Source organism: Brachyistius frenatus, unplaced genomic scaffold (assembly GCF_029030835.1).
Source record: "Brachyistius frenatus isolate BFR_SWC_R1_liver_20210118 unplaced genomic scaffold, ASM2903083v1 Contig_116, whole genome shotgun sequence".
NCBI classification, from domain to species: domain Eukaryota; kingdom Metazoa; phylum Chordata; class Actinopteri; family Embiotocidae; genus Brachyistius; species Brachyistius frenatus.
Window position 1 is genome coordinate 851,164 of NW_027210715.1, and position 144,179 is coordinate 995,342.

A 144,179-nucleotide genomic window follows, 5' to 3' on the forward strand; every position below is an offset into this window, starting at 1 on the left:
TTACAGTTGATGTTAACTGTATCTTAACCTGGAACCGTACTTGATAAGTTGCCAGCGAGATGACAGCGGGGTAAGAGAGAGGAAGACAAGAGCAGCTCAGTCTCTCTCAGACTCTCCCCTCAGGACAAGGAGATATACAGTAATGAAATTGTCTTTGCGAGAAAAACTTGAACTCTACAAAAGTGCTGAGTGACTACTAATGTTGCCTTTGACTCAGATAAACATATTGTCTATCTAAGTGCTCCTAAATGGAAACTTGTGCTGTTGTTCCACTTTAATGAGCACAAAAAAAGACATAAAGAAAAATGCAGCATCCCTGTGACAAGTTATATGTAGTTATTGAAGATACTAAAGCAATATGCAGTCAAGACACTGTATGAGAGTACATTTTGAGCAACATAAGCCTAAACCAAAACACAGTAGAGCAAAGTAGCTGAAGATAATTACTCAGTTATTGAAAACTGTTTGACTTATTTCCAATTGATTTTTTTTTATATATTACAGTACAGTATTGCTGCTTTTACTTGAAGAATTTGAATCATAGCAAAATGTTAGACATTTTCATTCTGTCAATTTCTACAACACCCGTTTACCTTCAGTCTGAAATCGTCCACTTTTGCTTCTGTCTCTTTAAACCCCACCTCAAAGTTGATTTGTCAGCTTCCACAGACATTAGTGTACCTGCCCACCAACTCCAAATACAAACGGTTGGGTTTCCAGTCTTCTGTGTCTGTGCCACTGGCCTCTGGACTGAGCACAAAAAGGTTAAGCTGCAGTTCAGTTTTAAATCTGATATTGCTTAAATCGCATCTTCGCATCCTGTCTTCATTCCTGCGTCTGCTGGCTCATCCATGTATATGTTGTACCACCACCTGTGGATCAATAAGGGGCACATGTGCATGTGCATGTGCGTTGTCACACACAAAAAGGCTACCTTTACAGCTCCCTAGCACTAATAGAGGTCAGAACCTTTAAACCTAAAGTTCACTTATTAACATGCTATATAGCTCTACTGGTTATCTGGTGACTCCACAAATACCATAAGAATGCAGGCAATTTCTGCACCCAGTCAATAAATAATCTAGCACAAATTATTACCACGTAAATCAAATAAACAAGCAATAATGTTTTAATAAGTGTGCTTTAAAGGTGCTAGCAGGAGGATTTTGTTACCTTTTGGACAGAGCCAGGCTAGTTAGCTGTTTCCCTTCGATTGTATGCTAAACTAAGATGACCAGCTGCTGCCTGCAGCTGCTGCCTATAGCTTCATATTTAACAGATAGGAGGGTGGAATCAATCCTTTCCTCTCTTGGCAAGACCACATATGAGGATATTTGCCAGTATTCCTTCAAAAAGTGAGGACCAGGATTTCCACCGAAACACTTGGTGACAGAAAAGCATGTGACAATGTGCCAGATTGCTTTTGGACCAAAACAAATAATTATTTTCACCAACAATTGAGTTGTTGTTTATTTTTTGATTAATCATTTGGTCTACAAAAAATTCTTCCATTCAATTGATTCATAGGAAAATCGTAAAAAAGTATATTGGTAGGCTAAATAATAAGAGTAAGATGAAATTGGAAATGCAGTGCTTTACTCACAGCAGATTTGTAGATAAAATGGATGTGTATTGCAGCTTTCCTACTTTAGTGTTGTAATGTTTTTTTTAAGTCTTTTTTTTTTTTTAACCTTTTATTTCCAGGAATAATTAAAAACAGAGCAGTTGAGGTATCATATCACTGATTCTCTGTTATTCACAAATGCAGCCCAATCAGAGCACAAAACCAGTATCTGCAGGATGCAACAACCACGTGACTTCCTGTAGACTAACCAACAGACAGGAAGTGGTTTAGAGATACTTCATTGCTCCTCACAGGGCTCTTCCAGCAGTCGACTTCCCCTCAGCTCAGCTGAAGCGTAACGCATGCTGTTGCAGCCATTAGTTTAATTCTCCTGAGCTTGAGACAGATGCTTCAGGGTCACAGATGTTTTAATTTCATACTGTCACTGCACTGACAAACACTCAGTAATTCCCTGGATTATATTTTGTGGTGAAACACACACAGACCTCCCAGTCTTGTGTATCTGTCAGCTGTAATTGGAGCTCCTCTACTTCTGCATACAACAAAGGCAATGTAACAAAATAGTGTGTGTACAGTAAACTGCTGCTAATCCTCACTTATAACTAATGTGTTTTTACCCATAACACTGAGGATTAACACAGATGGAAAAATATGAAAGGTATTTGCTATGTCTGCGGGGCCATGAAATGATAATTGTGTATCATGCGGCACGTTCAGTTGAAGGAAACAGATTTATAAAGCAGCATTGAAGCAGCAGAGGATGAGATGAAAATTTAGAAGGCCTACATTTCCCAAAATCCACCTTGAGAATGAGGTGAATACCCTTCCAGCAACTGAGCAAATTAACTAGTAATCAAAATTTAGTTTAAAAAGAAAAAGGCCACCCTTTTTCTTTTTCTTTTTTCACAGAGTAAAAAAGTTTTATTTTTACAAGTAAAGTCATAAAGTCAATGACCTGAAGCAATTAGGTCAGTTAAGCAACTTAAGTTCTGTGGCATCAGCTAATATTAGCTGCTACATACCAAATAAGATTCAGCAACAGCTTTTTTTGTTATGCTTTTAGTTTTTTATTTGAAAAATTAGGACTATGTCACTTACAAGTTACAGAGCTCATCTTCATTTCGACTCTAACAAGTAAACAAAACCCAACATCTGTAGATACCATTTAATTTAAATGTACCTCTGACCGGTGAGCAGAAATATGTGACATCACTTTTTTTTCAACTAACAACTGAGACGAGTGCAGTTTTATTATGTAAGATCCTTTAATACATGGCCAGATTAAAGTTCTAATGGGCCCAGGAACAAGTAGTTTTGTTGATCCCACAGACTGTAAGGGGATGTAGCCCCAGGATCTGAAAAATGAGGCCAGTGCGGAAGTGAATTAAACTGCAATACCACAGAAGGCTGCAGGTTGTCTCCAAAAAGGCTCAGACTCCAGTTCAACTTCTCTTATGAAATACCAGGATAATAAATATTTTTTTCACGAGTCATTATGATGTTGTTAGCTAAAGTCGCCCTTTTTATTCGTTTTCTGGCGGAACATAAATGTCATAGTGTCCTCGGGTTTCCGGTCAGACGGGGTCAGATCCTTGCTCGCTCCCCCCACCTCATCCCAATGTGTCAATTGTGGCTTTAAAATTGCAGGATGGTGACAGCCAAAACCCATTCACGAAGCTTCACAACGACAGTTCACAAACCGCTAGGTGACACCACTGTTGGTTGCCACTCGGTCAAGCCCCTGGTAATCCTGGTCATACATGTGATCCAGAACCCAACCAGGACTACAGAGCTGACACGGCAACAGTGATGAGAACTGTTTACTCGTTTGAGTCATTTTAAAGCAAAGATTGCCAAAATCTTTTGACATCACTCTTTCAGATGCCAATATTTTTGCGTTTGCCCTGGTTGATTATAAATGCAAAATTTAGCGGCACCCTGGTGCAGTAGTTAGCCCAGTCTCCTCAAAGGGTTTGAACCTGCTGGTTAGCCGGGGGCCTGTTTGTGTGGAGTTTGCGTGTTCTCCCTGTGTTTATATAGGTTTTCTCCGGATGCTCTGGCCAGGTTGATTTTTTAATTAAAAATTTGCTGTAGGTGTAAATGTGAGGGTGAATGGTACTGTCTTTCACTGGGATAGGGACTCTGCACAGGATAAAGCAGGTACAGACAATGGATGGACTTGTATCAGACATTACAAAGCCATTCGAAAATGTTAAAATGGGCTTTGATTGATTGACCCCATTAATCTAATTATGTAGACAGATATGGTGAAGAGCAAAACGAGGACTTTAGGGCCCCTGAGCACAGTTGGTAATTCACCCTTACCGTAATAACTTCATTAGGTGTTGTCTGAGAAATACTTATAATTTCCAGATCACCAACAGTTACAATTACCTAAAGTTGCTGCTGCAGTTGTTACATTTGGAATAAAAGTGGAAACATTTTTTTTTACCAGACTGTGTATACAAAATGTAACTGGGTGAACAAAGAAGGCTTTGGAGACTTTTATACTCTCTATGATAGGCACAGAGTGCCACACAGGAAAGATGAGATCACCCTTACTCTGTAACCTGAACATTATTTTGGTACATGTGCATGCAACATGAGGTTCACATGATCATTGTTAACATGCCCATGGTTACGAATGCACCCATTTACCCCCTTAATATTTCATTTAAATGGTAAATGGTCTGTACTTGTATAGCACCTGTGGCTTTGAGACCTTTCTGTCTCAAAGCGCTTTAACATGGTTTTCCATTCACCCATTCACACACTAATGAGACAGATCACCATGCAGGGTGCTGCCATCAGGAGCACATTCACACACTGATGGTTCACCATCGGGAGCAACTTAGGGTTCAGTGTCTTGCTCAAGGACACTTATGGATGTGGACAGGAGGAGCTGGGGATTGAAGCGCCAACCTTCTGATTAGTGTGCAACCCACTCTACCGACTGAGCCACAGCCTCCCTACTGAGACACAGCCTCCCTCCCTTAATAGGGTAATCATCTATATCTTTGTTCGTGCAGTCAGGTGGTGTTATAGGATCGTGCTAATCTTGACATGTCTCTTAAGCAAAGCACTGGATCCCACTTAATGGCCAATACTGTAGGAATTCCTGAAAATGACAGCCAGGTGATTAATGAACATATCATTGCAAAACCACAGCACTTATTATGCTGCCATAACACCACATTTTGAAACCTGGCTACAGGGATTTGCTGTTATTCAGCTACAAGAGCAATATTAAGCTCCAACACTATTGTTGTGCGATAAGGCCTGGGTCAGATTCGCTGTTCCAGTTTATCCCAGAGGTTTTGGATGGGGTTGAGGCCATCAACACAAAAGTGTACAACACAAAAGTGGTAAAATGATTCTGTTTTGGGACTGACTTTGTGCAAAGAGAGCCCCCCCACACCTCCTCCAGACATTAAATCTCACTCATTGTCATTATTGCCACTTCTCTCCTTCTCCATCATCTTTCCCACAATGAAATTCAATCCCTCATTTGTTCACAATGATGTCCTGTTAGCTCCCTCCTCCCACACACTGCACTGGTGAGCAGCCATGCCAAACAAACTCGACTCAGACAACAAGCCGCTCAAACAAAAGATGTAAATATAGTTTACCGAAGCAGCGAAGAGGATGCTATAGTGAATATGTCTCAAAACTCAAAAGGGTTTAATGGGGGCTTCTGCCACAGTTATTTTAGAATCCAACACGATGCCTTAATATTGTTTTTTTTAGGCGGGATGAGGGAGGGCTGGTCAGGCTAGATTGTTACGGGAAGCACCACGACAGATACAGATGGATGAGATACTGCACAGTGTTGTGCTGTTGTAACATGAGGTTCACTAGGGGGCAGCAATCATTAGACTACTATACTGTGGCTCCTGATTGGATTAACCTCTCTGCTCCACTCTGACATGAAAATGAGAAATTCTGAAATAGCCACAAGATAAAGCACAAAACACATATATCACAGAGACGTCACAGAATATGTAGTTTTATGTCAGTTATCTCCGGCGGTGTTACTTATTTGTGCAAGGAGGAAGGAGAAAGTAGAGGGGCATGTTCCCAAGGTGTGGTCTGTTTTGCAACAGTCACGATTAAATAATCCAAAAAAGACTAATATCTTGCTTAAATATAATAACCATGGAGTAAGGAACAGTGCAGGACAGAATGATCTACCAACCTGGGAGGTTAACACTGACCACACGGAGACCTGATTAAACATGCTGCTCTCAATCAGTTCAGGTGCTGCGAGGAAGCAAAAAACATGCACGCAGACTGTTGTTGAGCTGTTTCGATAAATGATTCGCCACTTTCCTCACAAACAGGAGAGGCCATACGTTCTCTCACAAGAGGCACAAGCTGCGGTTGTATGTGTTTGTATGTGAAGTCCTTGAGCTCAGCCGCTTCACATCACCTCTGCTGGGGTAATTCATTTGTTTTGTATCACAGGCCATCTCCTTTCAGAGCTACGACACCTCAGTATCAATGTTCTGTTTCTGGGACTCTGCACTTAAACTCACACAAACACGTTACAATATAAACATGCTGAATCTGTCTACAACACGAAAAGGTTGGCTCACTGTCTTGTGAATACGTAGTGTACAGTACATCGTTTTATCTGTTCATGTTTTGAGATCTCTGCCTCCAGTTAACAACAGCTGATGAGAATAGAGCTTAGTTTGTGGTGATCACAGCAGTGAAAAATGAAATATATTCAACATCAACATCTCTTTCCTACAGTGTCCTTGTTACTTCACATCATCTGCAGAACATGGAGTCAACCAAAAGATCTCAGCTCCACACCCGCTTTCAAGCTTAGTTGTACTAATGTTCCTGTAGATGCTAAATTTCAACAGGAACAATCTTTTATTACAAGTATTATAAAGTTTCCATTTACCGCTGTTGTATAGCAACCTGAAGGAAAGATGCCAAAAAACCTAGCAAATAAAGCCACTTTAACAAAAGATAAATCAGGTGAAAACATTGTATTCCTTCATTTTGATGAAAACATACACACTATAGTTTACCTTGAAGCCCAAAATACTCAGTAGAGCACCAAATATGAATAAATCTGCTTAACTTAACAAAGTCACTATTTCCTCCTTTTTCAGCAAAGTAAAAAAAAACAAAAAAACACAGTACCTGAGAGTTTTTGGAAATTGCTGAGTACTTATCACAAAGTAAACTCCATATTTATTAACTATTTGTAAATATTTACACTTTCAGTAGGAACCAACAGGTCTGAGAAAAAGATGAGTTATGGAATCAGATTGACAGACTAATGCATTGTTTTGATTTTCCATGGCATTTGTACACAAAAAAACCAACATAAAATAGCTTTAGATTCGCAACGTAACTTTTAAACATGACCCGTGCTTGTGATTGTGGTCCAGCAACCTGTGCCATAAAGGCATGATGCACTCACAGTTTGCAAATGTCGCCAGCATCCTGTTCAACACTTGATTGCCACTTGCAAAATGCAGAAAGATGTGTATGTTCTACACACCTTCCCCATGTTCACACCTGGATCTCAAGCATGAAGTGTCTGTTAATGGGTTAAAAGTGTCAAAATGAACATCAAAGCGAATGTCCTGCTGTGAGTCACAGGGATTTAAAACAGCAAGATCAAGGCATAAATTGCTTCCACCTGTCAGGAACTGAGTTTGACAGAATCTTAAAACATCTTAAAATGTTTATGGTGTGTATTTGTGGGCGTTGCAAGCACATAAACAAAAACATGACCTTCTGCATTTATTGCAGGTCACTTCTTCACCAGTTATGTGAGGTGAGATGCTGACTTGAGGCCGACGGTTCATCATTTTACCAACTCGACTGCCAGAAAACAAACGGGTCCAGTTACATGAAGAAGAACAAGCAACATACTGCTTTAGAGCTTTATTGTGTGTGTGAGTTTACTTCCCTGTGATCTTTGTTTATCTTTATAGTAATGAGGCAACACTGCTTATTTGCACTGTTTACACAACTTTTAAGGCAGACTGTGTTCCAGTCTCAGCCATTCAACGATTCTTATTATCAAACACAACACAGGGAACGCCACACAATCAGGCCAACGTCCCCCCCGCTCTTTGATCAGTTCACTACATCCCCCCCGACTTCTCCTCGTCGGACGAGTTTCAAAGCCGCAGATGGAGCCGTCCGATGCCATGTTGGCCAGCACCACAGAGTACGTATTCATGATCGCTAGATGCCATCGAAAACAAAAATAAAAGGCAGTGCACGACTGAGAGATCAAACCAGGCGGGAAGCCATTGTTCCGAGCTCAGTGGGTACCGATTCAGTGGCTGCTGTCACATGCCAGAGAACTCTTACATAAACGAGTCAGATCCAGAGAAGAAGAGAATTGACCCGCTTTTTCAGCCAAGTCGGGCTGATAAACCAGCTCCTATCAGCTGTTTGTGGGTGAAGGTTAGTGGTAGAATAAACATGCAATATTCAATACGAATAAATCAAGCTGAACCCTGACAGTAGTAAGAAGGTCAAAGGTACTGAATACTGGAGTTTGCACGTTGAAGAGTACAAATATGAAGGTGACAATTTGGAAACATAAACCAGATTGGCTTGTGAAAATACAGCCAAAGCAAAGACTAGAAAGATTTTCTCCAGCGTGGATTAGTGTGTCGGAGGAAGAATAACTCCGACCGTATTAGAACCACTGATGAACTCCATGAGACGATCAAAGCCGAGCCGAGCTGTAAGACGATATTGGTGAAGGTGACAAGTTAGCAACTATCACTGACAAATCTGTCTGAGTGAATTTCACTCTCTAAATGCTTCCCATTGCACGAATGTCAGGGATCACGTAGCACATCAGGGTTCCAGCCCGAAACACAGAACCGTGAGCAATTTGTGTTGTTACAAATGACTTGGCATGCTCTCGTTGTTTCTTTGGGAATGTTGTATCGAGGCTTTAGGACCAAACCATTTGAAACTCCTTCTTTAAAGGTTTTTCTGTTACAGGATACAATTAAGATTTGGAGAGAAAAACATCAAAACAATTTTGCGCCCCTAAATTATGATTGAAGTGGAATCACAGGATCATTTGACAAAAGTTACTGTTGTTCTGAAGGTATTTCTGGAATGTTTTAAGATTCTTATAATCATCTTGATGGACAATTTTTAAAATATTAGATATTTTATTATACATTATGAAAACATGAAAATCATACATACATTAATATATTTGAAATCTAAAAAAGAACTAAACTTTGGCTCACTTTGTTTCAATGATGTGACTATATTTCCTAATCCAAACAAAATGGTCACTTTGCTCCATTTGCTCAACATGAAACAAAATTAAGTTTCATTGTTCTATATAATATTTAAAGGTTACTTTCCAGTGTTTTTCTGAGTTTCATAAAAAAAAATTATGCAATCATATGTTGCCGATGCAGCCGAGGCAACAGGTTGAATGTTTTTTTATTTTATCCAGACTCTAGAAACACCTTAACAGTAAACTGTCCTGAACTGAAAATCTTTGTTTTGGCAACATTCTTGGTTTTCTGTTCACATGGCTCCTCATATTTATTTAGATGAAGTTATGAGCCTGAGATGATTTTTGTATCAGCAAAATGACAAATAACAAAAAGTTGCATCATTCAATTTCTCATGAAGCCTCAGTGCAGTTTGTTCTATACATTGATGCGCAGCTTCTCTCCAGTGCCCGGATGGGCGTCCACTCAGCTGTTGGCAACCTGCTCAACATGCTTTCCTGGAAACTGCCTTTGAGGCTGCATCATGTGTGTGTATTTTAACAGTGTGCTGCTACATTAGTTAATTGAGAGGGAAACATAGGAGGGAAGTTGGACACACTGCAACAAATCCTCCCTAATTAGCTGAAATAAGCTGCACAGGATTCCTCTGAGTCACTAAAGAAAGTTGTAAGATGCATGTTTAGACATGTGACATATCTGCCCCATATCTGAACACGACTGAAAGTGATAGAGTCACACAAAGTATGCAAACGGTTTTCTGCGTGTTTTACAGCAGCTGGTGAATCACACAAATGATCATGTGCTTCCTACAAGGAACTGCTGTAAATAAAAGGTGCAACAGCAATAAACAGAAATATTAACGTCAGGAAATTCATCAGTGATGCTTCCTAACTGGACTGTACGCATGACTTCACAGCAAAGGGAGAGTCGGGGAAGTCTGTATAGATTTCTGGTTATTTTCCTATCAGTCTTACACACTTGGCTGAGGGTGATGATAAGATAGAGGAGGAGGGTTGGACTGTTTGAGAAATTCATGAAAATGATAGCTATTTTCCAAAGTATGCACATGGTGGATTATGATAAAGTACTGCTGCTGAATATTGGCACGCAGCCTTAGTGTTGTGAGCTATTGTGTTTAACTGTTGATCTATAAAGATTTTTTTTATGTATTCAATACAATTTATGGTCTCACTGAAAACATCCATACTATTCCTGTGGGAACTTGTCTGTATTTTGTAATATAAAGTTTACAGGGGCTGTTTTTAAATTATTGTGGTATTCATAAAAGATGCATGGTGTCACTATAATAGCCCCGAAACTTTACAGTGTGTTTGTGGTACTGAATGTTTAGTAAACTTCATTTTTCAGCCTCACAAGCAGCATTAATTCCCCATTTAGATTATTTTCTATTGCATATCACCTAATCATAGTCATGTTCCATAAACGTATGTCTAACCTTGGTTGTTTCAATTATTTCTAGTTATTGTCTAGCATAATGCAGGATATTCCGAATTTGAGTGTTTTGCACCTTTGACTGAATTTACTCACCGGCTCACTTCAGAGAGTGAACTCCGCCCACTCAGTATTTAAATCCTCAATGTCACCCGGCGCTCAGCTTTATTCTGGAGAGCTTGATCTTGACCAACACGTTTGGATTCATGGGAGAAAAAAAAACTCAACTAAACTCAGAATTTGTCCTCTGATTACCTAGAAGGTAAGACTTGACTTTACTGACATTATGGAAGATTTTATTCCTAAAATGCAGCAGTTCAGATAATGATTTGCACAATGCATTTAGGTTGTATTTTTTGTGTGTGACATTTTCAGAGTGTCATTAGTTGAATGGGTGTTATGAAGTAGGTTCCTAAGCAGACCTTTTCCACTGGGGATATATTTAGTGAGGTGCGTTTTAACAGCTGCTCATTAAGTGAAGGCTTTTAATGAATGAAAGGAAAATCACCGGCTCTCTCCTCTGTTATAAGCAACAGGTTAATCCATCATTTAGGGTATTACCTCTACTTTTTCCCCCCCACCCCAAAGGTTTCATCTGCTGTCTCCAATCTGCCAAACTTGGATATCTGAACCCAGCATCAAACTTTTTTTTTTTTTTTTTTTCGTTTTTATTTTTTTCCTCCCACTCTTGGGATCTAAACCTCGTCCAGTCCGTGAGGTCGCCCCCTCCTTCCCAGGGAGAGGGTGTACAGTTCAAGTTGGCCCGGAGATGTGGTCCCTTCTCCCGCTTACTGTGTATTGCATCAGCCTGGTTTGCCTCCAGCAGCTGCTGGCTCTGCCTGCTGAGGAGCGTCCCGACACGAACCGGTAGGACAACCGACTTATTATTACTACTAACTACTTTTACTACTGCCACTACTATTTCTTCTGTTGCTAATATTACTACTGCGGCACTTTCAATAATGATTTAGCAGAAGAGCTGCTCCTGATTGGCTGATTGTAGGCTACTTAAACATAATCACACCTGGAGCTGATTTTAACGTTGTCTCGTTTCAAAAGTATTGCGTCACCAAATAGGCGACTTGGAGCCAGTTAATGACCACACTGGCCTTCATGGATGGAAAAAAACACACTATAATATGGTTTATTACATGTGAATTATTGATAATGTCGTTAGATGGTGGATTGAACGTCTTTGTTCCATTAAAAACTTATGTGGTTTTTCTTGCAACGCTTTTAAAACGTTTTAATTTTTTTATTTTACCATTAGAATATTGTTCACTGCCGGTAATTTCCCCAAATGTTTAAGTGTTAATTGACGTTTGCCGTCGTTTTAACAAGCAAACATAACAGGCTGAACACAAATGCTGTGTTTAAAACCTTCACTTTTCCTTTTGTTTGCAACTTGGTTCACTTCTTAGTTGATCTACTCAAAAATACTGAAATACTGAAACACTTTCCCTTTAGTCTGTGTAACAAGTCATATCAGGGTTAGTGTGTGTAAACGTGACAGCTATTGTTGTGTGGGGCAAATAGGCTCATTGCTCAGTGTCTGCAAGGTCAAAGGCTGGCCAATGATACAGTAAAACACTTTCTTTCTCCTTGAGATAAGTGGCATTACTATTATTATTATTATTATTTATATTCACATAAACTGTTAACCTATTCGTTTTGAAAACTTCACAAAGATCCAACCAAATGTAAATGTCCATTTTATTTCTGTCATATTGAACAATGTAGTGGCTCATGTGCTGCCTGTAATCAGGGTGATCACAATCACAGTATTCTTATTATGTTTTATGGTTTTATTTTCTAAAGGCTATTACTAGTACCGGTATAATAAATACCTAGTTTCCCTTTTAGGTGAGTGATCATGTCATTATGAAAGTTATGAAATGGGATAAGATTTAAAGCGTGTGAAATTTCCTGTAAATTTGGCATTCGGTAGCAGATTTCCAGTAAATGTGGCCTTTTAGCTTTGCCAGTAAAAATGCCACGTTAATATTGCAGTTAATCTACATTCTACAATATAATGAATTGTCTTTATTATCTCTGATTTCTTTTTTCACAAGTATGACTGTTTTTGTTTTCCTGCTACATCTTTTTTCATCCACCTTTTGGTGTCACATGAGTAACTGTTTATAGATGTTTGTTGTATTTATCTCCCTGTAATTACGAATGGAATATGTCATTTCCAAGGTGGGAAAACCAGTTCTTTCTTCAGTTTCCTCTATCAATAGCCCGACCAGACATCCCATCATAGGCTATTGTACAGGATTGTGTGAGGCAGTGAATGGCACCTGTACTTTTCCACCCTTTAAGTGGCAGAGCTTATAATCGTAAATCTCTGCATAAGACCTTAGGCAACAGCACAACTACTAGTGTTGATTGCTAAAAGTCCAGTGCAGTGTACCCACTCTGATGTGAGAAGGAGGTCTGCCAGCGATGCAATATGTGTCTGGAGTTTCATTGATGAGGAAGTGTGGAGTGGGGGATGAGTTGGTGTAAAGGTGCCCTCTTCTGGTGGATTCTGGATACACAACTTCTGGCTCAGTGCCAGTCCTGATGTAAATCAGAGGTAGACTCAGACTGATGAGTTGGGCCCCGGAGACCTTCCTCTCCATACATTTCCTTCGAATTATGTCTGAGCAAACCGAATGTGGACCAACAAAGACATCGCAGCTGATTCTACCTGATTAAGAAGTCACAAAGCTGTTCAAAGCTGTGATATTGTGAGCAGTAGCTGTTTTTAATCATATTTGGGTTTTTCTTTTTAAATAATTTTGATTAGAGAAGAAGACAAGATGCTAAAAAGATCCCGAACTGGATTTTAACCAGAGGCCCATTTCACCAAATATGCAACAGGCAACCTCTCTTTTGGCTTTCACCTCGACACATTTAACTGACCAAAAACCCTTTGTGACACATTCATGTAACTGAACCGTAGGACGCAGAGCTCCCCTTGTGAAACAGGCACCTTAACATCTAATACCTAAAATAGTATAAGAAGATCAAAGAGTGGAATTTTTATCCAGGTTGGCAAGCACACAAGTGTGGATCTCTTGTGCTTCACGGTGTGTTAAACCGTCAAACACCTTCTACTGAAGCATAGCTGAAAGAAGGGAAAGTTCTTCTGTTTGTATTACATCTTCTTAGTAACACCCCATCAGTCCCATCTCCATTTGAAAATGTGAAAGGCTCGAGTCGTCACTGTGGTTTTGCAGAGAAAATTGATGCAGCAGCTGAGTGGGATTTATACATTGTATAATTAGAACATTCAATTATGTCACCACGGCGGGTAAGGAATAAAATATACATTGGTGTTACTTGAAACAAAACAAAAGATAATTTTTTTTTTTTTTTTAAATCGACTTTTATATGGCCGGTAAAGAATGTCTACTGTTGAGCCCAGCTGCCTGGAAGTTGAAAAGTAGGAAGGTAAAAAAAATAAGTGTTCTTGGTATACTAGACAACAATAAAAAAATGCAATATTTAAAAAAAACAGCGGAATGTAGTCAGTAGTTGTGTTAAATACTTATAACATTTGTCAGCTTCTCGGTTGTTTGGTTGTTTGGTCGGGTGTTTGTTGTCTACTTTGCGGCAAAAACAAGCTAATGTTAGCCTGTGTGCACTTTGTGTGGAGCATCGCTTTAAGAGATGCAGCTGTCGCACTTCACATACAATAGCGATCACATTTCAGGATATGAACATGGTGATGAATGACCGAAACTCCCTCAGGTTGAATTGTGTTTACAGATCTAGATTTTTGTTTCTGAGCTTTTTTTTTGGCCCCAGAAGTCACAACAGGCCTGTTGTTGGACTTGTACTTATCCCTCCAATTCCACATGTTGTCATCGTCCAGTTCCCCCAGTAGGCACCACATGTTTTGGTACCAGAGAAAACAAGTCCCATCACGTTTTCCAAAATTTGGAAACTTGGTAACACTATCAGTTCTCGTGACATCCATACTATCCGTACAACAACCCATCTGCAGCAACGTGAACATGATCCCCCCCGCAGCATCCCACCAACAGCACAACTGTGCTCTACGGATGGGTGCCCCGCCCCTCCATCAAATCATGTGCCTGAAGCTGCTTCTTTATGGGGATCAGAGTATTGTTGAGCAAGTAAAATACATCTGCTGAAGCCATGCAGTTGGATAGTTTGATTTTCATGAGGACTTTTTTACTGTAGCCGATAACTGTCTCTACAAATATATTTGAGATCTCCCTCTGCCGCCACCCATCCTGCTTCACAAGCCTCCACGTTTCTAAATTTGCACATCATCTCTCTTAAATGTTCTGCCTGGCTTTTATTAGGACAGTAAATTCTCCCTCCTCTCTTGAGCACATCCTGGTCTGTTACCATCACACGCTGACAACATGATAATAACAGACATGACCAGTCCACATTTTTCTTCTCCTGTTAGGCGCTGAGTATGTTGGAGCTCAGATGTCTGTCATTCCTTCTCTGTTCTGTGTTAGCGTCCATGTTGTCTCTATGTGTCCTGATAAGGACATGACAAAATTCCACAAAGACGCTGTAACAAAGCGTAACGCCAGCTTTCCTAACAAGGAGAAATTGCATGTCCTTCGGATAACATGCAACGCATACCCTTCATTGTCGTTTTACATAACATCTTGAGTTGTTTTTTTTCGTGAGGGAAAATAGCCAAGTTCAGCAGCCATACAAGTTAAATATGGCTTTAGAAGCAAAGCGGCTTTACAATACAGATTCCAGAAGTGGGAAGTGGCTCGTTGCTTTGAGGCGGAGGACATGTAAAGCTGATTTGCGGTCACGCTTTTGTGACACGGATCCACTCAGCGCTGGCTGCGTCTGGACCCGGGTACGATGACATGACAGATCAGTCTGTGTGTAGATGCTGTGGCCGCAACCTTTCAGGGCCAAATAGTGTCATGTTTTTCTCCAAACGATTTGCTAAATAATTAACCTGCTCTGGGATTTGAACAGAGTAAGGTTCAGACATCCCACATAGATACTCTTAACATAATATTTACCCAAGAAACAGACTGAATTCATCTCCCACAGGGTGGCTTTCTGCCCTGCTTGTGTTTGGTGAAGGTCTCATCGTACGCAGTTGGTTTTGGGTCCATTCTGACCATTTTAACATGTTTACACATCATCAAGGAACAACAGGAGCATTACTCTCAGAAAACCACATTTATGCATGTAGAATGATTGAAAAAAGGATTAAGTCTGCCGTAAATCATTTGAAGAGAGGCCTCTTTGTGATATGTCCTCTTTAATTTGTAGCTTGTTGTAAAGAGAGATTTAGGATAGGCTTGCTCAGAGGTATATGTACGGTACAAACAGTCATAAGGCTCCATGGGCGTGAAACTGACCAAACGCAGGCTGAAGCTGAGGTGAAAGCTGCGACCAGGCAGGCAGAGAATTCCACTATGGATTAATGTCTAAGACCTAAATTCCACCTTCACGTCACCATTCTAGAGGCCTGAATGCGCTTGCACGCTGTATTTGCATACTGTAAGAGAAGCGGCTTATACTGTTTATCAAACGGCTTACCAGAAACAATGGCGACTTCTCAGGGAAAAAAAAAACCTACTGTTGTTTGATGCTATGATTGTGAGTGTTGTATCCACTCAAACCAGAAATATGTATTTTCAGAGCCGACGTATAGTTTTTAACTTAGCATCCTTTTGATTAATGTATAAGTAATCCACTCAATATAATAAGCGATCTCAAAGGCCAGAATTTCTTGTATATGGTAAGTTACATCCCACTGAGGAGGTTATGAGAGCAAAACTGCTCATTAACAAGTAGGACCTGTGTTTGGTGCTAAATAAATCACCTTTGCTGTATTTTTGTGCTGCTTTTTTTCTCAGAACAATTTCCCCACTGTTACTCAGTAGAAGATTAAACATGATTGTGCCATATTTGCTGCTGATTAAGGCTGCCCTTGGTAAGCTTGAGCCTCTCTGGTAATCATGTAGTGTATCAGCTGCATGGTACTATGAGATAGACAGACAGACAGACAGACAGACAGACAGACAGACAGACAGACAGATAGTTAGTTAGTTAGTTAGTTTATTAATCCCACAAGGGGATTTTTTTCCGCTACAGCAGTATCTCCCCACCCAGCTTTCCTAGGTAGGAATTGGCACTCTTTTCAGTTGTTACACAGCTGTTTCTTTCACTTTCACTTCAACCAAAATGCAATGACCATCTGATTGTCAGGTCTCACTTGCTTTTCTACAACAGACAACTTTTCACTCCTTTTAAGTGTGGGTATTCAGAAGAGCTGTAAACAAGTGCAAAACTTAATCTCTGCAGGGTTAAGGTTGAGGAGGACTAATTCTCTGAAGGTTTGGGTTGGGTTAAGAATTGGCTTACCCTTTGAAGGGTTAGTGTTGGTTTTAGAATTGGCTTACCCTTTGAAGGGTTAGTATTGGTTTTAGAGTGGGCTTATCCCATAGACTGTATATAAAAGGTATAAAAGCTGCAATATCAACGAGTGCCGCTAGAGGTTGGCTCCAAAATGGCTCCGGCTCCATAGAGTCATTCAACTTCTTGGTTTTTTAGTCAGTTCAAGTCAGATTCACCGCTCGATCCTCCCCAGCTCATCCAAATATGGTCACTTCTGGCTTCAAACCGCTTGGGACTAGCAAGATGGCGACAGGTAATACTCAAACTCGAGGCTTCATAATGTCCGTGGTTTATCCTCTGAAGTGTTAGGATTGGTTTCAGAGTGGGCTTATCCTCTGAAGGGTTACTTTTTGTTTTAGAGTGGGCTTATCCTCTGAAGGGTTAGTGTTGGTTTCAGAGTGGGCTTATCCTCTGAAGGGTTAGTGTTGGTTTTAGAGGGTTTATGGGTTTATCCTCTGAAGGGTTAGTGTTGGTTTCAGAGTGGGCTTATCCTCTGAAGGGTTAGTGTTGGTTTCAGAGTGGGTTTATCCTCTGAAGGGTTAGTGTTGGTTTTAGAGGGTTTATGGGTTTATCCTCTGAAGGGTTAGTGTTGGTTTCAGAGTGGGTTTATCCTCTGAAGGGTAAGTGTTGGTTTTAGAGGGTTTATCCTCTGAAGGGTTAGGATTGGCTTCAGAGTGGGCTTATCCTCTGAAGGGTTAGTGTTGCCTTCAGGATAAGGTATGGTTCAGGCTCTGCAGGGAGGGCCTTATAGCTTAAACTTGCCATCAAAATTAGGGAGATTTTAATTTTGATTCCACGACCTAAAACAAGCATCCACCGTCTTTGTGGTTGATATACAAGAAAACCAAACAAGGTCTTTCATTGAATTGTACAATCAGTCAGTCAAATGGAAATTTTGCTCTAAGCTCTAAAGCTGATATCCTGCATTAGAAAAACCTCAGTGTATTGAACAATTAAAGATCAAGTAGCTCAGAGATCTTTGATCGTCTGCCAATCACAAATATCTCCATTAGTCCTGAGTTTTAGGATTAGGCCCCTAATAATAACAGTCGGCCTGTGAGATCAAATGTGACAGAGTGAAAGAGTTCTCTACTCCAACATTCTTTTAACTTCTGGAACAAAAAGCATGGTAGTCATGTCCATTTATAGAGGGTGTCACTGGAGTTGCTTCTGGGCAAGCTTTCTCAGGACTTGGGCCTCGGCTTTGCTTTCTGTTACACATACTTCACAGCCAGTAATATCAAGTTTGACATGGAAATTTGCCTGTCTACTTCTAGGGTACTATACAGTATTTCAGACTTAAAGTGAGGTAGGATGTCAGATCTGAGCCAACTGAATTTTGACAAATGGGAGCTGTTTAAGATGGAGACATTTTAAATCCAATCCTAAGTAAGGGACTTTTATTTAATAGTTTGTGTTTGATCATTGGGAGACCAAAGCTGTTTTGAGCTGTGACTGAAAAGAAGCTGATAAAGAAACAAAATGTAGCCCTTGTTCATGGTCACGTATTTATTAGCCTCTGTTGCTCCCACAAGACTACTTAAGTAGGTGCAATATATTTACCAGGTACTCAGTTAGTCTTGCCAAGAAAAAGGTCAAAGAACTGGTGTCAAGGGACCGCTTTTCTTACACTACCGTATGTCACACCATTGGAGTTCCAGACATTTTGACCAGGTTGTATGGCATTAGTTTGTCATGTATATCTTATTTGATTGTTAATAATGGCTGTGACAATGTGAAATGATGGCAGCCATTCCCTTTTCAGTTATTATGTATCAAGGTTTAAGAGGTCAACAGGGGTGGGTTCATTTGGCCTGGGCAGAACTTCGTACCTCCTGTGTTCAAAATACAAAAAGGTGGAGTCAGCAACACCACAGATTATCGTTCTGTGTGGTATGAAAGAATGGAGTCTCATATGATTATCACCAGCTTTAAAGCCAGCCTTAAAACAGTTAAAATGCCATGCAGCTACAGTGAATAAATACATCTTTCTTTTCTTTTTTTGGCGAGTGGTACATATGTAACAATAATAGGGCGATTTGGTGCAGGTCCACCACTGCAGCCATGTCAATATCTTTGTTGTTCACTCAAATGTAACTTTCACCGTGTGGGCCAGGTGAAGTTTAAGATGGTGATGTGGCACCATGGCGCACTGAGCCTGTCCTGAAAATAGTGCTCGCCTTTGTCTGCTGCCTATTTATTGAACCACCAGTGGAGAAGCTGCCAAACCTTCCAGCAGCGAGTCGACAGCTGAACCAGCTCAGTAGGTCAAAATCACCACATTTCTGAGAGGAATTCCAAACGTACCGCTGTCTGCTGTGATGTCTCACATCTCAGCCTCTCAGCATGATTCAAGGCTGAGTGTTCATGGTGAAAGAACACAAGTCAGCATTTCACAAGTGTACCACACTTTTTATAATTAGATCAACTGGGGCCTCTAAGAACATGGAGAAATAGTGCTAAACCTGCTACTGTGGAATCATTTTTCCTTTGACTCAGAAAAGTAAACATGGCAGATGTATTTTCCTTTTCTCTTTACAAAATTAGAAGCTACAGCAAACTATTCATATTTTCATCCTCGTCATCCTCTCACTGCCAGGTGCAACATCATTTTTCTATTTCCCCCTGCCAGCCTTCAGTAGTGTTGAAGGGTTAACCCTTCGGGAGTTGAGTCACACTGTGCTGCACAAACACAGTGTTGAAGATTAAGTGAGGAGCACTGACAACGGTCAAGTTGTGAGAAATGACTGTCTTTGTCAAACAATGAACAGATGGTGAGTCGGTAGGTTCTGTTTGCTGAGCTTCCCATGCCTGCTGGTTCACTGCACTGCAGACCATGTCCATCTCAACAAATGATTTAGTCGGATGTGCAATTTTAGAGGCCTTTTTTTTTTTTTTTTTTTCTATAAAGGGCCTGATCACATTAGACTATCCGCATGACTAGATCCCATCAGTAGTTACAGAGAAAACATTTTGTAATTTTGTTGAACTGACGCTTTACAGTGTTCATGTCCATACAGTTTCACTTTTGTTTTTAATATCTTAAAACTAATCTTTTAAAATCTGATTCCACTGGTTTGTATGATTTCTCAACTGAGATGTTAGTGTTCCCCTGGGACTGGGACCGCCAGATGAAAACTCTCAAAGCCGTCGTTTGCTCAAATCCAACTGGCCTTTAAAAGCAGGTTTATATTGTTTGACTCACAGCACATTATTTTAAGGCAAAATGGGAAAAGCCATTCATTTTTATGTTGCAAATTAAAAGGAGAGTGTGGTGTCCATATGGATCGGGGACAAAGCAGAGAATTACGCTGTGTCCAGACGTTCAGTGGAAGTCAGTGTTGAACTGATTAGATGTTGGTGGCCGAAGTCCACTGTGACTTCACAAAACACGTTTGGGGTCATAACTGCAGATTTCATACCATAATCCTAGTTAGAGATGTACTTTGGATTCCAATGAATGAATAATACTCACAAACCTCCAGGACAATTTTTCACCTGATTTCTCTCTTCTTCTTCTTCTTCTTCTTCTTCTTCTTCTTCTTCTTCTTCTTCTTCTTCTTCTTCTTCTTCTTCTTCTTCTTCTTCTTCTTCTTCTTCTTCTTCTTCTTCTTCTTCTTCTTCTTCTTCTCAGGTTGGATCTCCTCAACAAACTCCTCGGCCAGAGAGAGGATAACTCCGTCGCTACAGGAAGCCAGACTAACAGCGCTGTCCCATCTTCAGGCCCCAGCCAATCCCCAAAATGGCTGCCTGGTTTCCTAAGACACCCTCCGGCGTCAGGAGCAAGAACAGCCTCTCCTGGCCTAGCATGGGCACGACCCTCTGAGGCTGTGCAGATGGAGCAGAAGTTGCTGAGGGCTCGTCGCCATGCCCACACGGGATCGAGAGGGGGTCACCATTACCCCCACCATGCCCAGCTGATGAGAGTGGGTTGCGTCCTGGGAACCTGCCAAGTTCAGAACCTCAGCCACCGGCTTTACCAACTCATTGGTCAGAGCGGTAGAGAAGACTCATCCCCCATTAACCCTAAGAGCCCCCATAGTTACGGATGAGTTAGCTGACACCTCCAAACACCCGCAGCAAGTCTGTCTGTATCTTCATTTATTTATCTCTTAGCCTAACGTATTACTGGTAGTCTTTGCATTAGAGTTTGATGTTGTCCATAACTTAAATTATACTCATCTTAAGTGGCTGTTGCCCCTACCTTTTAGAGATTGGAATTCAAAATCATGGCTGACTGAATCCTCTTTGAACCCACCAATCTGAGCTCATGAGAACGGTTGCCTTTTGAAGGACATTGATGTCTTTTCGATTCCGCCCCCAAACTCTCAAAAGAAACCAAGAGGTCTCAGACTGACATTTTAATCCTGTTAATGTAAGAATGAGGCTCGTCTTCAACACTAGCAGTGGCCTGGTCCTGTCTGCCAACTGACCTTCCCAACAGTGGTTATCCCATGGCTCATTGATCAAACACTTAAGCCTCTAATGTGGATTTCAAGCTGCACCCTGAGCTGGAGCCCTGTCAAAACCAATATATTCCCAAAGACCCTGTAAATGACCCAATGAACCCTTTTACCTCTTTTTCCGTGCCCCCCTTTTTCCAACTTTGGAGCTCATATGCAATTTAAATTTGAACATTGACATCCCTGGAAAGCAGGTTGTCACTCAGCAGGACTTTATGTTTCAGCACTGCAGCTTATATTTGAAACCAGTTTTACACCAGAGTTAAAGAGCATTCTGAGTTGGGACTTCCCCACATAAAGTCCACACCAAAAAAGAAAGAGGGTCAGCATCCAGGGCTTTGAAAAAAATGCAAACAGAAACTGAGTCTCCTGAGCATCCATTTCAATTTTGCGTTACCAGGTTGGTTGGCTGACAGTGGGCGGCAAAGTGAACCTTGGAGCCACGGATCAGCGCTCCGTTGCATTTTCCCTGCCGGAGGCCAAGTCTGAAATATTAGCCTTTTCACGTGATTTATAAGTTCCCCCTGCAATTCAGGACTTTAGGCTGACAGCAGTTTAATAAACCTGACCTAATCACTTCAGTCATATGTACCGCCACAGCGGGAGAGGGGGGGCCTGAGCCTCCCACGGTCTGCAAACTAATACATAAATAAAAAGAGCAGGGCATGTGGCTTGCACACATATAGACGCATGCAGGCTTCACATTTGCAGAAGTCCAGTTCAACAAAATAAAGCCAGGGTTTCCATTTGTACAGTTTCCTTCTGTAGAGTTTACAAAGTAAGATGGGCTTTCAATTTGGTAAGAAATATCACTGTTGAATTTAAAATTAAATTTTAGTGTTGTGAGCACCACAAAAATCCCATTTACATACATTGGTTTAGGCTGAACTCTCAGAAAAATTTAAACAAAAATAGGTTTGCATTCATTTCAATGAACTGAGCCATAAACACCAAAACAATTTTTTACTTTTAACAAAACAATCATAACTAGGTCATGATTTTCTGTGGTGGGTCACCCAAATGGAAGCCATAATTAGGCTCTCCATGGTCTTTAAGTGACTTTAAGAAAAGATCAACTGTTGCTTACATTCCCATAGGGAATACTTGGCAACACCTTCTGCTGACACCCTTGTTGTTCTCATGTATTATGTTTAATTGGTTAAAATTAGTAACAAGACGACGTCTAAAAGCTCTCCTGCTACTTTGCGGATTTGTATTGAGAGACCACAGTGACCAAAATGTTAGGTATAACAGTGCCCAATTTCAAATATGTACACAAAATAGCACAGCACAAAAACACATGCCCTTTTACTCTATTTATGTCAGTCTCTGAAATGGTGGGCGGATGATGAACTGAGAATTACTGAGGTCAACTTGTCCTCATCCAGCATGATAAAATTTTGATGGGCTTAAACATTCCACACGCAAAACAAATCTATTAAATCCCAAATTTTTGGTGAGAAACATAATTATACTACATATTATTAACGCATATTTATAAACTTCTATTCCAAGCCCATACTACATTGTAGGCTGCTCTTTACTTGCAGAGAGCCCCTTTCAGATTTGTGTTCATTATTATTGTTGTCATTTTGCATGTATTTCAAAACATGAAAGTTTGGTATTCCTGAAAACACATTAGTTTAAACTCACCAAATACCTGGCAATACTTGACTAACGGAGTGACTTTACAGTATTTGATCTACAGTACATCATATAATAACACATTCTTTTATATCTTATTGTGTTGTTTTCTTTCTTTATGTGTTTCAAGTTCTTTTTATCATCAACAGTTTCTTTTTATATTTAGTCTAGTTTTTCAGCTCTGTCTGTAAACAAGGGGGCCGCGAGGTCACAGGGTAATAATTATCTGTTCACAGGCTTGCTGAGGTGAAACATGCCATTGTCTCTGCTGTAATAGAGCTAATCAATGTCTCGTGACAGATCATTAAATGGCTTTTCAAATGCTAAAAAAAATCCTGGTGGATCTCTCTAATTTTCAAAACTCGCTATGCCGAACACACAATGCATGTGTGCGTATATGTGTGTGCTGCTAGTGTTTGATCTGCGCTCTGGACTATTCTCCCACTCCTTTGTTTTTTCTCCGCAGTATGTTTTTGTGACATGAAACATTGCGTCATACGGAGTTGCGTGAGCAAACTGTGCACGACTGTTAATACCTCCCCATGGAAAACATCTAGAGCCTTTCACGGCTCTCTATTGCAAAGACACACACGGGAATTTGTTTCGTAAGATACAGGTAGATCTTGGTAGTTTTTTTGTGTGTTTTTTTTTGTTTTTTTTTGCTGATTTCCCAAATGAGATCCTCATGATCTCCTTTAGAATCACAGGAAAGCACTTTAATGTAAGCATGAGTGTGGATAGTTTCTCACAACTTGAATTTAATTAATTGTCATGAACTTGTGAAGGCTGGACGCGGTTCCTGTTGTAAATGTTGCTTTTGAGTCTGCAAATGTGTTTAGAGATGTCAGGATGAACGACGTGTGCACCTGTGTATATACATATATATATATATATATATATATATAATATATATATATATATTTAGCCAAAGTATTTAAAGAAAATTATGTATTTAAGTTATCTGTATGTTAATATCTGTGTCACCAAAGACTATTTATTCAAACTTTTCCACTCCTCCTTAAACATTGGTAGGAGTCTTAACTGTAGGTAAACTGTTACTGTTTGACAATGTCCTTCACTCTGTAAAATAAAGAACTATACTGTAGCGTGACAGAGTATAGAGTATGATTTAAGAGTGTGTGTGTGTGCATGCATTCTTCAAGTAGATAAAGGTACACATAACAGAGTCACAAGAGGCTTTGAAATACTCAAAATGCCCAAAAGGGTTCAGAATGTTCAAAGGAAAATACTAAATACATTAATCTCAATATTCCTTTGATTCACTTGCCGTCCCTGGCATGTTATTATGCCCTTGATCAACTGTTCATTGGAAAATAGTTTCCAATGAAGTCAATCATTGCATGACAAAAGCGTAATGAGTGACGGGACAACGTGAATGAAACAGCAAGAAATCATGACATGAGCTGATAGTGTGACACTGGACAGAGTTAATGATTGACAGGATGTGGTTTGGTCAAAAGCTGACAAGCTATTGGTCCATTTAGTAGCTAGTCAAGGGGAGGAGAGAGGAAGGGCAAGAGGGATTCGGGGATTTCCTATATTTCCATTCGTTCATTTAAACAGCCAAATCCAGGGAAAACTTCAGTTTTGAAAACATTTCTTGAAGGGAATCATCAGCATCACAGTAGCCAACCCTTTTTTTTTTTTTTTTAACTTTTTTTTTTTATCTGTTTGACCACATACCATCAGTCTGGAGCTGCTTGTTCCTGAACTTCAAGCACCAGATAGATGAAAAAAGAAGTTAAATTGCTTCTTGTCATAGACTCTCTAGTCTCAACTGAAGCCCCTTATGGTTTATAATTGTCATATATTGGTAGAACTGGAATTGTTGTTAATGCACCAATCCTATTTGAAATAATTTCCTATCAGGTCTGTCTTCTCTGTCTCATTCTGTTTTAGAGTGAAAATTAACTGTGAATAAATAGATATAGATAGAAATTATTACTTTTAACCTGAAAAAATAAGTTGCTGTTTCCTTTTTATCAACTCTGCAAGTATTCTTTCAATTGAATTGAATTTTAGACATAAAAGCACTAAGTCATAACAAATGTCTTCTCAAGTCACTTTACCAACACTGAAACTAAATACAGTCATTCCTCAATATAAGCAGTTGGCAACAATGAAAATCTCCCTTTTAACAGACTAAAACCTCCTACAGAAACACATTTAGGGTTTTGAGAAGGCGTAGGTGTGTCAGCCTTAACCGGCTGGGGGGTAAGGTGTTATATGAATGCATGCTGTATGCTTTTCTCTCCTCGCCAAGCCACTTTCGTAGCCACAGTGAAAAAAATTGTCTTGTTCAAACAGTTGAATGTTTAAGCTTCACCTTGCAGAATGATGAATGTCCACAGTTAATTTTTTTTTTCTTCCACATTTAACTGCTGAAGCCTCCAGTGCAGATACACTGACAAACTAACTTTACGATGACGAATGACACATTTTGGGTCAGTTAAACTTTGGAAATGAAATATATTTGCATAATCATCACTTCTGGAATTTTTACAGATTAGATGTCATTTCAAGCATTTTTACAAGATTTTCATTTTGTGGAAAAAATATGAAACAATTTGTTATTCAAAGATGAGTATTTTATATAGATATTAAAACATGTCAGGGATCTTAAATGAATCACTGCTCAGACATCAAGGGATAAAGCTGTTTTTTCACCGCCTGGCACATTTCAGCTCAACTTGACTGTTCTTGCCTTTTTTGATGAGAACAGAAGTGATAGCTAGTACCTGGTGCCTGGGACGTTTTAGGTATAAGCTCTGTCGAAGTTGCCAGCAAGGTGAGCTGACTGAAACTCTGAGAACTCCCGCCAGCAAAGCTACTTTAGGAAAAGCAATATTTTATTTGTTCCCCGAACTACTTGATGAATGGCGACACGCGAAACCACAACATGTTAAGTTGGTACCAAAAAAAAGGAGAGTAGAGTCAGGTCGAGTTGAGTCGTACCATGTGGTGGAAAAGCATGGCAGTAGGTGCTATTGCAGTTCATACTTAAGGACAGTGGAAAAGACTACACTGAACAGAACACACAGAACAATTTGGGACTGCTGATTTAACCTGCAACTCGGCCAGACGTGCTAAATATTTAACATCATGAGCTACACTGACCTCTGCCGTCATAAATGATCATCAGGTGAGAGTAGCCTTCACCAAAAATTCAAGCATCAATTCTGACCATACTCTTTGTAAACTGTGTCTTGGGAGACCTGTCAAATTAGAAATACGGAATCTCTCTGCATGTTTATATTTTGGTCTCTTATCACTTTGCTCTTATATTTTATCACTTTGTAAATATTCCAGCAGCACGAGTTAAGACATATCACCCTGCCTGCAGCTGATGTCCGTCAGAAAAAGAAACTGTGTCACACACCAGTAAAGGATCTCCTCATATTTATGAATTAGTTGACTTTTAGTTGGCTCTCACAGTTTAGGAGTCACATACTGTGTAATTAAAGACTTAAAAAATTCAAGTAATTTTCCAGACCAGAAAAGTAAACATCCTCCAAATGGTAAAAAAGCAGAAAGTGAAACGCACAGTGTGTCAACAGTTGAAAACCACGAACTGACGGGCTGCTCGGGTCAGGTGACCTGAGGTAGTTGACTTATTACAGGGATTTCTAACTTTGTAGAGACTTACAGTAAGTCAGATCTGGTTTATGTTGCTTACTGGAAAAATAGAAAAATATAACAATATTTTACACATGGCAGATCTGAAACGACTTAGTTGTAATAAAATGTTCCACAGCATTCAGTGCAATGTGATCCTGCAGCCACAGAATTTGTAAATATGAGATTAGAGCGTGAATACAGAGAAAATGATGTAAAACATCACAGTGTCCAGGTTCACAAGGTGACATCAAATATTTTGTTCTGTACTGTTTTGTACAGTAGTGGTCCATTCAGATTGCCTAGTTGTTCACTAAATAGTACACAATTCAAATGGAACTCGTGAGCTCGTGGCTACAACATGGGAAGTTGTGTGCACCGTATCTTTCGCTTCAAGGAGGTTAAGTCTTAAAAACACTGTTGCTAGGCAATGTGGACGGCGTCTAGAAGCCACATAGACTAACAATTTAGCAAACCAACAGGGGGGTAACGTAATGCAAGATATGCAAATGCACAAAGAGAAAAGATGGGGCCGTTCGAAAGATCACCATTAAACCTAACTAACCCTGATCTACAGCAGCACACCTGTAAGCAATCGCTTAATCAAGACTCCTCAGCGTACGCTCTTGTCAGCCAGTGTGTTAGTACTCATTCTTGGATCCTCAGATTACACCTAAATCATTTTCCTGATGCTTGTTTGTTTCCCTGTATGCAGGATCTCTGACATAGATGACAACCACTGGTAGCAAGTGTTTCGGAGTAGCCATCTGTGTGAGCTGGGTAAACAGAAAGAAGGCAGACTCAGTCGGCAGCTCACGCACCTGTCCACCGAGCCCTCTGGATCCACACTGACCCCCTTCAACTGTCATAACATTTACATTCCAATGCAGGACACAACTCAGGGCTCAATACTTTTTTCATGGTAGGCATTGTGACTTGTCCCAGTAGGGAAAGCACAGGCGTATAAATGATGGCTGTATTACACACAAAGGTCCTGCTTTTGATTGTGCCATTTCACTGCCATCGCTTACTGGGACACTTAACGGAAGTGAGCCACCAGCAGTAAAGCTGTGCTTTTCGTACTGTAACAAGTCAAAGTAGATGAAAAGGGGGTAAGTTATTATCAATATTGTAAATTTTTGCCCGAGCTTGAGGTATGGAATGATTACAACTTAACAGCACACTGATGAGCTCCAGCTTTTCTGTTGCTACGTTCAAATGGAACTTGTGAGCTCGTGGTTGCAACATGGGAAGTTGTGTGTTTGATGTTCAAGTGGTTAAGTCGTAAAAATGCCGTTGCTAGGCAACAGCAACATGGACAGCGCCTAGCCATAGAGGCTAAGAATTTAGCAAGCTAATGGAGTAACATAATGCAGGAAATGCAAAAGCACAGAGGAATAAGATGAGGTCGTTGGGAAGATCAACATTTCCCTCAGATGTCAGCATTATCTAAGTTATGAAGATATCTTTTCATGACTAAAAATACAATATATTAGCTTAACATCCGATAAAAAATGTACTTCCATGGCCTCTATAAACATCAGTTTATAGAAAATGTATTGTTCTGACGTCATGGATACCACATGAAGTGACCGTTCATATGGACTCTCTTCATGTCCATGGTAAATACGACCCCATTTGAATGCAGCATGTGTCCGGCATTAAGTATGATATTTTTACACATGACCCCCCTTTCAGCCAATCAGATGCGAGCATGTCTAAATTGGTTGTCTTGTAGACGCAGCGTCGGGGACGGCACTTCAGAGTTATATGACTTCATACCAATGATAACGTGAATGGCTTTGCTCAAATACTGGTCGGGACATTCTGTCCTGTCAGGAGACATGTCCCAACCATCCTGTATGTACTTCAGAGGAGTTGTCAAGTAATATTGCATGAATTCAGCAGTTCGTGCAGTACAACGTGTGATGTTTACAGAAGCAGTATCAGCAGCTCAGCCTGGATAAATGTTTGACTAACGCTAGTAGGAAGCTAGTTTTGACTATATGTGAATGATTCAATGGGAAAAGGTCAGTCAGTTAGCTGTCGCTTGACATATTTGTCTGCACCAAATCTCACTGACTCATTTGTTTTAGATATACAGAGCAGTAAAGCACAACAGTTATCTGTCAATGGTCTGTATCACAATAACTGGAGAGCAAGAGATTTGTTTCAAGGTTTGAAGCTGCTCCATCTGAACTTCTAGTTTTTGTAATTCATATGATGCACACTTACAGTGAGTGAGCAGCTGAGGTTCTTCCTCAACCACACTTACACCCACATACTGAATGGATGCTGCGATGAAGGAAAAGCAGTGTTTCTGGCTACCAAAGCATTGTAGTGTCTCAAAATAAATGTAATCTCAAGTACTAAACCAGGGTCTGCCTTGTTCGACCTACTTTCTCCCACTTCTAACTAACTTTTACTTCATTTCAGTTTCAAGCAATGTGGAAATCAAAAGCCTCGTTGTAGCTGAAAAGAGCCGAAAAGAATGCTGATGAAGCAAATGTGGCTGCAGTGTGACTGCATGAGTAGAGGTCTACCGTTTTCAGCAGTAGATGTCTCAGCGCTGGAACCAAGTCATGCTAAAGTCAATTTTGTTTGATACAAAGGGTTTACCTGAACACTCTTGATAGAAGAAAATTCAACAAGTCCACACAATTCCTTTTATCTGCAGAAATACTCTAGAGCAGGGGTGTCAAACATACGGCCCACGGGCCGAATCCGGCTCGCCAGGGGGTCCAGCTCGGCCCGCCGGATGACTTTGCTAAGTGTGAAAATTACAGAAAGACATAAATTGCATTTCTATGAGAATATGGAGGTTTATGAGTACAAATGTTTTGTAATTTTTTAAAATTTATTTTTATTTTTTTTAAATCGATCCAGTAATTGCTTCAAAAACAGCGTAAATGCGATGTCTGCTCCGGAGGAAGAAGCGCTCATTGCCACAGGCAGCAGCGCTCGCTGCTAGGGAATCTGCAGAGGAGAGCCGGGGCAGATAAACAGTGGGCTGATGTCTGAGTTTTTGGTCTTTATGTTTCTAGTTTATTGTAGAAAGACCTTAAAATAGGGTTTATCATCCAAAAACCTTCACCAATGATTTAACCATAGAGAAATATTGGCGTTATTATGCTATGATTTTACTGGTCTGGCCCAGTTGAGATCAAAGTGGGCAGTATGTGGCCCCTTAACTAAAATGAGTTTGACACCCCTGGTCTAGAGCCACAAAATGAGTCCAGAAACCCCAATAGCTTCTTTTTTTTTTCCGGCCTCACCCTGGGCTTAAGCCACAGGAGACAGAATACCCTCTCAGGATCTGGTTCACCTAAATTTCACAACCTGTAATGGCAGTAGTGCTGATGTTTTTTTGTTTAATTTGCTTTGACTGGAGATCATGACCTGGCATACCTGCTTCTTCTCTTGCAGAATGGATGTGAAGAGCATTGCATTTGAGTTGCTTGCAGAGTTGAAAACTTGCATTGAAAAAAAGTAAACAGCAACATCTTTCCAGAATCAGAGTCCCTGGTGACAAAACTTTTACATAAAAAGTGTACTCAAAAATGTTTCTATGGATGAGACAATAAAGGGGGAAATTTTGCACTGCTAAAATGCAACTGAATTTTGCTTATTTTTTATGCTTGCAGCAGTCGACCGACTGACAGATTCATAAATCCTCACACACCGAAAGAGAAAGTCATCTTCATAAAAGCACTGAAGAAAAGAGTTGACATTTAGACTTGGTGGACAGTGCACAGAGAGGAACACACTAATAGAAACATACAAGGATTCCTGTTGTCGTTTTTAATTCATGTCAATATCTACAGAGGTTGTTACAACACACCACAACAGGCAATATAGGCTATAAGCTTTTTGTAAAACATCATTTACCTCCAGGGATCACTGTTCTGAACTTAGAAGTATGGGTGGAAGTAAACAAGAGATGCATGTCACACATTCCCACAGAGGGAACATTTTAGACATGTCACTCCAGAGAAAACAAGACATGACATGTATACTCTGAGAGTTGACTGTCTGCCCGACATCTCTGTGGCCAAACTGTGACTGACAGTAATAGGGTGGTGTAAACTTAGACATTCTGATGGACCACAGGTTTTCGGGGTCACTGCACTCGAACGTCGTGTATTACAGGCTGCCAAAATAACTTTATTACACAACGCATAACAGGAAGCCATGAGAGAATGTCTACTACACCAGGAGGACAAGAGAATATATGGAAGAATATTGAGTTTTGGTATGCAGCTGTTTGATGGCAGCCCCAGAGATGTGTGTAGGTGTGCAATGATAATGCCAGTGTTATTATATTATTATTATATTATATTATATTATATTATATTATATTATATTATATTATATTATATTATATTATATTATATTATATTATATTATATTATATTATATTATATTATATTATATTATATTATATTATATTTTACTATATTATTATCTAAAATCCTGTGAAGATAACCAGACTGAATTCATAGAGGGGTAATCCAAAAGTTGCTGCTGTTACATGGAAAGAGAGTGCAGCCAGCGACCTACACAAAGCAGGGGAAACAATAGGCCTAATATTTGTAAGTATTTCAAGTTGTGTTGAGTGATCAAAATCAGCACCTGAGTTACACACACGCCTTCGTGACCGCTGGTACATGAACACTCGTGATTTCTCCATGGACCAGACACTGAAGCAGAGAGCAAACATCACATTTTTTTTGCCACATTTGTGCAGCCGCAACTTCTTGCAGTGAACGCAGTGAGTTCATCTAAGGAGACAGAGATTTTTTTTTTTTTAAGTGGTCCGATTCAAAAGTTGGACAAAAAAAATCAATTGCATAACACAGTCAGATCACATGTAGTGGAAACAAGGGCACACCCAAGCTCTCACCACTGGAAACCCGACTGGACTCTATTCGGGGAAACGAGTGTGTGTGGCAGCCACCATGGTGTATCAGTGCACACACACACACACACACACACACACACACACACACACACACACACACACACACACACACACACACACACACACACACACACACACACACACACACACACACACACACACACACACACACACACACACAGCACAGTCGGGTTCACTATTTGAAAAATAATCCTGGGAGATATATGCACAGTATAAAAAATTATTGAAGCTCTGTTCTGCAAATGTTAAATGATGGTTGAGGTGAAAAGGACTACATTCAAACTTAAAATAGGTTAAAGGCAAGCGAGTCTTGAACTTTGACACCTGTCGCATCCCGCATCATCCTGCATTTCAACAGCTGCAGGGCTCCTCGATTCACATCCTGTCAGTTCAGCCTCCTCCTCTCTGCGCTCAGGGGAAACGTGAGGGTGAGAAAGCTCTGGTGAAATATTGACTGGATTTAGATTTGAGTTTTGAACAGGTGGCTAATATGTTGAACAATGTTAAGATGCTTATAAAATAGTTATGGCTCACTAGCACAAATTACACTGCTGGTTCAAATGTTAATGATAAAGTGGTTCTATGTAACATGTGAAATGACGTGAAATTAAATGTGTGAGAAGCATCACTTTTAAATTTGCTATGACCTGGTTTCAATTCACCATTTCACCATCTGTGTTGCAAATTTCCCGTCTCCAAAATGTTTGTTTGAGTTTCCACACCAGTGCGCAGGTCCTGTCAAGCTTGTTTTCATAGAAAATCTTTCATAGATTTTTCCATGTTGAGTGGCGTTCGCATCTTTCAGGCCCCGTTTTGTGCGTGCGCAACTGCTATAAATGACAGTGAAACAACCAAACAGAGCAAGTGTTCGAGCATCTGTCCCCCATCTGATCCAATCTAGTGCAAACATTTTGAAAAAAGGTTCAGGAAACACTGAACATTTGGAGACTGTAGTTTTTGATAAACAGGAGTAAACAGTGCGTTTCTTGGGGAGTACTTTCAGTGGAAGATGAATCCATACTTGATGCTTTAGTCAGTGTTTCAAGCAGCATGACAGTGTGTGTATTATTAAGTGAAAAAAAAGAGTTGTGTGTTCATGCTAATGAAGGAACATGTCAATCAGTGCAACAGCCTCCAACATGCAGCAAATGTATCACCCACCCCCTCACATCACTCACACACTGCTGCCCGCCCTGTCTGCCAGCTGTGAGCAGCATACGTGCAGTCTCTCACATCGTCTCCTCTCAGGCCACAACTATTTTCTCACACCAGTTATTAACACAGGGGCTGGAGGATTCTCTGCTGTGTCTCTGCATTGACATGTAAAACTCAAATGACATTTTTATTATCTATACAGTATATTGATTCTATATTTTCATGCGCATCTTCATAGTACAAACTTATTTTTTTTATTAATCATTAAACCTTTTTTGCCACCCCTTGCCTTCTCTTGAACTTCAACCCTGCAACACTAAAAGTGCAGGTTCAGTCACCGAACTGAATTGTTTGGCGTGCTGCTTTTATGTGCTGCAGAGTCTGACCACACACATCACTGATCCAAGGTGCATGTCACCCTGTCATCTAGACAGCTGATGTCTGGGAGTCTTGCCTGACAATCTTACAATATCAACAAGTCCAAAACAATCAGGTACATAACTTCTTGGAAAACTAAAAGTTTTTTCTGTCTTTTGTTTACACTTTTTTCCCCTTCACATTAAACGAACAAGATAAACCATATGAAATAAAGACCTGTAGAGTTTTGTTTTTTTTGCTTTGGTCAGACGGCAGCCGTCTCTTGTCTTTTGCCGGAGATTCCCAAACTTTTCAGACCATGTATCACCATGGAACAAACCAAATTTCCCAAGTACCACTTCCCACCGCAGATACCAACATTTTTCTCATCAAATAAAACTCATTGATTTAAACTTCAGACTGGCTACATAGATAGGAGGTTTTAATGCTTAATACAATTTTGATTAAAAAATAAAAATCTTTTGAATAGAAAATAAAAAACATTTTTAATATTTTGAAAGACGATCTTGGAGGTCAGTTACTTTTGTCAGTTTAAAATTTTTCCAGGAAAATTTGGGGGTTTTCTTTTCTTTTTCTGGAAGTGTACCAACAAATTCATCCACAACTGTAAATCTTTCTCAACATAAATACTCCTTGGTGGGATTTAAGGAGGACAACGACACAACAACCAATATTTAAATGAGTCAATGCAGTAGTAGAAAAATACAGGGGTTTATTAATGGTCGAACACAGGTTGACAGAATGGGGAGGTTGGGACAAAATGGTTGAGCTAAAATGAAAGAAAAAAAATATAACAAAAATGGGCCTAACAAAACCACTGCCTCTGAAACCAAAACAAGCAAAAGTCTAACTAGCTCAGCTAAAAAAAAAGGCTGTTCAACAAAACACAGGGTGGCACCAACCACTAAATCTAATGTGTCTAACATAGACCAACTATGTTTGAAATGTATAACCCTAACCCCCGACTTACCTAGAGTCCTCAAGAAAAACCTCCAACCATGTTTAAATCACAAGCCACTCAACACCACTACATAGCACAGGTAGCCAGAGGAGAAGAAGGGGAGGACCAGTCCACAGCACACTCCTGGCTAATCCTTGACCAAGACAGCGATTGATCAGGCGGCAGCCTGAGGTAGCCAATCAGAGAGTCAGAACAACCTGCACAGGTGGAACCAAATCCTCTCGGGGAGGGCATCACCTGAAACGCATGACAGGGGGAGCAGAACAGGAAATACACTACAGGCCTTTTGGCACGTAACAATCCAAACATATGTAACTGTTATTTTTTTTTTTTTTTCAAAAAGTTTCCACTAATTCGGTGTGAGATTGGTTGAGGCAGTGTGGGAGCGTAAGACTGAAACAAGCATGTCACGAAAACCGTGAGAATTGGAAACCCTGCTGGTAACAAGATCAATGAAGAAATATTTTTAAGTAGGAAATTATGATGCTTTCTCAGTAGTTATACAGTGTCTACCTGCATATCAGACTGCTCAACAAGACCCTTGCTTACCACCAGATGGAGCCTGGTGGTACCATAGTTCAGGAATCCCTGTGCTAAGCTAAATAAGCCATCTGTTGGCTGAAGGGATCGTACAAACGTGACAGAGTATTGATCTGCTGTTGCTTTAGAACCAAGTATGCGTCACACAGTGTGCTTGAGTTTGCATTAGCAGAGGACAGTTTCAATGAGGTAAACAAGGTAGTCAGTGGTATTAATCAGTTTCATCAACAGACAAGCCGATATCATTTTGCACTGTAAGACAGAACGAGAACAAAAAAAATCTAAATGTCTTCATATAAAATCTTTAGAGAGTCAACACGTTTAGCTTAGTGTCTCATCAGTTTCCTTTGGATGCTACATTTCTGTCCTCCTGCCAAAGTATTGTGTAAGAGTCCAACAACTCCACAACAACCTGATTTCGAGCTCTGACATCATGGTGACATGAACTGACATGCACCATTACTTCTGACGCAAAAGAAAAAAAAGAAACAAAGGAAAGGGCAACACTGTAACACCAGGTTTCTCTTCAGAAGTGTAGCCAAGCCGACAGACTTAGCTCTGTTGAGCCTTGTCTAAATCTCATTTCACAGTAATAACGTTTGATAATCCATTCAATGTCACAATTTCTCCAGGAATGTATATATTTGTTTGCAGTCATCCCCACCGTTTATTAGTATTTCCTTGATGTGTTATTCATCATATTGTACTTTTGGGCCACAAAAAAAAATCCTGCACCGGATGTTGGCTGTGCTCCCGAACAGAGTTAACCAAACTTAATGAACAAACTCACATGACACGACAATAACTCTTGTTCTGATTAGTTTAATCAGTGCGATTGACTGGACAGGTGATTGTAGGGGTGGAGTCTTTACCACCACCATTATAGGTTGAGCTTCTCAGTGAAGTAACAGTCAATAAAGGAGAAGAAGTGAGCTGCAGCAGCTACCTCTAAAAAAAGAGACTAGACCCTCATCATAGTCCACAAACCAAAATCTCTCCTGGATCGTTTGCTGAACACGAGCCTCGGTCTCCCCCACTTCAGCCGTCTTTCCTTCATAGTCCTCTATCTGAGAAACAATGTGATGGTTCTTGTGATCAGTGCAGCATCGACACACATTATCTGGTCAGCCTTTCAGCACAGCTGATTAACATTTACCCTCCATTTAAATACGCTGGACTTTATTTGCTGTGCTTGCTGGTTGTATTCAGAGGTTCTGTTGTACGGCTGATGGCATACTATGAAGCATGTGATTTCTCTCTGTAAATCAACCTCTTCACATATGATTTACAGTCATGGCCGGTGGTGAGGAATCACTATCAAATCCAGAATTGCAGTTCTGAGAGGGCAAACTGGAGAAAACCCAAAATGGGGTGCAGTGCAGTGTAATTATTAGACACAAGCCATATACTTACAAACATATTAATACCAGCTTTAAAAAAAATTGTCATGTTATTTCAGTATTACTTTTAATTCAGATATGTGGCTAAGTGTGAAAAGTAGTCTTAATGTGTTATTTAATATGTATATATATCACACTGGGACCACAATGAGAGAATTAGTGTTAAAGAGGTTAAGACACACATCTAAAAAATATAAATGTCTTTCCAAAAACTGAAACTTGAGCTGGATGCTGTCCTCAGTAGGAATCATGACAGTGTGTGTTCCCATTGCTACATATGTGTATTTTGTGTGTGTTGCTATATATGTGTACATATGGATCTTCCTCTGTCAGTTCTGTGTGGTTATTTTTGCTTTAGTTGAGTTGGGGAGCTCATTCAGACACAAGAACAGAGGAGCTGCTGCTAACAGTAAACTGCTGCTGTTACAATCAGTGCATCAGAGCCCTCACAATGGACTTCCTGGGCCATCACGCCCTCTGGTGGCCATTTTGGAAGATCACATCTTAGCCAACAAGTCACTAGTGGAGGAAGTATCCAAATACATTTTGTTTTAACTCAATTTGATTTATATAAAATTCAAAATCAAATCTGTTAGTTAAGTCATACCTAAATGCAAAAATAATGCATTACAAGTAAAAGTCTGCTCTGTGCGGATATTTGGCCAGCGCCACAGGCTCCAGGCCTTTATATTTGTGACATGTTTAAACTGTTTAATCACCTGCATAGGAATGGAAATGTATGTATTGTTTCCTAATAATATTGCCCAAAGGGAAGCATGTATAACATGAAAAGTATTGGTTCGAGAACAGAATCCTGTGGTACTGGACTAACTTAATAAAATGTGATCAGTGGTTTCAAATGCAGCACTAAGATCTAACAGGACATGTAGAGAGACTTTAAACAGGGCTGTTTCTGTGCTATAATGCACTCTGAATTGTGACTGAAAATATTTTAACAAACCATTACTTTTTTTTTTGGATAAAGGTCTATAGTTGGCTAAAACACCTGGATCAAGAGTATACTTTTTTAAATAGAGGTTTGATTAGACCAACCTTAAAAACTTGTGGTGCGTAGTCTGTAAATGAAAATAGATTGATCAGATCTGGGGTGGTTGTGGCTCCTGATGGCAGGCGAGCATGTTACATGGTAACTCTGCTGCCATGGGTGTGTGAGTGGGTTAATGACAAATAATATAAATCGCTTTACATAAATGCAAAACTATTTCCATTTCAATGTCAGGCGAGCCATCTGTCACCACTCACATGTGAATATGTACGTGAATAGGAAGCAAAACTTATCAAGCACTTTGTTGACTGCTCAGGTAAAATGGCTTTCTATAAGTACTGACCATTTACCATCTACAGTAATATGGAAGTGTAAATTAAGTGTAAACTATCCTTGTCTAGTTGGGACACACACACATCATAAGTCCCAAATGTTTGCTTGTTTATATTTCTTACACAGTTGTTTAACACCTGGTTTATATAAGTCAGTGCTGGATTCACACCTTCACTGTTCACCAGTGTTAATGCTTCTCAGGTATCGGCACTTAAAAGTAAATACGCCTTTTGAGACTGAAGTCATAGTTTGGTTATTGTTCCCTGATACCAGGATGGTGCCCCGTGATTATCAGTCATTAGTAATAATGTTTACAAATATTAATCATTGTCTTTGATTAATAATATGCTAATAACCAAAGTTGCTCCCACTCACGCACAACGAGCTGTTTAGACACTTGTGAGTTTGTGATGTCACAAACTCTTGTTAATGTCATACAACTGTATGTCCACCTTCTGCACTGGCCACTGTCCAACCTTATATGTGTAAAAAAAAAACACCAAGCGGTCATTGTGTGAAACAGTTAGAAAGCTACAATGAGACATTTTCTGTATCTTTTTAATGAAAGTATTAAAGACAGTTTTGAGAGCATATTTCTCACACAGCAATCAAAAATTTAGTTTGTAAGTAAAAACAAATGAACCGACGATAAAATGACCTGGATTGTAAGCAAATTATCGCTTGAAGCTTTGTTGGTTTGGTCACAATGTTGCTTATGAAGATAGCCTCTTTATTATGTCTCTAAAACTTTTGATTCAAGTTGAATAGGACAGAATGAATCTGATGGAAGAGACAGTGTTTCTAATTCCTGGCTCACATTATAAATAATAAAAACCATTATGTTGTGAAAATTGTGCTACATTTAAAAGTATTTCAATAAAAAAAATATTAGCTTCATGTCAACTGATCTCTGTATTTTCGTCTGTCATCAATAATACAACATACAAATACAACATGTTTTGATGAGTCACAGTTTTGCATTTAGTCACATTTTACACCCACTTTGTCAACAATGTTTCTCATATAATTCTGGACTAACATTTCTCCTTCTTGCTGAGAATTCTTCAGCCTTACATTTACTGTATGTTTCCTATCACACCTTCCACCAGTGTCCATGTAAGCCCTGAACTTCCCGTGCTCCATGTCGCCTCCAACATTGTTCACTTGGCAGGCCTCAGCTGTCAACATCACGTTGTGCCAAAGAGAACTTTCCAGAGGGGTCTGGGACGAACCACCTCTCCCACAGATCCAAGTGGACAGCAGGATAGTTCCATGGTTTGAATGGGCCGTTCCAGTGCAGCAGGTGCGCCTCCTGGAGGAAGCTTTCTGAATAGCGGGCATCTGGACTCCAGCCTGAGCACAGGAGAACTTTATGGAAATTGACCTGAAAGTGTGATACTACAATTGTCTAAAATGCATCCTTTTAAAATTTGCCCTGCTTAACTTAAAATGTATAAAACTACATTTTCTTATTTGTTACTGACAGGTCTACATGAAGTACTTCAGTTTAGCTTCATTTCCAGTGTAGTTTACACACAGACTTGTCTTATTGTGTGCATGTACAAAGCAGGATATCGAATTGGTTTTATTACTTTTGAAAAATATTATCTTAAATTAAACTTTTAAAAGCCTACTTGTGATTTCAGATATTACTGTGGTAATTGTGAAGGGAAGCGATGATTTTACCCAGGTGTCTGACGTGCCACAGGGGATCCAGTCTTGTGTATGTGTCATGAAACACGATCAGCATTGGCGGAGTTGCCACGCCTCCCGCCATGGCGCTGCTGTATATGTTCTGCCTGTTAGAGAGTGGAAAGTACTAAGTAAACAAAAGACTGTAGCAGCCAAATCTGCCTGGCGGATGCCATGAGAAGTCATTTGTGATTGATTATCTGAGACTATCCTCAAATACAAATGTCCTCATGGACATTTGTACAAGTGGTTTATTATGAGCCAGTTATGTTTCATTGTTAAGCAACCTTTAGTGACCATGTGAGACAGTCATCAGTCATTTCTGCAAGTGTCCAAAAAGCAACACAGGTTTACATTCCAGTGACAGCGCCCTCTATTTGCAGTAGGAATTATAATGGAGGCACAACAATAAGTACGGTCATGTTGTTATTGAAACACAATGTGATTGTAGAGTGGAGGTCAGGGTGGATGGATGTGTTGAAAAGAATTGAACTTTAACACGAGAGACAGCTGTTTATTTCCTCTTTCAAACAATCATTCAACACAATTTCTTTCTACATGGCTATTCCATAAACTTGTATGCACATTTTTTTTTTTTAACCATGATGATAAATGTCCTCTTATCCTAACAAAGTACTTTTTTTTTTTTTTTAACCCCAAACCATGTCCCTCCCTAAATATAGCCAAGTTGTTTTGGTGCCTAAACCTAACCAAACCTTAATTGTAGCACTGTCACATCATTAAAGGGCTAGTTATTTATACACAGTGGTTAGAGATACAGGGATTTTTATCAGTTTATTTGGCATATGTCTAGTCATCAGTACACATTATGAATCATATCACAGGTCGTCTGACTCCCAGATGTTGCAACAGGAAACAACTACAACCTCCGAGCTAGCGAACTACAAACTAAAAATTGCAAGTTTGTGAAAGGTTAGTTATTTTTTGTCTCTGGCGGGGATCCAGTGATTTAGCAGTTTTAATCCCAAGGCTTGCCTCCCCACATGCAATTGTTCCACCAATACAAGTTCCCTTATGTAGCGTGCATTGGCTCCGTCCCTGCACCCAACTTGATTGTTATTGGTTTAAAGGAATAGAAACAAGCCTGAGCTCGAGCGATGATGTCGGGGTGCAGCCGCAACATCCTCTAGTGCTGGCACAACGTAGTAGGTCTGACTATGCAAGACCATATCAGAGGGCACAGAAAAATGACCCATATGTGCTGATTTAAGTCTGACGCCTTGTTGGATTAGCTTTATCTGCAGAAGTCCAGTAGAGGGCTCCCTCACACACATAGTTTCTTCACACTAAATAGTTTTTGATTATCTTCGCTTTCGGGTACAAAAACACTTTAAATCCATTAAAACATTTTCAAAATGTTGGTGCTTCATGTTGTATTACTTTCACTTGTAAGTAATTGTTTATTGTTGGTATTTGTTTGGGTAACGTTGAAGAAATAGGTCAGTGTTAATTATGTTTTACGTGCTTTTTCAGTCTCGTAGCCTTGCATGATTGAACCTCAGACAAAGGTATGAAGAAATGTACATGGTAAAACACAGAACAATGGTCATCCTTTATCGGATCTCACTACTGAATAGTGAAGGATTCAAATTCCATGCAGTCTGTTGTTTTCCACTCCAAATCCAAATATTCTATTGTCTCATATAGTCCTATTTTGCCAATTTTGTACCAAGTCTTCAGTAAGTTATTCTTCAAGACAATTGTTGTTTAAATTTCTGTAGAGTTTCATGTATGAGCTAGAAATGTGCACATTGCAACATGAGGGTTTCCAGAAATATATGCTTACTGTGCATACCTGAAATTCTCCTCCATCCATTTCTCCAACTGCTTGGTAATCTTCTGTTTCTTCCACTCTTTCATATCGGCCACAAACACTCCAGGGTTGAAAGAGCAGTCCCTGGGATTGATACCGAGGTCTTTAACTTCCTGTTTCCTGTAGTCCAGGAAGCCCATGTAGCTTGTCTAGGGAATGAGCGCAGAGAGGACATACAATTTCCGTTACCATCAAAGTGACTTTCCAGAAATATTACATTAATATCAATTGTCCTAACACTGTAAAATTTGGGGAGTAAATTAAGAATTCACAACAAAATCCAATAATTAAGTAGTGAATCAAATAAAAAGCCCAATAGTGAAGTTTAAAGCCTGTCTCTTTACACTTGCAGGGTGGTATACATTGCTATCTAATAAAAGCTATAAATACACCTGCATGCCGATGCTGCGCACCATCTCATGCGTGGAAGGCAGGTCACAGTCTGTGGCGAAAGCAGCAGCATGTCCTGGTTTCAGTTTTACATTAAACAGATCATTTATATCACCTGAAAAGCAAGAAAATCTTTTAACTGGTGCAACATACACATATACTCTCCTATAGCACTACTGCCCTCTGTATGAAATATAAGATGTGGACAGGAGGAGGAGGAACCAGGGATTGAACCACCAACCTTCTGATTCGTGGGCAACCCACACTACCATCTGAGCCAAAACCACTCCAAATGTGTTTATTGCATTATACGATAGCAGTTTCTATATAATATCATATGCTATATGCTATAACTCAGCTGCGCAAACTTGATGATCTTAAAGATGTTTCACCTCTCTTTAGACGGACTTCTTCAACTCTAACTGACTGATGGGGATGTCCCAGTCAATGTGAGAATCTTCCCAGACATGCTGTATCATAGTATTCTGTTTTGTTTCTATCATATACTGTATACTGTATCTCACTGTACTGTATGCTTTGTCGTGTGTGTATATATCGCATGTCACCTAGCAGCACAAGTGAGCTGCTCATAACAGGCACGAGACTGGCGAAGACACGGCGGGTCAAATGTGATCATAAAAGATTCCCATAAGGGTAAAATATTATCTAATCATTTAATTTGAACAATACATAATATGAAAAGTTTTTACATGGATTCCCTCCTGTCATCACAGGCATACGTACCCTGGACAATGACGTCATCGTCTAAGTATATCACCCTCTTGTGGTTGAGGTCAAGCAGAGGTAAGTAAAAGCGCACAAAGTTGAGCTGCAAAAACAACCAAAGTAATTTCACCCTTTAGAAACAGTAACTGTGTATTTACACACTTCCGAGCTGCATGTGTGGTATTTTTATTACTGCAAACCCAGAACTCACTGGATGTAAGAGATCAGGTCGGGAGGAATCAGGCTTCACCTTTCCTTGTAGAACCATTGGGTTAAATTCTAATATCTTATACTGGATGCCTTTTAGTTTCGTCTTCTCTATGTATCTCCTGTGAAAATCAAAAGAATGTCAAATTAGGGATGAAGTTACTCATGATAGGCAATGCTGAGATGTCAACCGAGGTCTGCATACTCAGAAAAATTTCTGTTGATCCATACCTTTTCAGCACAAAAGCACACATCACCTGCAACATCATCTACTGCCCCTGTAAAAATCAATGAGGTTCACAGTAGAAACGAGTGACAAACCTCGTGAGTTTGACAGCATCACGAAGAGTAACAATGTAGAAGAAAACACTGGCATCTGTGTTACTGATGATGCTGTTGATGGTTGCCATGGTTGCACCCGTACGCTCCTCCGATGCACAGATGATGACGGGGACAACATTATCCGGCTCTGACGCTCCCACTGGGGAAACTTGTGCTGTACCTCCAAGGCTCTTCCGGTGGTCTGAGAGGAATCAGGGACAGAGAGTTCAAGTTGAGATTGTTCTGTGTCCAATTTTGGGTGGATGTATTTTCAAAGACAGTACAAAATTGATCGTACCTGCAACAAAGTCTTGTACTTATAACACTTTTTTTCTTTAAAAAAAAAAATCTATTTTTACATTTTCAAGAATTAAAAAAATATCACCATAAAATTATCATTTAACATTGTTGTACTTCCAGAACAAGGACATATTGTACATCATTATACTGTATATTTGATAGCCATAATATGCTATGAGTCAATATTCACCACATAGGCTTGTAAAAAATGATCTAAAATATGAAAAATCAAAGATGTTAATATAACCTGATGTACCTGACGGTCTGGGCCGAGTGGAAGCTCTGAGCAGTGTGCTGTGCAGAAGGAGAGACACCAGCAGCACCAGCAGCACCAGGAGGAACCGATTAACTGAAACACAGGCATGAGTCACAGGCATGAGTCACTTAATTTGTATATGTACATAAAGTAGCTCAAATGTAGGTTTAAAAAGCACTCTGTTTGAATTCCCTACTTGCATTGTCATATATATATATATACGTATATACAGTACCATTCAAAAGATAGGACACACCTCACAATGGTTTTTCTTTATTTTAATTTTTTTCTACATTGTAGATTAATATTGAAGACATCCAAACTATGAAGGAACACATATGGAATTATGTGGTAAACAAAAAAAGTGTTAAACAAACCAGAATATGTTTTATATTTTAGATTCTTCAAAGTAGCCACGTTTTGCTTTGATGACAGCTTTGCACTCTTAGGATTCTTTCAATCTGCTTCACGAGGTCGTCACTTGGACTGGTTTTCAATTAACAGGTGAGCCTTGTCAAGAGTTAATTTGTGGAATTTCTTGCCTTTTTAATGTGTTTGAGCGCATCAGTTGTGTTGTGCAGAGGCAGGGTTGGTGCACAGTTCTAAACAGTGAATAGGCCTATTCGACTTCAGTTCTAATCCATACTATGGCAAGAACCACTCAACTAAGTAAAGAGAAATGACAGTCCATCATTACTTTAAGACAGGAAGGTCAGTCAATCTGGAAAATTTCAAGAACTTTGACTGTATCCTCAAGTGCAGTCGCGAAAACCATCAAAAACTCTGATGAAACTGTCTCTCATGAGGACCGCCCCAGGACAGGAAGACCAAGAGTTACCTCTGCTGCAGAGGATAAGTTCATTAGAGTTACCAGCCTCAGAAACCGCAAATTAACAGCACCTCAGATTAGAGCCCACATAAATGCTTCGCAGAGTTCAAGTAGCAGACACATCTCAACATTAACTGTTCAGAGGAGACTACGTGAATCAGGCCTTCAAGGTCGAATTGCTGCAAAGAAGCCACTACTGAGGAAGAACAAGAAGAAGAAGAGACTTGCTTGGGCCAAGAAACACAAAGAATGGACATCAAACCAGTGGAAATCTGTACTTTGGTCTGATGAGTCCAAATTTTAGATTTTTGGTTCCTCCCGCCGTGTCTTTGTAAGACGCAGAAAAGATGGTTTCTACATGTGTGGTTCCCACCGTGAAGCATGGAGGAGGAGGTGTGATGGTGTGGGGGTGCTTTGTTGGTGACACTGTTGGTGATTTATTCAAAATTCAAGGGATACTTAACCAGCATGGCTCCCACAGCATTCTGCAGCGACATGCCATCCCATCTGGTTTGCGCTTAGTGGGACCAGCATTTGACAGGACAATGACCCCAAACACACCTCCAGGCTATGGAAGGGCTATTTGACCAAGAAGGAGAGTGATGAGTGCTGCGTCAGATGACCTGGCCTCCACCATCACTGACCTAAACCCAATGAGACGGTCTGGGATGAGTGGACCGCAGAGTGAAGGCAAAACAGCCAACAAGTGCTCAGCACCTCTGGGAACTCCTTCAGGACTGTTGGAAAACCATTCCAGGTGAACACCTCGTGAAGCTGATTGAAAGAATCCCAAGAGTGCAAAGCTGTCATCAAAGCAAAAGGTGGCTACTTTGAAGAATCTAAAATATAAAACATATTCTGGTTTGTTTAACACTTTTTTTGTTTACCACATAATTCCATATGTGTTCTTTCATAGTTTGGATGTCTTCAATATTAATCTGCAATGTAGAAAAAAATTTAAAAAAAAAAACAACAACATTGAATGAGAAGTCCAAACTTTTGACTGGTACTGTGTGTGTGTGTGTGTGTGTGTGTGTGTGTGTGTGTGTGTGTGTGTGTGTGTGTGTGTGTGTGTGTGTGTGTGTGTGTGTGTGTGTGTGTGTGTGTGTGTGTGTGTGTGTATATATATATATATATATATTGTATGTATATATATATATTGTGTGTATAGTTATATTGTGTATATATATATATATATATATACGTGTCAATGGAGACGTTTAAAGAAATTTGTTACTCCAGCACATCACTGCAAATACAAAGAAGGGGCAGCAGAAGCTGTTTCAGTGAAAAACATGCACCTGCTTGTACGTGTATCTTTGTGAGTACTCTCATTGACAAAAATGTAAATCACTCCTTTTTCAGTTTTCAACAAACAAATTCAATAAATTCTTTCATCATGCATACTCATATAGCAGATGTAGCTGTACCTCTGCAGAGAATAAAGTATTCTCCATACTGGAATGTCTCAGTAGCTAAATATATATATATATGTGTGTGTGCGTGCGTGCGTGCGTGCGTGTGTGTGTGTGCGTGTGTGTGCGTGTGTGTGTAATGAGTGTTGGATCCGAGTCAATCTGATAGGAAACCCAACGATACTACGTCCCCCCTACCGATAGTGGAGACCTGACTGCAACAGAGGCCTGCCAATCAAACAGACATGCTCTGAAAAACACGTCATTTAGAGGCTCACATCAGAGGTTTTTCTGAGAATGCACTGTTTCCAGCTGTCAGACAGAACAGAGAGAAAGGAGTCCCAAAGGCCCATCTGCCAGCAGTTACAAGCTCCACTCAGCATTTTTGGCTGCCCATCGAGGTACCATAACTAATCCTGGCAACTTCCAAAGCACCGTCTGTCTGCACACTCGGCTGTCTGCTCAGCAGTTTTTTACTGAACTATCCAGACCCTGATTCTGCTCGTGGAATACTTACATGTAATCAATCATTCTTGACCTAGTAACTATAAGATGATAGATTTTCTGAAAGAGCAGATGAAAATAATTTCATCTCTGCAGGGTGAAAATCCCATTAAAATAGCAGTAGTTGTCATATTTTGGCAAATGCATTCACTCCAAGCGGCTGTTCACATAGTGGACCATGAAATATGACACTTTACAGCCTTCTGTCAGCTGGTTACTTCATCGGACCCTCCCCCACCACCGATACATTTAGTATATGTGTATGACTGCTTCACTGTTGTCATCCCTGGAGAGAAATTAAGGCTCACCACGAAGTAAAATGGATTCCAAAGTTTACGTAAGTATGAAGCCACATTCGCATGTGGATCTGAATCTGTTAGTGGTACGGCCCACTGACAAGAACACAAGACTACAAAAACATTTCCTCTTTTTATCATGTAAATTCATGGTCACCTGAGAACCTAAAACAGTAATATTACACTTCATTTTTACTTACTTTTTCTCAGGAGAGCCATATTTCATGTTTGTGACATCTGCAAAGATACACAGAGGAAGAAAACGTTATTAGGTCACTTCAGAGAAAGACAATTTTATATTCCATCACTTTGTTTATGATGTATGGAGGGTTGAAAAATGTTGCTGCACCCTCAATGAAGCGTAAACGTGGAACCTGCCAACAAAGCCAAAGGGTCCAAAAATGTCTTTGATATGTGCCAACATGTTTCTAAAAAAATTGGGAAACTGTAAAATGTCAATAAATAATGAATGTGATGATTTGCAAATTATGTAAACCCATATTTTATAAAGAAATATATGTTAATATTGAATTTGATGCCAGCAACACGTTTAAAAATTTTTTTTGGGACAGGAGCAAGTTTACCACTGTGTTGCATCACCTTTTCTTTTAAAAGCACAGTAAATTTTTGGGAACTGAGGACGGTATGCACCTAGGCACAGGCAGTTAGGATGGCTGAGCGGTTCAAGTCACTGCCTTAATGTCGCAGTCCCCTCTTGAGTGGTGGGTTCAAATCCCGCTTCTGTCACTAGTTCTATTTCTGTTCCACTTTCTGTAGTCATATTTCGAGCTACGAGCAAAGGAAACGTACTGAAGAAGGTATCTGGAACATCAGTGCGTCTGTTTAGTCCTGAACTCACAGTACCACGGTAGCACCCTCATTTGGACCTTACTGCGAAGAGAAATCCCACTTTCTTCAAGATGCACTCTTGTACGTATTGGTCAGTTTTTTGATGATACTGCTTAGCCATAGGCAGGATGGCCGAGCGGTCCAAGATGCTGCATTCAGGTCGCAGTCTCTCCTGGAGGAGTGGGTTCAAATCCCACTTTGGACACTATCTCTATTTCTGTACCTCTTTCTATCGTCATATTCTGAGCTACGTGCAAAGGACATGTACTGAAGAAGGTATCTGGAACATCAGTGCGTCTATTTACTCCTGCACTCACAGTACCACGGTAGCACCCTCATTTGGACCTTAAAGCAAAGCGGAATCTCTTTTTGTTCAAGATGCACTCTAATACGTACTTGTCAGTTTTTTGATAATACTGTTTAGCCACAGTTAGTCAGGATGGCCGAGCGGTCCAAGGTGCTGTGTTAAGGTCGCAGTCTCTCCTGGAGAAGTGGGTACATGACTCAGTACTTGGTGGAGAAACCGTTGTTGGCAAGCACAGAGGTCAGACGTTTCTTGTAGTTGGTCACCAGGTTTGCGCACATCTCAGGAGGATCTCCTCTTTGCAGATCCTCCAACTCCTTAAGGTTTCGAGGCTGTCGCTTGGCAACTCGAAGCTTCAGTTCCCTCCACAGAATTTCTATGAGATTAAGGTCCGGAAACTGGCTAGGCCACTCCGTGACCTTAATGTGCTTCTTCTTGAGTCACTCCTTTGTTGCCTTATGTTTTGGGTCATAGTCATGCTGGAAGACCCAGCCACGACCCACTTTCAGTGTCCTGAACAGGTGTCTTTTATACAGGTAACGAGTTGAGATTCTGAGTACTTTCTTAAAGCGAGAGGACTAATCTAACTGGTTTGGGGGAGCCAGAATTCTTGCTGGTTGGTAGGTGATCAAATACTTATTTCACACAATCAAATGCAAATCAATTTATAACTTTTATATGATGTGATTTTCTGGATTTTAATTTTTTTTTTTTAATTTTTTTAAAATATATATTCTGTCTCTCACTGTTAAAATAAACCTAACATTACAATTATAGGCCATTCATTTATTTTTCAGTGGGCAAACTTACAAAATCTGCAAGGGATCAAATAAATATTTGGAAACGGGCTTGTAATTGAGAAAGTAACTGGAACACCAGTGAGTCTACAGTACTGCACACACAGAACTCCTGCGTAAATTTAGTGCAGGGCCATGACGTTCAAAATAATCAAATATTAATGAGGAGGTGTTACAAGTAACCAGTTACCTGTGATTGAATTATAAAATAAATATAATTGTAATCTGTTCCAGTGACTGAAAGAAATATGTAATTGAATTACAGTTACTATTCAAATTGTATGTGATTACAAAGAGGTTACTTCAGACTGAAATGTACAATATAATATTCGTTCTGTTGCTCTGCATTTTTACACAGAATTTCTTTATAATTCTGGAGAGGCTTCATTCATTTGTCATTATGACTTCAAATTTTGTGCTTTGTTTGTGCTTTAACTCTTAACTCAAGGTACATTGAAGAACCTTGTAACGTAATGAGTTACACTACTTTGATGAAGTAATCAAAACAATTACATTACTTATTCCATTTTGAACAGGGTAACTATTAATCTGTAACCTTTTGCATTATAAATGTAACCTTCCCAAAACTGCTCACTGACTGACACATGTGGTTGTGTTTTGTCCAAAACCTTCCGCCACTTCCTTCCTTTCTGATGCCAGGGCTTAATCAAGGAATCTATTTGCCTTGCAGCTTTTTAAACGTTTATACAACTGCGACGACAGCTTACACAATGAATGATAAAACACACATCTCAATAGTTTTCAAGCTCCAAATTCTTTCTCTGATTTTTCACTACCTTAAATCAATAAGCACCAGTTTCTTCATTGATTAGGTTTTCATTATAAAGTGGTGAAACCACGGCAGGAAATGACCAACTTTGGCTTGCTCATCAGCTCAAGTATGGCAACTTCTTTCTGCTTTTTATGTAGCAGAGCTTCTTCAAAAACCCAACGACTAAAACTGAATTTCAGCAGTGAGGTGAAACAAAGCAGGGCTTCCAGTTTGTGCCATACATTTGTTTCTGGTCTGTTTGTCACTGTTTCGAGCAGAACAAAACATCTGGAATGGATTAGTCCCTCCAGGGAGAACTACCTTGTCTCTGCGCAACATTCAGACAATTGGTAATCTGCTGGAGACTTTCCAAGTTACATTGTATTATTCTTGCATGCAATTCATTGTTGGTGAGCTTGTCAAAATTTTAGTAGATTGTACCTTTCTCACAGGATTTTAAGTTAGCTGTAATATTCTGGAGCATATCAAACAAATGATACTAAAAATCAATATGAAAGGTTTTTACTCCGTTTTACTTTATTTTCTTTAATTACTTATTTAGGACACCCTTGTATTAATTGCAATTCAATACAGAAAAGTATTAAATTGCATTTAAACAACCTAAAACGGTGTCATGCAGTATCATCCGAACTTTTTTCAGCAAGCTAAAATATAAATGGACTACATTTTTAAGGATATTTCTTTTAGTGTAACAGGACAAAATGTTTTCTTCTGTGACAATACGAAAAGCTGCAAAAATGCACAATTTACTCCACATATTTCACAACATACCTAGACATGTATCTAAAAAACGGCATTAGCGTACTAAATATACACTTTAGAAGACAAAGATTGATAAGAAGTATGTCACTTTGTTTGATATGTACCTTAAAAATGGTCAGTAAACACAATTCAAAGCACATTTAAAATATGTGAGATGGACTCACCAACAAAAGAGGGTGGCGATTGTGGTCATTCCTGGAGTTCACGGTTGAAGTTGTAAAACCTCTGAGGACTGAGACTCACTCCTCTCCTCTCCTCTCCTCTCCTCTCCCACCGTTTTACCCCTCCTTCTACCAGATGTGACTCATCTTGTTCACCAGCACTTTTACTCCAAACTATCATTTAGCCCAAAACTGATCTCACCTATCTCACCCAATCACAGCCGTGTTATGGGAAGACCCATTTCTGCGGTAAAACCAGTATACAGTACAGTACAGTACTACCTGATCAAGGGTTATTAGGTGGCTGAAGTAGCCTGGAAATTACTCTTCGTCACTCTTTTTTTTAACTGTGACCTGTGTGATACAATTACAGCGGCACTTATTGCTAATACTAAGTAAACAATATATAAATTCATATTCTTTCAGGAATTACTGATCTAAACAGTTTGAGTTATTTGAACAACCAAATCGCACGTTGTCACAATAACTACATTATCCATGATGCAAAGCGCGCTGCTCTGCCGGAAAGAACAAAGGGTTAGTCCGTGGTGACATTTGTTAGATAGGCTTCGGTTTGTTTGTTTGTTTATCTATTTTTGTCAGTTTTGCCCATTTCTTTTATTGGTATACTCTTGTATGTTGTTCTACTGTCATTTATATTACTTTTATACGGTTAATTGACAGATTTGATCTAATTGTAGTCCTGGCATAGTCCAAGGCAACTTGTAATACAGCTATTCACATTTATAGCTTCCTAAAACGTATATGTATCAATCCTATATATCGCTGTTGTTTTATTTATTTTTTTATCTTGTAATGCTTTCCTATGTGAAATACCAAATAATGTCTCATAGACAGATTTAACCAGAGATACTGATGATACAAATCATGGATTTATATCTTTTTGGTTAGGTGTACAGTGTAAGGTCATGGTTGGTCATTTAATTGGTAGCCTATCCGTAAGTAAGCGTGAAGCTGGTAAACACGTTCACCGAGCACGTCCGTGACCGTGCAGAGGAACTATTTCTCTTATTTTCTTCGGTGAGTTACTGTGTGCTCCAGCAGCAGCTGTCCACTTCTCGCCAGCATGGATGAAAACACTTTAAAACGGCTAGTGAAGCTCACTCAGGGTGGACAGTTAAGCTCGCTGGAGAAACAGATAACATTAGGCGGCTCGGCGGCGGTGCAGGCTGTCAGCTGCGAACACGTTGGCCGGTCAGGAGACACCTTGCTGCACTATGCTGCCAGACATGGACACCTGGATATTGTGGAGTATCTAATAAATCGGCTGGGCGTGGATGTGGAGGTGTATAATAGTGACTACAAAAGGCCGCTTCATGACGCCGCCTCCATGAGCCACAAGGAATGTGTTCGCTACCTGCTACGAAAAGGAGCTAAGGTGGACAGTCTTAAGAAGGCTGACTGGTGAGTACGCATTAATATAGTGACGAGTAAATAAACGATGTACGTGGCGCCCTCTGGTGGGGTTTTAGATCAACTGTCTAGTGGACGGTGTCATCGCCCTTCGATAGCTCAGTTGGTAGAGCGGAGGACTGTAGCGGTGTATTGCTGATATCCTTAGGTCGCTGGTTCGAATCCGGCTCGAAGGAGGGAATTTTTGACTTACTAAGGTTTTATAAACTCTTTTATAATATAGTCAATAACAATTTTTCATATTTTAAAAATAATTCTCCATGTATTTTGTATTGTTTTCTTCTGTATCTTGATACACAATAATATGTTTATTTTTATTGCAAACTACTAAAATCAAAGTTTCTTCTTTTATTCTTTTTAAGATTATTTTTGGGCATTTCTATGCCTTTTTTTGACAGTGACAGTTGAGATAGACAGAAAATAGGAAGAAGAGAGTTGAGGAATGACATGCAATGAAGGTCCGCCCGCGAATCGAGCAGGGACAGCTCGAGGCAAATGCCCGGATGTAAACCCTATTACTCGGATACTTGATTATGTCATAATTGATCAACTGAGAAACTTGGAAGATTCAAATATGTTATACCATTTGAATGACGTGACAAAATGTACAATTCCTTGTTAATTTTTTGCAGCTGAGGTGACTGTCTTCTCTCTCAGGACTCCTCTGATGATGGCCTGCACTCGAAGGAACCTTGAAGTGATCCAGGAGCTACTGAGCCATGGTGCTGACCCCGCACTGAGAAACAAGGACGGCTGGAACTCCTTCCATATTGCCTGCAGGGAGGGGGATCCGTTGGTCATACAGCACCTACTTCTTGCCACACCAGACATCTGGAGGACAGTGAGCAAGACGCGAAGAACACCATTGCACACTGCGGGTAAAACTTTCTCACATCCCAAGTTCTAGCTTGTGGACATGGGACATGATTTTGGATCTCTAGGACTGCTCTGTTCAACCTGCACAATAATGTCAAAATTAGAATAAGACTTGGTCACGTGCGTAGGTACGTCCAAGACGGCGGATGTAACCACATGCATGGGCACTTCCAAGATTGCAGATTTAACCAGTGGGTATTTCCAAGATAGCCAATGTCGTCACATGCGTATAATCATGTGATATGGCTGCCGTGGCACAGCCTAGTTAGCAATGAGATGGCGTAGAGCAGTTCTGAACTAAATCACGTGAAAATATGGGCAAATTGTGGCACTAACGACCTTCCATACAGCACTGTATTAGAGTAGAAAGAAGAAAGAGAGTGGAGAAAAAGAGTATTACACAGTAACGGGACCTGGTCCTCTGTTAAACTTACAGCGATAGCGATGAAGATTTTTAGAACACAATCACAAAACCTTTCTAACAGAAAGCTTTGTCAACTTTGATGAAGGACAGCAGCGGCTTTCCTTCTCCCTCGTGAAGACGGTTATTTGTGTCTTCCTTCTGTAGTAATAAAGTCTAAGCCTGTCAGCCTGGCAGACACTTTTACTGAAAAGCTCAAACGTTTTGTTGCCTCTCTCCTCGCAACAATGTGAGTTGCACAAGGAAAAGAAAGAATAGAAGTGCGCTTTGGAGACATCATGACCGTGTCACAGGGTTATCCTGCTTGGAGACGAAAGGTACTCCCCAGTAAGATACCAGCGCTCTCAACCACATCAGACTTTACAGCTCTGGTAACACAAAGACTGATGGAGTGTGTCGGCGCTGTATTCAGGCTTTGAATTCATGTCGACCTCTCATTTGATTCCCTCGCATGGCGGCTCCAAAGTCTACTTTAGTATCTCTATGCTGTTGTTGTCCTTCCTTTTTCCTTGTGTCGCTCCTGCGGGAATTGTTGAGTTGTTGGGTTTCTCTCATTAACTGTTACTATGTGAAGTTACTATGTTAAGTTCCCTGAGATGATTTTTGTTGTTGTGATATGGCACTATATAAATAGAGTTGAATTAAACTGCAATAAATAGTGGCTGAATAGCTACACCTGGTATGCACCAAAATATAAAATTCACAAATTTAGCATTCATTGCCAGATTATAATTGATACTTTCTCTGTTCATTTTACAGCAATGCACGGCTGCGAGGAGGTTGTTAAGATCTTGCTGGAGAGGTAGGTTAAAATTTTGTATGTGGAATACTTTCCCAAAAACAAATTGTATGTAAAGTCAGATTTCTAAAATGTTCCAGTCAGCTATGGATATGTGACTTTGGTTATATGCATCCCTGGACCTTTTCCACAGAATTGCCAGCTCAAAATAATAAATACAAAAGATGACACTCAGAAGTGTGAATGTCAGTGTGACCTAGGGGTTGCTGGTTAAATCTCCAGTTTGGCAGGATAAATGTGAGTGGGGAAAATTTAAGTGAAGGACTCATTTGTGCCACTGAAAAAATTCCACATTCTGAAATTTATGACTTTTTTGGAGGGAATGTTTGGTCTGCACTTTTAAGCTTGATTATCATTTTCAGCCTACATATTACATTTGTCTGTCTGCCTCCACCTCCACCGGCCTTCTTCCAGATGTGGCTACATCCCAGACAGCACCGACAGCTGTGGAGTCACTCCTTTTATGGATGCTGTAAGGAACGGACACATCTCTGTGGCCCGGCTGCTTTTAGAGAACCACCAGGTAGGTATACAAGCGAAGCATTCCAATGCGATAACGTTTCATTGCTGGTATAGACATTTTAAAGTGACGTGTACTCTCTTCACCTCACCTGTGTGTGTTTTTATAGGCTTCTCCAACAGCAGCTGACATCCTGGGGACTCAGCCGGTGCACCAGGTCGCCGTCACAGGCCAGGAGGAGGCTCTGCGTTTCCTGGTGCAGAACCTCAGTATAGACGTGAACCAGAGGGCGACTGACATTCAACTCACTGCCCTCCATTATGCTGCAAAGGTTAGATCAACGATTCGGTTAGTGGTTGAAATAGTTTGCTGAATGCAAAGGGTAAATGGTGAAAAAGGTCAAACATTATTGGATAAATGGTTGAAACTGTTAGCTAAAAATGAATTGTGGAATCTCTATAAGTAAAAGATAACTTGTTGATGTTGTTAGTTAAAGTGAAATGAATAAACAGTAAAAAAAAAAAAACATAACTGAAATGAATGGATAAACGGGTGAAATTAATTGCGGTGTTGATAAAGGGTACTTGAGTTGATCCAACAGACCTGCAGCAGTATGTCTGATAAAAAGTTGGGAATCTGGGGGTTATATCACGAATTTATTCAGACAAAATTGCTTCCTCCAATTCAAATAGGTCCTAATGATTTAGTTATTTCTATTTGATTAAATAAAGTAAGTTAAATGTCCTGTCATGGCTTGTACTGGCCCCTTGAATAAGGACCATGTGACCTGATAATTAGACCAAATAGTTTAAAGGTAATGTTTTTCCACTTTATTACTGAGTGTGACAGTTTGTTCTTGCCATTTTTTCTGTGTGGCAGGTTTTTTGGGGGGCATTTTTAGTGAGTGATAGATCTTTCCAGTAGCAGTTACCAGCTGCAGTTAACATTTTTCACATTGATGGAAGAAATATGCTGCTTTATGTATTATACTCAGTCAATTTAAAGCAACCTGTACGGTTCCCAGTTTCCCGCCATTTGGTTCTAGCACAGAAAGACGGCCACCTTATTCTTATTCTTGCCTATTTGACCTATCCCAGTCACTGAATATAAATCTGAGATGTTGGCAGTTTAGATTCAGGTTGATACCAGGTTCAAGATTTAAGATTTCTTTTTTAAACTATTAGTGATCCACCAAATCAGATTAATTATAGATTACATTAATCAGATTAATTATAACAAGACTGAGTCAATTACAACACGTGCAAATGAAAAGGGATCAGTATGAAGGCAGTAAAGCAGTGCTCTTGATTTTAATGATGAATAGACAGTGATAGACAATTTATATAGATATACATAATGCTAGTATTTAGGTAAAGAAATTATGTAAAGGAGGAAAAATTTTTTTTTTTTTTTTTTCATGATTTGCCCATTTTGGCATTAGAAAGTCCTGAAGTTGTTTTTTTTTTTTTTACCCAGAACAGAAGTTTCAGGAAAAGCCACAGTGACGGGGTCCCTAATATTTCCACTTTATTCTGCTTTTCCCAGGAGGGCCACACGTCGACTATAAAAACGCTGCTGGAGTTGGGTGCAGATCTTCATGTTCAGGACAAAAAGGGAAGAACCGGTGAGCAGTGTATCAGACCTCATTAAGTGTTGTGCATTTCGGCTGGCTGGTGTTCTTTTTTTTTTTTTTTTTTTTAATTAATATCAATTCATTATGTTTTTAAAAGCCTTATAGATTTTGTTCTCTAATATTAAATATTAGTGGCAACATCCTGAGGGACCATTTAGTTTGTGATAACACCCCAAAACGAATTCTAGTTCATCCAGACTGCGTGTGTGACCAGATAAAACAACAAACAAGCCCAAAGCCATCATCATTTTTTGCACAATTTTCAGTCATGCATGTCCTAAGGTTGCATTTATTTTTAAACTTTGAAAATCAACTTGCAGAGCCATTGGACTGCCGCAGATCAACACTCCATCACTGTAAACATACAGAATAGTCAGCCTTATTAATATTGTCATTGGTCATTTATGGTAAAGCTGTGTTACAGTTGACCTGAAAACCAGTTAAATTTGTTTATAAACTTTGAGGATGATGCATTCAAGAAACCAGAAGAGACCTCTGAAATTTGAGTCAGCTGCTGAATGGCATTCTATTTAACTTCTGTGTTAACATAAAAACAAACCAACAATAAAAATGATGAATAAATGGATGCATACAATGAAAAGGGTTATGTGATTTAGCAGCTGAAGAGTTCCCTTATCGGTCTGCATTTCCATTTGCATCAGATGATAATGTAAATCAGAGGACAAAACTCAATCAGTAATAAGAGGTAACTAAATGTTCACTGCACTGTTTACCATCCACTGCTCAGCTCCTCGTATTCTCTTCTCCTCTCAGCTCTTCACATGGCTTGCATTGGGCAGCACACAGAAGCAGCCAGGACTCTCCTGCTGCTCGGGCTCAAAGACTCCGAGGACGCATCAGGCACGACAGCACGGCAGCTCGCCAGGAAACCAGCTGTAGTGCAAGTGTTTGAATGTGGCCTGCCGAACACGTCGTAAATCTTAACACTTATTTGCAATTGGTTCTTAATAATTCATTCAAGAAAAAAAAAAAAAAAAAAAAGGAGCTGAAATATTTCCTTTTGGAAGTTAATTAGTTCTAGTTGTGTGGATTACAATACATCTTTGAGGGTTGTGGATTGGCATCTTTTCTGCAGGAGATGGTGTGCAGTGGGGTTTAGACATGATTGGACACGCTTCTGATCAGCTCACCCGATTGTATTTTGATACCATCATAAAACCTCTCGCTTGAAAATACAGTTCCTGGGAAGCGTGACACAAAACAAAACCGAAGCTTAAATGATCAGTCTGATAGTTCTTCTGTCTCTTTGGTTGGCTGGTGTGTGTTCCTTGTGTGAGTGTACAATCTGTAAAAACTAGTGTATGCTCTTGAATGTGTATGGATTAAAACATTTGTGTTAAAAAAAAAAAAGTACTTTTGTCTTTGCAATAAATATATTGATGAGTTTTTGCATTTTAAAATGAGATTGTAAAAGCAGTCCTCTATAGACTAATGTGAGACAAGAGTGACTAACACAGAAGCTTACTTTATTATTTGTCATTACTAAACAGGAGTGAGGCCCATGAACCAAGTTCACACTGGCAACTCAAATAGTGAAGGGAGACTATAGTGCATCATTACTACATTGTTCAGCCTAAACATTATTATGCTGTAACTCCTTTGAAAGTCTTACTCTTTGCCTTTCTCACTACAGCCTGAAAACATCATAACCAGTCACCTTAGTCAGAGTTTTTTATGTGAATAATCTGACTTTTTTTTAAAAATCTGATTTAGTGCGTAGCACAGATAAAGTAATTATAGTGGTTGACTTTGACATTCATGGGGATGTGGGTGGATGTGGATGTGGGTTGCCCACTAATTGTAAGGTCAGTGGTTCAATCCCCTGTCACCCTGTCCATGTGCTAAAGTGTCCTTGGGCAAGACACTGAACCTGAAGTTGCTCCCGATGGCAGCTAAGCACCTTGCATGGCAGCTCTATTGTCATTGGTGTGTTTGTGAAAGGGTGAACAGTAGGCAAAACAATTCAAATGCTTTGTAGACTGCCAAGGTAATGAGTGCAGACCATTTACAATGTTCATTGTTGGACTCCACTGACTTTATCAAAATTCTAATAAACCCCAGTCACTGTTTTGCTCTGACCTATGGCCTAGAAACTATACATTTATTATATATATCCTCAAAACCCTCTTGTTTTACATAACATTTACATTTACAGTAAAAGACTATGCAGCATTTGGGAAAACATTCCATTACAGTGGCTCTATGTGATATTACTATAACCAAATTTCAAGGAAGTGATTATTTATCTATGTGCCATGTTTCAATACAATGGAGGGCAGCTACCTCAACTTCACTTCCTCAAAAGTGGATTATCTTGTTGATAGTGCTGTTGCCTTAACAATGTTGAACCTCTGAAGAGAAAGTAATGAAAGAGAGGAAGCTAGCTCCTTAGTACAATTTGCAAATCTGCTCTATAAAGCAAACATTGCAAAAGCTGGAAAAGAAGTGGTGTTCCACTAATGTAGAAGACGTTCACCATGGGACGATAGTCTGATAGCATCACAGACTGTATGTAAAGTATAAGAAAGCCCTCCTTGATGTCAGGACCTCAAATTATTCATCGATAGAGGAACACAACTACAACCCTGCATTTCTCTTCAGCACTGTAGTCACGCTGACAAACAGTCACAGCTCTGTGGAGTCCTGTATTCATTTAGCTCTTACTAGAGATGATTTAGTGAGCTTCTTTACTAACTAAAGAATAGGCATATCCTTCCTACAGCTGTCACAAATGTTTGGTCAAACATTGGTCTTTGGAAACGTCTGTAGGACCTGTTTTGATTTGGAGTGCTTCTCTCCTGTCGATCTCTGGATGTTTTACCTCTTCCATGTTAGATCAGATCAATATATCCTCATTAACAGGGAATTTACTGCAGGACTTTAAAGTTGCTGTAATTAGACCTCAACTAGAGTTTTTAGCAAACTATACACCTATATTCAACCAATCTGTCAAAAAATCTGCTGCAAATCAATTAGTTTCTTTCTGTGAAAAGGATGTTTTTCCTTCCAAATGATGTGAGAATTGGGTTCCTCTCTGTTGTAAGGTTCTGTTGCAAGAACCTCACAATGTTAAGTGCCCTGAGAGGACTCATGCTGAGATTTGGCTCTTGAATAAAATGTAATTGAATTTGAATCTGGCCTATTTATTAATTGTCAGTGGGATTTCTTATAAAAAAAAAAAAGAAAAGAAAAAGAAAAAAGCATAGTTAAACCTATAGTATAGTCTATTTGTGATAGAGTGATCAGAATTTCTTCAATTTTCAGAAACCAACAAGACTTAATAATTAATTCCCGCAAATTGGTAAATATTATTGTTTAAAGGCTGGTTGTGGATTTTATGAGATGCACATTAAAGCTGTCATACAGTACGGTGCTTGTATAGGAAACAATAATAATGTGAAAAAGTTGTAATGTTTTAAAACATTCCTCGGAAATGTCTGGTCTCTTCTTGAGTTCTGCTTTCTGAAATAATCATACCATTTTCATACAGGAGTCAGACGACTCCTCTTTCAAAGTGATTTACGGGAGGAGAAGCCCCGCCCCTCCTCCGCCCTTCCCCCTCCTCTTCCCCGCCCCTCCTCCGCCCTCCCCCCACCCACCCCACCCCCACCCGTGGCGCCTGACGCGGAGCCGCAGCCCCTTCTCACTTCCAGCACCACAGATCTCCATTTTCTTCTTTCCCGATATTCAGGAGCGGAAGACTAAAGATTTGGAAAAATGAATGAAGAATACGACGTTATCGTGCTGGGCACCGGGCTCACGGTGAGAGACACTCAAACGACGCGATAGCAGCGCGGGGAGGATTGACAACCTGTTACCGACGCAGTTAGCGCTTCACCGGGCTTTACGGCCAGCGGGCCGAGCGAGCAGGGCTAGCGCTAAGTAGCTAGCTTAGCCGCTAACCAAGGGTGACAGACTTCATGTCGGGTAACGGAAACTGTGAGCTAAGTAGCTAACTCAAAATGCTATCAGATTAACATGACCAGCTCTTTACGCATACAAGATAAGTTTAAACTCTCAAGCTGTCGCTGTTGTTAGTAAGCGCCGCATTCATTGTAAATATAATTAGCGCGGTTACTTCCCCGGTTATGTTGAAATATTGTGCCAAATCCGGCACCTGGTCTCGGCCGTGATACGATTATAACGCGGGTGACAAATCCGCTAACGTTAGCCGTTAAGCTAACTAATTAGCCTGCAAACGCTGGAGTTGCCCCTCGTCACAGTTTCCCCCTGATTCATCTTTTGCTTAATAACCCAAGTTATTGACTTCATCTCAGTCATTTCTAAATGTAACAGATGCTGCCTCGTCTTTTGAAAGCGGTTACAACTCTTAACGAGCTAACGAGCTGTAGCTGCGTTAAGTTTCCGCTCAGCGCGGTGGAGTCTCCACACAGGGAAGTCCGGCGGAGCCACATGAAGCCACATGAAGCCACATGAAGCCACATGAAGCCACATGAAGCCGACTATCGCAGTTAGTAAATTGGAGTTGCTGTGGACCATGCAACCGTCAGTCCCTGATGCTAGCTGGAGACTGAACGAGGACATGTTAATGTCGTGTTCGCTCGCTTTTAAGACTCGTAACGCTGAATGTGAGGTGTCACTTCAGGAGGTTTTCTTAGCCGACGTGTACGGTTTGTTTATCTGGAAACTGCTTGCAAGTCTGTACCGTGTCATCGAGAAAACGACCCTCTGACAGGCCTCCTGACGTGCTGTCAGTTTTCTAAGGCGGAAGCATGTCACGGAAATCCCGTGATGACTTTAGGACTTTATTGCAGACCAATAAGCAACTTCCTGGCAAATCTAAAGGCACTAAATTATTGCATTTTCTGTACTACTGTTAATCTGGAAAACTTCTCTATACAAATCAAAGGCTATTATTAAATCTCTCAATGTAGCTCTGTTAATTTACTGAAAAGTAACATTTTGTTTTTGCCAGCAAACACTTGAGTTATAAAGCGCCTTCGGCCCAGAACAGGGAGGGTACAAACAGCCGGGCAGAAGGGTTGCTTAAAATTTGGTGGACAGGCTGTGGATTTAGCTCACATCTGGGTGTGGTCCCACCACCACCACCACCACCACAGACAGACGAACCAAAAGTACACTACTAGTACTTTGCAAGCTCAGTTTTGTGAGAGATGGTTGCCGGCCAGCCTGCAGACTAAAAGGCTGAAGCTGCAGTGTAGTTTTCACATGGTTTTACATCCTGCATGCAGTGACTTCACTTCTGCACATCTGCACATCTGCCACTATTCCCTTTTATGCTGACCACCAACACAAGTGCTGCTCACTCAAGATACACAGCATTCTTATAAGCCTATCATCAAAATTGTAAACAGCGCTGTCCAAACCAACTGTCAGTTATTTTGTTTGTATTAGATATTGCTTATACCATCCCATTCTGTTTTCTTTATTATTTATGTTTTCTTTACTTTTCTTTATATTAAATGTTTAACTGTAAAGACGATTTGTTTACAAGATATCAAACTACCCAAGTCCAGTCTGTTTCACAATATGATGCTGTTGGTGATCCCAAGTAAGCAGCTGTTAGCCTTCAGAAGAGAGAAGCGAATAGAACAGCAATCATGTGAGGAGAAAACCTACTAACATTGAAGCAATCCACCATTAATCAAGAAAATAATTGATTACCTAATTATAAAAAGTAGTTGTTAAAAATGTAAATATACCAAAGTATATACTCCAGATTTAGTGATATGGAAATTTGATATAACGATTATAGTGAACATTATTGTTATTGTTTTTATTATTATTGAGGTATTGTTGATACAAAGATAGTTGGTATTCCGTGTGCACATATTGTTCTCTTATTCTTGGATGTGGGCCGTACTCTACGTGATGTTCTGTCAGTCTTTGAAGACAACTGATATTCCCTCAAAGAGATATCGGCGTTACATATTTATTCGGACAGGATTCTATCAAACACTTTAAATGTAGGTTATTTTATTTGGGATGTCCCCATCATGTTTTTTTTTGCTCACAATCCAAGTCATTTAATATTGAGTGTCTGCTGATGCCGGGTTCTGATCACTACATAATATAGCTGCAAAGTGCACACGTTAAGTTTATTAAAATTAGTCAAATCGGTTCAATGTATATGCTTGACAATCGAATATATCGCTAATGCAATAAGAAAAAAATTAGTGTATCTAAGTTTTTTTTTTTTTCCCCACAATTATTTTAACAAAATAAGCAAGTTTTCTCTCTGTAAATAGTCTCTGTAGTTCAACGTGAATGACGATAGTGATAATGAGGGTTGAGAATTTGACTTCAACAGAATACCCAGCAGGCTCATGCAAATTTATACCGTGAACTTTCAGTTCCTCCATCTTTATCTGAAGCCGTTCTGTCATTTAAAGGAGTTGGTGTCTCCTCTAATAAGCACACAATCTAAAACTGCCCATCTGTGACTTGACAAGCAGGTTTGGTCTGAACTGAACTTGACATTCACAGTCAATACAAATAAAAATCACAATAACACTTTGTCACAGTTCCTGAGTGAACTCAGTTACAACTCAGTGTAATTCGTTATGTGTTTATTTTTTTAAGTGCCTTTTCAAATTAGTGGCATTTAATGCAGCTCTGTTACTCCCACATCGGTAATGCCATCCATGACAATTGTTTGTCAGCTGTGTAAAACAATGGATCGGGGCCAGAAAACCTCTGTTGTGATTTGCCCCTGTATAAATCAAATTGAATTGAATTGAATAGATGGGACCTTTTTATCTGTTATAAATATGTTGATCAGCATAGGACATTCTTATATTTTATAATTAGTTATGTCATTTACATTTAGGAAGATTAACACTGTTTGAAAACAACAGTCGTGTGATGCAAGTTAATTCTGGAGCATATGAAAGTTCAGAATGAGCGACTAAAAGTAAATGATGGCTACCTAGCAACAAGTGAACACCAGGTGGATGGAAACGCTCACTCAGTGGTTGATGCATCATTAACTTTATTTTAACCAAATAGAGCTATAAAATTCTGTCATAAAACATCAAACTTCCTTTAAATCTAGCACATTTCATTCTAATTTTATAAGTTTATCACATGGTTTGCATTATAGAGCTTTAATCTGCAGACCTCTGTAGTGCGCTAAACTGCAACACAGCAAACCACAGTACACTTTTACACTGCATAGTACAGTATGGTTAGTTATTTTCATTATTGATCTGTATCAGTTTTGTTTTTGTTTTTTAAAGAAATGAAAAAATGATCTATTATTTAGATAATTTTATATCATAAAATTGTAAAAAATACCAGTCAGTTTTTCCAAGATGACGTCCTGGGTGGTGTTCAGAAAGGTTTGCGACTCTCGTATCGACACCTTGACTTTGATACCGATTCCTGAACAATACTTTTATTGATTCTAATTTTACAAAACTCATTCCGGCAATCAGAGAATTATACCGAAGATTACAGTACAAATCTTGACTTTTTATGCAGTTTAGAGAGGGACAGTTGAACTCTGGTTACTTTCTGTAGCCACAATTTACAGATGTCACCTAAACGCTTCATGCAGACTGTTGGTAGATGCTAACATTTATAGGTGCCCCCAACACTTCACATAAAGGTTAGCGGTAGATGGTAGTTAGCTTGCTGCACGCAGAGATGCCTCTCCTTACGCAGTCACTGCAGCGCACGAGTCAGACAAGTATGTGGCCAAAAATCTGTTTCAAAAGAGTGAAAGCGTTCTAATTAAGAATTTACTCAAATTTAACCAATGTGATTTTAATCTACGCGGCGGGCTGCACAAGTAGAGCCTATGTATGGGATACGCTGGTCCGCTGACGCACATCTAATTTGCTTTTGCTTAAAGGTAGCAAAAGTTATAAGTCTTAAAGATTTATTTGCGTGGATGAACTCTTAAGTATACAAATTTGGTACCGGATGACAAGGTATTTTCCTCTTCTAGATAGTATTGAAGCAATCCAGTAGGTGCCTTTCAAATATTGAAGTTTGGTACCAAACCATAGTCAGCAGTCTACAACCCAAAAACACTGAACAGCGGATCACATCTGAGCACATACTGTAAGTGGTCATCGATTGATACATTCCTCTAAACTTCCACCTCCGGGAAAATCCTCTGGACGGTCATTTTATGTATTTTTTTTTTTGTGTGTCTTTGTCGAGCTCAGTGGATTAAAGTCCACCTTGTGATTTTCAACACTTGAACACTGCAGTAAAATCAAAAGCGTGGATTGCCATGCTCTGTGACATCCTGTCATGTGATTGTGTCCTTGTAGAGAGCCTTCCCTGTTAGACTTTGCTGCCTCTCACCCATCCTCTTTGATTTTTATGGGTTTTATATGCTGAAAATTAAACTGGGACTTTGACTTTGCAGCTAATGTTTTATATTGGGTCCATCTTCTGCCTCACTGCACACTGGAACGGTGTGTTTTCCCCTTTGTCAGCATGGCCACTACTGTCTGCCCGAGGTAGTGATGACTAGGTTGCCTCGGGCTCTCATGCATTTATGTAGACAACAGCAGGTCCGTTTCAGTTGCATGTCACTCAACAGGATGGACAGTGACACATCCGAGCTGCTGTCTGCCCTAAAGCTTGATCTGTTCTCTGATTGCATGTCCTTAAGTAAGTGGCATTGCAAGATCATAGAGTCAGAGAAGCATTTACAGGTTGTTGTTTTATTTTACTGCAGCATGTTATTTTAGGAGTGCATTGACGGAGAAGCTAGCTCTGTAGAAAAGTACGAAAATATAGAAAAGGAGTTGTTACATTGCAGTGGTATTAAGATGTCTTAAAAAGTCAAACTTATTTTAGAAGACTGGTAGAAAAAAATAGTTGGCTCATTGTTAATCATGACTACCAACCCTTTACAGAGAATATGGCTCTCTTCATCTTTCTGTGGGGGAAACTGCACATACGCTATGAAGAATGAGCTATTAAAGCTAATAGTTGTTTGTATTTGGTCAAAAACAAATTTAGCGTCGTTGCGGTTTTTTGTGGTCAAAAGAATTTCCGGTGAGAAAGTCTCACAGCATTTAACTTTAGCTTTTCGCCTCTTAGCTTTATCGTTTCTTTCTTTTATTTTACATTTTCATTTCATCGTTTCATTTTGGTTGCTTCTCAGTTTGTGGGATTTGACACCTGCAATTGAGATTGATTGAAATGTGTTTGTTGAATCGTGGCCACCTGTCACGGTTCTATTGTCATTCGTGGTACAGCTGCTCCTACTTCCTGTGTGTCACAGAAAGTGAGAGTAGCTGACATCTTCCCATGACAGGGATGATGTGTTTTTGTGATTTGTCATGAGAGAATCAAGTTATACTATATACCCCTTGGTAATGAGATTTAGTTTAGTTGTAAAACTTGCTATAAAACCCAGTCACATTACCGAGCCTATGAAACTGGAAATACTTGTGAAAGCTTCTCCTAGTTTTGCACAAGCATGTCAAGCATTAATGCTTGAAAGGGTGCATCAGAACGGAATTCTCGTGTCTGCCAAAATCTGACCGTACTGTTCTTTCAGATTAACCAGTGTGCTCAAAGCCATGTTTTTACATTAGCTCAAGGAAAAACTACTCGTGCATCAGTTCATAATGATTGTGAGGGTTTTACGTTTGCAGCATATTGTTCGTAAACAAGTCGAATGAAATGAACTAAATGAATGTCCACGAAGACACAAGCAGTGTATTCATAATTATCTTAGACTAACTAGTAAAGCGAGCAATGCAGTTTCAACTTTAGAAATTGGAAAACAAATAAATACACTTGGCACAGTGTCGTGTACTGAATGGTTCCAGTTGAATACAAATACTGTTCAACGGTTTTGATGAAAATTAGATCGTAGCAATACACTGTATTTGAAAATGGACATCGCTTCTGGGTCTGGAAAATGAGGCCTTAAAGTGCAACACAGTCTAGGATTAGATGTGATGTTTGGGGGCGTGTCCGTTAGATGGACAGGCCTGTGGGCCAGTCAGGTTTCTGCTACAGGTGGGCGGGTGAAGTGTCCCCAGAGGGCGAGACAGACGATTGTAGCTCGTTTTCTACCTTCTTGTGGTCAAAATGAAATGTTGGTTGTGTTTTATTCAATTATTTTGTTTGATTAGGAAAGTTAGAATCTGCCAATATAATTTACAAATTTACCAAAGTTGTGTTTCTTTGTCCTCCTCCTCATAAACAACTGTTTGTTTTAACGTTAATGTGCGATGTTCACGTGAAGTTGAAAAGACTTTCTTATAGCAAATGATGTTTCTAAAATGTGATCACCTTTGCTGCACTGTTAAGGAAATCTCAATCAGTAGAGGAGTCTCCGATGTTTCGTCTCACTGACTTTCAAGAGGCCGGTTTAATGAATAATGTGTGTGCACTTGTCCTGGTGCTCTATTCCAACTCGCTTGGCATGCAGCCAAAACTGTTGATCTCCACACATCAGAGATTGAGAAGCCACAAATATTCCAAACATGGACCATGTTTACGAAAATGGCAGCTACACTGAAGTAATTCCTTTTAAATAGTATGCATGTTGATACAAGCTGAGTGCAGTGTCAGTCATATTTAAGAAATCACGATGGAAAAAAAGACATGCAACAATAAGCCGTTCATTTAGTCCTATTTTGTTTTTCTCTTTCAACAGGAATGCATTTTATCAGGCATCATGTCAGTGAAGGGCAAGAAGGTTCTGCACATGGACCGCAACTCCTACTACGGAGCTGAGAGCGCCTCCATCACTCCTCTTGAAGATGTAAGTTGACCTCTGACCCCTCTGATTTGACTTTGTTACACTGAAGAGGTCACATTGGTGAAATTGTAAAAAAAAAAAACCTTCTCTTTTGACAATTTTACAACTTTTACTTTGCATCTAATGGCATTTTTTTTTAATTATTTTTTTTAAGCTGAATGAACCTCATTCTGAACAAACTTGGTCACCTTGTACCTTCAGCAGAGATTTTGTTTTTATGAAAATAATATTATGAATAGTATATATATATTTTTTAAGTTAGTCCAGCTGGAGTGGTTATGTTGCTTTCTGAAATTCTCCTCCGATGGAACTCTTGAGTTGTTTGCTGTGAATCATCTGTTTCGGTGTCTCCCTGCAGCTGTTCAAGCGCTTTAACCTTCCTGGAAACCCTCCTGAGTCGATGGGAAAAGGTCGGGATTGGAATGTGGACCTCATCCCTAAATTCCTTATGGCTAATGGTAAACTTTCATCACTCACCTGTAATATCATGCAGTTTTATATCGTCACTTAAACCTGACATTTAGGGGCAGTACACCAAATATCTGCAGTACATCTTTAATTCTCACATTTTGATGAATGTCTTTATGCCAACACCAATGTTTCTATTTCTTTGTACAGGTCAACTGGTCCGCATGCTGCTGATCACACAGGTGACTCGCTACCTGGATTTCAAAGTGATCGAAGGCAGTTATGTGTACAAGGCAGGCAAAATCCATAAAGTCCCCTCTACTGAGACTGAAGCTCTGGCATCCAGTAGGTCTTTTAAATTCCTGTACAGTTTGGTCTAAAGCTTGGTTTCCACTGGTGCTGTGGGCTCAGTCAAAGTCCAAACTTTGTCTTCTAGGTCTGATGGGGTTGTTTGAGAAACGCCGCTTCAGAAAGTTCCTGATCTTCATCGCCAGCTTTGACGAGAACGACCCCAAGACTATGGAAGGCGTTGACCCCAACAAGACGACGATGAGGGCCATTTTCCAGAAGTTCAGCCTGGGCCAGGAGGTCATCGACTTCACTGGCCACTCCCTCGCACTCTACCGCACAGATGAGTCAGTCTTTTTGTTTTTTTCCTTCTTGTTCTATGCATATTGTTGTGATGCTATCAACCCCTCCCAGCCTCATTAAACTGTACAGTTTGTAAGTTTACATGTTCTTGCTTTTGTCTGCACAGTTACCTGGATCAACCTTGCAACCAAACGATAAACAGGATAAAGCTTTACAGCGAGTCTCTGGCCAGATACGGCAAGAGCCCATACCTCTACCCACTGTACGGCCTGGGAGAACTGCCTCAAGGCTTTGCCAGGTAGGGGGACTCTCCTTTTGTTTCAAGTGTAATATTTGTACTCGGTGGTGTTCTGCGGCATTCAGTGAAATTCAATCAGCCAGAACAATAATTACTGTTCACAAGGTGGTTTAACTTCTTGAAGTAGCTCCGTGGAATTGACATCACGATAGTCATTAATGTCAATAACGGCACAGGAAATTCCACTTCCACTCTTATAGTTATTACTAGGATCACACAGTGTGCTTATACTTTTTGTTTGTTTTATGAATTAAGCCGCAAACAACAACCAGTCATGTGCAACCCTGCAAACTCCACCTTAATAGTTCCTGAGCCACCGTGAACCACCACCACTGGAGCATGAGCCTCATCGCCACCTGGACTTATCAAATATTAGTACTTTTTAAGACACCTCTCTGGAGGACTTTGGAGAGGGAGATATATGTTACAGACACTACATGATGGGACAGGTTTGTTGTTGGGCTCACTTATCAAGATGATCATTTTAATTAAAAAATTTAGTCATAATCACACTTCCTCTGACAGTCATCACCCAGTCAAGTCACATACATTATATGCACGCGTGTTTTAAGACTCCGTGTGACGTACACTTCCTGAGGATGTCATCATTTCCGATGTCACGTTGTGAATAAAAGTCCAGATGTCCACTTAGAAATTATCGATAAAAAGATGGTCCTTATAACTCCAATACTTGGCCAAGAATCACCACATTTTTATGTTTTCTGCAGTATTTAAATGGAGTGACAGCTGTCTGTTCGTCCATGGGTACATTGTAAACAGGAACTTTTAATAGCTAATAGCTATGCATATATTATCTATAAATGGGTCTGACTTTGCGACCACAAGTGTTACTCATTGAACACAAAGCAACATTATATTTAGAACTCGATTTTGCCACAAATGGGAAGGGTCAAGGAATTGGCATATCTCCTTAATTGCATCAACATAACTCATATTAGTGTACACGCATATCATAATTGTTTGGGCAATGTCCTGACATGTTTTTTGTTGCTGTTTTTGTTTGTTAGTTATTCACTTGTTTGAACAGATATTACAAATATTTACATGTCGGAAAATAAATTGCTCCCATTTTGCTGTTAACAGTTCCTTTTTGCACTGCATGAGTTCTCCATTTCTTTTCTTTTGTGAATGCATTGTGCGTCTGTAATTTTAAGATTTTCTTTCTGCATCGCTCGGCAGGTGTTTGCTGACACACACACACAGACTGGTTGTAGAGGTGGGCTGCTGGCAGGTAGAATTAGCCAGTTGGAGTAACTCTCATATGTGTATCATTCGATTGATTATGTGCTTCTCGATGCTCCATAACACCCCCCGTTTGTTACGCAAAGACCAAGCTGACATTGCCCCATGGGGTGGCCGACGTGGGTTGAATAATAGTTTTACATTCTCTATCAGTCACGTTAATCCCTCAGTTTCATACTCTGTGCACCATCCAACCTAAAGTTATGTTCGAGGCCCTCGCTTCATTGTTTCTTTGCGTAGTTTTGAGCTGTATATCCAACCTGCTTTTACTCTTTTTCTAGTTCATTATGCTTTATTGGTATTTTTGTTTTTCTAGCTGCAGCGTCAGGCCACTGGTAAAAACGATATGGAAAAAAAACATGTCATCAAACACATTCGAGTAGTCGTTAGGCGATATAGACCAAAAATCGGATCTCTAGATATTTTGGCTGAATGGCGATACACAAAATATATCTTGGTATTTTCCTCGACGTGGGCTAAATGTTCATTTCTTAGTCAAAGCCACATATGAGATGTTACAAGCCTTTTTATAAATACAGTGTGATTTAAAAAAAGAAGAAGCAGCACAGAGCACATTAGTATGGTTTTATGGAACCTTATTGGCGATGCAGCAAAATAATAATTTAGATCAATATAAATGCCATTCCCTCATTCTGTTTGTCGCTGAAAATAAATCGATGTACCGTAAAAAGTGGACGTATCACCCAGGCTTAGTACTCGTTCATCAAAATATTCTTCCGCTCCCAATTCTTAGTCAATGGAATATTTTATATCGTAGCAATGCACGTACTAAATACACTGATGTGGTTTTCGCCACCTGCCCACTGTGAGATTTAAGCAGACTTCTTCAGGGAGGATATATTATAGAGCTATATCATCTCAACTTGAAAAGTAGACCCTGTGAAGGGAAATGCTGAAATAATTCTGAAGAGAAGTTTTGTGATTTTCCTCTGAAATGTAGTTTCTAATTATTGACGTTCATCCATGGCATTTGGTCAGTGTTGCGTATGTTTCCACAGAAAGTCATGTCATTAGTCAAGCCATCAATTCAGCTTAAACAGTCCTGTATCACAATATTAATGTTGTTTAGTTTCACGCCACTCACTTACCATTCATTCTTATATTTTTATATCTCTCGATAGTAACATCTCAAATTGTGACCCAAAAATGTATTGAGTCATATTGACTACATCCATCTAAACCCCAGTGTAGCACCACAGCCAGTATCAATTTGTTTAAGTTAACAAGTGAGCAGTTGATCTTGGTTTTGAATGAACCGATTTGTCGTTGTATTGCAGGCTGAGTGCGATCTACGGTGGGACATACATGTTGAACAAGCCCATCGAGGAGATCGTGATGGAGAACGGAAAGGTGGTGGGAGTCAAGTCCGAGGGAGAGGTGAGCATGCTGGTCTCCGTATTATTCTTTACGTTTGTAAGCTAAGATTTGGTAGTTTCCTTTTTCTGAGTAGAAAGTACTCAAACCATTTTTTATGAACTATTTTTGCAGAGAGTAAAACTATAGTGTGGGATCATAAATCAACGTCCATTGCATTAAAGCTGTTGCCAAAGGACTTTACACAATGATGATGAAGCCTATCAGTCAGAAAAATCTCTTTGCATTTCACAGTGAATGGTTTTTAAATCTGGTGAGACATTCCCGTGCTGGCCAGTTAAAAGCATGCTGCTCGTTCTCTATGGGCGGAGCGTGCACACCAGAGGCTTACTCCGGCTCAACTGTCTGACTTCTGGTTTAGCCCTGTGCTAACTATACTCGCGCAGCCCTTCTACACTTTTAAAACATTACCTGAACGAATGGATGAAATTCTGAGCGTAAAATGAATCATTTCACGGAGGTTGAGACAGTCAAAACAATTCACCCACCATTTTACAGCTGTGATGGCATAGGCTGAGACTGTAATTCCCTTGGAATCAAACGTATCCCCTTGACTCCTTAGCTGTGTTTGCCCACCACAGATCGCGAGGTGCAAGCAACTGATCTGTGACCCCAGCTACGTTGTGGATCGTGTCAAGAAAGTGGGTCAGGTGATCAGAGTCATCTGCGTCCTGAGTCATCCCGTCGGCAACACCGGTGACATCAACTCTTGCCAGATCATCATCCCCCAGAATCAGGTCAACAGGAAGCACGGTGAGTGAGAAAGGACCAGACACTTTATAATTTTATTGAGACTCAATAATATCAATAATGAAAATGATCCTTACTTGTAGCCCAGCTTCAGTGTCTGAAATGACAGACTTGGTGGTAAATGTATAAAAAAAAAATAAATCCTGAGAGACCATTTTGGTTTGAAAAGCCTTTCTGCCTTTTGTAAGCAGTGTGGGTAGAGTAGAGAGTGCATGCGGAGAAAGCTGACCCCCCCCAAAAAAGTAACATTTGAAATGTCTAACAACTTCAACAGGTTTAGGCACTAACATAAAATTACAATATTTAATCTTCTCAGTCAAACCACCAGAAATGAACTTTGAAATGTTTTTTTTAATTAAGTTTTTTTTCCTCTTTCCAGACATCTACGTTTGTATGATCTCCTTTGCTCACAATGTGGCAGCCCAGGGTAAATATATCGCCATCATCAGCACCACAGTGGAGACAAACGACCCAGAGAAAGAGATCAAGCCCGCCTTGGACCTATTAGAGCCCGTCGAGCAGAAGTTTGTCAGCATTAGCGACCAATATGTGCCCACTGAAAGTGGCACTGAAAGCCAGGTATGATCAGTGAAATCAGATACAGCATCATATTGGTGTTTTTGCATGTTTTCGATGATTTACAAAAAAAAGGTCTACTTTACATAACTGACTGGATTTCACAGTTGTTTTTTTTTCTATCGTTTTATTTTTTGATGTACTTCAGTTTGAGGTGCAGACTCAGACCTTGTTTGAGAAAGTTAACACAACACAGTGAACAGTAAGCAACACATCCTTAAAACATAAAATGTCCTACCACTGTGACCTCCCCACAAAAATCAAGGACAGACACGTACTTTGATCCGCGCTGAGGAATTCTTAAAAGGTGTTTGATGTGTTTTCTCCTCTGCGTCCACATTTTTTTGCAAACTGGTTATCCGACCTTGAGAACAACCTCACATTTATTTGTATTAGTTGCCCTGTGCGGTTTTTAATCACTTTATTGTGGATGGAGATGGCGAATATGATCAGATTGGTTTTCTCCACTGCATCTGTGTGTATGGTGCCATTTGCTGAGTCTCACAGACGTTAAAGGAGGGGAGGAGAGTTGCAAAGTGCAGGCGAGCATCTCCGTTTGATCTTTTCTTTTCGTTTTTTCCAATACCAGTAATAAGCACTTATGAATGGTATGATAACTATCAATGTTTTCCTCCTTTTGTGACTTCTCATTACTGTTAAATATCTAATGGAAACATTAAAATGGCCACAAAAACTAAAACAAATGTAAGAAGCAGGGTTTTTATAATGCATACGGCCCTATTTATATGTTATATGCCAAGCCAAGGAAATTCATCTCTAAATTTATGGAGATCTTTATAAACGTTGTTTGTAATGTAGATATGTGATTTGTCATACATGGGTTAAAACATGCTCATTAGAAGAAAAGCTTGTTTTGAGGATTAACAGCAGCTATGCAGCATGATTTATGTAAAAATATTCTAAACTCCTTTCGACATGTAACACATCAGGTTCTGCAGATGAAATATACAGGAGGTCCACAGCAGTCTTCAGCATGAAGTTACCTTGGCAACAGTGTTGCGTAACACATTGTCTGGTTGGAGAGATAGTGACAGGAATTATAATTGGATTTTGCACACGTATTCATATTCTCTGTTTTCGTGCTTTAGTTGGCTCGAAGTGTTCACATCTAATGAAACCATTAAATTGGCTACACGTGTTGCTGTTATGTCAGAACATGCTGTCTCTTGCACCGCCGTGCTGTTTGCTGCCATCGTGTGTTAGCAGGGAAATGGGTCTAACGCGTTGCAAAAATATCCCAGCTATTTCCCAGCTGTTCCTTAATGTTTTATTTGGACTTTTTTTTACAAAATAACAAAGAAAAAACAAAAAACTAATTTGATGTCACAGTTTCTCAGTTGGCTTACAGTATACTGTGCTTGTGAGTGAACACAACATTTTTTTCTTGTGTTTATATTTTAGGTGTTACCAAATTAGTAGTTTGAGTAGTATGGAATAGAATTGAGTCTCAGCGCATTTGGTGGTCGATTTGTTAAGACGGCACTATTAGTTTCAAAATGAACCCGAGGTCTGTGGGGGAAAGACCTGGAAATGATTCCCTCGGGAGAGTACCAAGACCTGTGAATTTGGCTCTGGTAACATCAGGCAAACTAAATAATAAAGCTCACAATAGCCGGTACTGTTCAATTATATAATGCCCTGATCTGAGTTCAGCTCAGGACAGCCCTATTTCTTGTTTTTTGTTGTTGTCTCTTATTGACTTGAACATCGTTTAAGAATGAATACAATGTTATCTGACCTTTTATTGTTTTTAATCCATCTCAACGTGCAATGAAAGAAAACTCACTATTTGACATTTTGTCCCCATTAGATCTTCGTCTCCCGTTCATACGATGCCACGACTCACTTTGAGACCACCTGTGATGACATCAAGGACATCTTCCGGAGAATGACGGGCTCTGAATTTGACTTTGCCGAGATGGAGCGCGGGAAGCAGGACATCTTTGGCGACGCCGCAGAGTAGAGGGGGGACGCGACCGCAACACTCCTGATTATCGTGACAACGCTGCCGACAACTGAAATCTTACAAAAAATAGAAAACCTACACAATTATGTACACACCAATGGGCTGGCTGATTATCCAAGTATATGGTTTGCCCATTGACGGAGTTCATGATATATAGAAAGATATGATATAGTATTGTTGGAAAGGGTTCAGGGAGGGTGCTATGCTTTTTTTTTCAGATCACATTCAGGTGGATGTTGCACTATACACTGGTTAGGCCCAATAGACAGTTAATACCCTACATTCTTCTGATTCATTATATTAAGATGACGCGTAGTCCAAAGATGCCAAATCAATGATAATTCATAATCAATAGTATCTTACAGAGTGTGTGCGCGGAAGGGGTGGGGGGTTTGGGGGAGTCCAATTTTTCTGTCATCATGTAAAAGGTTCTGGAAGATGTTTATTATCTACACATCTCAGATGTTTGTCTCTGCAGGTATTTTTCATGTCAGGTTGAGAAAGGAGTGGTTCGGTGTTGTGTGTCTGTTTTATCATGTGAAGCAGCTGAGTCTTCCTTGCACTTTGCGGCCACTTAAGCACATTCAGGCCCAGCAAACAGCAAAGCGGTGCGAGGCAGTACCACAGCGGAGACTCAGCACTCACATCATACGGTCAGACTTTGTGAAAGAAATGTGGTTTAGTGGTGGGTGGGCTTGGCATTTTTGTGTATCCTTTTCTTTTTTTTTTTAAGCCCCCTATTGTCATCATACCCAAGCAGACAGTATACTGTAAGCCAAGCCACAGGGGCAAAATGTAGTTCAGCATCAACTACCTGAACCTGTTTTCAACAGCTTGAGTTACTATAATGCATCAAAGGAGATATATTAGTTCCTGTATTATGCAATCTGATGGGAAACCTGAGCATTAACAGCAGATCGATGGCAAATGTGGTTCACTGTAACTGCTTAAGAAGGACCAAATGTGTACTGCAGCAGTATTGAACTGATGAGAGCCCTGTGACATCTTCTGTTTTGATCAACTGAGAAAATATATCTTGGGCTCAAATGATTTCTGTACTGCAAAGTAAAAAAAACAAACTTTGTCAAAAACCAAAGCTGTGTTTGATCATTTTTCTTTCACGTTCAGCAAGTGTTTGTGAGGAAATGCCTCTGAAGTGAAATACATTTAATTTCCAAATAGTATTTTTAATGGAGATGCAGCCTCTTTTCTTTTTACACAGTTTTTATTTCATTTGCCAGGATTCCAGATTCACAACACAGATAGGAACATTTCATTTGCGGTTTGATTTTCCAGCTATGATCCACAATTAAATACAGATGAGCATTTGTCTCGGTATTCAATAACAAAACAGGAAATGCGTTTGAAAAGTTGATTGTAGACACAAAGGGTAGTTTACAGCAAACCACGAGTTTCACCTTGAGATATATTTGATGTTTCATGCATGATGTTATTATGGTGTGCGTGCGCGTGCATGTTGTGTTGTTTATGACCTCAGTACACATTTATCCCGTCATACTTTTTAACTGGGCCACACACAAGCACCTCGGGTGACTGCTCGGGAAGTCGCTCTAAGACTACGACTCCCGCAATTCCTTGCACCCCTGCTGCGTTTGACCCTCGTGACGTCAGTTCATGGTTTGCGTTTACAGCTGTGTCATCAATTTACGTCAGCGTTGTTCCGGTCAAACATGGAGGTGTCAGCCGCGCGCCGTTCGTTTCTTTGCGACATCGGTGAGCCAACAAATAAAACGGCTTCCAGACCAGAACATGTCAGCCAGCAGCTGCTCCAGCTCGGGCTCGTACCCGGCTCGAGATACGCTCTTTATTTAGCTGTAAACGGCAGTTAAACATAGTGTTACCGCTTTAATGGCAGCTATGACCAATACACATGCTAATGAGCGAGTCCTGGTTGGCTGCGAGATGAAGCACAACAACGGCTCTGAGTACAACTAAAGACTTTTCATGTTTGGTTGTTGTCTGTGACGTTTGTCAGTAAAATAATGCAGCCACTTCTCTTACAACTAATAACTGAACAGATTAAGATTGAACAAAATATGTAAAGTTACGTTTAAAAAACAACAACAACAATATTGTTTATATGTAGTCTTTTTTCAGTTATAAAGTTTTTGTCTTCATGCAAAAACAGAAACACTTTTTCTTTTTTTTATATATAAAGCAAGAACTACTGGGATAATGGTGCACCTGGTGTAGTCTGCTTTAGGATTGTAGACATTCTGGCATTTCATAGGAGAGAAAGCAGAGGTGTTGTTGATGAAATTAAAATAAACAATCTTCGCACAATCCTTTCCCTGGTATTAGTCTGCCATTAAACACAGGTCTACTTGTCTGTTAATGTGTGGGGAAGGTTCCTGGGCAGACCGCACTGCCCTGCATGAAGCAGCCTCACAAGGCAGAACGCTGGAGCTGAAACAGCTGATAGAAAGTGGAGCATCTGTCAACATGGTGACGGTGGATAACATCACTCCACTACATGAAGCCTGCGTCCAGGCTCATCCGAACTGTGCCCGGCTGCTGCTGGAGGCTGGGGCCCAGGTGAGATAAAGCTCTGTGTTGGACCAAATCTGACTTGTGTAGTTATGAAGAAATAAAATGCTGTGATAAATTGCATTGGGACATCTTTTCACAAACACAGGTTTGAATTCATGCAATCTAGAATAAATATAAGCATTGGGAAATTTGCCAGGCCACCAACAGTATTACTAAGGATTTGTATCTGTACCTCTTTGACAGATTAACATAAACATTTTCACATTGTAGGAGCTGTCTGATGTCCTATCAAAATGCTGTCTAATAAATAGGAATCGTTTCCCTGTTTCTTGCAGGTGGATGTTCGGACCATCCATGGCAGCACTCCTCTTTGTAACGCCTGTGCTTCTGGTAGCCTGGAGTGTGCCAAGCTGCTGTTGGAGCATGGTGCCAAAGTTAACCCTTCCCTCACAGCTCTCACTGCCTCTCCGCTCCATGAGGCCTGCATACAAGGTAAAGCTTCAGCAGCAGCAGAACGGTTCAACCGGTCACAGGCCGTCGGTCGTCTTCACTGTGAGTTCTATTCCTCTCAGGTAACGTCGAAGTCGTGAGGTTGATGATCGCCAGTGGTGCCAAGCTGGAGGCATTTGATGTCCACTTCGGTCCACCCCTTCACATTGCATGCGCTAAAGGACGTGTGGATTGTGTCAAAGAGCTGCTAAGTGCAGGTTAGTCAGAAAACTACAGATCAGAAAGTGTGGTGAACACAAAAAATGTGTTTAAGACTGGCAGCTTTAAATGAAGTCTATTGCCCTGTGATTCTGAGAGATTAAATCTGTAATACAATGAAAAATGCACCCTCAAGCTTACAATAAGGGTCTAGGAATGTGGAAATTATTGTCAAATGCAATAGCACTGTGTCAGGGTGGATCCCCCTTAAGAATCAGCAGTAAAAAATGAACCGCAACATCCAGAATGTTTCAGTTGTAAGGACTCAAAAGCAGCAGGTCTACACTCCTCTCACCTTCATGCAGGTGCCAATGTGAACTCGGTGAAGTTTCATGAGACGGCTTTGCACCACGCAGCTCGAGTCCACATGGTCGACATGGTCGAGCTGTTGGTGGAGTTTGGAGCCAACGTTTACGCCAGCGACAACCAGGGGAAAAAGCCTGTTGACTACACAACGCCTGCATCTCCTTCTTACCCCTGCCTCAGGTTTTATGAAAGTAAATTTCTGCATTGGCTTTAAAATTGCAATTAGATCAGCAGCTGTTTTGACAACAGTTATCAGCATTCTGTTTAATTTTTTCCTGTTTTGCTTTTGTATCATGATAACTGATCTTATAAAGACCTCTTGCTTTTGACAGATAATCCTCTGAGCCTGCAGCAGCTTTGCAGAATTGCTGTGAGGATGATGCTGGGTACCAGAGCATCAGAGGTCATAGGTCAGCTGGATATATCCCATCGCATCTGCTGTTACCTCCAGTTCTGTGATCAACCCACGTCCCTGTAGAGTGATGCTTTCTATTTAAATAACAAATCTCTAAAAAGAAGCATCGTGGACAACATATCAGCTAAAAAAAAAATTAATATATTATATTATCCACTACATTTATTTAACATTTATTTTGTAACTACAATTGCAAGTGTCATTGTATTGTGGCGTGCTATATTGTTTCATGGAGCATTATTTATTTTTAAGTAGAATAAATAATTCCTACGCTCTTCACGGTTCATTAAATATCCTATTTGGTGTAAAAACTACAAACTCCGACATGCACTTCGCGGTTCAAGCCCGTCACGTGACTCCTTCCGCGTTTCAACAGTAAACACGCGGCTGTTTCCAAACAACCCGTTTCCTGCTGCTTCTGTGTGGACGCTGTGTGCATTTCTACGGGGAGGAAACAAAACGGAGGATGGACATTGAAAATTGTCAATATTTCTTCGGAGACATCGGTGAGTGTGAAGTAAACCTACATCTGAGATTATCGCCCTCTGGGATCTTGACACCGGCATAGTCGGTTGGAGTGGCAGCCTCGTTAACGTAAGCCTACCATGTAGCCAGCGGGTATTAACAGCTGTCACATATTTGATGACGAATTATGAATTACGTGCGGAAGGTGTGCATTAATAGTTTTTGACAGATAACGATTGTTAGGAGATGACATTAGAAATCGCAGCGCTCTCAACATGTTTACATTGTAAATCACATGTTTGTGTTTCTTTTGGTATCACGTGTAATATCGTCTTGCGGTGTTTACATGTGTGCCGGTTTGGGATTTCAGTCCGCGTCAGTGAAAGCAGATCCTGTAAATGGAAACAGCTTTATGAAACAACAGAGTTAAATTCGTGTCATGCAAACTTGGACTGAGAATAAATTAACAGAAATATTGTGATTAGAATTTTTTTTTAAATGCAGTGAAAAATAGTTTGTTTCAGACGAATATTTTGCTGTATGTATTGTTTTAATGTGTATTTTATTTGCAAATCAACAAATATATCTAGAAGCAAAAAGTTAAATTTGATTTTAAGTAAACATTAATTAACGTGAAATGGAAATACTTCAAAAGTACAGTAGATTACTTAAGTAGCATTTAGTAACTTTAGTTACTAAGTAAGTAACATTCCTCCATTGGTATAGGGCAATAATTATACACACACATTTGTATGTTTATGTTTGCATGTCTGTACATATTTTCAGATGTTTAATGTGTAAATTTGTTGGCACCCTTTCATGAAAAAAAATAATAATAACCCACAAATTTTCTCTGAAATAACTTAAAACTGACAAAAGTAATTGTGTACACCATTGTTTATTCAACATTAAATACAAATCCCACTTTGCTCTTGATTTTTTAATTGTACATTTCACTAATGAAACAAATGAAAATGTCATGGACAGAAATGATGGGACCCTTAACCTAATATTTTGTTTCACAACCGTTAGAGGCGATCACAGCTAACGGGTGATTTGTGTAGCTCTCAGTGGGACTTCTGCACCTGTCGACTGGTATCTGGCCCACTTGCTGCAGCTGTCTCAGGTTTGAAGGGCGCCTCCTCCAGAAAGCATGTGTGACCTCTTTCCATAGATGTTATATACAATTCAGATCAGGACTGAAAAAAAGGCAACTTCAGAATAGTCCAATGTTTTGTTCTCAGCCATTCTGGCGTGATTTTAGCTGTGTTTTGGTTCATTATGCTGTTGGAGGACTAATAACCTGAGACTGAGACACATCTCTCTGACACTGGGCAGCTCGTTTCTCTCCAGAATGCCTTGATAGACTTGAGGTTTCATTGTGCTCTGCATACATAGCTCTAATTTTGTCACAACTGTCCAAAGGACATTTTCCCAGAAGCATTTTGGCTAAATAATATGTATTTTAGAAAATTCCAGTCTGTTTTTATTTGTATTCTTTCATCAGTGGATTCCTCCTGGGTCGTCTTCACGGAGCCCACTGTCACTCGTATACCGTCCTTCTGTTCAATCTGGGATCTATTTTTCTCCTGCAGTCACGTCCAGGTAGATTGACTGCAGTTAACTTGATCAAATCTGCAGCTGTTCTCACAGGAACATCAAGCTGCTTGGAGGTGGTCGTATAGCCTTTATCTCTAACATGCTTGTGATGCTCAGTGATACCTGCAGAAAAAAAAAGCACAAAGCCACAGGAGCGAGGAGAACTGGATAAAGAGACAACAAACAATAAACAGAACTACAGGATGAAGAAGGCATAAGGAGATGCAGTGGTGGCATTTAAATGCATGGAGAGTGAAAGCGAGAGGAGAGGAACTCCATGCACCATGGAGGGCTCCCAGCAGCCTCGGCCTATAACACCATAACTAAGGGGTGAATTAAGGTCACCTGAGACAGCCTTAACTATAACATTTCTCAAAAACTAAAGCTTTAAACCTATTTTTAAAAGTAGAGCGGGTTCTGCATCCACAGGAGAAGCCTGAAAGCTGAAAGGCTCTGCCCCCCCCCCTCCCCCCAGTTCTACTTCTGGAAACTCGAGGAACCATAAGTAGGCCAGCAGTTTGAATGCAAAATGCTCTATCAGGATTATGTGGGACTAAAGGATGTTTGAGATGGAGATGGAACTTGGTCATTAAGACTCGTGTAAATCAGCAGAAGAATTTAGAATTAAAGTCTTGATTTAATGGTAAATCACTGAAGAGAAGCCAATACAGGAGACGAATGTTGTGTGACTGTGTCCCATTTCTAACAAATGGACAGGACATCAAGCAGCAAACAGGGTCAGCTAGTATTCTTAGTATTCTTTCTGTTGTGAGTTTATTCTTTTCTATTTATCTGTCTGTCTGTCCGTCTGTCCGTCCGTCCGTCCCTCCATCCTCCATCTTCAAGCATGAAATGCCTCTAAAGTAACACAATTTCCAAACAAATAGCATGTCTATTTACATAAAATGAGAACATAAACTATTAATATATCCGTGTCTCCCCTGCAGGCTGCTGGGCAGAGAGAACAGAGGTGCACAAAGCAGCTTCTCTCGGCGAGGCCTCCCAGCTTCAGCACCTCATCCAGAGCGGAGCTTCAGTGAACGTGGTGGCTGTGGACTCCATCACACCGCTGCATGAGGCCTGCCTCCGTGGACAGACCCAGTGTGTGCGGCTGCTGCTGGACGCGGGAGCTCAGGTGAACCAGGGAGACGGACAGATGTCTGTCCATCCAGAAAAGCCCCAACAAATATAACCATGGATTACATTTGTTGAAAAGAGCTTGGATTTTCATGACAAGTGTAGAATTTTGATTTGGAGTTGAAAAGTGTCTGATTGTGTTGCAGTAAACACATTACAGTTATGTAAAACAAAGAAAATGCATAGGAAGGATTTGGTGAGAATTGTTTTTAGACAAATTGAATGTTAGGGAAAATAATCCTGGGTCCCATGATGCATCTCAGGTGGATGCTAGAAATGTGGATGGAAGCACGCCGCTGTGTGACGCCTGTTCCGCTGGTAGTTTGGACTGTGTGAGGCTCCTGCTGAAGCACGGTGCCAAGACCAACCCCGCCCTCACCTCCCGCACGGCGTCGCCCCTCCACGAGGCCTGCATGGGAGGTAAAGTGCTTCGGTTTGATTATTTCATGCCCTAATGTTCATTTTTGTTAACGTAATGACACGCTACTCTGTGATTTTGTTGAAGGTAACTCAGAGTGTGTGGAGCTGTTGATTGCCATGGGTGCTTGTCTCGAGGCGTACGACCTTTACTACGGAACCCCGCTGCATGTGGCGTGTGTGAATGAGCACACCAACTGTGTTAAGGTGCTGCTCAATGCAGGTGGGTGTCGGTAGGAAACAGGGCTTTAAAGTTTGCTCTGGCTTGTTTGTCTACTGCCGTCACATTTTGGAGGTCTGAGTTTAAATCTAGCGAGATGGATGGTGAGTTTGTGATTTTAAATCCAGTTTAGCTGTTCTCTAATAATACCACCTGCTTCTTCAGCTAACTCTGTGGTATGAGGCACCAAGCATTCATACGGTCATACATGCAGCTTGTTAAGTAAATGTTTACTGTACAAATGACCATAAAAAACAAAAAAACAAAAACAAACAATGATTGGATTGATTTTAGTTACAAATAACAGTTTTACTTTGTGGTAAAGCCACACAGTTGCATGGAGTTGTTTGGATTACTTTAAAACTTTTTCAGAAGATCAGCTAACAAACACCAATGTCTCTAATACTGAAAATCAACCAAACACATTATTCTTTTAAAGACACATATTGTGTGTAGTAGCCAAAATCCAACACAAATAAAGGGCCATTTTTTTATTCTTTTTTTACATACTATTTATTCCTCCGCAGGACCTTGAATAGAACAATTTTAATGATTCTGTTAATTATTCGCATGAGTTTTTGAATCATGATATCCAGATATTATGTTCCTAATTTGAAACTTGGGTATATTGGCATAAACGATTTCCACATTTCTGGTAGAGCACAAAATGTGACAAGAGTCGAGAAAAAACTCGGCAATAAAAAAGGGTTTCTGACCAAGTAAAATCTTGAAATGTGAGAACTTTTGTTGAAATGTGGGCCTTCATTTGGAATCGTTGGACTAGTCAGTTATTTTTGGTAATTTCATGACTTTTACAGACAATCAGAAAAATATAGAAGCGCATCAATAAAGCGCTGACGTTAAATTTTCTATCCCTTGTAGGTGCTAAAGTGAACGCTGCCCGGCTCCACGAGACTCCGCTGCACCACGCTGCTAAGAACATGCGAGTTGAGATGATAGAGATTTTGCTGGAGTTTGGTGCCAACATCTATGCCAGAGATCAACATGACAGGAAACCTGTGGACTATACCACGCCAGGCTCTCCCTCTGCAGCCTGCCTGCACCTTTATGAGAGTACGTTTTCACAAAAGCCAGGGATGCATAAATGGGAAATAAACATTACCATGTGGATCAGGCAGTCTGTGTAGCTGTAAACAGTGCAGTGTCAGCAGAACACCAGCAGATGGCAAGCAAGGATCATGTTTCACTTCCTGGAAGTCTCAGCAAGATGGTAAATGGTCTGTACTTGTATAGCGCCTTTCACCTTTCAGTCTCAAAGCGCTTTAACACAGTTTTCCTATTCACCCATTCACACACTAATGAGACAGATCACCATGCAAGGTGCTGCCATCAGGAGCACATTCATTCGATGGTACACCATCGGGAGCAACTTAGGGTTCAGTGTCTTGCTCAAGGACACTTAGGCATGTGGACAGGAGGAGCTGGGGATCAAACCACCATCCTTCCGATTAGTGTGCAACCCACTCTACTGAGCCACACTGTTGTTTACTATGATACTTGTACATACAGCTGGTAATCTATAGATCAGTCACTGTAACTGGATACATGAGGGTGAACATTCACATCTCTACTTCCAGATCTTTATATAGAAAGCCGATCACAGTGTGAAACAAGGACATGTTTTTACACTATAAATATAAGCAGAAAACAATATTTCCAAGCTGCCACATTTCACATTAGAATAATAATTATAAAGTGATATAATACCGTACTTTCCAAACATCATAGTTACATTTAGTTACTGATCTCACTCACAATGTTCATACATCCAGTATGGGAGCTGTTTGACAACTTTTAATGACCCTCTCCAATGAAAACTAAGTTTGTAACCTTGTTAATATGCTCAATATATCGTGAATGAAATAAGCAGTCAGTGCCATTGCTGAGCATTTCTTCTTTTGAAGTGCATTGTACCAGTGACAGTCTAAAAACCATAAGTTCAGAAACCTAAAGAACCAATCCCATCAAATTGCAGGGTGTGATTTTCCATATTGACGAGCTGCAGCCAGGAGGTGTAAGGGGTAGGGGTGTGTGTGTGTGTGTGTGTGTGTGTGTGTGTGTGTGTGTGTGTGTGTGTGTGTGTGTGTGTGTGTGTGTGTGTGTGTGTGTGTGTGTGTGTGTGTGTGTGTGTGTGTGTGTGTGTGTGAGATATTATTGATACTCTATAGGCTGTAATCGCTTGAATTAAACTCCTTCTCCTTGTCTGTAGCCACTCCGATGAGTCTACAGCAGCTCAGCAGGTTGGCTATGAGGAATAAGCTGGGCACCACAGCTGTGAAGGTCATAGGTCAACTGGACATCCCAAAACTCATCATCAGCTACCTCTGCTTTCAGTGAGTGTCACGTGGAGGAGATGCTGGATCAGGGCTCAAAGACTGAAGGGAAACTTGCAGAACAGCCGCACAGCAAATGCAGCAGAGGTGCCACTGTGTTAGATACTGTACGGTCACAGCTGGAACACAGTTTAGAACTAAGCTCTTCAAATGCTTTTTTTTTTTTTTCTTTGAAACTGCTTTTTCTTCTTAAGATCTGACTACTATTCAATTCAATTCAATTCAATTCAATTGTATTTATATAGTGCCAAATCACAACACAGGTTATTTCATGGCACTTAACACATTAAAGTCCTTACAGCAAGACTTTACAATATTATACAGAGAAACCAACAATTCAACAATTCTAACATAAGCTAGGAGGGAAAAAAAAACCCTCATCTGTAAGGGAGAAAAACCTCCAACAGAGGGAAGAAAAACTCCCTCTTAACAAGAAGAAACCTCCGACAGAACCAGGATCAGAGGTGGGCGGCCATCTGCCTCGACCGGTTGGGGTGGGAGGAGAGCAGAGAGAGAAAAGGACAGCATAGAAATACAAGAGAAGAACTGTTGGTGCAGACGACAAGCGCAGAGCAGAGACATGCAGCTCTATGACGGGACATCTGGAAAAGAAAGACAACAGACAATAAGAAAAAGCTATGGGAGAGAAAAAGATGGTGAGGTATGAATCAGTTAAAGAGTAGGAGGGAAGAAAAGAAGCTCAGCATGTAACGAGGTCCTCCAGCAGCCTCGGCTTATCTAAGGGTTGGTTCAGGTCTACCTGAGCCAGCTCTAACTATAAGCTGACTACAGAGTTAAAGAGAATTCAGAGCAGTATTTTATCTCCTGTGTTGGAGGAGTTGTTTATGTGTGCTGCATTTACCCAAATGAAACACTAACAATTTAACTTTAATTTGATTTAAGAATTACCATCATGCAAACACTGTTGCAGTTTTAGAGTGACAAAATGGATCTTGCAGCACCATATCGGTGGTGCTGTATTCTTACAGTATTTCCAATAACAGTTAAGCTCTTTAAGAAGGAAAGTGAAGCAGAATTTAGATAAAAGGAGTTTTCCTCGAAACAAACATGTATGTGCATTCACCTTTTGCTCTAACAAATGTGCTGAATGCATGTTCTTCCTCATAAAACATTTGCAAAGGCAATTTTAAAGGGTTTAGATTGTGCATTGCAGATTAAAACACTAGCCTAATGTGGACCTGTTAACAGGAACTACTTTAACAGAACTTAAAATGGAACTTCAGATGGAAATTGAAACTATTTCCCCAATAGCAGCTTTTATCTGAAAAGGCTGCTCTCAGCACTGACACTCTTTGGTTTTCCTTCGCTATAAACTATCACATCCACTGGCTTGGGCTAGTCAACATGAGCACCCTCATTTTTTTTAGTTAGTTTAGTCGTCGGCATTGGACCCAGAAGCAGGTCATCTTAACAATATCATATTATTGTATCAATAAAAGTCTTAAATATAATTTCTTAATGTTAACTATTTAGATGAATATAATCAGAAAGGTACCATGAGAGAGGAATGTGTTTCTAATGTTATTGATGACTGTGAATAGGTATTTACTGTATCTAACTAAAGAACAAGTCACAAAAACAGGTCATTGTTTCAGCAGAGGCAATTTAAGTCGATATATTTTTGTCAGCTGCAGGTTTCTGGATCAAATCCTGGATTTGCTGGGAAAATACAAGCAAGTCACTAAACTCTGGGACATGCTTATGTGTTCTGTCAACATTCCTTGAATAACACAAGAAAAATAAAACGTGTAGGATCCAGAGGAATGCAGAGCCGTGTTGTTATCACAGCAGAAGTCAGACCGAAGCTTCCGATGCTTCGCTTCATTTAATGTGATTCAAACACTGCAGCAGCGATACAGACACTGTCGTTTCTAGGAGACAGTGATCCTTGGATACCTATTTACAGCTTTGTGCCTGTTGCTCCATTAAATCTGCTCATAGAGACGACGCGGGGAGTTCAGTCAGGTCCTGATATTTTTAGCAGGAAGTTGTTTATGAATTCCACAGAGTGCTTTAGTTGGCTTTAATGGCTCTCTAAGTTAACATGACCTGTTTAAGGTTTATAACCTCGAGGTTGAATCAGGTCATATACACGCTTTTTATAATTTGACATCAGAACCAGCGTCCACGTGCAGCTTACTGACATCACCCTGCAGGATTTTTAGGTCTTTAAGTTCACGATTTCCAAACGTCTTGCTTCTACCCGGAGCTGCCAGCAGGCACAGTTACCTCACGCCGCTTTAAAAGATCACGAGGCAATCCTTCAGCTCTCGTGCAGATCTGCACCTGTGTCTTTTCTGTTTCTCTGACAGATATTTACCAAACATTCAAAACCAATATTTCATACTTTCTGACCCTCGTCCAGAACTCCCCTCATTTGGCTCTCGTCATGAACGTGCCCGGGCTGTACGATGCTGGCCTCGATGTGGAGCTCGTCTGCTGCACTCCATAAACATGCTAAGCTGTGGCAGTTTGTTTAATCAGAATATAAATTCCTAAAAACTTACCCTCCATTATTACAAGATATTTGGATGTTATTCATGCAAACAAACAAAAAAATGCAGTCAGGGTCATTATAATCTCAGCCTGTAAAAAGTCTTAAAGCACAGGTCTCACAGAGACTTGTTAAAATATCTGACCGTGGTACAGATGGATCTTTGACTTGCTGCTTAATATACCCATTATGAAACATGCTTAGTTTCAAAGCACTTTAATTTGCAGTGGCCTGGAAAAATCTGAAGAGAGGAGCAACGGCATGAAGAAAATGTCCAGTTATCTAAGATGAGAAAAGGACTTCGTTCTGTAGTGGGAATGTTAAACTTCAGGTTGAACAACAGAGTGGTTCAGATCTTTTGAAGCTTTCCGTTCTGGTTTGTCAAATCAAACAGCCCTGGCTGTATTGTCTAATTGAAGTGCCAGGTTTGGAACACACCAATTTATATGTTTAAGGTGCTGCACAAACTGAGGAATCACCCCACAACAATGTGTCATCGATATTTATATTGTTAAACTGTACAGAGGTGTTTGCTTTGAATATAATGACTATGTTGATTTACGGAATACAATTTTACTGCTGACTTCTTGTCCTCATGTTTTTTGCATTAGTTTGTATTTCACGTTTTCAGTATCCTGACAAATGAATACGTACCTGCTGGTCTGTACATCCTCATGGCGTCTGTCTGCTACCGACTTATTCTAATAAACACAAACCAAGGACCGTACATGACAGATAACTGGTCCCTTTTTAAATGGTTAGCGCCGGGCAAAATATGAAAGGTCAAATATTATAGCTTTTCCTGGGGCTACATTCCTGTGAAACATAAACTCCAATCACCAAGAACTTCCATCATTTAAGGTCTTTGGCTGACAATAATAGCTGAAACTGATCAAAAACTTTTTATTTCAAAGATCTAAATATGCCAATAAGCTTAAACTACAGAGAATTGTGTATAAAATGGCAGATGTAAAGATACAAGTTAAAAAAGCATTTACAACCTTTTTAAAAATCCTTTTCTGCTGTTTAATACCTTAAAAAAATTGGAGAGTAAGCAGACCATTTGGTCCTTCACTGCTTTTTATAGTGCAAATCTTTTTGCATGTCATCATTGCACTGCATGTCTTTATTTCACTCGTTAAACAATTTTTTTTTTTTTTATGTTTAGTGTTAGTTTGAAGTTCTTGGCTGGGATACAAAGTGCCATAGTAAACTTTTGTTTTTAATAATGGGCTCAAATCTAACTTCTAATTTTAGTGTTATATTGGCAAAACCCTGTAAGCTACTTCAGAGCCTATTTTCACAATCTGATTTTTCATAATGAAGAATGGAGTCTAATATTAATACAAAATATTCAGTCAACGTTTCATTCCACATGAGAACATTCTGTTTTTATGTTTGTGTTTGTGTTTATGTTTATTTGATGACAGTGGGCTAATCAGAGTTTAGCAGATCAAAATCTGAAGACAGTTGTGTGCTTTTAATTTGCTGTTTATTTGATTAATCCATATAAATTAAGGTCTAGGTTTATGGTTTTAAAGGTAATAATTGGAATCATCAGAGTTAGAAGAAGTTACAATCATGTTTAATGCATTTTAGTCATGTAAATATTGTTTTTTGCACTTAAATGTACTGAGGCCAAAGTAAGTATTTCGTCAGAATGTTTAGGTAATTTAGGAGTTTAAAAAATGTGACAGTGAGACATGTAGCAGCTGGAGTCCCTCTGAGGTTGGGTTAGTTGCGTGTAAAGTTTAATTACCGTACTAGAACATCATACTGGGGACATTTGCTAAAATATTTGAGCAAAGTCCATGAATTTCATAATGAGAATTAATGTTTGAAACTCAGTCTAAAGATAAAATTGTCCAAACTTAATTGATTTGAAATAAAGACAATGCCGTCTGACAGTATGTGCAACATGAAGCTCAGTTGCACTCATTTCCCACTAGGTTGTGCTGTGGATAAGGAAATCATTTGTCATCCTAATAACTACTTACAGTGTAACTGGACTACCAGCAAGTTGTGTTTTCCTTGTCAGCCTTTGTTCAGGCCCAGAGGGAAAGAGAAAACAAGCTTTTGTAATCACTCTCCAGCATGTGGGTAATTAATCAGGCTGTGATGATTTACTTGTATTCTACTCTGTGCTTCCTGAGAAACAGATCTTTAACATTGGGCCACAAACAAAAAGGGATCACATTTTGGCAGTAAAAGAGAAGAAGAAAATAAAAAGACAAGTGCCGATTGGGAGAGCAGATCATGGATTTGAGGCGCTAAGGAGACAGGAAATGGGAGGCTTTTGTTTGAGGATCAGAGATAAACACGGAACTGGATGTCGTGATGGTCCAGTGCTACGCTCCCCCATCAGACACCGAAAATCACCACCTCCAAACGAGCTGCAGATGTGAGATGCTGCACCAAAGACGAAGTTCATACAGAGATACACAAAGACAGGATACATAGAACCCAACTTGCACACCTCAAAGTGCACAAACAATTATTTTCTGCTGAAAGACATACGTGTTACTGTCAATGTGTTTCTACGTCATGTTTATTAAACTTATAAGTCTGCAATGAGTTGGAAAGACGGACACTTAAATGGCTCTAATCATTTTTTTTAATATAAATATTGGCGATCAATCATGGCTCCCTTTCTTGACCCTTTATTGACCACAGCCAGAGAAATGTGACTTTAAATTCTTGAAAACTTTTTTCAGCAGTGAATTCTGTTCTTAGAGACAGATTTATGGTTTGTCAGTTCTGCGAGACGGATTGCTTGATGGTGTCAAAACTCACTTCCCCCTCACAAGTTACCGACATCGAGTAAAGGGTATCCGTGTCGTCCATTATCTGTAATGTTCCGTAACCAAAGATCTGACACCCGCATGCACTTCACGGCGATTGGCCGACTCTGCAGAGGTGAGACAGAAACCGGACTGCTTCTCTTTCTAGCTCACAGTCTTTACACTTCTTAGCATAAAGACAGGGAACAAGAGGAAACAGCTAGCAGTTCAAAAACACACCTGTCAGCACCAGGATCATTGATCAACATGTTAATGTAATTTATATGATCTGTTTACATACAAAAATAATGTAATAAGCAATGTTTTAGTTTAGGCTTTTGCTGTAGTGCACCTTGTCAGATAAGCTTGGTTATTAGATTTAGATTTTGTTATCCAGTCGAAGCCTTCATGCTAAGCTAGGCTAATCACATCCTGACATTAAAGACATGGGACAAAAAGCTTTTAAGTATGTTCTCGAAATCGCTTGGGCATTAGCACAAAATATCATCTTAAATCCAGACACTACAGTATATCATCTTTATATGTATATATCAAACATGGAGCATGCGACTTAAAGTTTTGTCTTTTTGTTTCTGTTCATTGGTTAAACAGTATATCGCTTTATGTTGACTTAATAGCCCTGGCTGGGACTGAGTATTTACCAGGACCTGTGGGCTTAGCTTGTCCCGCAGTCTTCTTCTACATAAAGCCTCAGTATAGATGTGGGGAACAGTTATTTCTAAGAATGGATGTATCTGACACAGCAGCTGTTGTAGTTCTGTCATACAGTCATGCCAGAACAGAAATCGCACGGAAAGAAAGATCTTATCGTGTGACTTCATTTGTTTATTTGTTTTTATGCCATACACACACACATCAGTACAAGTCTATATTATACAAATGATTTACAAAGAAATGCAGTATTAGGCAAAATTGTAAATAATAATAATAAAAAAAGAATGATTTATATATATCTGCAAATTCTTTTGATATCTTGACAGATTAGTTAGTGACTAATTGTTTACCAACACAATGTGTGGAAGACAACACTAAGACATCTGATAATATAATAGTACAATGGTCACTTGACAACTAAAATAATTGGGACACCCAAAAATGTTGATATCCTCTTGTGGTTCTGAAGGGAGCATGTTAGTTGGAGACTGTAACTGTATGATACTGAAGAAATATTGCTCAAGCCTTTTTTCCAACAGCTCTATAACCAAAACAAAACAAAATCATTTTTGGGGATGTAATTTGAAGTAGAAAAGAGCTTATGAATTGCAATATATGGGTATATATGTTATTGCAACACTCAGCATATTGCAAAATTTATATATTGTTGTATTGTGATAATATTGTATCATTTAGGTTATGATGATTCTAACCTCTAGTAATTTAATACCATTTAGTATACCAATTATCTCGTACATACTAAATACTGCCACAAATCTATGTACATTATGTGCTATTGAACAATAGATTAGTTGGCCTTAGAGGTTGTTTTTTTTCTATTTCCACCCACATGAATTATTTTTAATGTCTAAAGCATAAACAAAGTAATGAAACAGGATTTCTGTATCAATCTTATTTTTAAGCATTATAATGCTGTGAACTAACTGCAACTACAAACTGACTCATCCAAAGTATCTAACGCCGTAACGACTCTGAGACATTCCTGCCTGCATTACAGGGCGGCCACTGAGATCTGACCAAACCCTGCTTCACCAGGAATTCCTCAGCCGATGCAGCACCACCCACAAGGTGCTAAAAAAAACAGACAGCACAAACCCAGGGAAACACACATTTTCTAAATTATAACATGAGGAAAACCCAGTGAAGATGTTGGTGAAAACAGAGTTTGATGATTAACACTTGAACTATAATCATTTATTGATTACACTGGTAAATTAAAGACCTTTTAAGTTAATTGTTTTCAGCCCCAGAGTCTGGCCTCCACCCTCCAGTCTGCTCTCACATTTGCAGTCAAACAGTCTGCTTTGGTCTGAGGAAATAATATTCACTTGTCTGGATCACAGCACCCGAGGTTGTGCAGTCTCACACATAGAAACAGGGACACTTCAAAAGCAGTGAGATGACTGAACCATCTGGTAGTATTTTATGAAGGGAGTCCCCCATCATAGAGTTGCCCTCACATATATAGTTACTCCTGTGCAAGTGAAGTCAGCAGTTTCCTTCCCAGACATTTACCCTCTCAGTCTTTGTTCCTCAGTGTGTTTTTAATGTCCTCTGTTCCACAGAATTTCAAGACAACTTGGGCAACCATGAGGACTGGTTCTCTTTCTGCTATTCTCAAGAGTCAAGACCTTCTCCGTGTAAAAAAATAATGACTTAATTTTCCCTGCTTTAACCAGTGCAGTGCTAAACATGTAGAAGAGAGTTGTTCTTTTGCAGAAGCCACCAATCTGAAACATAGATTTACAGGTTCTTCTATAAAACAAAGATTCAGTTTTTATGTCTTGTGACCATGTTTTGGTCTCAAAATCCAAATTAAAATTAAAGGATTGAACTTCCATAAAGTTGAATATCAAGTTGAAAGTCAAAACTGATACAGCAGAGGCAGAGATATTCACAGTTTGTGAGGCAGACTCTCTCCTTCGAATGCATTGTGTCCAAGCCCAGACAGAGATAATTGCATGACACTGATGACATCCCTTTGATATCATTATCAGAATTACTTCTCATATTTGATCATTCTACTTCCTAATCCGTCTACTCAAGATAATTAATGTAGTTTGAAGGATCAGATTGCAAATTTGACTTTTAAGCGTCTCTGTTAATATTTGTTTTGCTTGTGGCTGGATGATATCACAAAAACACTGAGAAGTCTGCAAAGCAAGATGTTAGACTGCCTGCAGTATTTGTGATGATCTTCATCTCTACTCATGACTGTTTAAGGAGGACTCACAACAGATCTCTTTACACATGTCTTAGGGCAATTGCCCAAACAATCGTCACCACCTTTGCTGAGGAACCTCCATGAGACTGAAATCTCTCAAAGCCTGAAAGGCTCAATAGTAACATCAGTTATTAAAGCTTTAAAGCTGCACTGATCAATATATTTATATAATAAAAATAGACCCAATTGCTATGTGCAATGTGAAAGGGATCACTGACCCTGACAATCCAGAGAATTAGCAGTCTGTAGTTCTCCTCAGCTCCTCCTAGAGTGTATTAACATCTCCCAGCTCTTTGTTGTGGTTTTATGACCCTCAACCGTCCCGTTTCGGTTCACAGCCTTCATAAGCTTTTTCCAGCTTGGAGCTGTTTGATCTCTCAGCCAGTGTCCATCACTACATCCTCAATGGAGGAATGGAGTTGTAGTGATTTGACATTTAGTGCTACAGCCGCTGTCTCATGTGATGACATCATCAATGTATACTTTGTAAGGGGTATAGAGCCACCTCAGGGTCCAAAAACAGGCCCTGGTCAAAACCTGGAAGTCAGACAAAACAGGCTGAGTTAAGCCTGAGTCAAAATACAAAGAGCAAATTCGATACTGGAAAAACTCATAAGAGGTTGAAACAAGCATGTAGGCAAAATACACAAGACGACGGGAAGACAATTGGACACAGGTGGAAGCAATCAGGGCAGAGGGAGGTAATCACACACAAGGGCAGGAATGCTGCAATCAAATGTAACTGGTGAGCTCATCGTTACAAAATGGGAAGTTGTGTGCACCGTATGCTCAGCGTTCAAGTGGTTAAGTCGTAAAAAAATAGCGTTGATAGGCAACAGTAACATTAACAGCGTCTAGAAGCCATAGAGGCTAACAATTTAGCAAGGAATTGTAAAGACACAGGGAAAAGGTGAGACAATTGGAAAGATCAACATTTTCCTCAGACGTAAGCTATTATCTAAGTTATGACGACAAACTCTACATGACTAAAATTACAATATATTATCTTAACATCCAACAAAAAATATACTTCCATGGCCTCTGACATTTCCATAAACGGTAACAAACACATCAAAACTCGTGAACTCGAGAAAATTTCGAGTTCAGCCATCGTGAATACAAAAATACAAGAGGGGGTCGTTAATATGGACTCTTCTCATGTACATGGTAAATACGGCCCCGTTTGAACGCAGCAGAAGTCAAGACACCCAAAACGAGGTGAGAAGGCAAGGAAACAAAAATAAAACAGAAAATGAAAATAACAAGAACAAAGAACATGACCTTAACAGGGAGTGGTTGTAACACTAATACCTCATGCCCTACACTGAATTCTGTGGTAATTCTTATGTTTCTGTAACATTTCTCTGGTACTCAGACTTGTGTGGTACTTTGGGAAATTGGCCCTAGAATAGAACCATAGCTCTGTACTGCTTTACCACAGCTTGCCTGGGACTGTAGTTCAGGTTTTGTCCCCAGTTCCAGGTACATGCCTAAAAATATGTTTGAAAAGGGTGAAATAAGCTCTTCTATAATGTAACATTTTAAAGTTTAAACCAAGTGATTTTATCTTCCTGGGCAGGTTGTGTAAGCAGATAAATTTTGATGAGATTTACTCCTGCAGTTTTAAAACCAAAATGTAACAATATGGATGTAACCTAGGTGTCTAAATATGGTAAAACACGACAACACATTTCTAATACTAAATAGAGACAAATCCATTCTGTCAGAAGTGATAAAAGTATGGAACTTCTGGTACCCAAACCTACACTGGTACCATATGCTACTTAAAATTGACTGTTTTAGTTCACTGCTCTCTTCTTACCAGGAAACAGCAGTTCTCAGTGAAAATGCTCAGACACCTGCCTCGCATCAAACAGCAAAAATGATCAATGAGCTCGACTTTGTGGGACATTTAGCAGCTAAAGAGACGGTATTTTTTAAGGAATTGGTAAAAGCCAAAACAGAGTTAAACTGATATTCATCAGCTAGAAAGAAATAGGACTGATTACTAATGTTGTGCCATCATAATAACAACTTCATAATGTGTCTGTTAAGATTCTTTTACAGCTTGTTTTGTTGCATCCAAGTGGCCATGAATTTAATTAGTGTAGCCTTAAGTGTTAATGTGTCTTAAATGAAGAAATACAATTAATTTACAATTACACATTAGAAGACGGGACATTCATTATAGAGACCGTAAGCTTTTTCCTCAATGATTGATTTGCTTTAAAATTATCTTAACTTGGAGCAATGGCGGTTAAGCGTCCTGACACTTCAGTTGTGATCATGAAAGAAGACAAGCTCTTCCTCCCAGATTCAGCCTCCTTTTTTAGGCATCAAACTGACACCCTTTGGACCACAAGCCCGCTGGTTGGGTAGGTTATTCATGAATATGTGTTTCTACATGAAATGATAACTCAACTAAACTCCAGACTTATCGTCTCTCCCAGTCATTCTTCAAAAGATAAACAAGTCTGAGAATGAGTTGACTTGCAGTCCTCTGGGGAAATGTATTAAATACTGAAGAAGCATCTACAGGGAACATACTCTAAACACCAGCTAGCTGTCACTCTGTGGTTCTGTCAAACCTGTGTGGCCTGAATACCTTCAGGTGAAGTTTACGCCCCTTTAGCACTCAGCCTTCGCGCACGTAAGGCATCCGAACAGACTACATAACATCTGGCTGCTTGCACTTAATGTTCTACTGGGCAGCTCATTTTTTTAGTCCAGCAAAACCAATTATGTTTGTATAATTATGTAAGGTGAGGCAAATCTGTTGTATAACTAACCTGAGAAACTTATACAACCAATGGCATGCAAGAGACGAACAACTGCCAATCAAAACATAAGAGATTAACTGAAATTTGAATGTATTGTTCCAATATTATTGTTTCTTGATAGGCAACTAATGGTCAATCCAAGACAAGGCGTGAACAGTTTCTAAATACAACTGCCATTTTCAAAAAACACGGTGAACTCGCAGTCATTCTTTGAATGACAAACTAGCTTGAGAACGCCCTAATAAAAATGTCATCTGGTAAATACCAAGGGATTCCTCTGGTGCGACTACCTAATGTTCCTTTTCATGTTCAAAAGATAAACCAGTCTGAGAAGGATGACTTGTTATCCCTCGGGTCCACAGTTCTTACCCTCAGAGTCGTGGGAGGGGCAGGATTTACTTAATAATCTTCCTCATATAGCCATTTAAAAGCCAATTGATGATTTGGTCTTGATGACAATAATAATGCTAATGTTCAGATTTGAACCCGCTCTATGACCTTGTGCTATCTTTAAGTTTACCTGATTAGCTAGCATTTCTCTCTTTTGGCTGTAAACACAAATCAGTAAACATTAAAACTATTATCTGTTATTGTCTGATGTAGTTCAACAGCCCTGAAGACCAATCTGAATAAACCTCAACACGTGTTTTATTACAAATGCTTTGATGTGAATGGATTTTAAACTAGATGCTGTTTAACAGTAGTCGACAGTAGACAATCAAGTACAGTAGACAATTGTTACAATAATATTTTCCATACAAATGAATGCTGTGACATTCTTTACTTTAGGCTATGTTTTCATTTCACTATTTTACCAATGAGCCATTATTAAAAAAATAATTCAATGATTTATCCTTCATGTTTAACTGTTTCAACTATTTAACCATTAATCATTGCTACTAATTATAACCATTTATCTATTTGACTACATTTAACAATCTCAGTTGTTTAGTCATTTGCGTTCAGCTAACTACCACTTATCCATTACTTTTAGTCAACTATTTTAGGATATTTAACCATTTCTTTTAGCTATTTAAACTGGTCACTTTTAGCTAACAGTTTAGTCATCCTTTATTTTTATTTTTTTTGGAGGGAGGGGGGTTGTATATTTCATTATGTGTTTTTCCACCACTTTTAAATGACATGCTTTTAAGAAAATCTAATGTTTGTAATTTTAGAAAAATTGTGCCTGGCTGGCAGATATTATGTTTGTTTTTTAGGGTTGTGCATTTTATGTGCTGTGATTTGTTTTTGCCCATTTTGATTAGAAATTGTGAAAAAAAAAAAAATCTTTAACTCCTGGATAGTTAAACCATTTATTATTTTTATGTGTTATATTTATCCATCTTATTGTTTTAACTTCTCCACTTACTTGCAACGGTGTGTTCGGGTGTTAAAGCTGTTTCAGTATTTTAATTAAGCTGAAATACTTAAGAATGGTTTGCACCTGGCTGGGAATGTGTGCATATCAAAACAATCCAGAAATTAATTTAATCTCTATTTACCACTTGTTGAATCATTAATGTTTACATAAATCATAGCCTCCACAAGCCCTTGCAGACAGTGTTGATCTGTCTGTGCTGGAAAATGGAACGTCATTCCTCAGCCTGAAAAACAAACTCAAAGTACAGAATGTGCTGAAGGTAGTGCTGACTTTTCAGACTGCTCTTCTCTCCGTGACAACTATTAATTACACCTTTCTCTCCTCAGTGCTTACACCCTGGGAGTGTAATAAAAACCTTGCGTGTTGTCACACTGCCCTCCATACTTGGCTGAGGCACATATTCATTAACTTGCAACCTCGGTTATTGTTTGTGTGACTGTTGTCGAAACCTGAAGCAGCTGTTTATATAAACCTAATTTAAACTATCAGGATATTTATATCAGAATATTTCAAAATAAGAATTTGATAGACAATAAATATCCACAACCTCTACATGTACACATAGGGGGCTTTGAATAATTTGGCTTAACTGTTAACACTGTTGATGTGCACTTGTCCTCACACTTTTATCATTTTATAACTTTATCCCACATGTCCTCTAATTAAGGGGCCATGTGTTGGAACACTTGGTTTTGTTAGAATTTTTATTATTGTTCCTTTGATGTATAAGTTAAAGCTTCTCTCAGTCCAATGGTTCCATAAATATCTCTTGCAGTGCAGGCCTTGTGCTTCGTCCTCTGAACCTTGACCTTCGTCCAGGAGCTGAAGAGGCCATGACCTGCCACTGATCCCCCCTATCCCTCCACACACACACACATCCATCTCCCCCTACCCCTCTACACTATATAGTAACACTCTGAGGACTTTTAAATGTGGACCTGTCATCTCCCAGCGTTTTTATTTTCTCTCCACATTTCCACTGTCCTACTGTTTCTGCTGTCTGTCAGCAGCGCCGTGGCTGTAGAAGCTAAATTACCATGTTCAGAATACGTTTTTTTCACTGGAAATGCTTACTCTCACTTTCCAGGCTGGCTGTGAAAACTGGAAAATCAGTGCAGGATAAGAGGGCAGGGAAGGGGACGAGTGTGATTCCTGGAAACGGTCCACATCACCACCACCCCAGCAGCTTCCTGCGCAGCTAACCCAGTTGTGGGATGACTCATCTGAGATATGTGTGTATGTGTGTGTGTGTATGTGTGTGTGCGCATGTGTATGTGTGTGTGCGTGTGCGTGTGTGTGTGTGCGCGTGCGTGCGCGTGCGTGCGTGTGTGTGTGTGTGTGTGTGTGTGTGTGTGTGTGTGCGTGTGCGTGTGTGTGTGCGTGCGTGTGTGTGTGTATGTGTGTGTGTGTAGGGGGTGCATCTAACATGTTCAGAAGCACTATTACAAAAGTGTTTTGTTTTTCTTTGTAGATTTGATCTTGGATGGCTTTGAATAATATTTACCTGAATAACTTTCCAAAAGTCCAAATTAAGTCTCTTTTAGCTCTGTTTTTGGGCTTTACCAGCTCCAAAGAAAAACATCTCTTTTACAGCTAAATGTTGCACTTTATTCACCGGCTAATCGATAACTGCCTGACTGCCGCTTGCTGCTGGGCAGTAACAGTACAGAGCGATGTTTTTGCTTAAAAAGAGGATTGCTTCTGCTGGAAACAAGTTTTATGAATTGTGAGAATAAACCAAAGGCAGACATGTGCAGTGGCAGCACTTGGCCCCTTTGTCCTGTTTATTGTACAAATAAACAGGTTCAATAGTTTGTCAAATCTAACTTTTAACTGATTGTATGCTGTACATTCCTTTTGCGTATGTGTCTGGATGTTTGTGTAAATTCAGGGAGAAAGGAAAATGATGTGACTTCAAATCGCAGACCTATCGAGCAGTCACATGGTGTATCGGCATGTCTGTTAATGAGCAGCGTGTATCCCCTAGGACTCTCTCAGGATATTGAGTAATGTCTGGATTCCTTGCATTGCGGCGGGGCTGGCGGTCTGCTAATGCAATTGTCGTGGCGGTGAAAGACTTTGGGATCAGTACTGCCAAAATATGAACTAAATGATGTGAACGGACTGCAGTTTTCCATCAGAGGTCGGGTGCTGAATGTCTGCAACAAGGGGCCGTATGCCCAGAAAACAGAGACATGTAATAAGAGACTAAGTGCATGTCGGGATTCTCATGCTGTAGTGTCCAAGTGTGTGGAACTCTATACTGCTCCTGGTGACTGAGAAAGCCTTAATACTCAGCATTCAATGAGCCTTTGTCCCCTGAATGTATTTGCTTGCATTGTTTTGTTGTGTCACTCCACTTTCATATTCAGGTTTTTGTTTAATTTTGCCCCTGGTTGTATGTTGCAGACATGAGCACTACTAGTGCTGAAGAGGCTGCATGACTGTCCTCTACAGTGCTCATAGTTGCTAGTAGCCTAAACTCAAAGTTTAGGTTACTAGCCAATTTAGAATTTGGACATAAAAATGGAAAATCTTTTGTAGGAACTTCTGCTTTTGCACAATGTAAACAGAAACCATGCCAACACCTGAGGAGGTTACGATATACACATTGAGGACACAGCAGAGAAAGTGTCCGTGAGTTTCTCTCTGTGCCGTTGTTGAGGTGATCCTCATCATCTGCTGACCTTACTTTTTCATCCCACTGGTCATGTGCTGAATTGCAACCTACAGGCACATAGTTTTACATGAGGTCGCCATGATGTGCATGCAAACACAGCAGCTAGAAGCAAGTATACTGGCAGCCCTTAAATATCCCTGGAGATTTCACTCCGACAGAGACAAAAGAAAAGCTGACGAAAAAGTCAGATCAGTTCTGAGCAATGAGAAAACCCTAACGTTACTCTCACTAGTAAATCAACCCAACTAGAATTTTTGTTTGTTTGAGGTTTGCCAGAGACTTATTTTCATGTCATCTTGTAGTGCCATCATCTTCTGCAATGATTTAATGGCCCCCAGCTGGAGATTTAGTGCCACCAGCTGTTCATGTCGATGCACCCACTGGTTGAATTAAAGAAGTGGATAGAAAGGCCCAATAAGTTTAAGTTTGCTAATTTTCTGTAAAGTCATGCAGAAACTCTGCATGCTAACATGCATCTTAGCATGCTCGTGGAAATGTAATCACTTTTTTGCAGGTAAATCTCAAATCTCAAATTTGACCTGCTTGATGAGAAGTTAGGGGATCCCCAAAGTGAGAAGGTTTCATTCACTGTGGCTCATGACAACCTTTATCGCAAGATGCAGATAATTCAGTTCAGATTTAACGAGATTTACCTAAAATACAGTTGTGTATGTAAAGCAGATATAAATATCCAAATCTACACACACTACCTTAAAGAAGTTTTAGTATAAACACGCTTTTAATCACAAATGTTTATGCTCACACTATGTGGTGTGTATCACTGTATCTGTCTGTGCCAGACAGATGAATATAGAAACGGAGCAGAGAGAGGAAGTTTAGCCAGCTGGCACCATTAAACATGACTGTGAGTTTATTGGTGAGTGTCAACTTTCTGAAGGAAAATCCTCCATGAATATTTTACAAGACAATTAAAATTCTTCAGGGTCCTTGAAGCAGATCAGTATCAGGGAAATTTTCCTGCACACTAAGGAACTCTTGACAGAGATGTTTTGGTGGCACTATGTGCATGACCTAAAAGAAGGTGCGTGTCAGGGGTGGTAGGGAGGTGCACTGTCTTTGGGCTTTTAGGCATTGCAACAAAAGGTCAAAGGTCTTTTTTTTTTTTTTTTTTTTTTTAAAGCAGGCCAGTGGCAGGGATTTGACAGCTTGTCAGAAAGTTGCAAACTTAGCGCATTTGACATCAACTGCAAACTAAGACCAAGGATGTGGAGTGAAGGATAGTAGGAAAAAAACTCCTGGAAACACTTCAACTGAAGTTTTAAAAGTAGCTTTTGCCATTTGTCGGTCCTTTCTGTTGTTGACCAGTTTTTTTAATTCTTTTAATCAAATATAGACAATGGGACATGACATGCAGGTATTTAAAGACAAGAAGGACCACAAATATTCATCATGTAGGAAATATAAGGGGATCTACAGTTAGTTTTGGTTATGTATGTGATCTGCATGTAAATGACAGGTTTATACCTGTTCCCATTCTCCAGAAACCTCTTTCTCCACATGCGGGTTGATCTTACATAAAGAGATGTGTCATGTCTGCACTGAGAGGTCCCATTTTCTGTATTGTGCTCGTAATGGTTTTTAAAGGAGATGAGATTGGATTACACCGCTCCTGCAATGACAGACTATTTTTTTTTTTTTTTTTGCTGCCAACCTCTTGCATCTTTTGTTTCACCAGTTATATAATCCCTCTGCAGACACTGTGACAGAGCAAATGTCTGCTAGCTTGGCCTCGACTGCTGTGTTTGTCTATGAGATGTTTCACAGTGTGTATGTGCATTAACCAGCTTTGTGCTAAATCACCAACTGTGTTTACATGGACCACTTTATTTGGACTGAGACTGAATAAGATATTTCTCATGTGAATATAATTTTTGGATAGCCTTAAGAGATTAAGTGTAATCAATTTAAGACTAAGATAATTACATGTGGTTATGCATACACCTAGTTCAAACTGAGAGATTTTGCAACATTTAACAAAACACGTACTAATCTAACAATATAATTATCAATACCTTGATATGTGAAATGATTATATGCAGTGTCTAATATTTTTGTATATGAGTGTAGTTACTGGTAGCATCTCTCCTGCATAAAAAAAAAAAAAAAACTTCTCCCAGATGTTACTGATGTTAGGTCAGAAACAGAGTTCTTATGTGTGGGTGTGTGACAGGTCAACCTGTGAAATAGACACGCATGTCCACTACAGCAAAACGTGAAATAGCCTCTCTAGGTGTGACAGTTTCATGTCTTCCTATAGTGGATGCAAATTAAACCTACTGCATGCATACAGCCATGTGATTTACAGGACAATGAAACTTTTAGGAAAAACACATGGTGGGGGTTAGGAAATCACCACATGGTTGGGGTTAGGAAATAAAAAACATGCTTGGGGTTTGGAAAAAACAGCAACTCAAGAACAACATGGTCACATCCTAGATTCAAACTTATGCCTCTCACATTGCAGTCTATGATTCATGCCACCAGGCCACCCCTCCAGCCTTCCAATAGTGCCATAAAATGTCCTTTGTACTTGGTCACATGATCGTTTGTTACTTTACTTTGCCGTGCATGACAGAAAAAAAAAGAAAGAAAAAGCAGACTGTCATTCCAGTTCATGCAACATAAAGATTATGAACAAAACACCCACAAAGGAAAAACACAAGCTACATTTGAGATAAGTGGCTTTTGTAAGCGTTTTGTAAGTGTGAAACTGTCATGCCTAAAGTGGACGGGCGTATCTATTTCATGCTTTGCCGTGATACTGGGTTGGATTGGCAGAGGAGTTTGTCTGTGTGGAAGAAAGTGACTGGCTTAGCTAACTTCAGTTCAGCAGGGGAAACTGAGAGAATAGTAAAGCCTTTTCCTTTTCCACTCCACAATCAAACTTAGCTATTCTTTTTGCAAGCCATGTAATTTACACGTCTACCTTGCCAACTCCACAACTGGATATGACTGAATTTACTAGTCACTAACGTCCCTGGGTTAGCCACAAGCCTTTGCCAGGCTAGTCAGATTCATCCCTAGGCTACTATCATGTCTAAACTGGTAATTTGTATCACACACCATTTAGAACATGCAGGTGAGGTACACATTGTCACTCTCAGATATAATATATATAGTTAATGGGTAAAACAAAAGGAAGTGACAAAGCAACCCTTTTTTGTATTAGAAATGTCTCAGAAGGCGGTTTTCGTCTGGCCACTAAATACTGTAACTGAGTGATAGATTAAAGAATTCCCTTTGCCTGCAGCAGCTCACAACCTTTCTGACAGTAATTGCTGACACAAGAGGGGGCGTTTATATGGACTCTACTTGTGAACACGGTAAACATGACCCTATTCATGTTTGAAGGCAGCAGAAGTAACAGTCTGCAAAGACTGTGGAAGAAGTTACAGAGTTTGTTTTCTGCAAAGGTTAGCAGCTAACAAGCTTATTCTTTACAATAGTAACGCTAATATTGCTTTATTTGGGAGGCTGTGGCTCAGTTGGTAGAGTGGGTTGCACACTAATCAGAAGGTTGGTGGTTCAATCCCAAGCTCCTCCTGTCCACATGCCTAAGTGTCCTTGAGCAAGACACTGAACCTTAAGTTGCTCCCGATGGTGTACCATCGGTGTTGTAAGTTGCTTTGGATAAAAGTGTCAGCTAAATGTAATGTAATGTACTTCCAAAGAGTTATTTGAGTGAGTTTATACATAAATCATTAGGATTCCACACATCACTTCCCCAAATCCTTATTTCTTGTTTAGATGTGGGCTGTTCTTGTAAAACAATATATTGTTTAAAGTATATGAGTTATAAATAGCATTTTCTATTTTACATAGGTGACTGGCTGTTGATGGTGCAGACGTTTTGCCTGGCACTTGTATATCTCGGCCTACTAGCATGGTATTATGTAGGTAACATGTATGTAATTGAAGACCCCTTTACATGGTTCCCTTTTTCAAGTGAGCTTATTAAAGTTGATCAAATCTGCTAGCAACCTTTGTAATTTTAGCAGTCAAAGTCAAGCGGTGTTTGATTACCTCCATCTAAAATTCAAAGACCATCTCTGCAAACAATACAAATATTTTTGAGTGGAACAATGTCAACACACTTGACTATGGTGGGGGAAAAAAAGCTTAGTCATTCCATGAATATACTTCTGCTCATCATTCAACTAATTACTGTAATTGCTACAAGTTTAATTATGTACACTGATTTCCCTTTTTGAGGTAGAAACCACATTTCTTGGCTATAAAAACCAGGATTTTAATGAGGTTTGTGGAGGACGGAAGCAGAACCACGGCAGCTGGATGCTTAAGGGTGAACAAGGGCACTAACTGTGTAATGAGCTACTACTTCATAAATCAAGCAGTAATTAGGCTACATGCAGACATAAATGCAAATTGATTAAAGACCCAGCACCTATTTTTGCCAGCACATTTTGCACAGCTACCATTAAATCTTATCTAAGTGTGACCAGGTGATAATATCGAGGGGCCAGAATAAACTGGAACTGAGACTGATGTAGACCAAGATGTGAGCTTTATTACTTTATAAAAAATAAAACATATTTCCAGTTGACTGGATAATCCAACTAAACACAGGGAAAGATTAAGGGGTTGAAATAACTATGTTCCATACAACAACAACAAAAATCGAATTAACCATAAATGAACAACCAAAGAAATAAAGAATGTGAGTTGAAACTGCACTGACAGGGAGACTGGTGGAAAGTAAGGTATACAAATAAACACCACTGCAAAATAAACTAATTGGAACTAAAACAAACTATTTCACAGCACTACAATATGCTGAAACTTAAAAGAACTCAAACAAAACATGCATGAAGACTGCCACCATTTTGTTCTCCCTGGCAAAAATGAAACAACAGCCCAAACAATTTTGTATTTAAAACCAACTAAAACCTAACAAATGGTGGGGAAAAAAAGAGCAGTGCATCTAGTAAAACCATGTTTTTCAACAAACAATTTAAAACAAAGGTAGCCTACTAAAATCACCACAAAGGCGGGCCTCAGCTTGAGCTCAGGTGTGCAGGAAAGAGGCCCAGGTGAGCTTCCTGTCTCTCCTCCCTTCCTCCCTGGGTCCTAGTGATCGACTGGTATCTGCCCGGCCACGTAAGTACTGTATTACAAAAGTACATTTTGGTCTCATACATGTACCTAAACCTTCACTATCAATGCTTTTTTAGAATGATTTAAAGAAAACTCACTGAGCTCTCTTTACTCACCACTGTGGTAAAACATTTGACCAAAAGTTTAACAACAGGAAGGCAACCAAGGACAGAAATGCACCTCCATTTCAATTTGTAGTTATAGTTATATTTATAATTTTGTTGGGTTCTGGCTGCTTTAATTCTACTTGAAAACCTTTAATCCACTGTAGCATTTTGAGACACTTCTAATCTTCCTCCTACTTGCTCTTCTTTTCAGGTTCTCGTTTAAAGCCTTTTTTTTTTTAAAGGACAAAAAAGTATTGAAATCCTTATTGTTTAGTTTAACACTGAACTTCTCCTGCCCGCCACTTTTTATCAATTGCTTGCCAGGACTCCTTTTTCCTTCTTGGCCTCACACCTCTCAGTTTAGCTGTCTGATCTACTATTTCCACAGTTCCCCTCTTTTCCAGCATGTCCATAAGTTAAAGACGGAAAACAGCTGCCTGTCTCTTCTTGTCTGACAGGCCTCACCTGCAGCTTTACAAAACTCCACCATCTGGACGGAAACAATGACAAAATGCAGGCAGAGCCGCTGCTGTCCGTAGACTTTGATCCAGGATTTAGCACCTGACACATGCTCAAGGTCTGTTCACACAGAAATACACACACACACACACACACACACACACACACACACACACACACACACACACACACACACACACACACACACACACACACACACACACACACACACACACACACACACACACACACACATGCAGAGAGAGCGATTCAGTCAGGTCCAATCTCTCACGTGCGATTTTCCCACATCACATCAATATCTCTTTTGCTCGCTCTCTGTCTCTTTAGGACTTATAATAGCCATATAATGAAGCTCTTTGGCCCTAAACTTTTCCCTGACTTTGAGGTAAACTTAATTACTGTTGAAACTTAATGATGACTGATTTGATCGTGTGCCTGATGTCCATGATCAGCTTGTTGATAAACTCCATTGGCAGCATGCTTTATAAAATGCCTTTAATTGATGCACAGACCATCTGTCATGTCTGGCATCACTAACCTTAGTCCTGCAGCTAGCGGACACACACGTCCTCGTGTTTTTTCGGGGGGCAGGAGTACATTCATGAATAGATGGACAAAACTGTGCTCAAACACACATCTCCCACCTATTTTTTTCCCTCCTTTCTTGTCAAAAGTCTAACTTCCAGCAACTAAAACACCCATTTTTTCTCCTCCCTCACAGACACAGGTGCTTACAGCCAGCCTCTGTTCAACATCTGCTTTGGTGTTTCGTCAGCCACACACACTGAATGAATTCCAATAGAAGCCTTAAAAAACATGACACTAGACAAGGTCTGAGGCTGCAGGACAAAGGAAGCTTTTACTCCAGCATCAGGAAGTCAATCTCTGACTGGAGCTTAAAATCAGTTTTAAAATTACACTCCTGCGGAAAACACACAGAAATCTACAACCATGACAATGAAAAAACATACAGAACAAGTAGTTAATAGTATTGTATAATGTCTTCTGTAAAGGTAGTACGATTTTCTTTTTAGGCCTAAATAATGCACATTTATGTGTTGACCAAAATTAGTTTTTATCCTGGTGAATTTGTGATTTTGAACTGTTTGGTGGCACTTGAGCAATGTCTTTGAATTTGTTTTTTGTTGAATTGGTTAAAGCTGCTATTCATCCTTAGACTCCCCTTAAGAATGTATGATCCTACAGAGAATTATCACCCAACGCCTGCAATTCCCCTTAGTTCTATGAAGCATTTTAGCATCTTTCAGCCCCCTGTTTTGTTTCACTGACAGTGCTTTCAACAGTGTTGTTTCCAGAGGCGGTAGGTAAAAATATTTAGGGTTCGAAGAAGACACACACACACACAGTTAGCGTCAACCATTTATCAGTCTATTTGAATTAAATTCATATCACTCACAAAATGACACTTGATTGTAGAAACTTTGTGAAAAAAGTTCAGTAAGCCTTATTTTAAAGATAAGATTTCTAACGGGATGTTTTCAGGTGGTAATGGTAGCCAGTCCTTCCTGCTGGGGGGGTGACAAGTCCTTCAACCAAACTTAAATAATTAAAAGAAATGTAGTCCATCTGGCCTCTGAACATCAGGCTGTGTGTAAATCCATGGCAGTCTCTCTGTTGCTGCTTTCATGCAGGCAGCATTGCATAAGAAGAATTAAGTTTGCAATGATACCAGCATCCGACAAGATGCTGTTGTAGGTTTTTACGACCATACACAGTACAGAATAAAACTAATGGAGGATAAATTCATGAAGTTGGAGATCTACAGTAGCAAAGACTGTATAATTCCTCAGCCGATTCTACAACAGCATAAATAAAGTCCATGAGATTCACTCTGTCTTACTGTTGTTTAACAATATTTTCATTTTCAGCCACTGGCAGAAATAAAGCACCCACCCTTTAGCTTTTATTTTGGCACGTGACATCCAGGGGTGTTTGAACATCTGTAAAGCTGACAAGGGAATAAGGAGTAAAGGGGTTGGGTGGTGGGTTATTACCCGTTGGACTGCACTGAAAGCAGATGCTGGAAAAATATAACGTACATGGTTGGTAAAAAGAGGAGAACATTTTCAGCAGTGTTCGTGGTGTGGCATGTAATCATGGTACAAGACGAAAGGGCTGTGTGTGTGTTTGTGTGTGTGTGTGTGTGTGTGTGTGTGTGTGTGTGTGTGTGTGTGTGTGTGTGTGTGTGTGTGTGTGTGTGTGTGTGTGTGTGTGTGTGTGTGTGTGTGTGTGTGTGTGTGTGTGTGTGTGTGATGTGCCAGATATGTGGGTTCATTTGCGGCACTCAGGAGAGCCTGAACCTCATCTTTTCAGGGCTGCTGTTAAGTCATTTTACCACGTGGAACTGCTGCGGCCTTTAAGCATGTCTGTTGCATGAATTAGACAGGGCCAAAACAATGTGTGTGTGTGTGTGTCCGTTGTTCCCCTGCATAGGAAATGAAAGACCAATCCAAATGGGCTGTGTCAGACTTATTAGTGCAAACTGTGTTTATACAGGGAGTGTTGGAGAGAAAGGAAAACAGAGGAGTGAGAAAAAGAGCTGAAATCAGCAACAACAGGGTCACAGTTTAACACACATTAACAAATCAGCCACACTCAGTTGCACAGACACAAGGAATACTGACATTTACTGAGGCACAATGAGAAAAAAGAAATGGATTTTGGTCATTAGAAGAAATTACTGATTGCAAAGTCAATGGTCCTCAGCCTTCTTTAAAATATGAGGAGGCATTCATACTCAGTGTTAACTTCTATACTTCTGATAATTAAATTGCCCTACCTGTCCTTCCATCAGAGGAACCAGGTCTCAGGAAGGTTTCTGCTTTCAGGGTTGTACTTTTTCAAGGTTCAGGAACTCTCGAGGTCGGGCTTACAGCACTGAAAGTCACTGTGACAAAGTCACAATCAAGTAATTTGTAGACAACAATAATCAATAAATTAAAACTGCAAGCAGTGATATGCGGGACCTCGCACGGTGCGCGTTTGAGGAAGATCGGAATATGTACATACAAGTTACAGTTACAGTAACTACAGTTACTTGTAGTTTCATGACGAGATGGTCAAAATGGCCGCCATGCTATGGGCACACTGATCATGAGGTTTTGGAGCATCGTTTGACCTTAAACATCAACTTCCTGTGTCACAGCGAAACATCAAACTTAGCCGCATCACCCTGGCTATACTATATACTCTATACTCTATACTATATACTCTATACTCTATACTCTATACTCTATACTCTGTACTACATACAAAAATACATTTTGGGTCACTTTTTGGACGACATGTATGACTTTTTTTTTAATATTTCGGACGACACTTTTTTAATCACTTTTTGGACAACATACTTTGTATATTTTGGATGACTTTTTTTTTTATCACTTTTTGGAGAATGACCTTTTTCTGAACTGACATGCATGCCTCAAGTTACTTCTCACTGTGAGGCAACTGCTCTAACCAGTGCACAATGAAAAAAAAAAAAGGCTCTTTTGGACATTTTTTTGTTTGAGTTTTGTATTGTTGTTCACCTTTGGTTTGGTATTAGTATGACTGCACGTACAAACTCATACCTGTGTACCAGCGACTCACCGAGTCTGGTTAACTCAACAGGTAAAATATTCTACTTCACCAAGGTTGCTATTAATGATTCAGATTCTACCTTGGCCTGTTGATGGTGATTCAACTCTTAGTGAAGTTAAAACGTTTGGAGAAATTTCTCACAATGCAGCCCATCACCTGGGAACATTGGTGGTGCAGTGGTTAGCACTGCTGCCTCTCAGCCAGAAAGTTTGGGGTTGATCCCCCCTTTTGTCATGACTTAAAAAAAAAAAAAATCATAAGGCATTTTTGACTTTGAAAATGCCAGCCATTTTTTTAACAACATGCCATAGCATGATTTTTGGGTCACTTTTTGTCCGCCATGCCACGGGCACACCAATCGACGAAAACAAATTATTTTGATAACTTTTAATTCAAACATGTTTAGAGTGAACAGACTAAATTTCAAGTCGGACCGACAAAATCTGTAGGAGGAGTTTGTTAAAGTACAAGGTGTGAATCACCAAAAATGGTGACTAAATTCATCAAAGTTGCTATTAATGGTTCAAATTCCACCTTGGCCTGTTGATGATGATTCAACTTTTAGAGAAGTTGAAACGTTTGGAAAAATTGAAAAAGTTTTGCATACACTACACATTACGGGAAGATATTTAATATCACTGCAGACCCCCTTGAAAACATGTATATCTCCTATCCAAAGAATGCCTGTGGCAATTTTGGTTGTATTTGAATGAATATTTGTGGATGGTGGAGTTATAGGTTGCAGTGAGCCAAAGTACTTGTCACAATGCAGTCCATCACCTGGGAACATTGGTGGTGCAATGGTTAGCACTGTTTCCTCTCAGTAGAAGGTTTGTTAGTTCAATTCCCCCTTCTGTAATGACTTAAAAAAAATCATACTATACCATGTCATCCAAATTATGAAAAAAAAAGAAGTCATACTATAGCAAAAAGTGACCTAAAAGTAATTTTTGGGTCACTTTTTGAATGTGCTATAGTATGACTTTTATATCATATTTTGGACGACATGCTATAGTATGACATTTGGGTCACTTTTTGGCCGCCATGCCACGGGCACACCGATCGATGAGAACAAATTCTTACGATAACTTTTAATTCCAAACATGTTAAGGGGCACAGACTCAATTTCAAGTCGGTCCGACAAAATCCCTAGGAGGAGTTCATTAAAGTACAACATGTACGAATCGCCAAAAATGGCAACTAAATTCAAAATGGCGGACTTCCTGTCGAGGGTACATAATGGTGCAATGTAACATTTTTGTATGTCTAGGTGTGATACACATGTCCACCGGATTTCGTGCATGTGGCCGCCGGGGCATCTCTTTAGGGGGCGCTAGCGAGCCATTTGGTCACGCCCACTCGCGACTCCACTAGAATATGAAATTTTTCGCTGGGAGAGATGTGTGTAAAAACTTTCTGAATTTTTGAATATGATAAAGCCTCAAAATAGTCCATTTATTGTTGAGGAGAAAAAGAAAAATTAAAACTGTAAGCAGTGATGTACGGCCCTCGCACTCCGGCGCGCCGCCTCCCCGAAGCCGTCCTCCTAAAGCCATCTCCCCGACGTGCAGCGCGTGAGGGACTGCGTATACCCGCTTAAAGTTGCTGTTTTTGTCTCATTTCCTGTCTCCAGCAGGGGGCGTTGGCGAGCCGTTTGGCCACGCCGACTTGCAAAACACATCAGATGTATCATCTCACCACGCTGGACGTATGTCACACGTTTCGTGAGGTTTCAAGCATCCTTTGACCTTAAACATCAACTTCCTGTGTCACGGTGAGACATCCAACTTTGCCGCATCGTCACGGCGACGCCCATTGACAAAGTCGAACGAATGTCTCAATATATCATCAACTACATGTTTAGGTTATTGTGACCCGACTTTACGTTTATGTGATCAATCAGCTCGACGTAGAATGAGAAAGTATGAAAAGTGTAATTTCCAGTGGCCAACAGGGGGCGCTATGACTATGAGCGAATATTACCACATTGTGTCTTCAGGGCGGGGCTGTTATCATACCTGTGATGTTTGGAGAAGGTCGGTCCATGTACATAAGATTTAAAGCAACTCCTAGTTTCATGGCGAGATGCTCAAAATGGCCGCCTCTTACGGGCACACACGTCGACGAAAACAAATTATTTTAAGAAGATTTAATCCCAAACATGTTTTCTATCCAGAGAACCTAAATTCAAATTGGTCTGACAAAATCCCTCGGAGGAGTTCAACAAAGTACAACGTGTAAGAATCGGCCAAAATGGCAACTAAATTCAAAATGGTGGACTTCCTGTCCAGTTGACGTAACGGTGCAATGTAACTTTTTTGTGCGTCTCGGTGTGATACACGTGTCCACTGGATTTGGTGAATTTAGGTAAATGTGGCCGCCGGGGCATCTCTTTAGGCTCTCGAGCCATTTGGCCACGCCCACTCGCGACTCCACTAGAATACGAAATTTTTCGCCGGGAGACAAATGTGTTTCCACTTTCATGAGTTTTTGAATATGATAAAGCCTCCAAAAAGGAAAATCACTTTACGTAAGAATAAGAACGTCGAACGACCAAGAAGAACATTTTTATGAAAAACAATAAGGTGTTCGCACCGATACTCGGTGCTCGGGCCCTAACAATAGGGCTTTCACACCTTCGGTGCATTGGCCCTAATAAGATGGCGTGCCCCAAAAGATTTTATGACTGTTGTACAGAAGTTCTAGCAGGGCTTGAGTCAGTGACTTACTCTTGTTTAAATATACGGCGCCAGGGTTTTCTCATGGTTTTTGGTTGGCTTAGGCGTATGGAGGGAGGAGGTTCGGATTTGGGTCTTTTTTAGCTCATCATCTGTGATAGGCGATTTTCTCCCCACTCATCATAAATTTCATTCATCCTTGTGTGCACCAGACAAAACTTGCCAAACCAGGAGGGACAGGGTTTATAGGAAATACAGTGGATGAGGCCACCTAATTTACATGAGCTTCCAGTTGATTGTACTTAATGTGCATATTGACCTAAAATTATTTAAAAAAAACTTTTAAAGCACTTATTTTTACAGATGTAGTTTTTATGTTGGGTATTAGTCATAGACTGTCTGTTTAGAAATGCTATGTACACTTTAAGACTTTTTTTTTTGTAACTCTGAGAACATGATTTAAGTAAGATGAGAACTATATTCACCTCTGATGTTTTTTTCTTCTTCTTTTTTTTTTTTATCAAAGGTAGTGATTACTTATGATTCTTTATTTATTTGGCACTAGTTTAATTTTTAAATTTTTTTCCCCCAATTCCTAAACTATTGCTCGAAAAAATGCATTAAACTCTGTAAACTCATTCCTTCACTGTATTACATTACACTGAACGTCAAGCCTTGACCACATTTCAGCACTATAAATATCACAAACACAGTAAGTTAAGTTGATGGAGTTGTGCACACACACCAAAACCCCTTTAATGTATTTGTTGTTTTGCCTGATTCACATTACGCTACAATTTAACAGTAATTACAAACTGACATGTCCATAAAAATAATACTTTAATAATTATAGACAGTCTGAATTAATGAATCCAGCTGTAATCCAAGTTTTGACAAAACGTTCACAGGAGCTGAAGATTTTATTTGTTGCTTCCAGCTGTTTGTGGGAGTCTGCTGAGTTGATTAAATCCTTGCAGCATCAAACAGGTTTTGATTTCCAAATCAAAAAACAGTAATCATAGGCTGCAGCACTGACTTCTCCTGCTTCAGCGTCCCTGACTGAGACAGAGTACAGATAATTATGCTATTGATGCTGGAGCACTACCAGTAAAAGAAAAGTACACTGAGCCTTTACTTCTCCTGTATCCTGCTATTATCCCCTGGCCCGGTTTGGCAGGTGTTACTTTTTCGTGTTAAGGCTAAATCAGAGGTAATTGCCCTTCATTATGTCACTGTGAATCATGGGAGCCACGGCGAGGTGTTGTGAAGTGTGCAGGCAGAGGGTGGCGGGGTTGAATTTAGGACAACCTGTAATGCACCCATGCAGGCCAAACTGAGTCAGCAGAGAATACTCACATACCCCCACTAATGAGAGGTGGTGATCCCTGATGAGTGAACAAAAGGTCTGTGTGTGTCTCTGTGTGTGTCTGTGTCTGTGTGTACATGGAGGGGGGAGAGGGTCTGATTGTGTAGTTGGCAATAAGGCAGGTCAGACTGTTGGGGGCCAGACGTCACCTCGAACCCACAGTTTGGAGGCCACTGATGTACTCACAGCAAGGGGAACACGTACTTCCTGCAGCAAAGGAGAATGAAAATTGAATTCTGCTGCACAAGAGAGAGAAAGAGAGAAAAACACACATGAGCTTGGCCAGATTAGAGTCAGAGTTCCAAGGTTTTCATTCCTTTGCTAAAAACGTCTGCACTCATTGTGCAGACGAAATCACATTTCAATGCTAGACATCACTGAGGGGGTGAACAGAAACAGCACTGACAGTACAGTCATCATCTGAGACGTATAAATGGAGCTTTAACATGAGGCTGTTTTTGGCAAGGAAGGAAGACTATTCTCAGCACATCAGTCAGACAAATCTCGGCTACTTTTCAGGACGCTGTGCAGGAAATTAGAGCGCAAGAGTAAGTGAGGAGAGGCACTCAGGCCAAACATGACTGTCTGAGTGCTGTGAAACCCAAGAAGAGGAGAAAAAAACCCCTGTAAAAGTCAAAATTGTCCTCTGGGTTCTGTTGGATGGAAGTAAGTCGGGAAGAAAGACCCAGACCACCTCACTCACACTCAACTCATAGCCAGTCTTGAGTTTTTCCTCAGGAAACACAGGAAGGGGGGAAGCACATGTCAGCCCGTTGCTCTGGCCTTTAGATGAAGTGCTAATTGAGCCCCGTGGTGGATCTTTCAAAAATAGGCTTTCCCTTGTTGAAACCCCCCCCCCCCCCCCCGCAAAACAATGTGATGCGTCCTCATCACATTGTTCAACAGAGAGCAGAGAGCATGTATGTGGTGTGGTTAAGGTTATACAACAACCCTGTAGGTGCAGGAGCCAGCGAGGTTTTTAGAGGGGGCTTAGTGAAAAACGATGACTGAGCTTTTTGTTAAGCTCTGCACTGAACTACTTTCAGATTTGGCACTCCTCTCCTCTGTCAGCATTCTCAGCACCAGCAGGACCCAAGAACCTGATGTACTAAGAATCGCTTTGTACATGAATGACAACAATTTGACCAACAGGAAACAGACTTTAGAATATAGCTTGCAAAGCTGGCATCAGTACTGTGCAACAAAAATGTTTAATTGCAAATAGGCCTCTTTGGTTGCAAGTCAAAAACCTTTGCATGCAAGATATGAAGATATTTTCGTGTCATTATTATGCAAGCATGAAAAACAGTTATGAGAGCAAATTTCTCACACAGCACTCATAAATCAAGTTCGTAAGTAAAACCATGAACTGATAATACAATTATTTAGATAGCAAACAAACTCAGAGTTTTGTTAGGTTTGGTCACAGAATTCAGAATGTTTCTCATAAAATTTGTTTCTTTTTGTGTTATACAAATTTTGATCGCAAATCCGGTCTATTTGTTTGAGAGTAGAGTTGGACATAATGGGCGGGACCTACACTCACGGAGGAGACAGGAGTTTCTATTAATGGCTTTGACTTGGATCTACAGCAGTGCTGTAGCCACGGCAACCACCATCTGACATGACTCCGAGTGGTGACTGAGAATTTCAGTCGCTTGAACAGCAGGTAGTGTTTAAGAAGACCTATAATTAATAATAATAATAATAATAATAATAATAATAATAATCAAAGCTTTCCAAGGATGTGCAGCAGCAATCATGTTTCTCTTTCTCATTTCATTCATTTGAGATATTTTTCTGAAAAACACTGACGTAGCAACAATTACTATTTCTGATTATGATTTCTAATTAGTCAATTTGAACTAAAATATTACTTATAGGTAAAAGTAAATGGTTGGGGTCAGGCATTGGGTCTATTCTATAGATGATGCACCGCATACACGAAGAATGAGACGCAGGCAGTGTGGCTGCTCTAATCTGTTAACATGGATGCTGAAATGAAAACACGCCACACAGCCAGTGTGTCCCAGGGCTTCAAGTGGATGTGTGTTTTGGAGGGAGCCTCAGTTACAGTTTACATTGTTGTCACGTGAGTTCCTTGTATTACAGTCTTTGAAGAGTTTTAAAGAGCTCATCTCTCTCCCTCGGCTTTGTTTATGGGAGTGTGTGTTTGCAGATGGATCAGGGTGAACTTTACTCGTAAGGCTTTGGTGGCATCGCGTTCGACTATGTGGCCTCTGCAGCAGTTTGTACGTCTGTGACAAGAGGCACATTTTTAAATAAGCAGTGGCGAGTGGAAATCAGGTTTCAGCAATAAAAACTCAGTTATCCTGCAATTTTCTTTGTCTTGTCTCTATCTCCATTGCCCTCCTCTTGAACCTCCACAAGCTTTTGCGATCCCCCCTCCCCCCACCACGCACACACACACACACACACACACACACACACACACACACACACACACACACACACACACACACACACACACACACACACACACACACACACACACACACACACACACACACACACACACACACACACACACCTCCCTTTTTCTTTTCTCTATGTCCTGAGTCTGTTTACGTTGTTTTTTGACCCACTTTGACAAAAAAAATCAAAGGCAGGCTTTACTGTGCAAACATCATTTGCAGCAGGAGTATCATTGTTCAGCCAGGCAAAGATGGAAAAAATGAGCCAAACAGACAAAAGCAGGGATCCTGTGTCAGAGCCATTAGAACGGCTCCTTTCACTATAGTCTGAATCAGGATTTACTGAAGTCTTGGCCAAAAACGAAAAGTATGAGCAATTTGTCGAGCGATTCCCAGTTTAGCATTCCGACTGGTTTGTGTTTATTGGTCCAGACGGGGGGACTATCTCTACACACTATTAACACTGAGGTTCACTTCTCTGGTGGCCCAGTGCATGAAGATATTTAACGGGAAGTCGATAAGATAAGTGTACAAGTACTTAAATTAATTCACAATTACACTTGATGTTTACAGCTTCAAGCTTAATCCTGAACATTTTGAAACCCAAAGTAGGTTTATCAATTTAAGTTAAAAACACCCCCCCCCCCAAAAAAAAACAAACAATAAAAAGGACAACAGTTTTAAAAGTTATACTTATTGCAAATGGTGAAACTATAATAGCTGTTGCTTTCTTTTGATGCCACATTAGCAGAGTACTGTTTCTGTTTTGTTAGTTTTTTTCCAGGAGTGCAGTCTGTTGATGTTGAGTGAACAGCTCCCAGATCAGCCACTCACAAAAACAGATTCTGTGAAACTTAATGCTCGCGGTGCAGCACGATGGATAACAATGTCTGTCATTTGATGAGTCTGTCACTTTAGTACAGACTGAATATTGAACTTTAGGGATGTCCTGATTTTTCCTTTGTGACCTAGTGAATCTAAGTTTCCAATTGATTATTATTATATGATATTAGTAAAATACCTGCGTTTATGAGTTAAAAAGCCTTGAGGGGTCCTGGTGAGAATTTGTTTGAGGACTACTTTACGTTACCTTGTGATATTTTGGATTCTTTCATGATATGTATTTTAGAGTCTACCCTGCCGCTTTGACCACCGCTGCTGAAATTGAACCGCCACTACTGATTTTTTAATTGCTTTGCAAGAGTTTTCTGTAGAAAATACAACAACAACAAGCACAAGGAAGATATCGACAATGAAGAAAGGAAAGGTGATTGGATTGGATTATCATTCACCAAAGGAATAACAGACCTGCAACTTCACATGAGTGTTGCACAGTAACAACAACAGTAACAGTAAGGCCCTCCTGCTTCACACTAAATGCTGTTGCAATTTTTGTTAATTTTGCAGATATTTTCTAATGAACCAAAATATAGGACAGATTTAGTTTTAAACTTTGATAGCGCTAGATGAAAATTCAGTTAATCTCTGTTAATTCAAATGTATTGTCTGGTGCAAATACAAATTCACATCTTGACATCTCATAACAGGAAAAAGCACAAGTTGAAATGGTGGAAATGATAACAGCTGAATTCTGATTTGGTATTGTGCACGCTGCCTCATGACTGTGAGACTTAGAACAGTATTGGTGATATTGATACTTTATTTTCTAGTCAAAAATTTATGTGTAAAATGTTTTTGGGGTTTTGAAGGATATATGTTCATGAATGTCACAGTGAACATCTTTTGGAGGGCTTTACAGTATTTTAATTTAAATATTAAAAGAACTTAGAGAAACCTTACCATCAATTCTGGTAATTTTCATGTTTGACTGTAGATTTATTTCCACCAGTTTAAGAACTGAGAACGCAGAGTCCTGACCCCTCATAGCTCCACGGGACATTCTGAAACCTGAAACATGGCCGTCTAGGTAAACACAAATGTTTTTCTCAGCTCCTGTGAAGTCTCTGGCTATATGCTCTAACCTTAAATCAACAAGATGTTCAGTGTAAAAGTACAAGGCTGATTAATGACTCTTTTGCTCCGGTTCTTTCCCCTTGGTTTGGACCTCATTCTCTCTGGTTTTCTCTGCCCTGCCAGGGAGATGGGGGGTCCTTGCTGTGTAGATATCCTCTGGATTAGTGAGGAATGCAGCTTCATAAGGGGCTTCAAAAGCGGTTTTCAGTCCCAAAGTGCTCAGCTTCTATCAATAGCAGCCTGCTGTGAACCCAGTACCTAAACACAAACTGGACGATTAGACTGGGCTTATCACAGTATGGCTTACTTCTGTATGTACAGTCAACTGCTGTAATAATTTCAGACTACAGAGACACTACCACAACCAAATAATATGAATAGTTGAAGTGCTCAATTAAATTAAAAAGACGTTTACATTCACGTCTTAAAAATGACTGAAGTTAAGTAAAATCCAGAGTTATAACATTCGTAATATTTTATTATGAAAGTGTAAAGGTTAACAGTGAGTTTCTTTACAGCACTCCACAACAGTCACACTTCTTTAAATGTTTGAGAACTTTAACACTGACTCATAAAGTGCAGAAAAGTGCTGCTGCTCTGTAAAACAGGTCTTTTTATGGCTATCCCCCCCCCCCCACACACACACACACACTATTGATGTCACTGTAAGTATTCACCTTCTGTAACCAAAGTGCTGCACCTCTAAGTCAGCCATCAATCACACAATCACAGACAGTGTGAGTCCAAATGAAAGAAACACTGCAAAGCTTCACCTGCAGTTTAGTTCATTTGATCTAGAAGAAGGAAGGACATTATACACTGTTTATACTTTGTCTCTGCAGTGCCTTTTTTTTTTTTTTTTCATTCAGATTCATGAGTAACTCACTGATTGTACTGTTTTAGAGCCGTCGCCCTGCATCATCAGCGCAACATTAGGACATGAAAATCGAATTGTGCAGTTTAGGAAGAGCTCAGGAAGAAATAATTGACTGTCAGAATTATTAGTTTCAGTAGACTGTAAAAAGGACACATCATGAACAGTAACTGACAGATAGACAAAGGGCAGAAATAAGGTGGGAGGATCACTGTGTCTAATGAGTGGATACTCATATAATGAACTGACAAACTGAATACAAACAAGGTTAAGCTTTAAATTAAAAAGACCAATAGAGCTGCAATAGTTACATCACTGGGCAATTGGGTTGAAAAAGCTGTAATTTTCCCTTTAATGTTAAGCATTAAGAGTTTTGAACTGAGCTGGACAATAGAAATAGTCCAAATAGTTATTTGTATGACATGAGGTGCCTTCGCCATCTAGTAGTACTTAGTTTCAAGTAGTCACGCCAAATAAAAAAGAAGGCTTTACAGGTACAACAGAAACAATGCAACCATTACAATTGGATAAATGATTCAGTCATAATCAAAGAAACGTTTCACCACCCTGTTCTCAACACAGTAGGTGTTACAGTAGTAACTCATTTAGAGGCTGCTCACAGCGATTACTTGCTATCTCGCGCCTTTGTTACGTTTTATGAGATTATTACATCAAATGTCAATGTCAGAACAAACGTGTTCAGTACTCATGAGACTCAAACATGACACATCACAATAATCCACTTATATGATGACATATGATTCATTCTGCTAGTCCCAGACATGACTTCGCCATCTTCCTTGCATTTTGGTATACTGCTCATATGAATCTTATGCTTTTATTCTCAAGTTTTAATGACTTCAAATGAATTCAACATCAAATTTCTGTTTTATTTTCAGACTACACAAACTTCAAAACACACCAGTTGAAACACCCCTTCAAATCTTTTATTTGTGATGAATACATTTTCAGCGCTCACTCAACTCATTAAATCAAATTTTAAAGATTGTAAACAGTGAAACATCCCCAGAGACTCTGCTCTGTAGTTTGAAAAAGTACCATGATAAAAAATTGACATCAAGGTTGTTTCTGTTCATGTGTTTGAAGCTCAGCTTTGTGCTGCCTCTGCTGCTGCGAAACTTGTTTCCCTTTGGCCCAGTGAGATAAGAAGATAAGAGCACACAGGTCAGTTTCTCTCCAAGACTGAAACCTTTTCGTCATCCTTTTAAGGTAAAAAAACAACAACATGCTTTGGACTGTGAGATGTGTGAGAACCAAATCAAGCTCTCTTATAATTATGACTTTTATTTGTTGGCATGGGAGTGCATAAGGAAAGATATTAATTGCCTGAAAGACACTTGAAGGAGGCTTCAAACGCTAAAATATAAAATGTAACCACCTTATACCAGCTGTTTCTGCCACTTATATCAAAATAGTAAACATTCTGAAGTGCAGCCAATGTCTGCCCACAATAAAGAGATCCAACAGCCTCCCCAGTATATGGAAATTCATCACTAAAATATTTTCTAGTAGCTGTGGCATTCAGGAAATGTTCACATGCAGGAGCCCTGTTTTCTCAATTCAAGCACATTGGTATGATTCTCATTTTAGTGTTTGCAGCTTTTTGCAACTTGTTATTAACTTTACCTGACGAGTGATGAGAAAAACAGATTTTGCTGCGGCTTCGTGAGAAGCAGCTACGCTTTGATGAGCTGTTAACATCACAGCATCACACCCCCTCAATATTCATACACACACAAACATGCCCTTACCTCATTCATCTGGCAGACTCTCACACAGGAGGGTGATCAATCCCGATGGAGAGTAATGGAGTTGCAGTTTACATGACATCATACTTTTCAGCTGATCTAAAGCTGGACCAAAAAACAAACATCAGGAATTCCAGAGGTCCATGACATCATCTCTGTTTTTGGAAGACATCACCAGCAATAAAAGTTTACCACTTTTTATGTGGATGGCCAATAACTATTTATGGTTTCAATCAATTAAAGAAATAAACAAATCAAAATTAATTAACAGTGTTTTTGGGGAGCAGCTGCGACATCTGTTGTTCTTCTGGCCACCAGTAACATCGTTGGAGGCTGGATGGACTTTAAACTGTTAGAGCTGTCTGGGTTATCAGGGACGAGCTGGAGATCCTTGTTCTCTTTGCTCTTAGTATAACACCATGTTTCCAAGAGCGAAAATAGCATCCCAAAATATGAGTGTAGATGATGACACAGAAAAGGATACATTTGACTGTGTTTTGGCTGATTTCATATTTATATATTTAATTCAGAGTATGCAGCTGCGGCTGCAGTAGCCCTGGACTCTTTCTACCTTTGAAATGTAACACTGCCAAGATGCTATGGTAGGCAGTTCAAAGTTGAACTTGATGCATGGGATTTGTTTTTATTTTGCTTTGATTTCTTATTACAGACTTATTAAAGTGACACCTTGGAATTAGAAGTAATATTTAGTTATATAATAAGCAGATTTACATATAACACAAGTTTAAAATGCATCTAAACACAGCAGACTAACAGCTGGGACATTAGTGTTCAGAATTCAAAGGAGACTTGAATAAAATTTTAACCTGTGTGTTTTTCTGTTTCGTAGGACAATCAACAGCTTTTTACCCGTCAGCAGACGTGAGTGTCTGTGCGTAGGCATGCTGTACGTGCAGCCACACATTCTTGCTGTACGTGATAGCTGACTAATCTCAGTCACCTGTTGTGTTTCAGAGTGATGTCACAGTTTGATAAGACAGGTGTGACCTTTTTTCTTTTTTTTACAACACCTTCGTTGAGGACAGTATTCTCTCTTTTCCTGCTTGTAATATCAACAACAGATAGAATCTTGAAGGGAATGTGAAAAGAGAGCTCTATGTCACCATAAGGTATTCAAAATGCAGCCTTTGACCCAAAAACGTCCTCTTTGAAATGTTCTATGGCCCCCAAGAAGATGCATGGCATGTAAGAGATAAGATAAATCGGGATGGCAACCGAAAAAAGACATCCACAGAGAACCTGCTTTTAGTGACAGCGGGGGACAAAATAACGCTCATAAATGTGGTTACACTTCATCGGAACAATGGTCAGAAACAGAAACAGGAGCAACCTGTCTAAACGTCCAGCAGAAGTCTGTCAAATACAGGAAATATATCAATTTCCACTGCTTGAATCCCACACATAGATTTAACTACATGATACAGTTATACAAACATGGGCGGATAATTAAAAGTTAACCATTAACCAGCTGACTTTTAGGGGTGTGTCCACAATTTCCGTCTAAAATGGCATCATCTGAGCTGTCGTTCAGAGGTTTACAGTTTTACTTTCAGGTCACTCAGAGCAGGGGCCGATCATTTAGTGACGTGGTTCCTGCATACAGATGGGAGGTTGAACAGCTGCCTCTCTGATCAGAACCACCTGGAGCTGAACCCGCTCAAGACTGTGGAGATGACAGTGGACTTCAGGAGGAGCCCCCCAACACTACCCCTCGTCACCATCCCCAACACAATGTCTGCTGTGGAAACTTTCCAGTTTCTGTGATCCACAATCTCACAAAACCTGAAGTGGGAGTCCAACATCAACTCCATTATCAAGAAAGCCCAGCAACGGATGTACTTCCTGCGGCAGCTCAGGAAGCTCAACCTGCCCCAGGAGCTGCTGATCCGGTTCTACTCAGCCATAATCCAGAGTGTTCTCTGCACCTCCATCACTGTCTGGTTTGGCTCGGCCACCAAACAGGACAGGAACAGACTACAACGGACAGTCAGGACTGCAGAGAAAATCATCGGTGCCGACCTGCCCTTCATTCAAGACTTATACACATCGAGAGTCAGGAAACGGGCCGGTAGCATCTTTGCAGATCAATCCCACCCTGGACAACCTCTGTTTCAGCTCCTCCCCTCTGGTAGGCGCTACAGAGCGCTGAGCGCCAAGACCACCAGAAGCAAGAACAGTTTTTATCCGCAGGCCATCACTCTGCTAAACAGTTCAAATGTTTTACATCACTGGACCTTTTTGCACTACATCCAACCGCATCAGCACAATTTGCACTAGGTGCATCTTAATTATTTACTTTCACATTGGTTTGTATCGAACTCATTATTGACCTTTATCTTGATACGTTGCCAGAATTGTTTCCACTCTTCGACTGGCCAGATTTTACATTGTTTTACAGTGGGGGAGCTCACATATGTCTTTTTTAAAAACCTAAATTCTTCAGATGTCTGAAAGGAAACCTGACGACCCCCTTGTGACTTTATTCGTCTTGTTAACTTGCCTTACAAAGTGAGAGGAGCAGCTCTCACTCTTCCCCTGACTTGACGAATGAGACGGCAAACGAATGATAAATGACTTGCTTGCCCCTGAAAAGACAAGCCACATGTGCTCCCAATTCAATCTGTTCTGCTCACGTGAGCTGCACACAGGGAGGAAAGTGAGTGTGTGTCTGTGTGTTTGCACAAGCACAAAAGAGCCTTTGTCACCCTCAGGCACCACAGGTGAATGACATCATCTGTCCCACTGTGGGATTGTAGAGAGGTCAAACTAAATGTCTTTGTTTTGTGTATGTGTGTTTCTGTTTGTGATTGAGTGTGTGTCTGATATGCAATTATCTGTACCATGAGAAAAAGGCAAAGACACACATCTGCCACCATAACTGACAGTTTCCCTTTTTATAGGCATATCAACTCAGGGAACAGAGTTTCGTGAGTACACTCAACACAAACACACGTGACTTCATCCATTTTGCTCCAGCATGTTGGATTACACACTCCAAACACAGAGGCACCATTTCTCTCTCAGGCCTAAACAAATGCAATGGAAAAATGTGAAGGTATTTTTCTTTCATAAAAAATAACAATGACAATTTAAACCTAATAATTTTACTCGTTTAATTTAGCAACTAATTCAGCAGCTAAAGATACTGTAATTCACACTATTCTCAGCACAACTTTGAGTACCAGACTGTTGTTTTGTCCGCTTTTGTGCCGGAGAGAGGTTTTCGGGTGGTTTGTCCATCCATCTGATGGATCAGTGGTCACTGTGACCTCACAAAAAACGTGAATCAATCAGAACAGCATTTTATTCAAATGTCTAATAGGATCAAATAATGAAGTGATAACATTAAGGTTAAGCTTAATTGTCAACTTCACTGTGACATCAAACTGTTCTGTACAAAATGTTTTCTGCTATTGAAACTGTGGTGTTTTTATAGATATTGACAGTTTGTGATTTTAGAACATTGTTGATTTTATTACTTGCAATTTATTAACTTGCAACAGAGATTAACATGTTGCCAGCACTATAGTGACAGCATATTACTTGTAGTAACTACTTTTTTTTTTTTCTCACTTTTAAAAAAAAAATGTTTTGGTTTATGTATTAAGTGGAAAATTTGGAATAATATCTTCTAAGTAAATAGATAAAATAAAAAAATAAAACTTTTAAATAAAATAAAACACATGATTACAAATGTTTCCAAACAAAACTGTACAAACAATGTACGGTTTCATCTAAATGACACAACACTACTCACACACTCATATGCTGTGTTTGCTCAGTTAACCCTCGAGCACCGACCCCCCATTGCGCTTCTGTGACTTCACCTCTTCGGATATAGTAACATAGTTACCCTAATGCGAACACACATGACAACATTCACAAGTTTTCCTGAATGTGGATCAACAAGGCTGAGTTCTTTAGGGATTTCTATCTATGCACATTTTTAGTAGCTATAATACAGTTTTTCTTGTTTCCTTCAGCGTGCTTTTGGTCTTCAGATGCCTGAAAGTGTGTGTTGTGTACACGCTCCCTAAACAAAATACACAAGGAGATCTGCAAACACCCTGTGGTGACACCAATGTTGTCCAGCAAGACTTAAGCTGTTTGCTCTGAGGCTTATGGATGTGTTAAAGGAAAATGTCAAAAATCCTGTTTTTTTTTGTTTTTATTTCAAATACTATACTGAGACAATGTGAGTTCACTCACTTCTTTTCAGCAAAAGACTTGTGAAGCCTTGACCTTCCAGTTTTTATCAATTCATAATACCCATCAGGCCTTTGATTTATCCCCTCATGCTTAAATTAGGATCGTGTCAGAAATCATGTGAGTAACAAACTGGAAAAATATAATTAGATCCACAAAATTAAATATTTTAACTTTTAATTTGATTTTCAGCATGATTATGAAGTTCTGAGGCAGTTTATAATGCTGACATTTTTAGTATTCCTTTGTGCAAAAAATATACCCAGTTCACAAGATTAAACCACCACAAATGAATACAAAGCACTAATGCTAATGTAATGCAGTCAGTGATAAAAACAACATGAAACTGAGCAAAGCAGAATTACTTGAAATGTTGGCCACTCAGAGCAGCACAATAAGCTGTAAACAGAAGACTGGCATATTATGGATGTAACGTACAAATTAGCAAACTGTTGTTTATGCACATATTCATCAGTCAAAGGGAGTCATGACTGAACCAAAACAGTAATGATGCAGGCTGTAAAACAACAACTAAAAAAAGAGCTGAAAGATGCTAAAATGCTGCATAAAGGTGAGGGAAGCCACAAAGTTGAGTGAATTCTATGTTACAACAAGCACTCCTTTCAGGTTAAGCTACTGAGTTTTGTCCATAGTGAATAAAAATGATTCATAAGAGCAGCTTTAAACACTTTGAAATTAAATTTTGCACTTTTCCAGAATATTATGATTATTTGAGTTTCATTTAGCTATTTCATTCAAATGTGTACAGTACAACAACAACTGATGATTATTCCAGCTTTGTCACAGCAATCTAACTATGTTTACTGTGTTAGAGATAAGCTGATGGCAATGTTTACTAGCTACCTGACATGATTGGAATGCTGTACTCATCAGGTTACAATGAAAGCATGGATGTTAAGGCATTCAGTACGAAACTGTACACTGTGGCTATGCAGAGCAGTGATGAGGTTTAAGTAAAGCTCCTGATGACAACAGCAGCTGTTGCTCTGCTCTCTGACTCCCTGCGGCTTGTAACCCAGCAGGAGTTCTACTGTTCCCACATCAAAGGCCAATCTGCCACACACTGTAATCTGCTATATATGAGTCTTCAGTGTGATCTCTGCCTCGCCTGCCTGTAATAGTGTTTTGTGTAACAATGAGCTTTATCAGACATCATACTGACTTTAATTTTTGTTAAAAAGCAGACACAAGTGAACATGGAGCCCTGGATCTGCAAAGTGTGCCACAACGCATTTACTCAGACAGACCTCCACTGTGAAACTGCTTTGCCTCAGTTACCTCCCTTACTTTTAAGGTGTTCAAAGCGACAAACTGTTGAGCAAACAAGATAACATATAAAGAGGGTTCAAGCAGAGTCGTACAGAAATCATGCCATAATTGAAGGTTGAACATTAAGCTGATTAATGGGTGGAAATCTGTGCACTTCTGGCCTCGTGGACTGCCTTTACTAATGGCTTCCAGACCTGCATTTCTAAGATGATAGCCATGTGGGATTCCCAGCACATCCATTTCCCACGAGAACAGCCCCCTCTCTTCGAGTAACGTTGCCATGCTTTCAGTGACTGTATTGCTACAGCCTCTGCACTCTGTCTGCCACTGTGAACACACACTGCAGAGAGTATCCTGATACAAAAGTTCTTACAGCCAGTATTTACAGTATGTGCGTTTTGTGCCGAAAGGGAAAGCTTTTTTTTAAACAAGAAATTTGCCATTTATGTATTTTTTTTTTCTTCCAAAAACACATTAAATTGCCCTGGAAGATACATGCATCACAATGTCACCTGACTAGCACACTTGAATAGTTCCAAAAAAAGTTTTTTAGTGCATTACATTAATCTAAGTCCTAAAGTACAATAAGGAAGATTAAAACTGATGAAGTGGTGCGTTGTGTTTACATGAAAACAATTGATTATTGTCATGAGAGTAACATTATGTCAACATCATTTTCTTCAGACTATTGTAAACAAGATGTTATCTCAGTTACACTCAAGTTGGCATACAATAGTTTGTTAATATGGTGCATAACTTGGCCAGACAACAATAAATCATATCATGTGTGCTTTGTCAGAGCACCAACCTGTGTGGCTTGTTTTTGTCTTGACAGATGATCACAGGTGACAAATAGTTCCTCCGTTTCACCCTCATCTCCTTACAGGCTGCCTTTGCAATGACAGGTCATAGAGGGGGTGATGGGTACCTGTAGTGACAGCTTAAGATTTTTCCTAAGGACAAAAGCAGCTGCGGATCACTTGTAAAGTGGCAGACAGCGGAACGATGAGAGGGAGGATAAGAGGCTGAAACCAGGCAAGAAAAACACATCCTAACCTGGTGACAGAGGAGCAACACAGAACAGCATCTCCATTTAGAAACAACGCACATTGTACTTGTGCAGGCATGTGTGTGTGCGTGTCTGTATTAAACACCCAGTCCTTCGGGAGTTTATTGTCCTAAAACAGTAGCTTAATACAAGCGTAGTAATACATTGCAAGAACAAGTGTAATGAAACCTGCTTTTGAAACAGAGCTCTGGCATTCGTGGTGCTTAAGTCAGCAGATGTGGTGCATGAAGTTTATTTCTTCTGGTGTCATGGTATGTTGATGGAATGATTTCAAAATAAAGCAGCAACAGGTTTATAATGGAGTGAAGAATTATACCTGCAAACAGATATAAAATGAGAATTACTGCCGAGCGGTTGTCGACCTCTGCTGCCCACTTAAGTTGTATTTTACCTGGATATCTGTTCAAACTCCCAGAGATGTTGCTGCAAAGAAGCTGTAAATTCCAAAACATGGATAGTTCACACACAACTTCCACCCTGACAGCACAGAGGATTTAATCACCACAATTTCTAGAGGGATGCCTCTAATGTCTAGAATTTAGCATCTATCATAAATGTAAATTATGGTCCCAATCTCCTCTTCTGCTCCTTTGTTATGTTGTTGAATATTGGACATGATAATTGTGGCATAGAAACATGCAGTGCACTACTAGAACTCAGGAGGTGTAAGAGTACTAGATGTGAGTGTACCAAGGGAAGCACGTCATTTGGAACACAAACAGTTTGCTCATATTTTAGTGAAATTAGTGAATAAATATCACATATTTTGGTGGGTGATGCATTGTGTGTTGTCATCTCTGCTAAGTACACATTAGCTGCATTGTATGTGAGACACCACAAGTGTTCTTACATGAAGTGTACTGCATGGAAATAACAGACGTATGAGGCACAGCTATAGAATTTGTTGTAAATGTAATTTTATTTATAACAAATTTATCATAGTTTTGCTTTTTTGTGACTGTACAGTAAGACGTTTAACTTAATCAAAGTGGTTTTAAAAAAGTGTTTACAGGTTTTGAATTCAACATCCTTACACCTGCGGATACCTTGCCAGGTGTTTTTAAGCGAAGCCTTCGAGTGTGTTTGGCCGCTACCAAACAACTTCCACCTCCTTGTGGACTGGAGGAAGACCAACCCTGACTTACTGTACATGCCACAAAAACAAAAATTGGAAACAGATTTGTGATGGCCGGGGCCAACAGACACACGTAAGTCTTATTACCTAGTTTCTTATCTAAATGTTGTTGAAGTTTTAACTAAGTTTTGAAAAATCTACTAAGAAAATGTAAATTACCTGTTTCTATGCACATGTGTTATGTGATTATGAGCTGGTTTGCCAAGATAAACTGCCAGTTGGATGCCATTAAACTGTAGAAAAAGAATATGCAAAAAGATGACAATCAAACCTGAGCCAGACCTGAAGGCAGGTGATAGAAAAGCAGATCCAAAGATTGAAATATACATACAGATTTTTTCAGAAAATACAAATCAATAGGTTATATGCTTTTAATCACATAATATAGTGTGAATTGTGTACTGTACTGTGTTCCTTTTTTAATGCTGAATTTACAACTTACTCTGTTCATTTGAAGTGGCCAGGGACGGAAATCACTTTCATTACCTCATGAAATAAACACACATCAACAAAGTGGCTTTTGTCAAATCAGCGGGCCGGTGGTCCTCCAGTGACTGGAGCGAGAGAGACCAGACGAAACCTCCAGGCTGTGGGAGGGTGTGGCCTCTGCTAAATCAGAGTGAGGAAACAAAGCCAAATGTGTGACAGCAGGTTCCCACCCAACACACTCCTCCACAAACTTTAATTAAACCCATCAGTGAAGATAAAATCTGCAGTTATACAACAGTTACATAAGGTGCAGTTTATAGCCAGCAACGGGCAGTATGAAATACATAGGTTTTAAATTGAACTTTCATTGGGACAGTTAGACATATGCCTGCATTCGTTCTACTGTCTACACTATATTATAAATCAGTGGCATGCGGTGACTTTTACCAATTTACATCCATATCAGTCCAGACTCATTTAATATGTGTAGTGGGACTTGTAAGGAATCCTTGTATGATTTTCCATGCTTGGCCGATTAAGATTATTGATGGTAATCAATACTTCAAATATAGATGTTGCTGTAAAGAAGCTGTACAATCAAAAACATGGATGCTTCACACACATCTTCCATCAAAGAGAAATGTGGTCACAATCATTCCCACTTCTTCCTGAGTTAAGAAAAAAAAGAGAAAAACTTTTTTGCTGAACATTTTGTGACCTTTGACCTGTTGGTTATAAAATGTCATCACTTCACCATTTTATTTTATCAGCAATTATTTTGACATTTTGATACAATTACCGTGAATTCCTGAGTTATGGACAAAAACTTGTTTTTTGAGGTGACAGTGGCCTTTTGCATTTGGCCACCAAACTTCTATTCATTTTTGAGACCAAGTGAACATTTATGCCAAATTTGAAGAAAGTCCCTCAAGAATGAAACAGATGTGAGTTCATAATGACCTTATGTAGAATGGTTCAGAAGAATAGGATAGACATCAGGCCCCAGTGACCTTGATCTTGGACCTTTGACTACCTTGTTCCTTCAGGATAAATTCATATTTATGGAAAATTTGAAGAAATTCCCTCAGAAAATTACTGAAATATTGTACTCCCAAGAATCAACGGGAGGTTATGGTATATATTAACTTTGACTTATGAACCCCAAAATCAACCAACGAAACATTTTTTCCATTTGAAAAGATGACAGAGATTCCACTAGGCACACATTGGTCACGTTGCGTGTGACACTGTTTCGTTCTGTCCTCTGCATGACGTTATACCTCACTGAGAGCATTTCGCAAGTGAAAGTCATTGCGTGCCTGATTTTTTAAACTTCCTAATTTATGTCAATATTGGTTGATTCTTGTGCTTCTACTTCTATCATGAAAAAGTAGGCTACATTGCTGAATGGTTTATCTTTTTTTCTGTCTGTTTTGTATTGCTGTTATTTCCTACTTAGTACTGTAGCCTACAGACATAAAAATACGGTTTGCTGTATTGTCACACAAGGTGATTAGTATGAGACAATTATATTTTACATGAGATGATAAATCCCAGTTCAATTTACTTCCTTCAATTTTTCTCATTAACAAGTATAGTTTTGATACACATCTGCGCACGTGTAATGAGGCATGCCATATCAAAACTGATCTCAGAATCGTGGAAGCTGAGCCAAGGGCAACATGACAAGCACATTTGTTGGTAGCGAGCTATATCCAATTCCCCATCAAAGGATTATCCACAGTGGGCATGCACAATCTCCCCCTTTGCCTGACAAGCTCAAGACATCGTCAATGGAATATGGCCGTACTTAAAGAAGTCACAGAAATGGGTATGACTGTGATTTATGGAGAGATAATGCTTCCGCTATATTTCTTATTGATTAACTGTTTAAATTTCTTTTCTGGACTATATTCCATTGTCATAAAAAGTCTGTATTCAAAGTTTGTAAGTATTTATAGGCCAGGAATGTAATAATTCATGCAGAAGGGCAATTTTCAGCTCATTAAGGGTTTATTTTCATTATTTATTTTCCTTCTAAATGTGAAGCTAACTCCCTACACCCTTACCATAGCGCTGCACTAAAAGGTGCAATATGTAGCAATTATTGCTGCTTTTAATGCAACTTTGTACATTTGCAGACCAAAGGGTAATATTGCATAATAGGCTTTTGTTGTTATAACTAATGATTATTAAATTAGATTTTATGAAGCCGGTAGTAGATAGATTAAAAACGGGTGATTGGTTTGAGCCTTTAGTAAATAGACTTACAGATTGTTTATCTCTACTTTAAGACCATAGTAGGAAGAAAACAGCAACACAACCATATATTGATGCCATTGTTAATTTTCTTTAGTATAGTTTGTGTTATCATTAGCTGCACTAAACATCTGTTTTGTATTGGCCAGAAAAGGTCATTATGCCTGGTTTGTTTGCTACATAAAACTGCTTCAGTTTAATAGATTGATAGATAAGCTAATTGAACTAGTCAAATACAGCTCTTATAACTGGTCTGAATCATGAATCATCCAAACAAAGGAAATGTGGAACAGTCCTTTAATATTGAAAAAAAAAAAAGTTGTTCAGTCACAAATTCAAAATCCAAACATTCAAGCATTCTTCCTCTAATTAACCTTCCTTGAACACATTTATTCCCCCTCACAGTGTGCCTTAAGAGCTGCGCAGCAGCAGCTTTGCTGATTTCAGGAGTAAACTTAACTGGGTTCCGATGAGGTTACTACAAGTCTGAGCAGCAAGAGTTAAACAAAATTCCTAGAGCCACTACTAAGCTCCCTTTATGCAGCAGGCCAGTCAGACAGGAAATTCTTTAATCAATTTTTCCTGTACTGCCTTGTTTTGTCTGAGGGAGAAGGAGAGGGGGGAGAGTAATTCATCCAGCAGCTGCTGCAGCACAGAGCTTGAAGTGGAAAAGTGGCCACTACTCTCCTCATTCACACGATGGCGTGTGAAACAGCTGGTATCAGCAGATCATGAAGTATTACATTCTGAATTTCTGCTGTGAATAAAAAAATACTGGCAGATATTGCTGCTGATCTCAACATAAGTTTGTTAAATGAAGAGAATAACATTTTGATTGTTAGAGTAATTAGTAAGTAAGGTGAGTTGGTACTTGTTTGGATTAGCTGGAGGGAAGCTTTAAACTCTACACTGAGATTGGACCGACCTAGTGGATCATTTTTGATTTTGATTATTCAGTCACTTTTCCTTGGGTACAATGGGGCGGTGGGTTTTTAGTAAAACATCTCAACAGCTATTGGATCGCTTTCCATTCAAATTTGGTTACATAGTCATTTCTAAATGATGAATTATACCTGCAGACAGAATCTGGATTGATTTTTAAGAGTCTGCACAGCATAAAACAAATGAAATGTGATGCCTGCAAATCAGCTCCAAACCACATTTGGAGGTAGTTTAAAATTCACTTTGAATCGAATATTGATGCCTCTTACTTTGAACCCTCAGGTGGCTCAAATCAGATTTTTTGCATCACACGCAATGATGACATCCTTATCAGAGTGACAGAGTGAGCATAATCTTGCCAATCACAAACAGCATGTAGAGTTCAGATTTTGGTGCTGTGCAGTAAGATGTGCTCATAAGGGTCGACAAACACCCCTCGTGACTTTGCATCAGGGCTTTTGCTTCCATGTTTTGACTCAAGTTTTCCCATTGGGCATCCTCTAATTTTATTTGTGTGTGACTGTCTGTCTTTTACATCTCACCACAGTTTGACAACAAGCCCATTATCTGTAAAAAATATCATTTCACGTGACAGGACAAACCGGACAACAGACACCAATAGACATCGTTCTCTGTCAACCACTTTTCTGAAGTTCTGCACAAGACAATTGCTTTAATAGCTTTCAAATGCAAAACACTAAAAATTGATCTAAAAATTGTGTTTCTTAATTTGATCGATGGTATGAACTGAGAACAAGAAGTGAAAGCCAGAGTTTTCTCCTTTTTAACACACATGGAGATCCAGACACTTCTGTTCTCAAACTGCCCAAATCAGCTCATAAGTTGTAACTTATTTAAACATAGTTAACTCAATGTTATAGACTTTCAAGGAAAAAGTCCAGCTGAACTAGGTCATGATTTAACCTGTTACAGACTCACAGATGTCTACTCAGCTTTTACTTTTAAACCCGAGGTTTCCTCAGTTAAACCCAGACTACAGACATTTGTCTCGATAGGATGTCTAATCTACATAAAATCACTCAAAGAGCACTTCCTGTCACTGGGTAGTCCGCCTCTCCTGCAACAACCGGACTGCTGTGGTTGCAGTTTGGACTGTTTTTTAAATATAACAGACGCAAAGTTATAACTTATAACTTTCAAGTCATACAGTGATAATCAGTCATGTTCTCATACATATGTTTGTGGTGCAGTTCATACAGTTGATGACTTTGCATGTGCTGAATCTGGTTAGAGATGTCTACACATTTTTAAACTCAATAAGAAGACACAAAGGTTTGAAAGAGCCTTTGGGATGAGCAGGAACGTATAGTAACTTGCAGTTCAAGATATGTCACCTATTTGTAGTGGTTACTATATTCATAACCTGTCAGCTCCTCCCAGGCTCCTGGCCTGGCTGCAACCAGTAAAAGCTTAGCACATTTGCCAGGTTTCTGCGCTGATAAACCTTTTCTTTCAGTTCTTGTAAAAAGACTGAAGAGCAAATGTCCGCTGGAGGTTACGAACACTCTGGAAATATTTTTCAAAATGAAAGCACATCATATATAATCAACTTAAATTTTCTTTTGGTAATCATACTAACAGAATGGCTGCATGGACTGTGATGGTGGCCATAGTGTCCATCTCTTAGGAACAGACTAAAGTATCTCAATAGACATGCAATTTATGAACAGTGCATTTTTTTTCCCAGATATTCATGCTGCACAGAGGATGAATCCTCCTAACTTTGGTTCTCTTCTGACTTTTCCTGTTGTGCAAATATGAGGTTAATATTTTTGTCTTTTGGGGCAATGTTTCAACAACTGTTGGATTGAGTGTCACATAATTTGGGCATAGACATTCATTATGTCCACAGGATGAACTGCATAGATTTCTGGTGATCCCTAAACCAACCAACAGTGTCAAATTCAAAGTTCTTAATTACCCAGTAAACTACCTTCAATAACTGAACTACTACTACAGTACAGATGGGCTGCCATGAAATATTGTACCTTCATGGTTGAATCCTCATTACTTTGGTGATGACCTGACTTTTCCCACCATTAAGTTGACATTTATGTATTTATGTATTGACATTTCTTGACAACTAATGGATGGACTGCTGTCATATTTTATTCAGACACTCATGGTGCTCAGATAAAGAATTTGTATGACTCTGGAGATCCATGAAACTGATTTACTTCCTTCAGCACCAGCAAAGTGTCCCCTATTGAGGGAACTCTTCATTATAAAATGTCACAGATTCGTTGTTTCCAGATAAAATAGCACAGTATTTTCTTTAGTTTTTCTTAGTTTCACAGTGACGTTTACATTTGTGCTGTCACAAAAATGAGCTAAAAAACAATCAGATAGATTGTGACATAATTTGGCCTTCACATTCACAAACCTCTACAGAATGAATTGTAATCATTTTGGTGATCCATTACCTTTTGATCTCCTCCCAATAATGATATTGTGGTTTATGGCCACCTTCAAAACTAACGACATTATGATCAGCCTCAGCTGTTCATTGTCCTGGTGCTAATTAGCTAATTTTGGTCGGCTAGCACACCATCCGAAATGGTGAGCTTGACAAATATTATATCAGCTTTACATCAGCAGCTGAGCCTTTAGTTCAAAGCACCATTGTGCCTAAATACAGCCTCACAGGGCTGTCAGCATGGCTGCAGACCGCTGTTGTTTCTCTGTCAAATGCTCACATCAGCAGTTAATGGTTGGTCTCCTTCCTGAAACACAGCACAGCTCATCAAAGTTCAGAGCAAAGGGCAGTTTAGCATGGATTTATTCTAAGTGAACAGACATGAGGACTGTCATGATTTGGCCCAGGACCGTGACTGTTCTGTTCTCTGGGAGCAAACACAATGAAACATACTGAGAAGTGTTTAACTTATCTGGTGATATGGAGGTTGGTGCATAATATCTTGCCCACTCTGTTGCTCTCTGTCTTCTTATGCCTTCATATCATTAACATCGTGCATTACTGAGCACCACCAGTTGTCCTGTACACGACTCAAGTGGCATCACACGTGCAAATGAGCTTTCGTGGTTTCTTGCATTTTAAGTAAATATTTGTTTTTCCAAATTATTAATCTAATAGCTATTTTTAAGGCTCAAGGTTACTTGTCCTTTTACTTATTTCTTATTTTGCTAGTTGTGTTGTGCAAACAAAGGAAAATTACATGTGTGCATGATTAGCTCAGCACGGGTTGTGAGTGTTTCATTTGATAGCATGCCTTAATTGAAATATTGAAAGAAAAGTCTATCTTTTGCATATTAAGGTGTTCGTGTGTGTTTGGAGACTAAAAGATGGTAACGTATTTATGTTACTTCATGAAAAAAATGATGATTAGGATTTTGTGACTTTCAGCATTAATTTGAAGGTGTTTATTTTCATATGAGAAGAAATTGTGGCACTTCCAGAAATGGATTGAATGTGAAATAAGGTTGGTTTTTTTTGGTGGCAAATCCTTCATAATCCATGCCTATCTTTTAAAGTGTATGAGCAACAGATCTGCAGACAACTGGTCTGGTTCTCATCCATCTACAGGGTTTTATTCTTTTCTTTTTTTCTTACACGTCTGGGATGCAAATGTCACCTAAAAACCTCAAAGAACTTTCACCTCCCTGGTGATATTTTCATTCCCTGAAACAGATAGGTGACATAGCTTCTGTTTTTGTGGTCAACTGCATTGATGATGCACATGTTTGTGACACAAGTGGGCACTTTCCATTGTCTGCATGGGTAATACTCAAAGTGTGTGATTTTAATGTTTATATCCAAGCAGCTAATGACCTTCTGATTTCTCAGAAAAGTTCCCACAGCGACAGAACCAGCGACATTCTCAGAAATCCGCTCAATATAAATATCAGACCGCTATGACTCTGTTGACATATCACTGACTGTGCAGGTACTGTCTATGTGTGGTTCTCTGAGCTGGAGTCACTATCTGAAAAAGAAAATCAGCTGCAATACTGAAATACAAAACACTGCTGTAGCAGCATCTTTAAGGTCAGTTTGAAATTGTCTTTTATTTCAGAGGAGGAGTTCAATTTTATGTCCTCCATGTTTTAATTTATTTTCATATCTTCTCAACATTGTGAGATCAAATGTAAGTTTAATTTTGTGGGACGTCACCACCAGCAGTGGCCTATGATTTCCTACATTGTAATTGTGGCAAGTGCTCCATTACATTAATAGAAAATAATAGCTGAATGTTTTTGCACAATTTTGAAGTAATAATTACAAATATTACTAATTACTAATACTGACTGTATCAAGTTACAGAATATTCAAATAACAACAAATGCAATCATTAAATAAAAGTACAAAGACCATGTTGATTTATTTGCTTTCTAACTTGCATCAAACTCTATGAACATTAAAATTACCTAACACAATTGCTAATCGTTCCTTTCCTCTAACTAATAATTGTGGGTACATATGAATGAGATGTTTAGCTCTGTGACTCAAAAGTAGCATTAATATTGTGTTCAAGAGTAGCTCTTATCTGACAGCCTTCTGGGTTTTTGAAAGGTTGCCTGGCGTTTATTTTTCAGAAAAGAATACACTGAGCTCCATGACTCAAATGAAACATAATGCATGAGAGACACACACTGAATCTGGACTGAATCACATTTATTCTCTTGGATTTTCTGTTAATGCAGTCTGAGCATTTGTTGCATTTCATGCTAAATACCACTCTCATAGTTTCTGTGGATCTCTACCTCACCATTGTTTAAATTTTCTGGTGCAAAGTAGCAATTGACCTGTCAAACCTGGTATAAGCCTTCTCACATGTGTGCTTCCTCATATTTGGCTGACACTTATCTAAGTGTTTCATCATATCGATGGTCCAAAAGTCAGCAATAACTGCTTAATGACCCAGCGTGCAAACCCATAAATTGATGTCATTGTCATCAATTACTGATTTTGTAAAAGAGAGAAACAACAGAATAGCGTAAAGGGTCCATAACATTTTTGTACCCACTGGTCTCCTTGGCCAGTAGGTCAAAATTTAACTGGCCCCTTGTGTATTTTTACGAGCCCAGCAGCCAAAAAGCAGCAGCATATCATCAATGTTCATGCAGAGACTCATGCATTAACCAAGGTGGCAGAGTCGAATCATGATGCATGTCTGTTTCTTAAAAATGCTGACATTGTCTAAAACACGCTACATTGCTGACTCTGATTGGCCTTCCAGTCAGCCTTACCAATCAACCTGATTGTGTGAAAAATTCACATTCACTATTGTGTACAGAAATATTTTTTTTTTGTGCAGTTATCAGTGTGGCTCAGTAAAATGATCTCTTTGGTTGCACAACTGATTAATGTTTCAAACATACTTCTGCTGACCTGAATCTGTTGACCTTCAACCGCTGTTATGTGAGCTGAAGCAACCTGTGTGCAGGAAGTAATTGATGCTACTTAAATAGCTGCAACAGTTGCCACCACGCTGCAAAGTCTGCAACAACAAAATACATATACCGGTACATATATATATATACATATATATATATATATATATATATATATATATATATATATATATATATATATATAAAATTACTTTTGAACTTTTTTATTGGCCTTTAATAAAGTTGTAACCCACATAAGACAATCCACAAATGTAAACATGACTCACAAATATTTGCCTGTCCACAATTTATTTTTTAATTTGTGTTGTGACATATCCCCAAAAATATAGAGCAATTTGCCCTTAATTTTATGCCGTAGTGGAACCATTTTAACATGTAGAACAGGTTTGCACATTTGTGGATCCTTTGTTGTTTAATTTGTCAGCTGGTGTGATATGTATGATATATATGTATACAAAGAACATAAATAAAATAGAAAAAAAATATTCGGGTACAATAAAAAGTCTGTACCTGGATATTGCCTGCCACTGTCAAAGGACTCAGTGAGTGAAGACCGTTTTGTTGTCGAGCTGTAGTTCGCATGTGACTAAGACAGGCTCTCAAGTTCCTGTCAACCAGTTATTATTTTGATTGATTCTGGTGATATTTGTCTTTCCTTTTGATAATACAATACACATTTTCCCCCAAAATAGTGAGTTTAGATATCAATCTTTTAACAAAAACAGATCCTACAACATAAATGTTTTTGATTGGAAGTACAGTATTGGTATTTCAGTATCGATCCACTAATGCAAATAGGAAACATGAAGGGGTTATAGAATGGACAATTTCTTGACCAGAGCAATTCAGACTGACAGAAGAAACAATAGTTGTACAAAATTATTTGAATTGTATGTTAAAAAGATACCAGCCGCAAATTCTCTCTCAGAGTTTCCACAAGCAGAAACCCTTTCTGCTTTTTAGATTAAGCTTACAACTTTCCTGTTTGTCAAATCTTATAATTGAGGCTGGCTCAGGTGACCTTGAGTCATCCCTTAGTTATGCTTGTATGTTCATAGGCAGCTGATGGACTAAGCTCCTCTCCTGTAACTCTGTATGCATTTATATGACACCATAAACTTTATGCCTTCTCTGTCCTAGTTGTGTTTATTGTTTGTTATCTCTCTATGCAGTCCTCTTTGCTTGCATAGTTTTGTGCTTTTCTTGACAGGTATCCCTGGCCAGTGGAGCTGCATGTGTCTTGTCTGCGACTACTGGCCCCACCAAATTTATTGTCTTTGATCTTTATGCTGTTACTTTCTCTCTTCCTCTCCTCTCACCCCAACTGAGCTTTCTTCCTCTTACAAGGGAGTTTTTTTTCCCTTCCTACTGTTGCCAGCGGACTATATAACAAGAAATTGGGGTCATCTTGTGTAAAACAAGATTCAATGTAACACTCTCACAACAAGGTGATAAATTTGAGCAGTAGACTCTGTTGGACTGGTTGAAGCTGTGCCAGAGTGAAATATTGTCACAGCATCTGCGAGAGTGACACAGTATCCCACCCCACCTTACCAACAACACAGCAATCGATCCTTTTCAGCTCAACAATTGGCCTTCATTCTCCCTCTTTATTCTGACAGGTACATCTACCACTGCTGCAGGGCTGAACCAACTCCCACTCTAGTTACCAATGCCAAGGATAAAGCCGAGAGGAAAAAAGGGGTTTTTCCATCACTTTTTTAATGCCGGTCATGTCCACATCATTGAGGATTTGTGTACAGAGACCTACCGCTGTACTGTCTTACAGATCAGCTGCACCCATCAATCACTGCTCAGTTGCTGGTATTTAATCCAGAGCAAGAGAGCAGAGATAGCTAATGAATGGAAGTCAGAGGAAAAAGTAGGACAAGGCACTCAGTTGAGGGAAGGAAAGAAAGAAAAAAAAAAGACAATCTGACACCAAAGGTAGCACTTGTAGTTTCAGGTCGTGCTCTTGGCTTTTATTTCAACAAATAGCACGTACAGTACTAACATTACTTATTAGTTAACCATGGAGCGTGCACATGGCATTGCAGGCATCAGTCTTTTTTTCTCAGACACATTTCACAGACACTTTAAAGCTTTTGACATTAGCAGTAGCCTCAATGTCCCAGAGTGCAAAGCAGCCACAAGATTAGTCGTATGATTTCTTAGTTTTCTTTTTCTCTCCTGTTGAAACCAACAGTTGCAGTAAGTTCAATTCAATTCAATTTTATTTATATAGCGCCAAATCACAACACAGGTTATTTCATGGCACTTAACACATTAAAGTCCTTACAGCAAGACTTTACAATATTATACAGAGAAACCAACAATTCAACAATTCAACAATTCCCACATAAGCTAGGAGGGGGGAAAAAAACCCTCCTCTTTAAGGGAGAAAAACCTCCAACAGAGGGAAGGAAAAACTCCCTTTTAACAGGAAGAAACCTCCGACAGAACCAGGATCAGAGGTGGGCGGCCATCTGCCTCGACTGGTTGGGGTGAGAGGAGAGCAGAGAGAGAAAAGGACAGCATAGAGATAGAAGAGAAGAACTGTTGGTGGAGACGAGAAGCGCAGAGCAGAGACATGCAGCTCCATGACAGGACATCTGGAAAAGAAAGAAGAGAAACTGCACGAGCGAAGGAACTGAATGGAGACAACAGATAATAAGAAAAAACTATGGGAGAGAAAAAGATGGTGAGGTATGAGTCAGTTAAAGAGTAGGAGGAAAGAAAAGAAGATCAGCATGTAACGAGGTCCTCCAGCAGCCTCGGCCTATAACAGCATAACTATGGGTTGGTTCAGGTCTACCTGAGCCAGCCCTAACTATAGGCTTCATCAAGAAGGAACGTTTTGAGTCTAATCTTAAAGCTAGAGAGGGTTTCTGCCCCTCCAACACAAACTGGGAGCTGGTTCCACAGGGGAGGAGCCTGAAAACTGAAGCTCCGCCTCCCATTCTACTTCTGGAAACTCGAGGAACCACAAGTAGACCAGCGTACTGAGAGAGAAGTGCTCTGCTAGGATTATATGGTTCTATAAGATCTCTAAGATATGATGGAGCCTGGTCATGTAGAGCTTTGTAAGTCATCAAGATCATTTTAAATTCTATTCTTGATTTCACAGGAAGTCAGTGAAGAGAAGCTAAAACTGGAGAAATATGATCTCTCTTGTTAAATCCCGTCAGTACTCTTGCTGCAGCATTTTGGATCAGCTGCAGGTTTTTAATGAGTAATTTGGACATCCCAACAACAAGGAATTACAATAATCTAGTCTAGAAGTAACAAATGCATGAATTAGTTTTTCTGCGTCACGCTGAGGAAGGATTTTCCTGATTTTATTAATATTACATAGATGAAAGAAGGCAGTTCTGGAGATTTGCTTTATATGGTGTCTAAAGGACAAATCCTCATCAAAGATGACTCCAAGGTTCCTCACAGTTTTGCTGGAGGCCAAGACAACGTCATCTAGAGTAACTAAGTGATTACAGAAAGAGTTTCTGAGGTGTTTAGGACCAAGAACAATAACTTCTGTTTTGTCTGAATTTAGAAGCAGGAAGTTTTATGTATGTTCAGACAGGTTTTACAAGCATTATGGAAAATATAGAAAATTGCTGGCTAGAGCAGAATAATTGAAGAAAACTGTTTGAGAACATAAGTTCTTTTTGCATTTAAATGGTGTGTGAAAAAAGTGTGAAACAGCATGTGTTTACATCAGATTGTTTATGCTTGCATCCGCTGCTTCATTCATCACTTCTTTCAGCTCCCGATGAGTTATCAGCTGACTAGTAACATTGAATTGTATTTATAGTTGTGTTCGTGTGTAGTTCAAACATGTTTTCACACACATTTAACTTGAAACTCTCCTGTAACTTGGAACTAACCACTAACTAAACTAAATCACACTGATGATGTAACATTTTTGTGTGTCCCATGTGAGTTTGTTCTTTTATTTAAAGTCCCATTTTTTTCCCACCACACTGTCCCCTTAAACCAAATCAGGGCAGCATTGTAAAAAAAAATTCCCATGCTGTTTGAACCTGTCAGGAAATAAACAATGACTACCTCTTAATGATGAAGGATAATAACCTGCATCGGCCGTGACTTCATCTAATGATCATTTAATGAAAAACAACACAGGGTGCATTTAAAGCACTGTGCAGCCAGAGAAATGAACATCTTAACCTTCAATTACTGTTTCATTTTCCCATTTCATAAGAATCCTCCAGGCTCCTATGAAAACCTCGCTGGACACTTTATTAATGACTCCATGCTGTTTTTTGATCATTCAACAGTGAATTGACTTTTGAACAATATTCCTGAGAGGATTATATCATCCATGACTCGCAATACTTATTATACAGTCAAATTTATGGATGCCTCTGCTTCACCACAGGTTGCCTCAATTACCTTTAAGATACTCTCTGTTTTTTTAATCTTTCTCCAGGCACTTATCTCGTCACCTGTCCTATTACTCCAGAGAGGCAGAGGAACCGCCCGCTTGAACAAAGAGGACATTGTTAAAACCCATACCAGAAACATCCAGCGACACAAAAAGGGGGTTTCTGGCTGGCATCCGGAGAGCATAAAATCTAAGGCGCAACATGAACCAGCTGTGGAGGCTGAGTTAGTGAAGGCTGCTAAGTGCACCTCATGTATGCTTTGAACTTCTCTCTGATGTCACTTTGGAGTTTTGGACACATATAGCAACAGATGTTATTCTGAGTAGAAATAGTTTAAATCGCTGAACCAGAGTGAGCTTTAAAAAGCCATCGTAAAAGCATGTGAAGCTAATTTGATTTAGTATAAAGAACAAGATGGAGCTGTGGTAAAAATATAAATAGAACATAATTAAAATCATTTATTTTTCCTCATTTATTTATGAGCACACAAGCAGGAACATGCATACATGTAACCTCAAAACTTTCTTCACAAAGACACAAACTGAACCTTTCTGACATCTGATTGGATGAACACAACACTCACTGAGATAGTGTTCTCTGTAAATTCTCATAAATTACCCACCAAATTATTTTTCTGGCTACATTTGTAATCTCCTGTTTTATGGGACTGTACAGAAATTATTGGTCAGAACTACAGAAAAGTTATAAAACATCCTTTCACTAACATTTCAACATAATAGCACAGTATTGAATTTGAAAAAAAGTGATATAAAGTACATATACAATTAAGGGTTGATTTTATTTGTTAGATTTCCTGTAATATTAAGCTTGGCATGGTTTATAAAGATGCAAGAAGTGGTGCGAGATCCTCGCAGTAAGATAAATCACGAAACAGTTACTTATTTCTCATCATGCAAACTTAAACTCAACGATTATACAATTTTCTACAGACAATCATGGTCTCTGGAGAAAGAATACAAAAATCTGCTCGTTGCAGCATCATGAAACCTGGTGCAAAGCTTCATGTTCTCCTCTGGATGAACTACAGTGGCTGATCGTGATCCCCTGACTTTTTATGTAGCTCCATTATCGTGACAAAATTTCTCTTTGTCTTTGGTTTGGGACCGAACATCTACTTCCTCCTAAATCTCAGCTGTATTTTGTGCCTGGGAGGAAAACCAAAAATCGACTCTTTCATTTATGAATTATTACATTTTTGGTGTTTTTCTTTAATCCAAGGTTTTATATTTGTAATAGCGCTAGAAGAGTGAGTATTATTTTCATGACATCGACAAAATGTAAACTGTATGAGCAGGACAGGGTCAGCACATGTGCAGTGGACCACACAAGTAAACTCAAAACCTACAAAACTATTTTCAGGTGAGCAGGCGGCATCTTTGAGTCCAGCCTCCAGTTCTCCTTCTACATGTTGTCGGCGCTTAAGTTGCTGTTGAGGTCGATGGCAGTGGCAAGGAGAGGGAGGGCAACTGCTGCTTTCAAGGACGCACACAGCTTTGTGCTACTGTGTTTGCCTTTTACAATCGTTAAACAATTTCAACTATCTTATCCAAATGTAGCGAAGATTTTAAACAAAGGATCAGAAAGTCTGAAAAAGTAAATGCGAATTAATAATCAGTCTTTCATACACAATCTACACAATAAACGCAATGGGAAAAAAAAATTGAGAGCCGACTCTTAAAATCAGACATCAGACCCATGTCAGGAGCATCATGAAGGAGGGTCCACTGACACAGGTTGACCTGTAGAGCTATACCCCTGGTGTGGGTTTAACCCAGGTCACTGTGTTGGTCTGAATGGGATATTTTACACCTTGGTGCTGTGGCTGCTATGGACATACATTGCAGACAGGCTGACAGCAGTTCAGGGTGGGGAAAATACCTGCATGCCAGATCTGGTTACAGCAGTCAGTAGCAGTTATGCGATAAAGGTCATGATTTTATCTTGTGATAGGATGCCTTAAATAAAGCTAAAGGCTGAAATAAAACGGTCTTGAAGAATTCCAGTATTCCTGATTATATAGTCAAATGTGGTCAAACCTGATTGATGCACTGATCTCACAGACGTGGTTGTTTTAATAATCTACCACTCATTATCATCAGTGTGGAAGCCTCATTAGTAATCTGAGATCTTTGCTTGTGGCTCTGCTTTTTGATGTGGCAGCACCTTTATTCCTTTGGTTTAAAGTTTACATAACTGTTTTGTTGGCAATATGTTGTTGCTGTGTTTCATTTAGCGCTGTCTCCGTCACTGGAGGGATTGGAGAGTCTGTCATTGTTTCTGCTCATCACCGCAGGCGAGAGGTGTGTTTGTTGGCAGGGATCTGCTTCTGCTGCACTGCCAGTGGTGGTGGTGGTGGTGGTGGTGGGGGGTGTCTCACACAAAGATGTTCTGTATTGTGTTCTAAGAGCGAGGGAGTGAGGGTGTGAGTAATCCAGTACTGGGGTGAGTAATAGCTTGAATAATATGGTGTGTTCCCTGAAGCGATGGAGGAGGTCCAGGTGGTTGTCAGGAAGCTCACACGCAACAGACCAGAGAAGGATGCTAGACTTTAGGTGAGGCCAGACTGATGGAGTCATCTGTGATCTCGCTGACGTTGAGGGTGGCTGCATACCGACATGGTACTGATGTATCAAGACGTGTTCATATGAAGTATTCATAGAGCAGGTTTATTTAAAATCGATTTACCTTCAGTTTGAGTCATTAGGTGAGAATAATGTCAATCAAAGCCCCAGTTGCCCCAAATAATCACACTTCCTCTTCCAAGCTCCAAAAAGTGGTTAGTCATCAAATAAATACACTGGGTTTACAGGAGAAGGTCAAATATGAAAAAACACATTTTAATACACTGTAGTTAGATGCAAACTCTTTCAGACCAATACCTATAAAACAACTTGTTGGATAAACACATCTTATTACCAAAACATACCATAGGTTTTAAAATTATATTTCTGATTGTTTGTTGTCCATGTACCTGATAATCTGGTGATGGTGTATAGTATGAATTAACTACAGCAAATAGCCCTGAAACATGCAAAAAGAGCATAATCGTAAGACCAAAACTTCATCCATCATTCTAAAATGAGCTGGAATTGGATTTGACTGCCTCACTAAAATCTGCATCCTGGCAGACATCATAATAAAGAAGTGTCTTTATAATACAAATGTCTGCACCACATTTGTTGAAAAGCCCTGCGTCCTCCCTAACTGGAAACCAAGTCCACCAGTGGCTGGTTCAATGAGTTTTGAATTTAGCCTCAAACCTTTTTTATTCACCTGTTGTACTTGTTTACTTTAATTACAATAATCCAGCAATCGGTTTTAGATCAATCAGAGAAGACTTGAGTCAAAGACAGGTTGATGTTCAGGGAATTTTGAAATTGTGTCTAAATGAGTTTAAGTAAAAAAATTTAAACAAAACAGTGCATTTTAGTATTCTTCACATGGTTGTTTTACTGTTGTTGGTCAGTCAGCTGGGATATGTTGAACAAAGGAACAAAGGCCTGTGGTTTTAAGAGAGATTAAAATGTGGCAGGATAGGGAAAATGTACATTTGCCTAAATGTAACATTATTTGCTTTAATTGTGATCAGAATTCAGTAAGAACAATAATTATTTTGAAATTTAATTATTTGTAATATTGCAAAGTAAAATATCTTAAGCAGCCTGAGACACTAGGCAGTGAGAGGACGTGTCAAAACATACACAATGTGTGGGAGGTAAAGCACCTACAAGACAGAGTCAAAACACACAAGAGAAAATTAAGTAAATAAACTAAGATGACCTAACATGAGACAAATGTGCATTTAGACCGAAGTCACATTGACAAGTATCTCGCCACACGTTTCTTCTTTGTATGTTAAATGATTCTTAACAAATGGGAGTGAAATGTGAAGTGGCTCACTGTCACCAGTCAGGATATACAGTACTGTATGTAGTAAATGTGTCCTCTATAAGAACAAATAAATTACACTGTGGGTGTGACTGATGCAGACGGTTCTCAGAGCACAGACTTCCCACCCAATCGTCTCCTCTCAACCACACAACGAACCGCTGACCGACATGACTGATGCTCTTTGTTTTGTTTCTTCCACACACCCACAATCAAACATACACACACGCAATCATACAAACTTGTGTTGACAGCAGAAGAAGCAACCACATATTTTTATGAGGCCAATGGGTC

General features: G+C 39.6%; 6 protein-coding genes and 1 non-coding gene across 9 annotated transcripts; 6 read left to right on the plus strand and 1 right to left on the minus strand.

Moving 5' to 3' along the window:
• Positions 1–10,459: 10,459 nt before the first annotated feature.
• On the plus strand, positions 10,460–23,893 carry adm2a (adrenomedullin 2a). The gene is made up of 3 exons (XM_069713203.1): positions 10,460–10,546; positions 10,873–11,151; positions 20,324–23,893. The coding sequence occupies exons 2-3, from the start codon at positions 11,054–11,056 to the stop codon at positions 20,739–20,741; spliced, it is 516 nt and encodes a 171-aa protein (XP_069569304.1). The 5' UTR covers positions 10,460–10,546; positions 10,873–11,053; the 3' UTR covers positions 20,742–23,893.
• A 13,887-nt stretch (positions 23,894–37,780) lies between these two features.
• On the minus strand, positions 37,781–49,673 carry glt8d2 (glycosyltransferase 8 domain containing 2). The gene is made up of 10 exons (XM_069713187.1): positions 49,587–49,673; positions 46,118–46,154; positions 42,874–42,966; positions 42,318–42,519; positions 42,001–42,118; positions 41,808–41,892; positions 41,066–41,178; positions 40,656–40,822; positions 38,834–38,946; positions 37,781–38,500 (listed from the first exon to the last, which is right to left on the minus strand). The coding sequence occupies exons 2-10, from the start codon at positions 46,134–46,136 to the stop codon at positions 38,322–38,324; spliced, it is 1,089 nt and encodes a 362-aa protein (XP_069569288.1). The 5' UTR covers positions 46,137–46,154; positions 49,587–49,673; the 3' UTR covers positions 37,781–38,321.
• Positions 49,674–50,558: 885 nt separating this feature from the next.
• On the plus strand, positions 50,559–56,964 carry ankrd16 (ankyrin repeat domain 16). The gene is made up of 7 exons (XM_069713133.1): positions 50,559–51,008; positions 51,675–51,895; positions 53,074–53,116; positions 53,528–53,636; positions 53,743–53,904; positions 55,119–55,197; positions 55,981–56,964. Exons 1-7 carry the CDS (start codon positions 50,671–50,673, stop codon positions 56,142–56,144), a joined length of 1,116 nt encoding a protein of 371 aa, XP_069569234.1. The 5' UTR covers positions 50,559–50,670; the 3' UTR covers positions 56,145–56,964.
• trnay-gua (transfer RNA tyrosine (anticodon GUA)) lies at positions 51,106–51,193 on the plus strand. Its single transcript is given in 2 exon segments — positions 51,106–51,142; positions 51,158–51,193. It is a non-coding gene; the product is annotated as a tRNA-Tyr (tRNA).
• Positions 56,965–58,845: 1,881 nt separating the features above from the next.
• Positions 58,846–74,314, plus strand: gdi2 (GDP dissociation inhibitor 2). Its single transcript, XM_069713132.1, has 10 exons — positions 58,846–58,989; positions 65,846–65,953; positions 66,309–66,408; positions 66,569–66,703; positions 66,795–66,993; positions 67,116–67,247; positions 69,809–69,908; positions 70,487–70,658; positions 71,035–71,234; positions 73,063–74,314. Exons 1-10 carry the CDS (start codon positions 58,945–58,947, stop codon positions 73,213–73,215), a joined length of 1,344 nt encoding a protein of 447 aa, XP_069569233.1. The 5' UTR covers positions 58,846–58,944; the 3' UTR covers positions 73,216–74,314.
• A 574-nt stretch (positions 74,315–74,888) lies between these two features.
• asb13a.1 (ankyrin repeat and SOCS box containing 13a, tandem duplicate 1) lies at positions 74,889–77,433 on the plus strand. Of its 3 annotated transcripts, none has more exons than XM_069713191.1 (6): positions 74,889–74,952; positions 75,587–75,774; positions 76,065–76,221; positions 76,302–76,436; positions 76,716–76,934; positions 77,076–77,433. In XM_069713191.1, exons 1-6 carry the CDS (start codon positions 74,910–74,912, stop codon positions 77,219–77,221), a joined length of 888 nt encoding a protein of 295 aa, XP_069569292.1. In that variant the 5' UTR covers positions 74,889–74,909; the 3' UTR covers positions 77,222–77,433. The 3 variants fall into 3 exon arrangements, with proteins under 3 accessions (XP_069569292.1, XP_069569293.1, XP_069569295.1); XM_069713192.1 differs by having other exon boundaries at positions 76,743–76,934; positions 77,058–77,433; XM_069713194.1 differs by having other exon boundaries at positions 76,743–76,934.
• asb13a.2 (ankyrin repeat and SOCS box containing 13a, tandem duplicate 2) lies at positions 77,388–83,698 on the plus strand. The gene is given in 6 exon segments (XM_069713190.1): positions 77,388–77,664; positions 80,170–80,357; positions 80,623–80,779; positions 80,865–80,999; positions 81,879–82,070; positions 83,227–83,698. Coding segments are annotated over 6 exon segments (1,077 nt in total). The 3' UTR covers positions 83,355–83,698.
• The last annotated feature ends 60,481 nt before the right edge of the window (positions 83,699–144,179 follow it).

Excerpts from the sequence above, each read along its gene's own strand:
- adm2a (XM_069713203.1), top strand. The coding sequence starts at position 11,054 with ATGTGGTCCCTTCTCCCGCTTACTGTGTATTGCATCAGCCTGGTTTGC. Across the intron at positions 11,152-20,323 it reads GAGCGTCCCGACACGAACCG|GTTGGATCTCCTCAACAAAC; the intron begins GTAGGACAACCG and ends TCTTCTTCTCAG.
- glt8d2 (XM_069713187.1), bottom strand. Across the intron at positions 41,893-42,000 it reads GACCTGATCTCTTACATCCA|CTCAACTTTGTGCGCTTTTA; the intron begins GTGAGTTCTGGG and ends TTGTTTTTGCAG. Across the intron at positions 40,823-41,065 it reads TGCGCAGCATCGGCATGCAG|ACAAGCTACATGGGCTTCCT; the intron begins GTGTATTTATAG and ends CTCATTCCCTAG.
- ankrd16 (XM_069713133.1), top strand. The coding sequence starts at position 50,671 with ATGGATGAAAACACTTTAAAACGGCTAGTGAAGCTCACTCAGGGTGGA. Across the intron at positions 51,009-51,674 it reads AGTCTTAAGAAGGCTGACTG|GACTCCTCTGATGATGGCCT; the intron begins GTGAGTACGCAT and ends CTTCTCTCTCAG. Across the intron at positions 53,637-53,742 it reads TGCTTTTAGAGAACCACCAG|GCTTCTCCAACAGCAGCTGA; the intron begins GTAGGTATACAA and ends GTGTTTTTATAG.
- gdi2 (XM_069713132.1), top strand. The coding sequence starts at position 58,945 with ATGAATGAAGAATACGACGTTATCGTGCTGGGCACCGGGCTCACG. Across the intron at positions 66,409-66,568 it reads TAAATTCCTTATGGCTAATG|GTCAACTGGTCCGCATGCTG; the intron begins GTAAACTTTCAT and ends TTCTTTGTACAG. Across the intron at positions 66,704-66,794 it reads GACTGAAGCTCTGGCATCCA|GTCTGATGGGGTTGTTTGAG; the intron begins GTAGGTCTTTTA and ends TTTGTCTTCTAG.
- asb13a.1 (XM_069713191.1), top strand. The coding sequence starts at position 74,910 with ATGGAGGTGTCAGCCGCGCGCCGTTCGTTTCTTTGCGACATCG. Across the intron at positions 76,222-76,301 it reads CCATGAGGCCTGCATACAAG|GTAACGTCGAAGTCGTGAGG; the intron begins GTAAAGCTTCAG and ends TATTCCTCTCAG. Across the intron at positions 76,935-77,075 it reads CTGCCTCAGGTTTTATGAAA|ATAATCCTCTGAGCCTGCAG; the intron begins GTAAATTTCTGC and ends TGCTTTTGACAG.